Source organism: Lithobates pipiens, unplaced genomic scaffold (genome assembly GCF_037356315.1).
Source record: "Lithobates pipiens isolate NorthernLeopardFrog02 unplaced genomic scaffold, aLitPip1_a1.2 Scaffold_3, whole genome shotgun sequence".
Classification (NCBI taxonomy): domain Eukaryota; kingdom Metazoa; phylum Chordata; class Amphibia; order Anura; family Ranidae; genus Lithobates; species Lithobates pipiens.
In genome coordinates, this window is record NW_027507790.1 from 244,785,306 (window position 1) to 244,929,484 (window position 144,179).

Consider the following 144,179-nt stretch of genomic DNA (forward strand, 5'->3'; position numbering starts at 1 on the left):
CAGACAAATTAATGACAATAATATCTCAAATAAGACCATAATAAAATTCCATAGTTCAACAAACGCAAGGTTAGATAAAATCATAATTGCGAGGTAATACCTAGAGGACCTATGGCATCACTAGACCTGTAGAGGTAGATTGCATAGTAGCTTAGAAATCTGGATATAGATAGGTAGAAACACGGCATCAGGTAGCTCTACGCGTTTCATGGCTGATACGCCACTCATGGGGAGCATGCACGTGATAATCTAGAGTGGAAATGATAAGGAAAAGATCACTAATCATTTAGAGCATGGACAGGGGTAAGGTAAAACCCCCAACAACACTGAATTGCGTACTTACTAATTGAGGTTCGCTGGTTAATGGTGTGGTGTCGGGGAGCCAAAAACATCCGGGAACACCCCACACCCGGCGGCCGTGGTGGATAGCCCAACGGGGGTGACCCACACAGGCAATCATCAGGACGGGCATAGGACCACAAGGCATCTCTGGTGGGGGAAATGAAAATTAATTGAAATTAGGTTAGGGAGTCACATAAGGTGGCTGAAAGTGAGGGTAGGGAAAGGGCCTGTGCTGGTGAGGAAGGATGATGCTGAAGTGAAAGCTGGCGGCCGGGGGGCTGCCAGGGGAAGTGATCCATGGTGAAGCGGGTGGTGAGAGTGAGGGACTAAATTACCAGTGAAAGAGAATAAAAGAGTACAAGTATACCTCGTTTGGATGAGGAACCAACTGGAGGAAAGGAGATTCCAAGCTGTGTAAGGTCAAATGTGCAGGGAGCCTCGAGTGCCAGGACCACCCGGAGAGATGCCCATATATGCGTCACCGCGGGGCCGTCCACCACCATCATGCTGTGTAGCACAAGGTACTCTCTCGCTACCATGTGCTCGATACAAAGTCCCACTCCCCTTGCTCTCCTCCTTATGGTTAGGAGGAGGTGCTAGAGACCGCCTACGTTCAATTCTGAATTGTATAGTAACCGCACGGTCTGCCCTTACATTATAAAGCAGTGCGCAATTTGTTGGCGCTATATAAATCCTGTATAATAATAACAATAATAATAATAATAATACATGTATTGGGGGGGACCAGTAGATTTCCGATGATTATTGAGGGGCCAGTAGATGTCTAAATGTTTTGGTGGGATCCAGTAAATGTCTGAAGGTTATTGGGGGGTGCCTGTAGATGTCCAAAGGTTATTGGGGGGGACCTGTAGATGTCTGAAGGTTATTGGAAAACGAATAGGTTTCCCGTGGTTAGTGAGGAACAAATGGCTTCTGCATTTATTGGGAGGACCAGTAGATGTCTGAAAATTATTGAGGAGGCCAGTAGATGTCTGGATGTTTTGGGGGATCCAGTAAATGTTTGAAGGTTATAGTGGGTACCTGTAGATGTCTGAAGATTATTGGGGGGGGGGCCTGTAGATGTCTATAGGTTATTGGAAAACAAATAGGTTCCCCATGGTTAGTGAGGAGCAAATGGCTCCTGCATTTATTGGGGCACCAGTAAATGTCTGAATGTTTTGGGGATCCAGTAAATGTCTGAAGGATTTTGGGGGGCCTGTAGATGTTACCCCTACAATTATGGGGTGACTCTAGATGTCTGAAGGTTATTGGAGGGACCTGTAGATGTCTGAAGGTTGTTGGGAAATGAATAGGTTCCCCGTGGTTAGTGAGGAGCAAATAGCTCCTGCATTTATTGGGAGGACCAGTAGATGTCAAAAAATTATTGAGGGGTCAGTAGATGTCTGGATATTTTGGGGGAACCAGAAAATGTTTGAAGGTTATTGGGGGTACCTGTAGATGTCTGAAGATTATTGGGGGGACCTGTAGATGTCTCAAGCCTAGGTTATTGGGGGACCTGTAGATGTCTGAAGGTTATTGGAAAACGAATAGGTTCCCCATGGTTAGTGAGGAGCAAATGGCTCCTGCATTTATTGGGAGGGCCAGTAGATGTCTGAATGTTTTAGTGGCTCCAGTAAATGTCTGAAGGATCTTGGGGGCCTGTAGATGTGACCCCCTACGTTTATGGGGTGACTCTAGATGTCTGAAGGTTATTGGGAGGACCTATAGATGTCTGAAGGTTGTTGGGAAACTAATAGGTGCCCCATGGTTAGGAAAGCGCTAATGACCTCCCATATTTACTGGAGGGACCAGTACATGTCTGAAGATTATTAGGGGGGCCAGTAGACGTCTGAAGGTTATTGGGGGGAACCAATCAAGGTCTGAAGGTTATTGGGGGAACCAATAGATATCTGAAGGTAATTGGGGAACCTATAGATTTCTTAAGGTTATCGGGAAACTAATAGGTGTCCCATGGTTAGGGAGGAACTAATGAGCTCCTTCATATATTGGAGGACCAGTAGATGTCCAAAGGTTATTGGGAGACCAACAGGTATCCTATGGTTTGTGAGGCGCTAATAACAGCCTTCATATTTTGGGGGACCAGTAGATGTCTGAACATTATCGAGGGACCAGTAGATATGTGGATTTTTTTGGTGTGCGCAAAAGCACGTTCATTAGCAAGGTGTGTTGGAGCGCTTTTAATGCCATGTACACAAGACCGGACTTTCCTGCAGAAAGGGTCAGACGGAATCATTGCATCGGATATTCCGATCGTGTGTGGGCTTCAGCTGACTTTGTTTTTTTCAAAAAGTCTGACGGACCTAGAAATAGAACATGTTTTAAATCTTTCAGATGGAATCAATTCCTATTGGGAAAACCGTTTATCTGTATGCTAGTCCGATGGACGAAATACGACGCAAGGGCAGCTATTGGCTACTGGCTATTGAACTTCCTTTTCTAGTCCCATAGTACGTCATCACATTTGAAAGGAATGGACTTTGGTGTGATCGTGTGTAGGCAAGTCCGTTCAGTCGGAACTCTGTCGGAAAGACAGTCAGAGTTTATTCTAATGGAAAGTCCGGTCGTGTGTACGCGGCATAAGACTTGATGGTACAGGCCACAACATGGCTACAAAAAGTGTATCCGTTTTTTGTGCATTGTATGAACGTGTGTAATTCTGGCAATGAACAAATATGAACCTAGCCTAAAACTGAACCCCTGGGAAAAGCAAAAATTATCAAAAAAAATTTGTTAATTCTTCCTTGAGGTTCCATTCACACCTTGCGATTTGGAATTGTGGGCAGAATTGCTGCGATTCTGCCCATGATTTCAAATTGCGTGGTAGTTGATGCAAAACATGCGTTTAGGTTCCATTTATTATCTTGTGCAATTTTTTTTTGCAAGTAGGTGACAAATGCACATAGGCGAGTGAATGGGCTGCCCTATGTGTGACACGCATCCAGTCATTCTCTGCAGCTATTACTTTTTCTACCACCACCCCCTCCCTTTAAAATGTAAGCTCTACGAGCAGGGCCCTCCTGTACCTTTTGTATTGTACTGTAATTGTGTTGCCCCCCCCCTATACATTGTAAAGCGCTGCATAAACTGTTGGCGCTATATATATTGTGTATAATAATAATAATTGCGAGCAGGAATGAGAATTCCAACTATGCAAGTTGTGAATGGGACCTGAATCTTGTTGAGCTTTGTGTGCTTCTTCCAGATCTGTGCAGTAATCCAGTGTGAGACTTTCCATCTGTGCAGGAACTTCCTGTAATAAAGACCGCTCACTGCTGCTCTCTCTCCTTCTGCAGGGTGACTGGTCTTGACTCCGCCCCCTCTTGTTGTTTTCTGCAGTCAGCCTGTAGAGGGTGGAACCTGCTGAGCTCCTCCCACACCTCTGTTCTCTGCACAAACTATGTACAGCCCAGTGATGACATGACATTGCTGCTACTTTCACAAGGTAAAATCTGGGTTTGAAAAGGCATTTGGTGCACACAAGGTGGATTTATATGTTTTGTGACTATTGAGGAATGAATGATAAGGAAAGTTTTGGGGTCTGGAGTTCAGCTTTAAAATGCACAGTGTAGGGCCCCAAGCCTTCTATTCACACTTGAGCGTTTTTCATCTTGTCTCCTACGCCTGACTGCACTCAACATGCAGAGTCTCATCCCAAGGTTGATCACTTTTCAGAGGCGCTTGACAGATGGCGAGGAGGTGATATGTCATCTTCTCACTGCCTGCTTTAACCCTGTAAATTCCGCATTACCGCACTGCAACTGAGTGTATAATATGCGTTTGCAGGGCAGATGCGGCGCGGCCCCATTTACTTAAATAGGTCATGTTCAGCAGCAGTACCGCCCACCCAATGCGACATGCTGTTTCATTCTTGCCGCAGCTGCGACACAAAGCATCGTGGGTGTGTGTACAGTCTCGAGCGGCTGCGTGGCTTTTGTTACATGGATGGTGAGAGTGTGGTAAAACAATGACTCAACTGCCCATGTAAGTGCCTACTTTACATTTGAAAATGGGGGGGGGGGGGGGAGTAAAAACTGATGAGCTTCAGTTTTACTCTTCCAACCTAATTCTAATGCCCCTTACACACGATCGGACATTGATCGGACATTCCATCAACAAAATTATTTTCCGACGGAAGTTGGCTCAAACTTGTCTTGCATACACACGGTCACACAAAGTTGGGCGGAAATCGCGTCAAGAACGTGGTGACGTACAACACGTACGACGAGCCAAGAAAAATGAAGTTCAATAGCCAGTGCGGCTCTTCTGCTTGATTCCGAGCATGCGTGGGACTTTGTGCGTCAGAATTGTGTACACACAATCGGAATTTCCAACGACAGATTTTGTTGTCGGAAAATTTGAGAACCAGCTCTCAAATTTTGCGTGACGGAAATTCCGATGGAAAATGTCCAATGGAGCCTACACCTGGTCGGAATTTCCAACAAAAAGCTCCCGTCTAACATTTTCCATCGGAAAATATGACTGTATGTACAGGGCATTAGGATAGGTTCCCATCTATGCGGGTGCAGGAATGCGTATAAATTGGTCACATTCCTGCACCTGTAGCCAAAATGCTCTGATCTTTTGCAGAGGTGTGGGGTGCCATTAAGAAATGACCCCTACATATAGTGGGGGGGAGGGGGGCAGTACATGTTTTAAGGTTATTGAGAGAACAACAGGTATTCTATGATTAGGGAAGAGCTAAAGACCTCCTACATGTGTCGTCCGAATGTTTTTGGGGGATCCAGAAAATGTCTGAAAGTTATTGATGGGACCACTAGATGTCCAAAGGCTATTGGGGGGGACCAGTAGATGTCTGAAAGTTACTGGGCGGGGATCAATCAATATCTGAAGGTAATTGGGGGGGGGGGGGGGTCTGCACATGTCTGAAGTTTATTGGGAGACCAAAAGGTATCCTATGGTTAGGGAGGAGATAATGACCTCTTGATGTTTTGTGAGGGACCAGTAAATGTCTGAAGATTATTGGGGGGACCAGTAGATGTCTAAAAGTTATTGGGGGGACCAGTAGATGTCTGCAGGTTATTAGGGGGAACCAATCAAGGTATGAAGGTTATTGGGGGGACCAGCAGATGTCTGAAGATTATTGGGGGGGCCAGTAGATGTCTGAAGATTCTTGAGGGATAAGTAGATGTCTGAAGATTATTGGGAAACTAATAGGTATGTCATGGCTAAGGAGAAGCTAATGACCTCCTACATTTATTGTGAGGACCAGTAGATTTCTGAGGGTTTTGGGGGGACCAGTAGATGTCTGAAGGTTATTGAGGGAAGATATACTGTAGATGTCCCACGGTTATAGGGGGGCTTGTGACCCCCTACATTTATGGGGTGACTCTAAATGTCAAAAGGTTATTTGGAGACCAACAGGTATCCTATGGTTAGGGAAAAACAAAGACCTCCTATGTGTATTGGGGGGACCAGTAGATATCTGTAGAACATTGGGGCACCGGTAGATGTTTGAATGTTTTTGGGGATCCAGTAAATGTCTGAAGGTTATTGGGGGGACCAGTAGATGTCTGAATGTTTTTCGGGGATCCAGTAGATGTCTGAAGGTTATTTAGAAACTAATATGTGTCCCGTGATTAGGGAGAAACTAATGACCTACATTTATGGGGGGACCAGTAGATGTCTAAAGGCTATTGGGGAGAGTTGTAGATGCCCCATGATTTGGGGGGAGCTGGTGACCCCCAAGGTTTATGGGCTGACTTTAGATGTCTGAAAGTTTCTGGGGGAATCAGTACATCTGAAGGCTATTAGGAGACCAACAGGTATATGGTTAGGGAGAAGATAATGACCTGCTACATTTATTGGGGGTAGCAGTAAATGTCTGAAGGTTATTGGAGGTACCAGTTGATGCCTAAAGGTTATTGGGGGAGTTGTATATGTCCCATGGATATGGGGGAGTTGGTGACCCCCCCTACATTTATGGGTGACTGTAGACATCTAAAGGTTATTGGGGGACCAGTAGATGTTCAAATGTTATTGGGGCACCAGTAAATGCCTGAAGGTTATTGGGGGAACCAACCAAGGCCTGAAGGTTATTAGGGGGACCTGTCTGAAGGTTATTGGGGGGACCTGTAGATATCTGAAGGTTATTGGGGGACCTATATATGCCTTAAGGTTTTTGGGAAACTAATAGGTATCCCATGGCTAGGGAGGAGCTAATGATCTCCTACATTTATTGGGGGGAACAGTAGTTGTCCGAATGTTATTGGGGGAAGTTGTCCCATGATTTGGGGGAGCCGGTGACCCCTCCCCCATTTATGGGGTGACTCTAGACTTTTAGAAAGTTACTGGGGGAACCAGTACATATCTGAAGGTTATTGGGAGAGCAACAGGTAACCTATGTTTAGGGAGGCGCTAATGACCTCCTTTCTGTATTGGGGGGACCAGTAGATGTCCAAGAATTATTAAGGAGCCAGTAGATGTCTGGTAGTTTTGGGGATCCAGGAAATGTCTAAAAGTTATTGGGGAAAGTTGTAAATGCCCCATAGTTTGGCGGGAGCTGGGGACCCCCCACTCTTATGGGGTGACTCAGGACATCTGAAAATTCAGGGGAACTAGTACATGGTGGGACCAGTTGATGTCTGAAGGTTATTGGGGGGAGTTGTAGATGCTGCCTACATTTATGGGGTGACTGTAGACGTCTAAATGTTATTGGGGGACCAGTAGATGTCTGAAAGTTATTGGGTGGACGTATTAGGGGACCAGTTGAAGTCTGAAGGTTATTGGGGGGACCAGTAGATGTCCCATGGTTATAGGGGAGCTTGTGACCCTGTACATTTATGGGCTAACTGTATACGTCTGAAGGTTTTTGGGGGATCGGTAGATGTTTGAAGGTTATTTGGGGGGAATTATTGGGGAACCAATAGATGTCTAAAGATTATTGGGGGGGGTTGTAGATGTCCCATGTTTAGCCCCTAGCTGGTGAACCCCTACATTTACGGGGTGACCGTAGACGTCTGAAGGTTATTAGGGGGGCCAGATGTCTGAAGGTTATTGGGGGGACAGTTGATGTCTGAAGGTTATTGGGGAGACTTATTGGGGGGACCAGTTGATGTCTCAAGGATATTGGGGGGACCAGCTGATATCTGAAGGTTATTGGGGGTGTGGTTAGAGGGAACTGATGACCCCCCGCATTTATGGGGTTGCTGTAGATGTCAGAAGGTTATTGGGGGCACTTATTAGGGGGACCAGTTGAGTCTGAAGGTTATTGGGGGAAGTTGTAGGTGTCCCATGGTTATGGGGGAGCTGGTGACCACCTACATTTATGGGGTGGCTGTAATGTCTGAAGGTTATTGGGGTGACTTATTAGGGGGACCAGTTGAGTCTGAAGGTTATTGGGGGAAATTGTAGGTGTTCCATTGTTATGGGGAGCTGGTGACCCCCTACCTTTATGGGGTGACTGTAGATGTCTGAAGGTCATTGAGGGACCAGTAGATGTCTGAAGCTTATTGGGGGGGAGTTGCAGATGTCCCATGACTATGGGGGGGCTTGTGACCCCCTACATTTATGGGCTGACATTAGATGTCTGAAGGCTCTTTAAGGACCAGTAGATGTCTGAAGGTTATTGGGGGGAGTTGCAGATGTCCCATAGTTAGGGGGGAGCTGGTGACCTCCTACATTTATGGGGTGACTGTAGACATCTGAAGGTTATTAGAGGGGGGCAGTAGATGTCTGAAGGTTATTAAGGGGGATCAGTTGATGTCTAAAGGTTATTAGGGTGACTTATTAGGAGGGCCAGTTGAGTCTGAAGATTATTGGAGGAAGTTGTAGGTGTTACATGGTCATGGGGGAGCTGGTGAACCCCTACATTTGGGGGAACTGGTGACCCCTACATTTATGGGGTGGCTGTAGATGTCTGAAGGATATTGGTGGGACTTATTAGGGGAAAAAGTTGAGTCTGAAGGTTATTGAGGTAAATTGTAGGTGTTCCATGGTTATGGGGGAGCTGGTGACCCCCTACATTTATGGGGTGACTGTAGATGTCTGAAGGTTCTTGAGGGACAAGTAGATGTCTGAAGGTTATTGGGGGGAGTTGCAGATGTCCCATGGCTAGGGGGGAGCTGGTGACCCCCTACATTTATGGGGTGACTGTAGACGTCTGAAGGTTATTGGGGGTAGTAGATGTCTGGAGGTTATTGGGGGGACCAGTTGATGTCTGAAGGTTATTGGGGTGACTTATTAGGGGGACCAGTTGAGCCTGAAGATTATTGGGGGAAGTTGTAGGTGTCCCATGGTTATGGGGGAGCTGGTGACCCCCTACATTTGGAGGAGCTGGTGACCCCTACATTTATGGCGTGGCTGTAGATGTTTAAAGGTTATTGGGGGAACCAGTTGAGTTAGAAGGTTATTGGGGGGGGGAGTTGCAGATGTCCCATGGCTAGGGAGGAGCATGTGACCTCCTACATTTATGGGGTGATTGTAGATGTCTGAAGGTTCTTGAGGGACCAGTAGATGTCTGAAGGTTATTGGGGGGGTGGTTAGGGGGAACAGATGAAACCCTACATTTATGGGGTTGCTGTAGATATCCGAAGGTTCTTGGGGGAACTTATTAGGGAGACCAGTTGAGTCTGAAGGTTATTGGGGGGACTTATTAGGGGTCCAGTTGAGTCCAAGGCCCCTTTCACACATGCGGACATTATGTCCGTATTTCATCCATCCGTTTGCGGATGAAATACGGACATACATGCATTCCTATGGGATAGCCGGTGTCTGCGTACAAACATCCGCAGACACCCGCTATCGTCCGCCTCCGCTATTGTCCGATTCTGCAGACGGAGGAAAATCCTATTTTTCTATCCGTCTGCAGAGCGGATTGGATGAACACGGACAGACGGTCCCCCATAGAGGAGAGCGGAGAGCTGACAGGGCGGTCCCTGCAGTGTGCAGAGACCGCCCTGTCCGCTGCCGGCTCAGTGAGGACAACGGAGCGATCCCCACTGAGCAAGCGGATCATCACGGGGTGGATCATTACTGATCTGTCCCATGTGAAAGGGGCCTTAAAGTTATTGGGGGAAGTTGAAGGTGTCCCATGGTTATGGGAGAGCTGGTGATCCCTACATTTATGGGGTGACTGTAGATGTCTGAAGGATATTGGGGGGACTTATTAGGGGGACCAACTGAGTCTGAAGGTTATTGGGGAAGTTGTAGGTGTTCTATGGTTATGGGGTGCTGGTGAACCCCTACTTTTATGGGATGGTTGTAGATGTCTGAAGGTTATTGGGGGGACTTACTAGGGGGACCAGTTAAGTCTGAAGGTCATTGGGGGAAATTGTAGGTGTTCCATGGTTATGGGGGAGCTGGTGACCCCCTAATTTATAGGGTGACTATAGACGTGTGAATGTTTTTGGGGGACCGGTAGATGTGTAATTCTCCTAGTTTCGGTGAGAACTTCACAAGTGTTATAATTGTCAGCCGACTGTAAATCGCACTCTGAAAAACGATCAGCCAAAGATCACATTTCAGAGGGCAGCAAAACTGTGAATGAGCCCCAATGCTGAAGGAGAAGCAGCAGTCTGTCATCCCGATCCTCGGGTTTCTCTCACAGACACCAGACCAGGGTCTGTGACGCAGATAGTTGTGAGCCCGGAGGAATAGGGTGACAGTCAGCTGACAGCTCCGGGAGAGGACTGCTTGAAGCCAGTGACACCAGGCAGCCTGTGTGACACCCCGCCCACCCCAGTGACAGCACAGGACTACAACCCCCACACCGGTCCCGGAGGGACGCCGCCTGCCCGGGCTGACGGAAGTTGAGGTCTCCAGCCAGCTGGTGGAGCGCTCCGACCGCCTGGAACCACGCCCACCGTGACGTACTTTTTTTTGCTGTATTACGTCACCAGCCGACCGCATCACCGGCTGTCAGTGGCTGTGCCTCTATGGGAGCGTATCCCTCCGCCGTGGAGCCCGGGGCGCGGAAGGGTACGGCGTTGCTAGGGGGCGCTGTGTCAGTCAGACTCAGTGGGAGAGGCGGTGGGAGCGGGACATGCTGGTGTAGGAGGACAGTGCTGAGCGCTGCTCTATGGAGAAGAGGAGGATGGAGTGCCCGGCTCTACCACCGGGCTGGAAGAAGGAGGAGGTCATCAGGAAGTCCGGCCTGAGTGCGGGCAAGAGCGATGTCTACTACTTCAGGTACCCGGGGGGGGGGAGGGGAGGAGGGGTGACACTGACAGCTCGGTGACAGATCATAGAGTGTACGATCAGGGGGGAGAGAGGACTGAGTCCGGACACCCTGAGCCGGAGGAGACACAGGGGGTCCTGAGAGAGACAGGGTTCATAGTTGAGTGGGGGACCCCCACATTTATGGGGGTGCTAAAGACATCTGAAGGTGATCGGGGGCACCGTAGCCGTCAGATGGTTTTTGGGGGAGATTATATATCTGGTCTACGGGTCAGAGGAGAGCGGGGCACCCCCACAATTATTGGGGGGCTGTAGACATCTGAAGGGTGTTTGGGGGATCCAAGGCTATATGAAGGTTATTGGGGTAACTATGGGACCCCCTACATTTATGGAGGGGCTGTAGACATCCTATGATCACAGGAGAGTGGGGGACCCCAACATTTATGGGGGGCTGTAGACATCTGAAGGGTAGCGGAGGTAGCTATAGATAATTGATATGGGGGAGATATATAGCCTACGGGTCAGAGGAGAGTGGGGGACCCCCACAGTTATCGGGGGGGCTGTAGACATCTGAAGGGTATTTGGGGGATCCAAAGCTGTCTGAAGGTTATCGGGGGGGACTATAGGACCCCCTACATTTATGGGGGGACTGTAGAAATCTGATGGTTTTGGGGGAGCCATAGGTGTCCTATGATCACAGGAGAGTGGAGGACCCCTACATTTATGGGGGGCTGTAGACATCTGAAGGGTAACAGAGGTAGCTATAGATAATTAAAGGTTAATGGGGGGAGGCGTAGTTGTCCTATGATCACCAGAGAGCGGGGGACCCCTACATTTATTGGGGGGGATTGTAGACATCTGAAGGTTACATGGGGAGCTGTAGGTGTACTATGATCACAGGAGAGTGGGGGACCCCTACCTGTATGGTGGGGGGTTGTAGACATCTGAAGGTGATCAGGGGGAACCATAGCTATCTGAAGGTTTTTGGGGGAGATATATATGGTCTACGGGTCAGAGGAGAGTGGGGACCCCCACAATTATTGGGGGGCTGTAGACATCTGATGGGTATTTGGGGATCCATAGCTCTCTGAAGGTTATTGGGGGAAACTACGGGACCCCCTACATTTATGGAGGGGCTGTAGAAATCTGAAGGTTGTGGGGGGAAGCCATAGGTGTCCTATGAACGCAGGAGAGCGGGGGGGCCCCTACATTTATTACATTTGAAGGATATTTGGGGGATCCATAGCTGTCTGAAGGTTATTGGGGGGGGGGGGAACTATTGGACCCCTTCATTTATTGGGGGCTGTAGACATTTTGAAGTTAATATGGGGAGCCATAGGTGTCCCATGATTACAGGAGAGCGGGGGACCTCTACATTTATTGGGGGGGATTGTAGACATCTGAAGGTTACATGGGGAGCTGTAGGTGTACTATGATCACAGGAGAGTGGGGGACCCCTACCTGTATGGTGGGGGGTTGTAGACATCTGAAGGTGATCAGGGGGAACCATAGCTATCTGAAGGTTTTTGGGGGAGATATATATGGTCTACGGGTCAGAGGAGAGTGGGGACCCCCACAATTATTGGGGGGCTGTAGACATCTGATGGGTATTTGGGGATCCATAGCTCTCTGAAGGTTATTGGGGGAAACTACGGGACCCCCTACATTTATGGAGGGGCTGTAGAAATCTGAAGGTTGTGGGGGGAAGCCATAGGTGTCCTATGAACGCAGGAGAGCGGGGGGGCCCCTACATTTATTACATTTGAAGGATATTTGGGGGATCCATAGCTGTCTGAAGGTTATTGGGGGGGGGGAACTATTGGACCCCTTCATTTATTGGGGGCTGTAGACATTTTGAAGTTAATATGGGGAGCCATAGGTGTCCCATGATTACAGGAGAGCGGGGGACCTCTACATTTATTGGGGGGGATTGTAGACATCTGAAGGTTACATGGGGAGCTGTAGGTGTACTATGATCACAGGAGAGTGGGGGACCCCTACCTGTATGGTGGGGGGTTGTAGACATCTGAAGGTGATCAGGGGGAACCATAGCTATCTGAAGGTTTTTGGGGGAGATATATATGGTCTACGGGTCAGAGGAGAGTGGGGACCCCCACAATTATTGGGGGGCTGTAGACATCTGATGGGTATTTGGGGATCCATAGCTCTCTGAAGGTTATTGGGGGAAACTACGGGACCCCCTACATTTATGGAGGGGCTGTAGAAATCTGAAGGTTGTGGGGGGAAGCCATAGGTGTCCTATGAACGCAGGAGAGCGGGGGGGCCCCTACATTTATTACATTTGAAGGATATTTGGGGGATCCATAGCTGTCTGAAGGTTATTGGGGGGGGGGGAACTATTGGACCCCTTCATTTATTGGGGGCTGTAGACATTTTGAAGTTAATATGGGGAGCCATAGGTGTCCCATGATCACAGGAGAGCGGGGGACCTCTACATTTATTGGGGGCGGGGGGCTTACAAAGAAAAATGATTGAATCCGAATGGCCGCACTCCCAACGATAAAATCTTTTATTAGTAAAAATCCATACAGCAAAAGATAAAATGGGTCGCTAACATGTTTCACGCCGTAATTACTGGTGCTTACTCATAGCTGAATCTTTAAAGAGGAAGTAAACCCTGATGAGTTTACTTCCTCTTTCATTCTCTGCAAAGGTAAAGCATAATGGACTACTATGCATCACATAGTAGCCCATTATGTGTCACTTACCTGACACAGGAGCCAGCGAAGTCACCGCTGTCCCCTGTAGTCCGGCGCATCCATCTTCTCGGTGGGTCTCGCTGCTCCGCTGCTGTCATTCGGTGAAGCCGTGATGACGTCACTCCCGCGCATGCGCACGGGAGCCGCCACGCGCAGCATATCACCGTTGACGGGTGCCGCGCTCAGTGCGCCTGCGCTGTAGACAGCGGTGCCTGTCTTTAGGCAAATATCTCCTAAACCGTGTAGGTTTAGGAGCTATTTCTTGGACCTACAGGTAACCCTTAATCTAGGCTTACCTGTAGGTCAAAGTGTGTTGTAAGGGTTTACAACCACTTTAACCACTTGCTGCCCGCCCACCATCAAGTGACAGCTGGTTGGTGCGGCTCTCGTTCTGGGTGGATGTCATATGACGGCCTCCCAGAACAGCCGGTCACGTGTAAACACGAAGATGCTGCTAATGGGCGCTCCTCGCCTCACACCGAGAGCCGATCGGCGGAATCTCCTTACAGGGGACAGCTAGGTACGTAATCGGGGCACTGATCATCGGTGCCCTGATTACAATTAGTGCCAGCAATGATTGCCAGCAGTCAGTGCCAATCAGTGCCCAAAAGTGCCACACAATCTGTGGCCATTAGTGATGCCGGTCAGTGCTGCCCATCACTAACGTCTATCTGTGCCCATAAGTGCAGCATATTCGTGCCACCTAATCAGTGCCCATAAGTGCTGCTTCATCAGTGCCTATCAGTGAAGGAGAAAAATTTATTATTTACAAAATTTACTGACAGAAACGAAGAACCTTCTTTTTTTTTTTTTTTTCAAAATTTTTGGTCTTTTTATTTTTCCCCAAAAAAAAAATTTGATAAAAACCCAAGAGTGATTAAATACCACCAAAACACAGCTCTCTGTGTGAAAAAATGATAACAATTTCATGGGTACAGTGTAGCATGACCGCGCAATTGTCATTCAAAGTACGGCAGCACTGAAAGCTAAAAAAAAAATGGCCTGGGCAGAAAGGGGGTGTAAATGTCCGGTATTGAGGTGGTTAAACAAGTGACAATGGTTTATATATACATGCCAATACATACACAGTTGGCTTGATTGAACAATTTAAAGATTGACAGACCTGTTACAAATCGCAGCTTTACAACCCCTTTAATGTAGGGGACATTACACCAAAGATACATTTATTTTTTGATGTTGATTCCGCTTCCTGCAGACATTCCCACAAGAGTTATTTCTCCTCCAGCATGATGTTCCGCACATATGTCAACGCACATGTCCTGTTTTTTTTTTTTTTTTTGCTGGTTTTACTTCTTATGTTTTTAGATGTCTAGGTATACATTCCGCTACCGGCAATTCTAATGCCCTGTACACATGATGGGATTTTGTTGTCGGAAAATCCTGATGTTGGCTCAAACTTGTCTTGCATACACACGGTTGCGCAAATCTTGGCGGAAATTCCAAACGTCAAGAATGCGGCGACGTACAACAAGCCATGAAAATGAAGTTCAGTAACCAGTGCGGCTCTTCTGCGTGATTCCGAGCATGTGTGGAACTTTGTGCGTTGGAATTGTGTACACACGATCGGAATTTACGATTTTGTTTTGGGAAAATTTGAGAACCAGCTCTCAAATTTTTTTGTGTCGTCGGAAATTCCGATGAAAAATGTCTGATGGAGCCTACACAGGGTCGGAATTTCCGACAACAAGCTCCCATTGATCATTTTCCCTCGGAAAATCCAACCGTGTGTACGCAGCATAAATGTCATGAAATGTACACATTTAAGTAATGATCTGGGCTTTATTGTCTAAATTGTATCAACAAAAGGAAATCTTTATGACATCCATGAAGACCTCAGTAGATCTATTGCAATGTTCATCAGAGTCAAGTTGTGATTTGTAACAGGAGTCTGTGTATGTATTGGCATGTGTGTATAAACCATTGATAAACCATATAAACCCACTTGACCACTGGGCACTTAAACCCCCTTCCTAGCCAGACCAATTTTCAGTTTTTGGTGCTCTCACACTTTGAATGACAATTACTCAGTCATGCAACACTATATGAAATGTTTGTCCTTTTTCACACAAATAGAGCTTTCTTTTGGTGGTATTTAATTGCTGTTGGGTTTTTTATTTTACATACTATAAATCAAAAAAGACTAAAAATTCAGTAAAAAAAAAATTTGTTTCTGTTAAAATTTAAGGCAGAGTATTGTAGAATATGGGCACTGAGCAGCGCTGTGGGCACTACAGATCCAGCCCATGGCGCTGCTGCCACTGATCTCTCCCCTCACACTGTACAGATCGGTACAGAGAGGGGAGGGAGGGAGGAGGCTTGTTTACAAGTGAACGCTCCGTCAAGTTGACGGAGCGATCACATGGTAAACGGGCGCTACCAGCGGCCATTTACCGTGATCCGATCACGGATCTTTCCAGGAGCGTGCCCCAGGGGGCACGTGGGAGCAAGATTCTGGGAGGACGTCCTCCCAGAATAAGCCAACCGTGCTGTAGACGTCTTTCGGCTATGGCCCGGTCGGCAAGTGGTTAAATTTTTTAGCTATGAGTAAGCACCAGTAGTTAAGGTGTGAAACATGTTAGCGATCTATTTTATCTTTTGCTGTATGGATTTTTACTAATAAAGATATTATCGTTAGAGTGCAGCCATCCGGATTCAATTTTTCTTTGTATGCCACTTGCATACTGAGCCAGCACTCGTACCTGATGGGGGAGGAGATTTTGTGGCTCAGACATCTGGAGCGGGTTTTTCCTGTCTGTTTGTTTATTTGGGGGGGGGTTAACTATGGGACCCCCTACATTTATGGGGGTTAGTAGTAATCTGAAGGTTACTGGGGGGAGCCGTAGGTGTCCTATGATCACGGGAGAACAGGACCTCCTACATTTATGGGGGGGCAGGGGATCTATAGACATATATGGAGGTTACTGGGGGAGCCGTAGGTGTCCTATGATCACAGGAGAGCGGGGGACCCCTACATTTATGGAGGGGCAGTAGACATCTGAAGTTTTTTTGGGGATCCATAGCTGTCTGAAGGTTTGTGGGGGGTATTGTAGACATCTGAAGGTTATCAGGGGAGCCACAGGTGTCCTATGATCGCAGAAGTGCGGTGGCGTCTACATTTATGGGGGGGTGGGGGGGGCGAGAGCCAGAGCTGTCAAAAAAGTTATTGGCGGGGGGAGGGGCAGGGCCAAAGCTATCCTATGGATCATAGGGGAGTGGTGACCCACAACATTTGAGAGGACTGTAGACATCTGGGCGACACAAGAGAGCGGGGTACCCCCACATTTATGGGGTGGGGCTATTAGATAGTAGGTGAGGTTGAAAAAAGACACAATTCCATCAAGTCTAACCTATGTGTGTGATTATACAGTATGTTAGTATTACATTGTATATCCCTGTATGTTGCGGTCCTTTAGGTGCTTATCTAATAGTTTTTTGATCGTTGCTCCTCACTGAGACCACCGCCTGTGGAAGGGAATTCCACATCCTTGCCGCTCTTATGCCACGTGGAGCTTTGTACTCGCCCCATTTCCAGTACATCCTTCCTGAGGACTGGTGCCCAGAACTGGACAGCTTACTCCAGGTGCGGCCGGACCAGAGTCTTGTAGAGCGGGAGAATTATCGCTTTATCTCTGCAGTTGATCCCCTTTTTGATGCCAATATTCTGTTTCCTTTGTTAGCAGAAACTAGTCTTTGCATGCCATTGCTGAGCCTATCATCTACTAGGACGGAGCCCCAGGTCCTTTTCCATCCTAGATTCCCCCAGAGCAGTGATGGCGAACCTTGGCACCCCAGATGTTTTGGAACTACATTTCCCATGATGCTTATCCACTCTACAGTGTAGTAGAGCATCATGGGAAATGTAGTTCCAAAACATCTGGGTTGCCAAGGTTCGCCATCACTGCCCCAGAGGTTCTCCCCCCCCCAGTGTATAGATTGCATTCATATTTTTGCCACCCAAATTCATTATTTTACGTTTTTCTATATTGAACCTCATTTGCCATGTAGTTGCCCACCCCATTAATTTGTTCAGATCTTTTTGCAAGGTTTCCACATCCTGCGGAGAAGTTATTGCCCTGCTTAGCATCGTCCGCAGATACAGAGATTGAACTGTTTACCCCATCCTCCAGGTTGTTTATGAACAAATTTAAATAGGATTGGTCCCAGCACAGAACCCCGGGGGACCCCCACTACCCATCCCTGACCATTCTGAGTACTCCCCATTTATCACCACCCTCTGTACTCGCCCTTGTAGCCAGTTTTCAATCCATGTGCTCACCCTATGGTCCATGCCAACGGACCTTATTTTGTACAGTAAACGTTTATGGGAACTTTGTTTAAGGCTGGGTTCACACTGCTGCGGCTAGGAGACCCGGATGTGATTCGCACCGCACTGCAGTGCAAATCACATCCGATCTCTGTGTGATGCGAGTTCAGCCATACAGACAGTATGGCTGAATTCGCATCGCACCCACCCCAAACTCGCACAGGACCCTTTTTTTGGTCCGCAGCAGAATTGGATCGCATGAGTGTTCACACCATGCGATCCGATTCCTGTCCGAGTTTGCAGATCGCACTGCGATATGCGAACTGATCTGGGGGTGTCATTAACGTTTCACTGACACTCCCAGCAGTTCGCATAGGGAAGTGTGAACTGCCGGCGGGAGGCATGCGATGCGGGAACCCGCCGCGGATTCGCGGCGTTCCAGCATCGCTTCAGTGTGAACCCAGCCTAAATGCTTTTTCAAAATCCAGATACACCACGTCTACGGGCCTTCCTTTATCTAGATGGCAACTCACCTCCTCATAGAAGGTTAATAGATTGGTTTGGCAAGAACGATTCTTCATTAATCCATGCTGATTACTGCTAATGATACCGTTCTCATTACTAAAATCTTGTATATAGTCCCTTATCATCCCCTCCAAGAGTTTGCATACTATTGATGTTAGGCTAACTGATCTGTAATTCCCAGGGATGTATTTTGGGCCCTTTTTAAATATTGGTGCTACATTGGCTTTTCTCCAATCAGCTGGTACCATTCCAGTCAGTAGACTCAGTAAAAATTAGGAACAATGGTCTGGCAATTACTTGACTGAGTTCTCTAAGTACCTTCGGGTGCAAGCCATCTGGTCCCGGTGATTTATTAATGTTAAGTTTCCCAAGTCTAATTTTAATTCTGTCCCCTGTTAACCATGGAGGGGTTTCCCGTGATGTATAATGAGGATAAACACTGCAGTTTTGGTTACTAAAGCCCCCAAATCCCTCGGGAAGACTGAGTAGAAAAATAAATTCAATACCTTCGCCATCTCCCCATCCTTTGTAACCAGATGACCTTCATCATTCTTTATGGGGCCAATATGGTCTGTCCTTCCTCTTTTATTGTTTTTTCTTGGGATTTTTTTTGCTCTCCTCCGCTATGTGTCTTTCATGTTCTATCTTAGGCGTCCTTATTGCACCCTTAGATGTCTGAAGATTTTTTTTTAGGGGGACATAGATGTCTGAAGGGTTTTGGGGAGCTGTAGATTTCTGAACGATTTTGTGGAGAACTACAGGCCTCCAAAGGTTTTTGGAGGGAGCTGTAGACATCCGTTTATACGTAGAGCTGTGAACAAACAAAGCTTAATTGGGGCGAGCAATAAATGTCCAAAGTTACACACACGCTGTAGATGCCCAGAGTTAATTATGTAGAGCTATCGATGTCCGGAGGTAATTGGGGGAGCTATAGATGTCTGAAGGATTTTGTGGGAGCCGCAGATGTCAGATTTTTTGGGGGGGATATTCAGATGTCTGAGGCTGGGTTCGCATATGAGCAAGCAGCGGCTCACAGCAGGAGTTCGGTGCGTCCTTATTCACTGTTTCAGGTCCGATTTCAGGCCGAAATTTTTGGCTGAATTCGGACCTGAAACAGACCAAAAGACACAAATGCAAATTGCACCGGAGCCGCTGCGGAGATATGTGGATATGTGTATTGACACAGGCCTACTGTGGCTAATGGTAAATCCGGACATGAATCAGATGGTTACTTGAGGGTGTCCTAGACACCTGGGGGGGGGGGGGGGGGGGGGGGCAGGGGATGGAGACGTGGGTGTCTAAATGTGATAAAGGAGATGCAGGTGTCCAAACTTTATGGCAGTTACTGGTTGTTAAGAAGCTGTGGGGATCTGGGAGGAAGCAGTAGACCTTTACAGGTGGCCGTAGACTTTGAAGAATTCAGAGTGAAGGTAGTTGGGTCACGTCCCATGCATGGTCCCATGCAATCGGAGGGGGTGTAGTGGGATAGGTAGGCTTCAGTGTGTCTGGGTGGTGCGGTAGCTATAGGAGGCATGGGAAGGGTTAGCATTGGGCTGTAGGAGAGGACCACCAGAGTGTCTGTCTGGCTGTCTGCCTGGTTCTGTAGCCATAGGGGCATGGGGAGGGTGGCCATTGGGCTGTAGGAGAGGACCATCAGTGTCTGTCTGGTTGTTTCTGTAGCCATAGGAGGCATGGTGAGGGTTGCCATTGGGCTGTAGGAGAGGACCATTGGAGTGTCTGGCTGGTTCTGTAGCCATAGGAGGCATGGGGGAGGGGGAGTTGGTGTTGTGCTGTCTGTAGGGGCTATAGGAAGCTATCTGGGGGGATCCTGTCCCATTGGTGTTGGCTTCACAGCCTTGGCTCTCATAGTTGGAGTATTTTTAGGAAGACCTGGGTGTGTTTTCACTGGGCCTTTGCATTTGGGAGTAAAGTTGATGTCTGTGGCAGTAACTTGCATGACATTTGTGCGGTTCCTGCTTCTAGACTAAACCCATCAATGCTGATCTCTTCTCCGAAGGTAGAGCGATCTTTCATGAAAAGTGATACTGTGTTGCTAGAATGGACTTGCGTTTATCTGCAGCCATAGTCGGTTCCGGTGTCGCTGTGTCTATGAAATGGGCACACGGTGAGGTTCATTTACTAGCAGACTGGGGACTGTTTGCTTTACTATACTGGCTAAGCTTACTGGACGGTCGCTTTGTAAACAGTAAGTATGGCCAGTATAGTAAAGCTGTGTTCACTTCAATCATCCCGTAATGTGCAAGCAAAACCTGTGTTGGGTTTTTTTTTTTTTCTTTCTTTCTTTCTTTTTTTGTTTTTAGATATAAGGAAACTCATTCGCTGTGTTTTTGTTCAGCCGTCGTGCCGGTGGAGTTGCTTTGGAAAGGATTAGTTGGCAGTTGAGGTGTGGATCCAGTGTTTATTATCCAGGAAAGTGTCAGTGTGGTAAGGGTGTGCTAATTCTGCGTGGGTTGGGGCGGGTGGAGCGCTGTGCATCTGCGACATGTGTGAGAGCGTGCGATATGCAGGACTTTCATTTCCTTAAAGAGGACCTGTCATGGTCACAACTGCATTCTACTCTTGTCACCTGTCACCGTGGCCCAGAACGTCACAAAGTTTAACATTGGCCTTACTAGAGTTCGCATATAGGCTGCTAATGTGAAGATTGAGGCCCCTGGTGTGAGCTTGGGCAGGTGATTTAGGAGCTTATAGCAGAGGAGCAGAATTATGCATTATTATATGGTTCAAATCTTGGTCATTTCAGCAGGCACCGGCTGAGATTTGAACCACGCATGTCGATCGATCAGCTTGGGTATAACCAGCCTGCCGGATTTTACATGCAATTATTGCTAGTATAGCCGCTAGCAATAATCACGTGTTCTCCTGGTGGGGGACGGCTTCCATTGCAAAGCCCCCCACCCCCCCCACTGGTTGGACACAATTGCTTGGTGGGAGAGATTCCCCCATCAACACTGTCTTTGTTGATGGGGAAACCGAGCGATTTGAAATTTGCTCTGTCTATGGCCAGCCTAAGTGAAATCGATTTAAACAGGTGCCATTAAAAAGAATGGGCTGAGACTTGTCATGTGACTTTGTCTAAAGTTGCTTGACAAACCACACAAGTATGCATGGAGCCTAATGCCGCGTACACACGATCGAATTGTAGTCCGCCGGACCACAGCACGCCGGACTATTCGATCGTGCATGGGCTCCAACAGACTTTTTCATCGTAAAGTCCGGCGGACTTAGTCAGTAGTTTTGACTCAAAATTTGTCCGGACTTGGCTTTCAGAGGACAATCCGTTCGTCAGTGTGCTAGTCCGGCGGACTAAGAATGGCGCATGCTCTGAAGCAAGTATGAGACGGAGGCTATTGGCTACTGGCTATTGAACTTCCTTTTTCTAGTCCCGTCGTACGTGCTGTACGTCATCGCGTTAGAAATCGTCAGACTTTCGGAGCGTCCGTGTGTGGCCAAGTCCGTTCGTTATAAAGTCCGGCGGATTGTTTGCCGGACCAATTCTGCCGGACAATTCGATCGCGTGTACGCGGCTTTAGTGTTGCTGCACTTCAGAGTCATGCAAGAAAACTCTCAGGTGTGATTGGGGGTGGTTTGGGGGTTAAGATGATCCCAAGAGATTGTGTACATGGGTGCCTTTTCTTGTACTTACCGTCGTCTTGCACCAAAAGAGCTCCTTCACAAGTGACTGTTGCTCCACTGAAAAGTGAGCTACGCTCAGAATGCTTTTCAGAGTTGCTGACAGGCAATGAGGAGTCATTATGTCATCTCACTGCCTGACTTGCCCCATAATTGCCATACTGCCACGCTGCAATCGCGTGCATGGCGCACAGTTGTGGTGCAACCCTATAGAACTGCATTGGCCACATTCAGCGGCGGTGCTGCCTGCTGAAAGCAACGTGCTGTTTAGATTTTGCTATGGCATGTGTACAACCCGCGAGCCACTATGTTTAGTATTCAGGCAGGTGGTGGGGGTAAAACCGCAGCTCAACCACTTGTGTGAACAGACCCTAAAGTAGTTGGAGCCAAGCTAGCACTGCGTGCAGAATTATTCAGTTTATTGCATGAATTAATATTGCACTGACATATACCATAGTGCTCTACAGAGCCCATAAATCCAGCCATATCAGATCCTGCCCCAGGGAGAGTCCACAATCATTGTAGCACTGTGTTTATGGTTGAAGACTTGGGAGGAAACGCCCAGAAGAAATCCACACATACTAGTGAAGAACATACAGTTATGCCGCGTACTCACTGACTTTCCAACGAGAAATATTCGATGTGAGCTTGTTGTCGGAAAGCCCGACCGTGTGCATGCTCCGTTGAACATTTGCTGTCGGAATTTCCGGCCACGAATGTTTGAGAGCAGGTTCTCAAATTTTCTGCCAAACTTCACTTTGTCGGAAATTCTGATCATGTGTCCACAAGTCCGGCGCACAAAAGTTCATGCATGCTCAGAATCAAGCAGAAGGAGCCACACTTCCTATTGAATGTCTATTTTTCTCGGCTCGTCGTACGCTTTGTACATCACCACGTTCTCACGTTTGGAATTTTGGGCCGACATTTGTGTGACCGTGTGTATGCAAGAAAAGTTTGAGCCAACATCCTTCGGAAAAAAAATCTATGGTTTTGTTGGTGGAAAGTCCGATCGTGTGTACAGGGCATAAGTGTCCCTGGTGGGTAGTGAACCCAAGTCACAGTTCTGCACGTGCTAACTACATGGCTTACTGAGATGTTCAGGGTACCATCAGCCATTGGAGAATATTCACCCAGCTAGAGGATTAATGGTGGAATTGGCAGGCTATAGGGTATGTCTGTAGGTCACCCTGGGGGTCTGCTGGTTGAGTGCTCTGGTAGGATGAAGTCTTTGGCCCAGAATGCATTGTCCCAGCTCATTACTATTATTATCCACTCATGTAAAGTTCCATGGACATTCGTGGTTGTAGACCATGGGTCTTCAAACTATGGCCCTCCAGTTGTTCAGAAACTACAATTCCCATCATGCCTAGTCATGTCTGTGAATGTCAGAGTTTTACAATGCATCATGGGATGAGTAGTTTCACAACAGCTGGAGGGCCGTAGTTTGAGGATCCCTGTTGTAGACCCTTACATATCCCCAGTAAAATGACTGGCCTCAGGTAATACACAGAGATGAAACAAATCCTCCTTTTTTGGAAAGTAGACAGCCCAAAGTATTTAGTATGAGGCATGGTGAGTTTTATGAAGCTGGAATTTTTTTCCTTCGTTTTTTTCCGTCATCATAAAAAGTTATTTTTCCACACCAGAAGGCATGGATCCAAATACCAACATACCTGACACCAATGTTCATGAGGCTTTAGGTGCTCCTCCTCCTTCTGTAGGCCCAAACCTGGCCGTTCTCATGAGAATATACCTGTAATGACCATACATGGCTGGAATTTTGGCCGATTCCTTCAGAACTGGCCAAAATGTGAGCCATGGTGGACCTATCTTGACAAACTTCGATCTGAAAATCGAAGGAACTGAGTGGTAAGTCGTCATCTGAAAATGACTGACTGTATCCAGTTTGATGAAGTCACTGTTGGGTATTATGGTAGTCATGGAAGAAGTGGCTTCCAGAATACGATAGTTGGCAGAGGGAGGGATTCCTCTATTCATGCAGTTAAGCTTGGATGGGGTAATCTCTTGATTTATTTTTTTCTTTATTCAGCCCTTGGAGCTGAACTAAGAGAAATCTTAACTTGTATTACCAACTTTTATTTGTACGATGATCTTTCATAAAATATACTGCTGATCAGCTGGATTGTGCACACACGAGCAGTTGGCCCACCAGTTCCTGTAGACACCAATATTTAATAGTGCAATGAGCACAGCACTAAGTGCACTGCCCACAGCACCCCATCAGTGGCCATCTTGTACCCCAGTGACTACAGCACAGCCGAGTCTGATTTGGCTGGTTTGCGTTCTTGGTGTAATGTCTGAAGAAGGTCTAATGCCACGTACACACGATCGGAAATCTTGTCGGAAAAAGCTCTGATGGTTTTCCCGTCGGAATTCCGACAGAAATCCGCTCAAGCTGTCTTGCCTACACGCGGTCACACCAAATTCCGACCGCCAAGAGCGGTGACGTTCAACAGGTACGACGGGACTAGAAAAAGGAAATTCAATACCTAGTAGCCAATAGCTTCCGTCTCGTAGTTGAATCTGAGCATATGTGAGTTTTTGCACGTCGGAATTTCCGATAGAACGTTTTTCAGTCTGGAAAATTGAGAACATGCTATCAAATTTTTGCTGGCGGGAATTCAGCCAGCTAAATTCCGATGGAGCATACACACGGTCGCATTTTCCGATGAAAAGCTCTCATCGGTCTTTTCCTGGCCAAAATTCCGATCGCGTGTACACGGCATTACAGGCCGTTGCCAAGTGTAGACTGAAGGGTCATGACTGGTGAGTTGGGAGAATGGCCAAGCGTCGCGTCTTTGATGTTTCAGCAGAAAACTCCTTTCTATGTCTAATGGCACTCAGGCCGCTGTCTTGGTGAAATAATGGGCATCAGTTACAAAGCAAGTAAGCTTTTGGAGAAGCCTCGGGCTAATGTCAGGCGTGTGACTCTACTGCTGGTGTTTTGTTATTGCCAGCGGAAGAATTGCTAAGAGCCTGCCTGTTCCTAATGGATCGCTCCCTCGCTAGCTGAAGCAGCACAATGTCGCTCCCATCGCTAGCGGTCAAAGTGATTTACTGTATTTGATATGTATTCTGAAAAATGATGTTCTAATTGAGGCTCCTCACAAAGGTGTTTTGTTTTTAGTAGTTTCATTGTGAATAAGAGAAACTTTCATCAGTGGTAATTTTGTTACTTTCAGATTACCGCTAGTCACAGGTTTTATTTAAAGCTGATCTCCGGTTGGCTATAAAAAAAAAAAAAAATACAATTATTGGTGATCGCCCATGCCCCTTCCCTGGGTATATTTTATGATCACCAGCTTCTGCCCTGCAATGCAGTGGCAGGCGGCCCGTCCTGATCAGTGCAGTGCTCCTGTCCCAATCTTGGCGGACTGTTCCGTGTTTTTTTTTTTTTTTTTTTTAAATGAGCTTTGAGTACATCACCCGCAAACGGATCAGTGGTGTGAACCGGGCAGATAAGGAGGCAAGACATTTTGCCTTGGCATGCGCCGCTATAGCCACCTAACGCAGTCCCTCCTCATCTGGTGTGAACGGCCCTTCGTTTGGTGGATGGATATTGCAGAGCAATGCTTACCTTTATTCCTCTGTGTCATGGCAGCTGGCTATCTTCCTTGCTCCTCCTCCAGCCCCAGGATGTGGGCAGACCCTCCGGGTCGTTTACCCCCTTCCTGACTAGAGCACTTTTTTGCGATTAGGCACTGCCTCATTTTAACTGACAAATGCACGGCCACGCGACATTGCACCCAAACAAAAATGACGTAATTCCCCCCCCACAAATAGAGCTTTCTTTTGGTGGTATTTGATCACCTCTGCGGGTTTTATTTTTTAGGCTATAAACAAAAAAAGAGCGTCAATTTTGAAAATGGAGCAATTTTTTTTTTACTATAATACCCCCCCCCAAAAAAAAAAAAAAAAATATATATATATATATATATATATATATATATATATATATATATATATATATATATATATATATATATATATATATATATATATATATATAATTTTCCTCAGTTTAGGCCAATATGTATTCTTCTACATATTTTTGTTTAGAAAAAAATCACAATAGGCATATATTGATTTAGTTTGCGCAAAAGTTATAGCGTCTACAAAATAGGGGATACATTTCTGGCAATTTTTATTATTATTTTTTTTATTAGTAATGGCGGCGACCAGCATTTTATTCAATTATTTTTTTATGGGAACTGCGACATTATGGCGGACACTTTTGACACTATTTTGGGACCATTTTCATTTATACAGCGATCAGTGCTATAAAAATGCACTGATTATAGTGTAAATGACACTGGCAGGGAAGGGGTTAAACACTAGGGGGCGATGAAGGGGTTAATTCTAACTGTGGAGGGGCTACTACTCACATGACAGCGATCACTGCTCCCAATGAGAGCCCCATTCTGCGGCTCCGTGACATGATCGCCGGGACACCGGTAGACATCAAGTCCGCCCACTAGCCCCGCACATTAAAGGGGACATACAGGTACGCCCATTTGCCCACCACTGCCATTATGCCGAGGTATATCGGCAAGTGATTGAAGGGGTTGTAAAATCAGAAGGTTTTTTTATCTTAATGCATTCTATGCATTAAGATAAAAGCCTTATGTGTGCATCAGCCCCCCCCCCCCAATCACACCCTAATACTTACTTGAGGTCCCTCTCTGTTCATGAATGTCTCAGCCGTCCCAGATCCTCCTTCCTGATTGACTGAGATGCAGCAGGGGTGCCATTGGCTCCTGCTGCTGTCAATCAAAGTCAGCTAGCCAATCAAGGGAGAGAGGGGCCGGTGCTGGGGCAGGGCTCCATGTTTGAATGGACACACGGAGCTGTGACTCGGCTCGGGTGCCCCCATAGCAAACTGCTTGCTGTGGGGGCACTGAACAGGACGGAGGGGCCAGGAGCAGGGAAGAGGGGCACAAAAAATAAAGATCCGGGCTGTTCTGTGCAAAACCACAGCCCAGAGCAGGTAAGTATAACTTTTTTGTAAAATCTTGTTTTTTTCCTATAAAAATAACAATCACTTTAAGCCTGAAAGTTTATTTTTTGTTGTCTGTACTATTGGTGGAAAATTCCCTTTACTTCCTGTCTCAGAGACACAACAGGAAATTGAAGGATATCTCCCAAAGTGAGAGGAATTCCCCTCTTAGCTGTCACCGAAACAGATGTCCCCATTGGAAGATCTCCCCTCTGGGGACAAATGTCAAAGTGTGGATTTTCCCCACCTTCTTTTTAGGTCACCAGTGCAATTAGAGGGGTGAATCTCCCCACTGGGGACACAGACGGCAATAAAGCCCTTCCCATTTAAAGCCAAAAGGTTTTGCTTAGAGATGCACTTTAATTCCCAGCCGCACAGCCGCTAGATGAAGAACCTGAAGTTCTAAGTAATCTTTATGTATGGAGCCTTACCAATGACGTATCCGTACACGCAATTCATTTATTTTTTCAAGTTCAAAGGTTTACTAATACTTTAACCCCTTAGTGACTACACCCTTTTCTCTTACCGTTTTCAACCAGGAAATCCGCCTACGCTGGCTATATTTAACCATTTAAAATACCCTTGGGAGCATCTTGTGTTGTGTGCACATGCCAAAGCTCTGCACAGCCGCAGTCATTTACTGCCGGCATGAGGGGCGCTGGGATGCCAATACCAATAGCATGGCATTATTATAAACATCTCGCCGCCGCTGCGCGGGTACACCAGCGCTTTGTGACGGGCTGCAAGGTGAAAATAAAAGGAAGAGGTGCTTTGTACAGGAATCGCTGATAAAGATGAAATATACCTGCGCTCATGATTGAGGGGCGTATCATGGGATGCAGGGGAGTTTTCTGAATGGAGTGGGCCTTTGTACAAGATCGTAAGTTGGGGCCCCCTTCCTTAAGACTCTACACCAATGGTAGTGAATTAAAATTAAGAGGTCCAGTCAGTAAAATTTTCTTCCACCAGAGGTCCGAATGCCATGTGTGTGCTATCGGATCCTTCACATCACAGCCCCCCCTCTCTTCTTAGTCTAGGTTCACCTCTCTGTGGGTGGGAAACGTGTGCAAAATCGCATGCGTTCCTGACCCACAGAGAAATGCACTGCACTTTATCCAATGTGTGGCACATTCGCACCTACAGCACATTTCCACACATACCAAACCACATGGTGCTGCAGCACCATGCACATGCAGTTTGATGGGGTGCGATTTAACAAAAAAGTGGGTTGGGACTTTTTTCTTTGTGTTTCTCATGGTAGGGCAGCCCATTAAAATGAACGGGCTGTCCTACCTGTGATGTGCACATTCAGATGCACTTGCACAGATCTGAATCAAAAATCACAATCGCAAATCTGTTCTTATATTCGAATCCTCTGTCCCCCCCCTCACATCAGTTGCTCTCACCTTCACATTACTATCATCAGCCTCCATTTATATTACTGTCCCCGCCCTCATTACTGTCCCCAGCTTGCCCCTCGCCCCCATTACTGTCCCCAGCTCGCCCCCATTACTGTCCCCAGCTCGCTCCTCGCCCCCATTACTGTCCCAAGCTCGCTCCTCGCCCCCATTACTGTCCTCTGTGCCCCCATTACAGTTCTCAGCTTTTTTAAGACTGTATATAGCTGGTTGCTAAGGAGGGCACTGGGAAGCCGGCCACAGTGTCCTTAACAACTGATGAATCATCAGCTGTCAGCGGGCTACCCCGCTGAATGTAAAAAATAATTTCTGGCAAAAAAAAAATCTCTCCCACGTCCATACCAGGCCATCGGGCCCAGTATGTATTTCGAAGGGAACCCCTCACGCACCCCCCCCCCCCCCTCTAAACCATCCCAGGCTGCATGCCCTCAACATGTTGGGGTGGGTGCTTTAGTGCAGGGGGCCATGCTGACAACTGATGACTCACGGTTGTTAAGGATGTGGTGACCGGCTTCCTGGCCCCCTCCTTAGCAACCAGTTATATACAGTGAATTTGCAGCTAAAAAACAAAACACCAGTCATGCTAAAATCGTGGTAAAAACACAGTACTTGTGTCTTGGATGCGGGTCTATTGAAGTCCTATTACATGCAAGACGCTGCATTTTGCGGGGAAAAAGTCCCCGACCTTTTCCAAAACTGCAAAGGCACAAAATGCATTGATGTGAACATGTTCCATAGGAAACCATGTTAAATTTCCCTGCATTTCTGCAAATGTATCAAAAAAAGGCATTGGTGTAAATCAAGCCTCAATCGGCATACATCTCTTCTCCGTTGTGCAGTCTCAGGCTCATGATGTTCCCAGGCATGGGAATGTGTTTCAGCATGTACCACTCATGCAAGTAAAATTGAAAGGCAATCCGGTAACAGATAATTACAGCTCAGCCCTCGTCATTCTTGTTCTTCCTGTCAGTCGATTTTTCTATGTCCAAAATGGAGGTGGGTATCAAGGAGCACATGGCCTCCCCTATGTGACAACCACCAGGCTCAAACACTTACTGTTATATTCCATTGTTTGGTAGATACTGGATACCTAACCCACTTGAACATTTCTTGTAGCTCTCAGGATGTCTGTTGGTGAGATCTCTGCGCGGAGTTCCCGAGTCCGCACGCCCGCTGTATATATCAATGGCTCCCACTTTTTCTGCTGACTTAATTAAAATGAAATTATGGGCAAAATAATACATATGTTGTAATCTGTCCATCTAATACTACCATTTCCACTGGTTTACAATCCTGATGTCCAAAAATAATCTCCACAATAAGGTAGAGGAATGAGCGTAACAACTGTAGGACAGGAAGGATGTAAAATGGCAGGATCGCCAGTTGAAATTAAGAAAAAAAAAAAAAAAAGCAAAAAAATAAAACCCCAAAAAACAAATGCAGCCACCACATGTATGAACTAGTAATCTGCAGTATATTACGTTTATGCTATTAGGTTTAGATACACTTTAATGATATTGATGAGAAGAAATTGGAACACAAAGGTGGGTGGGAACACCCAAAACCCCTATGTGGACGGGAACAGTTGGAAGTGATAGCTGGGAGCTCTTGGTAATGGAGGATCAGATACTTTAAAAAATGAAGTGGGTGGAGTGGTATCTGCAGCGGATGTCTTGACAGCTAGCAAGATTTCCCAGAATGTTTTTACTCCGTGGTGCTATCAGTCTGCCAATTCTTGGGAGTGTTCAGTAGATGGCATGAGGACACATTCATGGGCGGGCACCCTTGCATTTGGATGCTGCAGAGAGGATGTGGGCACTTGGGAGCAATGTTTGTTAACTTTGACATTTCCACTAACTAGTCTTGTGTTTATCAGTATTGACGAGAAGAAGTTGTAAACACAAATAATGGGTGAGAACACCCACAACCCCTAGGACAGTGATGGCGAACCTTGGCACCCCAGATGTTTTGGAACTACACTTCCCATGATGCTCATACACTCTTCAGTGTAGGTGAGCCTCATGGGAAATGTAGTTCCAAAACATCTGGGGTGCCAAGGTTCGCCATCACTGCTCTAGGAGGACAGGAACAGAGTTTGAAATGACAGGGAGGTCTTGTTGGAGGATCTGAGACTGGAGAGGAGTTTGGGCGTTTTTGAGGAGCTCTTCCAAACCCACATGGTTGAGCCCACCAGGAAGCTGTCGCCTGCAATGAGCCAATGAGTTGTGGCTAAGGCATTACCCGCCCTGCAGCCGCATGTTTACTCGCCTCTTGTATACATCTGGCTGTGTTGCATGCCCCCCCCCATAGATGACTGGATCATTACAGGTGTCCGCTTCCTGGTGGGCTCAGAAGAACACATGAACACGTCCAAACCTGTAGGCATGAGAAGCCAGGGGAAGGTCCAGCTACAACAGGGGTCGCCAAACGTTCTAAACAATGAGCCAGTTTACTGTGCAGACATAAGGTGGGCCAGACTGTGTGGCCATCAGGAGTTTAATATGTCCCAGCATCAGTTGGAGTAAACATTGCCCCCATCTTTAAAGTGGTTGTAAACCCTTACAACCAACTTTGACCTACAGGTAAGCCTAGATTAAGGCTCACCTGTAGGTCCAAGAAATATCTCCTAAACCTATACGGTTTAGGAGATATTTACCGAAAGACAAGCACCGCTGTCTATGGCGCATGCGCCGTAGACAGCGGCACGCAGGCGCACTGAGCGCGCCGCGGTCAACGGCGATATGCCGCGAGTGGCGGCTCCCGTGCGCATGCGCGGGAGTGACGTCATCGCGGCTTTGCCGAATGACAGCGGCGGAGCAGGAGACCCACCGAGAAGATGGATGCGCCGGACTACAGGGGACAGCGGTGACTTCGCTGGCTCCTGTGTCAGGTAAGTGACACATAATGGACTACTATGCGATGCATAGTAGTCCATTATGCTTTACCTTTGCAGGGAATGAGAGGAAGTAAACCCATCAGGGTTTACTTCCTCTTTAATGTCAATGAGAGGAATTGAGACACATTGTTGGAGTCATTGGTAGGAATTGTGCCCCATCCTTGGTGTCATTGGTAGGAACAAAGGGCCAGTTTACTGTCCTCCAGACTGGCTTTCAGGAGTCGAAAAAAACACTATCAGTTGGAGTAAACAATGCCCCATTGTTGGTGTCATTGGGAGGAACCCTGCCCCTTTGTTGGTGTCATTGGTAGGAATTGTACCCCTTCGTTGGTGTCATTGAATGAAATGGTGCCTCAAGGGCCCGATAAAACCATAGAAAGGGCCTCATCCAGGCCCCAGCTACTGATTGGAGACCACTGACCTACAATAATAATTTTGGGCAGACTTGCCCTTTAGGCCCGGTTCACACCGCTGCGGGGGGAGATCCGGATGTGATTCGCACAGCAAATCACATCCGTTCTCCGTAGCGATGCGAGTTCAGCCATACAGATAGTATGGCTGAATTCGCAGCGCTCCCGCAGCAAACTCGCACGGGACCCTTTTTTGGGTCCGCAACAGAATCTGATCGCATGGGGGTTCACACCATGCGATCCGATTCCTGTGCGAGTCGGCAGATCGCACTGCGATATGCCGACGGATCTGGGGGTGTCATTAACATAACATTGACACTCCCAGCCGTCCGCATAGGGCAGTGTGAACTGCCGGCGGGAGGTGTGCGATGCGGGTAAACGCCGCGGATTCGCGGCGTTCCCGCATCGCTATAGTGTGAACCCGGCCTTAAAAGCGGTTGTGCAGGAAACTTCTACAGCTTTCAAAAGAACATTCGGAGGGAGTTGTAAAGGGTGGATTTTTTTTTTTTGGTTTGTTTACAGAAAAAACGACCAGAAATTCCTGTCCATTGCTTTTGTTGCAGTATAATGTGCAGCTCTAGGCTTGCAGTGCTCAGCAATGGAACAATCCATGTGACCTGTGACATCTCTGACTTTCCACGTTCCCTCTGTTGTGATCTCTGTTACACGGGACCGGGGGGGCCCCGAGCTGACTGCCCTGGGGGCCAGTAAAAGCAGTCACTGCTATGCTAAGCTCTGCTGATGTGAAGGCGCTTTTGATGGAGAGGTAACATTAGTAGGAGGGGGAATCGCAGCATCTGACGTCATCCCTCGTTGTTCTTGTTAGTAATTAGCATTGAGATTCCCACCCTTCCACCGCCTCGTACACATGATCAGAGCCGGTTATCCTCCATGGCACGATCGTTCTCTTCCTCAGGGTTAGATGAACAGTGAGTCATTGCCGGCAGTCTGGGGAGAATAAAAAATAAATGTAATTGTAGCATCGAAGATACAGAATTCCAAACAGTTTGGGTGTTGCGTTGTAAATTTGTTGTGAATGGAAACTCAGAAGAAAACATCTCAGCTAGCTCTTAATTATCAGCGATGCTCACCTTATTTCCAGAGCTGTCCATGGCAGACCCACCAATCCGGAGCCCCCTTCTTCCTCCTTTCAGCCAATCACGTTCAGTTCCTGTAAGACCAGGGAGGATGCTGCAGAGAGCCCCCCTCCCCGTCTGATGATGTGATGCTGCTTTCTGCCTTCATCAGGAGCCTAGCTTTGTTTTTAAACACAACCCGCCTGAGCTGTCCCGCATGGAAGCTGCTAAAGCTAGCCAATCGTAGGCAGCAGATTAATTTCCCGCCGCTCAGCCACACACATACAAAGGCCATTTATATGTGCATCTCTGGAGTGGGGAATGCCTCCGCTGCCTATGACCACCTCACCCAGCCACATGTGTACGTGATGACGTCACCACGTGACACGTTTCTCTGTAGTGTTTTCATCAGGAGCCTTACTTTGCATTCAAGCTAGAAATAAAGGTAGGTTATCTACAGAGGATGATTTTTTTTTTTTTTTTTTTTTTAGGACTTCTCTATCATTGGTGCATAGGTGTCAACTGTCCTGGACGGAGATGAGCTCAGGTGTGTTTGGACACAAGTCTGAACCCACCTGAGCTGCCCTGCATGGAAGATGTCAAACCTGATGGCCAATCATAGGCAGCAGATAAATTTCCCGCTCCACAGCCATACGTATACAAAGGTCATTTATACACGCAGCTGCGGAGTGGGGAATGCCACTGCTGCCTATGACCTCATCCAGCCACATGTGCGTGATGACGTCCCTACCTGACACATTTCTCTGTAATTTCTTCATCAGGAGCATGGCTTTGTGTTCAAACTAGAAATAAAGGTAGATTATCTACAGATGGTTGTTTAAAGCTGACGGCCAATCATAGGCAGCAGATATATTTCCCGTCCCTCAGCCAGACCTTTACAAAGAACTTCCTCATCCAGCCACGTGTGTGCGTGATGACCTCACCGATCAACGTGTTTCTCTGTAATGTCTTCATCAGGAGCCTGGCTTTGTGTTCCAACTCAAGTCTGAACCCACCTGAGCTGTCCTGTCAGGAAACTGTCTAACCTAACAGCCAATCATAAGCAGCAGATACTTTTCTCTCCCCTCAGCCACTCGTATACAAAGGGCATTTATAGGTGCAGCTCCAAAGTGGGGACCTCCTCCTCAGCCAGCCACGTGTGTGCGTGATGACGTCACCGATTGACCTGCGTCCGAATACACCTGAGCTCTCTGTCCAGGACAGTTGGAACCTGCGCAGAAATGCATCAATGATGAAGTCCTAAAACAACCACCCTCTGTAGATAATTTGCCTTTACTGTCCCACACAACTTGTTCGGTGGGGTGACCGTTACAGTCTTCCGATTTTGCATGTTCTTGTTGGTAAAATGCATTTAGATGTGAAGGGGTTAAGTAGTGTTCCCGCACTTGTTACTGCAGGCTGTTGTAAAAGTCTCGCTGTGCGCTGGCTCACCACAATTTATGTAGCGGCGGTCAGTATGTGCAGCGTTTGCTTTGCTCCTGTCTGTTCTGTATTAGTCACCGGGCTGAATAAGGAAATCCTGCAGCGGCTTTGTGATTCCACAGTGTTGTAGTTTTATGACACTTCTCAGTGCGTTGCTTCCGGGGCTGATTCATCATGAATCACGCGTCACGCAACCTGGAAATTTCCATTTGTTTAAAGCTGAACCCTGGCTTTCCCTTCAGTCTCACACAGTGCTACAATATCCTCTCCTGTACTAAAATGGCTTGCTCGTATATCACTGCACACTGTGAGCTTCTCGCAGTGTGCAATAGAAGCTGCAGCCAGTTAGAACCTGCCTCCTTTCCTGGAGGGCATCCAGCATCATCTAGCACCAGGGTGGATCCCATTTTACATCAAGTTGATTTAAAACGCAATTTAAATCACTAGTAAAAAGACTTGCTTTTAATCATGTTTTTTAAAGAGCAACTGTCATCTCTGTCCCACCGCGGCTCCTCCTCTGACCCGCTGTTGACTCCCCGACAGTCCCGTTCAATTTAATGGGACGGCTGGTGATGCGGCAATGACACAGCAAGGTGAGGGGCAAGGCGGCATCGGGTGAGTGGATGCCGCTAACAGGCACTGCCATGATGGATCTGAAATGACAGGTGCTCTTTAAATGTAAGGACTTCTTGCTGATAGATTCTTTAACCGCTTCCCGACTGCCTAACGCCGATATACGTTGGCAGAAGGGAACATACAGGCAGATTAACGTATCTGTACGTTGCCCTTTAAGAGGCAGCGTGCGCCCGCCGGGAGCTCCGTGACCGTGATCGATGGTCCTGCGGACCTGATGTCCACGGGGATATCCGCAATCGTCTCACAATGAGGCTAATGTAAACATGCATCTCCCCATTCTGCCTAGTGACAGTGTCATTGATCTGCTCTCCCCGTGATTGAGAGCGGTGATTGGTGACGTGTCACACACAGCCCCTCCCCCACCACAGTTAGAATCGCTCCCTAGGACACACTTAACCCCTATAGCGCCAACTAGTGGTCAACCCCTTCACTGCCAGTGACTTTTGTTACAGTAGCAATGCATTTTTTTTAGCACTGATCACTGTATTAATGCCAGTGGTCCCAAAAATGTGTCAAAATTGTCCGATGTGTCCGCCATAATGTCGCAGTCACGATAAAAATCACTGATTGCCACCATTACTAGTAAAAAAATAAATAAATAAAAATGCCATAAAAGTATCCCCTATTTTTATAGATGCTATAACTTTTGCGCAAACCAATCAATAAACGCTTATTTTTTTTTTTCAATATTTTTTTTTTTTTTTTTTTACAAAAAGTTTGTAGAAGAATTTGTATCACCCTAAACTGAGCAACGAAAATGTTTTTTTTAAATATTTTTATGAGGATATTTATTATAGCAAAAAGTAAAAAATAGTGCATTTTTTTTTTTTCTTTCAAAATTGTCGCTATTTTTTTGTTTATAAAAAAATAAAAACCACAGAGGTGATCAAATACCACCAAAAGAAAGCTCTATTTGTGGGGAAAAAAGGATTTCAGTTTTGTTTGGGTGCAAAATCGCACGACCGCGCAATTGTTGGTTAAAGCCACGCAGTGCCGAAAAGCTTGAAGACTGTCCTATCAGGGTGGGGTGAATTGTGTGCATTGCACTGCTTCGGCTTGCTCAGCAAGTCAAAACTTAAGGTGGAACGGTGATCAGAAAAGGCAGTCTGGCCCCTATGAAAAAACGTTAAAAATACACTATATTACCAAAAGTATTGGGACACCTGCTTTTACACGCACATGAACTTTAACCACTTGAGGACAGAAGGATTTTCCCCCTTAATGACCAGGCCATTTTTTTGCAATACGGCCCTGCGCCGCTTTAACTAACAATTGTGCGGTCATGTGCTGCTGTACACAAACAAAATTTATGTACTTTTTCCCCAGAAATAGAGCTTTCTTTTGATGGTATTTGATCACCCCTGCTTTTTTTTTTTTTGCTTTGTAAAAAAAAACTCTTCCTCAGTTTAGGCCAATATGTAAAAAAAAAAAAAAAAATCGCAATAAGCGTATATTGATTGGTTTGCGCAAAAGTTTTAGCGTCTACAAAATGGGGGATAGATTTATGGCATTTTTTGTATTTATTTTTTTCATATTAAATGTTTTTTTTTTTTTTTTTTTTCTAGTAATTGCGGTGATCAGTTTATTTATAATTTAAGTTATTATTTTTTATTTTTTTTTGGGATTGCGGCAGACAGATTGGACATTTTGACACTTTTGGGACCAGTGACATTTATATAGCGATCAGTGCTATAAAAATGCACCACTTTTACTGTATAAATGTCACTGGCAGGGAAGGGGTTAACACTAGAGGGCGATCAAGGGGTTAAATGTGTTCCCTGGGAGGTGTTTCTAACTGGGGGGGGGGAGGGGACTGACTGGGAGTACAGAGAGATCGCTGTTCCTAATTACTAGGAACAGACGATCACTCTGAACTCCCCTGTCAGAACTGGGATCTGTTTGTTTTTGCATTGACAGATCCTCCTTCTGGCTCTCTGGAGCGATTGCGGCCATGCGCATTGGCTCCCGTACTGTGGGCAGCTGTTAAAGGGACCGCCATACGGTGATTTACAGGAGTAAGCCGACCTGCCGCCGTATAATGATTGCTGGTCGGCAAGTGGTTAATGGCATCCCAGTCTTAGCCCGTAGGGTTCAATATTGAGCCGGACCACCCTTTGCAGCAATAACAGCTTCAACTCTTCTGGGAAGGTTGTCTACAAGGTTTAGGAGTGTGTCTATGGGAATGTTTGACCATTCTTCCAGAAGAGCATTTGTGAGGTCAGGCACTGATGTGGACGAGACGTTCTCTGCTCTAATTCATCCCAAAGGTATTCAATCGGGGGGCAGGTCAGTCAAATTTCTCCACCCTGAATATGCTCATCCATGTCCTTATGGACCTTGCTTTGTGCGCTGGTCCATATGATTTGGTGGAGGAGGGATTATGGTGTGGGGTTGTTTCAGGGGTTGGGCTTGGCCCCTGAGTTCCAGTGAATGGAACTCTTGAGGAGTCAGCATATCAAGACAATTTTATTGCTCCCAACTTTGTGGAAACAGTTTGGGGATGGCCCCTTCCTGTTCCAACATGACTGCTCACCAGAGCACAAAGCAAAGGTCCATAAAGACATGGATAAGGGAGTTTGGGGTGGAGGAACATGACTGGCCTGACCTCAACTTGATAGAACACCTTTGGGAGACTGTGGGCCAGGCCTTCCCAGCTACATCAGTGCCTGACCTCACAAATACTCTTCCAGAAGAATGGTCAAACATTCCCATAGACACACTCCTAAACCTTGTGGGCAGCCTTCCCAGAAGAGCTGAAGCTGTTATAGCTGCACAGGGTGGGCCAACTAAACTTCGAACCCTAGGAGGAATTATGGTGTGGGGTTGTTTTTCAGGGGTTGGGCTTTGCCCCTTAGTTCCAGTGAAGGGAACACTTAAGGCGTCAGCATATCAAGACATTTTGGACAATTTTCATGCTCCCAACTTTGTGGGAACCGCTTGCCCATTCCTGTGCCAACATTACTGCGCACCATAGAGAACAATGGGTGGATGGACCCGATTGGTCCGCTGGTTTGAAAGGGTCCTAAAGCTCTTGCTTTTTAAAGAGGAGCTACACTCCTGGGACATTCCCGCTCTCCACTTCTACACTGCCATTCCAATATTTCCTATGCAGATGTGTGAACTGATCTTTACTTCATTCCTTTTCTAATGCCGACACGTTCCACAGCACTTCTTGTTTTTGATTTGGAATGACTGTACTCTACCCAACCAAAACCACATCCACATTAGTTTTTTACTGCAGTGTATTTTGACCTACTAATCATTAGAAAAAAAAAACAAATTTTTTGGAACTTTCTTTTCCTAAGTATTTACGTTTGAAATTCTTCCCATCTATGGCGAGCTTTAGGTGTCTCCCACACATCAGTTGCTTGGTAGAAGTCGTTTCCTTTTATTAGTGGTTCTGTGAAACAGACTTTTCGTTTTCTCTGCTGTCACATGGCTTTCGTTCTGTACTTTTAGGTTATCATTTTGTGGGCTTGAAGCAACCCCTCCATGGTCACGATGTGGCACCCATGCCATTGCATGTTTAGTGGAAAGAGACTTGTGGCACATCTTAAGAGGACGCTGCAGAAGAGGAGATTTTGTGAACTAGATGAACTTGTGGTTGCTTATGATGGGGGGGGGGGGGGGTGGTGTATTGGTGTGGTTAGTTTCCAATAGAATTCAAAGCAGATGAGAGCTTAACGCTGACCCATTCCACAGCATTTTACATGCACATCCATCCCTGTGCCAAAGGATCTTGCCATATTATTGAAACGCATGTCGGGCCCAGTTTAAGTGGGAGTTGAACCAGAGACCTTGGCAATGTCATGCTAGGAACCCTACCAAGGGAAATAGATGTTTTTATTTCCTTCTATTTAGACTAGGGGTCTCCAAAATTTCTAAACTAAGGACCAGTTTACTGCCCTTAAGGCTGGGTTCACATTGCCATAGCAGGGCTCACAGCAGGGGTCCATTGCGTTCCCGTTCACCGTTTCAAGTCCAATTTCTGTCTGAATTTTTGGCTGAGTTTGGACATGAAATGGACCAGAAGACTCGCAGGAGTCCTGTGCAATTCGCTCCAGGGATGTGTGAATCGGCTCCATAGAGAGCTGGTCAGAATCTCCTAACATGCAAATTGAATGCAAAAAAGCCTTAGACTTTTGGTGGGGGGGGAAATGGTGCCCCCTCATTGGTGTTAGTAGAAGCAATGGTGCCCCCTCATTGGTGTCAGTAGGAGGAATGGTGCCCCGACGTCGGTGTCAGTAGGAGGAATGGTGCCCCGACGTCGGTGTCAGTGGGAGGAATGGTGCCCCGACGTCGGTGTCGGTAGGAGGAATGGTGCCCCGACGTCGGTGTCGGTAGGAGGAATGGTGCCCCGACGTCGGTGTCGGTAGGAGGAATGGTGCCCCGACGTCGGTGTCGGTAGGAGGAATGGTGCCCCGACGTCGGTGTCGGTAGGAGGAATGGTGCCCCGTCGTCGGGGTCGGTAGGAGGAATGGTGCCCCGTCGTCGGGGTCGGTAGGAGGAATGGTGCCCCGTCGTCGGGGTCGGTAGGAGGAATGGTGCCCCGTCGTCGGGGTCGGTAGGAGGAATGGTGCCCCGTCGTCGGGGTCGGTAGGAGGAATGGTGCTCCAAGGCTTGGATAGAGGCAAGGAAAGGGCCGCAGTTTGGAGACCACTACTTTTAAATGTACATAGCTATAAATGAAAATGCTCTCCATTGTAATTAAACTTTATTTGCTGCATTGTCAGAGGCTTACATTATTACTTTTATACAAGACATGACTTCATCAAAGTTGATGGCAATATGTAAAGGAAAAGGAAATATGCAGAGGAAACAGATTTTTTTTTTTTCCAGCGCTCTATGAAAGAAGGGCTAGTTTTCTGTCCTCGAGGCTTCGGGGGGGGGGGGCTGAACTTTTGGCTCCCCAGGAGTAGAAAATGGTCCAGTTTTAGTGGGAGTAAACAATTCCTCTGTTCTGGTGTTTTGTGGGAATAGAAACATTACATGGCACCTGTGGTCAGCAGGAGGTGGTATAGTGCCCCTTCTTTGGTGTAATGGTGGGAGGAATAGTGCCCCATCATGTCATTGGGAGGAATGGTGCCTCACCATTGGTTTCGTGGGAGGAATGGTGCCCCATTGCCAGTGGGACTGGATAGGGGCAAGAAAAGGGTCGAAGTTTGGAGACCACTGCTTTTAGATGCATTCTGCAAAGAAGCTGGGAGCCCAATGTCCTGGGATGTCTTCTTTCACATAACACATAAGCTAAGGATTTTGTAAGGCAATCGGATGTTTGAACTGACGGGACCCTTGATGATTCTGGCACAGCTTTCCAATGACTCCTGGTGAAAATATGAAGTTGTCTTTGCAAGCTTTCTTAATTTGATGTATTTTAAAACCTAACAATATTTAACATTTTTATGTAAAAACCAACATAATTTTACTAACTATGCAATGTCTGAGACTTTACTATGTCTCCTTACCACCATCACTTTCACTATTCCACAAGCACTCCTTTGTTTTCAGTGACTATGTGGCTAATAATTTGGATTTGCATATCTGTAAATTATTCCTAAGTAGGCCATCCACAGATTCCTCCATCCACGCTACACAGCCACCGTGGCTTTTGTATTTTGAGATGAGCAGTGGTTGCTTTTGGTTAGATGAGCTGCTGAAAATTTCCCAGCAAGGCCATAGATTGGTAGCATTTGAAATTAAGATACTTAAGGAAAGCCATAGAAATATCTTGGTATCCCTTCCAGTCATGTAGCACCTATGTCACTGGCTGCCTACTAGAATGCCAGTGGCAGACTTTTTGATTCCAGCTGTTCCTCATCACTGCTCTTCTTGAGCTACGGTGCCGCTGTGCCCAGTTTTGCCAAAGCCTGTAGCCCAAGGAGGACCCCACCAGGGTCTCTGCAAGTTGATTTCTTTCAAAGAATGTCCTTCATCAGAGCCCCTGGGATCCTTAATAAATTTGTACGTTGGATAATGCACTAGGCCTGTGTTGTCTCTGTTTTTATGTTTTTTTTTTTTTTTCCCACAGTGCTCCCCTGCCCTGCTTTCCTCCAGCTATGGTGCTCTTCTCCCAGCTATGGCCTGTCCCATGCTCTCCAGCTATGGTGTCGCTGTGCCCTGCTCTTCCCCCAGCAACAGTACTCCCATGTCCTGTGAGCTACGGTGCCGCCCGCGCCCCCCTGCTGCCCTGTGAGCTACGGTGCTGCCCGCGCCCCCCTGCTGCCCTGTGAGCTACGGTGCTGCCCGCGCCCCCCTGCTGCCCTGTGAGCTATGGTGCCGCCCGCGCCCCCCTGCTGCCCTGTGAGCAACGGTGCCGCCCGCGCCCCCCTGCTGCCCTGTGAGCTACGGTGCCGCCCGTGCCCTGCTCTCCTTCTGCCCCCGGGGCCTCTGTGCCCTGCTATCTTGCCTCCTACCCCCCCCCCCCTAAAACCCAGTGTGTTCAAATTTCACACTATGACTATTATTTTACAAAGGCAGTTTCACACTTAGATTATCATATAGATGGTTGAATACGTATGAGTCATCTTCATGAATTTATTTTCTCGCGTGCCGCAGTCATTACCACTGACTTTGTGTATGAGCCGCAGTTGTGTGTTCTCAGGCTGCTCTGTCCCGACGTTTACACCAGGAATAAAAAGTGTTAAGTTGTATAAAGTTGTTCTTTTTCTAAGATGCTTTTTGTGTCCAAGAGGATTAACGTTGGGGTGAGCTGACCTTGTGTGATCAGAATGAATTGTAAGTAGGACAGAAGAACTCTGGGTGTCAGGGGGTTAAACAGTGACACTACGCCCTTTGTTTTACAGCGGGCAACAGCCTGTCCTGCCAGCCAACCCTGTGACCAGTTACAATGTACCAGCACAGGCTGCAAAGGAAACTGCTAAAAGCAATAAAAATATGAAAGCAATCAGTTTAATGTCAAAAATCTTTAAATTTAAACAATTAAAAGCCTTGTCTCTGTATTACTTTACTGTGTTATGTACATTGGTAGTGGTCAAGTTTTCTTATTTCATATGCAGGCTCTGCTTCCTGCCTATTAGTGTTGTAGGTTGGTTGTACCTTACTTGATTCTTTTATTTCCCTGCAAGACTACCAGACAAGACCCGACTGAAAACCATAGTTTCTCTGCACTGCGTTATGACGTTTTTTCAGGATTTTTACCCTTTTTTTTTTTTTTTTCCACTTGGTCATCCTGTCAAGTAACACTATTCCTGTCCTAGGATGACCACTCTCGCTAGCTGGCCATAGATGGATCGAATCTCCGCAGTTTCTGTAGACATCAGCCGAGATTCGATCCATCTATGGGCAGGCTGGTTGTACTGAACTGGATCCATTGACTTCAGTACAACTGGCCTGTGATTTGATGCCAGTGTCTATAGCTGCTAGCAGTGATTGTTGTGTTCTGCTGACAGGGACGTCTCCCCACTGGTATAACACAATAGCACTGCAGGAGGGATTCCTCCATCAACACTGACTGTGGTGATAGGGGAATTGAGCAATTTACTTTCCTGCAACCCATGATTGCAGGAAAGAAAATTGCATCATCTATAGCTTGCAGAAATAGGATGGGGTATGAAACCCTGCCCTTTTCTATAATTTTTTTGTAACAAAGAGGAGTGTGGTTCTGTAGTCCTCAAAGATAGCTTTGAAAATGTATAACCGTCACCAGAGATGGAGATCACAAGTTGTCAGCTCGCAAGATTTCAGGCAGGATCAACAGGATTTTTTTTCTACTTATCAGATGGTTATGACAAAACTCTTTCAATGATGTAATTGGCGAACCAATGTAGACCAAACGTATACATAAACCACCTCCGACCGGGTCAGAGCAGAAAGCCATTCGATTAGATATGGCTGTGGCTAGACTAAAATGGAGAATATGGTCACTTGGTCTAAGGTCTGGGGTGTTTAATGTATACAGGTTATGGAGAGGAAGGATCGATCAATTGGGGAATAAGGTTTCCAATTCAAAAGGTCATTCAGCTCGAAATGAATATTTCCGTTCTAAGTAATCTGGTGGGATAAGTCACCCACTTTCTTTTCTGGTGGGGACTTTGGTAGTGAGATTTCCTTGGGAATGGTTCTAGATCTCTTGAAATCTGTCTTGGAGTGTAAGGTGTTCAGACCCTGTTGCATTTTCTATAATATAAAATAAACTAAAAATCTTACAATGGGATTGATTTTTATAAAGGCCTTGGTAGGTGAGAAAACATGACACATCAACCGCACATCTCTCGGATGTATAAGAAACCGTGTGTTTTCACAGGTAGCTTGAGAAACCAGAAAGAATATAGAAACTGAGGGGAGAACCAATCTTTAGAAATACCAAAAAAAAGACTTCATCACATCACTTGACGCATCTCCCTTATTTTATCTTACTAGCTTATCAGAATATCTTGGTCACCTGATTCACTTACAGCTTGTTTGATCACCTATTGAATTGGAGAACCTTTGGATCCCAGAGGAGACATCTCCCTTCGGTGGTTCTATCTCTACATTGTTAGGGTAGAACCTTTTGGATCCCAGAAGAGACATCTCCCTTCGGTGGTTCCATCTCTACATTGTTAGGGTAGAACCCTTTTGGATCCCAGAGGAGACATTTCCTTTCGGTGGTTCTATCTCTACATTGTTAGGGTAGAACCTTTTGGATCCCAGAGGAGACATCTCCCTTCGGTGGTTCTATCTCTACATTGTTAGGGTAGAACCTTTTGGATCCCAGAAGAGACATCTCCCTTCGGTGGTTCCATCTCTACATTGTTAGGGTAGAACCTTTTGGATCCCAGAGGAGACATCTCCCTTCGGTGGTTCTATCTCTACATTGTTAGGGTAGAACCTTTTAGATCCCAGAAGAGACATTTCCTTTCAGTGGTTCTATGTCTACATTGGTATGGTAGAGTCAGAAAACCCTGTGAAAGGTCTTCCCTTCAGGATCTGAGTTTTTTTTTTTTATAAAATTAATGCTTAAACCTCTTGGTGTTCGTCCCACAAACCTTTTTTTTTTTTTTTTTTTTTTTTTACAAGAGTATCATTTATTAAACAATATGTACATACAGAATTATTTTGCATATTATGTAGTCAATACTGTAGTAATACAAAAAAAAAAAGAAAAAAAAAAAACCCCACAAACTTGACATGGATACAGCGATGGGTATATATTCCATTTTAGGTATTTGGTTGTTAATATCTCAACTGACTATGAAACAGAAAAGTATATCTGAGTGTGTATGTAATTCTTCTGAGTATACTGGGTTCCATTAAGAGTGTAGGTTGAAGAGTCGTTCAGTCAGCGATCCCAGACTTTGTTGTATTTAGCAGGACAACCTCTATTAATTTATAGGAATTTTTTATAAGGAAGAGTACTATTGACCTCTGATTTCCATTCGGCAAGGGTAGGAGGTGAAAGCCTCATCCCTTTCCTGGCTAATAGTGTTTCATGTAAGAATATTTTCATAAATTTATCAATCTGAGTCAGGATATATCCCTATTAGACATGACTTTGGGTTCAAAGTAAGGGGTGAGCCCGTAGTATCATGAATACAATCGACAATCTGTTTCCAGAAACCCTGAATTACTGGACAGGACCATAATAGGTGAAAAAATGTGCCGACATTTTGCAGGCACATCGGGCAAGAATTAGGGTGTTCCTTTTTATATTTGGAGTCCTACGACACATTTTATTTGGACGTTCAAAGATTCACCTGGAGCTTCTTGGAGTTGCAGGAGTTGATACTTAGATAAGTCCCCCTGTGATTCCAGAACCATACTAAAGTATTTTCTTCTTTCTAGTCCGAGCGGTAAGAAGTTCAGAAGCAAGCCTCAGTTGTCCAGGTACCTGGGGAACTCTGTTGACCTCAGCTGTTTTGACTTCAGAACGGGAAAGATGATGCCCAGTAAATTGCAGAAGAACAAACAGAGACTAAGAAATGATCCTCTCAATCAAACCAAGGTTGGTTAGAAGCTCCGCTGCCATTTTAGTGCTTATATATAGGCTTTCCATGTACCCATTAAGATATATGAAGATGTTTTCAGTCCAGGAACGGCCATCATTTGTTCCCTGGGGGTGGCCATCAGAGCCTCACTGGTAGGAAGGAAATGACCTAATCCACTGGGTTTGCAATTTAATGAGCATTTGTGTTTTTGATATTAACAAAAAGAATAGTTATCCTTTAACCAAGCCAAGCCTAACATTCTTTCACCTTGACCCTTGCATCACCCTCTCCATGCTGCCTATACCTATGCTACTTATACCCTGTTGTCCTTAACTCAGCAGATCAACAAGTGACCTGATGCGGACCAATGGCTTACGCTGGGCTTGGGTGTTGCTCCTGTCCTCTTTTTTTTGAGCCGGTGGGGATGTGCAGTATTACACATCCTTCCAGCCATGCAAAGCTACAACTTCTGCACCAGGTTTCTTACTGATCTGAGGTATGTACAAGCTTAAAATCTCACTGTACTATGGACTACTGTTAAATGTACCCACGCAATGAGGTTCCCCACCCCAAGTGAGGTTACATGCTTGTTTGGCTGGGGGGGGGGGGGGATACAAAATAAATAGTTGTTTACCATCTTCCTTGCTTTCCTGGCAGCCAGTGCCCTCTCCCACTCTTCGATGCTCTAGAATGTGGGCAGACTCTCAAAATCTTCCAGTTTAGTGCAGGAATGCCAGTTCTGTATTGTTTGTGATGACATCAGAGTGCTGCAACTAGCTGGCCAATCACTGAAATGGCTTCAGGTTATTGGTTGTGTGGAGAAAAGCCTGCAAGAGCTGCCCCTAGGCCAATGCCAGTGCAGTGCAGAGGGGACCCCACTGCATGAAGACATTTAACAGCCTGGATTGGAGCTTTTAGGGTGGCTGTTGGGCTTAGCTTGGTTAATAGTTTACCTGTCCTTTAAAGCTTGAAGGGGGTGGATAGCAGAATGTAGACACTGTATTTGGCTCTTTCAATTGTTATAAAGCTTTAGGTCTATTTTGAAAGTGTAATGTATAAACCTGCTTTAGTTACATAGTAAGGTTGAATAAAGACACCAGTCCATCCAATTCAACCTGAGTGAGTGTCTACAATTTTCCCTATCCCTGTACATTCACATTGGTCCCTACACCCTCAAGGAGCCCACAATCCAAGGTCCCCATTCATATACTAGGGCCAATTTTGCACAGAAGCCAATTAACCTACCTGCATGTCTTTGGAGTGTCCTGTGCGTCTCCGTTTTAGACATTTTAAAACTAAACTTCTGGTAAGCCGCTAAATTTTGTTGGCAAAAGATTTGGCATTCTGTGAAGTTTTGTGATCTGAGCACATCAGGTCAGACTATTTAGCTAGGTCCATAGGGTTAGCTGAACTCCAGACAGTATAAAAAACAATTGCTGTGGTTGTGTGTTATATAGTAGTAATAATAACCACATGTTAATAAAAATTATTAAAGGTGTTGTAAAGGTAAATGTTTTTTCACCTTAATGCTTTCTATGCATTAAGGTGAAAAAACATCTCACACTGCCAGCGCCCCTAGTCCCCCCGTTTTTACTTACCTGACCCCGCAAAAATCCCGCGCTCGCTCCCGCCGTCCTCTTCGCCGCTCAGCCTGGCCGATGATTGGCTGGAGTGGATGGATTGAAAGCAGCGCAGCCATTGGCTCGCGCTGCTGTCAATCACATCCAATGACGCAGCGCGCCAGGGGCGGGGCCGCGTGATACAGCGAGCGGCTATAGCCACCGGCTGTATCACAGGAGCGTGCCCGCAGGTGCTTCTCACCATGTGAGGGAGCTCGCATGAACGTGAGAAGTACCTGCGGGAGGAAGCCGAGACAGCCGCCGAGGGACCCCAGAAGAGCAGGTTCGGGGCCACTCTGTGCAAAACGAGCTGCACAGTGGAGGTAAGTATGACATGTTTTTTATTTAAAAAAAATTACTTTACAATCCCTTTAAGATGCTTACAGTGGTTCTAAAAGCTTAAAAGGGAAGTATGGGATATAAAAATATGACTATATAATAAAAAAAAAAACTTTACTTGCCTAGGTGGATGCAGTATCAGATCAATGTTGCATCCACCATCTGTCCCCTCTGCATCACCCTGTCACCTCATGCACTGCTGATCGCTCAGTTCTCCACTCTTGGCAGAGAGCTATGACAGTCAGTCTACGGCTCTCTGCTCTGCCCCTCCAGTGCTCACTGGAGCGCTGGGAGGGGGGAGGGGCTGGAGCAGCTGGCTCAGTCTTCCAGCATTGCAGCGGAGAGGCTGAGCCAGCTGCTGCTCCAGGCATCTGGGTGGATCCCAACTGTAAAGTCTGGATCTTTCTCTTGCCTGGACAGGGGTGCAGAACGAGCTGCACGAATGTGATCCATGGGGAAAGTAGGGCTTATAAAGTGTTGGCCCTACTGCTTCTTTTTTCAAGGTGTTAAACTGTTAAGACCCTTTCACACTGCCAACTTAAAAGTTGCATGATTTTGCTGCAATTTCAAGTAATGCCTGTATAAACTTTTTGGTCTATGGATCTCAACTCGCATCGAAGTCCGACCAAAGTAGTACAGGGTCTACATTAAAGTTGGTGCGACCTGAAGTCGCAGAGATATGAATGGTGCTCATTGGAAATCGTGGGGTACGATTTGTCATGTGACTTTGCATTCCCAAGTCGCACAAGTGTGAAAGGGGCCTTAAGATTCTTTTATGTATTCTCTGCATTAAGCTAAAAAAATCTTCTGTGCTACAGGATCCTCTCCAGGAACAATCATGTAGGCCAGACAAGTCACAAAAATGTCAGAAGTCCTTATCTGTGCACTTGTTCTAGGTCAGTGATTCATCTGTGACTGATCAGCCCTGGACGCAGACAGCCTGCTGGGGTTCTTGCATGTAATTGGAGTTGGGTCCATTCACAGGTGTGACTTTGGCTTTAGAATCTCAGAATCCTAGAGGGTTCAGATGTTTTCACCTTTTTTAGGCCCCTTTTTACATATGCAAGCCAGACCTGATAGGTTCATGCATTCCTATGGACAGGACTTGACCATTTACAAACCTGCGGGTCTGATCCGGTCCGCTAAAAAAGAACTGAAAGGTCCTCTTCCATTTTTAGGGGGATTGGAATATAGAGTAGTCTGGTGTAAACGGTCAGCGGAGTCTGTTTACTCTCAGCTGCCCATAGAGCAGAGAAGGCTCTGTGTCTGCTCTGCAGAAAATGAGCAGACACTGATATTTCATACCTTCCAATCAGCAGAGGATCTATGAGCTGATCGGAACAGAATCCACCCTGTGTGAAAGGGGCCTTATCCTGATTACATTTAAAGTGATACTAAACACACACTGTTTTAACCGCTTAAGGACCGCCTCCTGCACATATACGTCGGCAGAATGGCATGGCTGGGCACAAGCACATACCTGTACATTGCTCTTTAAGTGCCCAGCCGGCGGCGCGCTCCCGACCTGGTCCTGAGCTTCGTGGCCGCAGGACCAGTGAACCTGATCACCGCTGGCGTCTCGGGATCAGGTCACAGAGCTGAAGAACGAGCAGAGGTCTGTGTAAATAAGCATCTCCTCGTGCTTCCTATGGAGCCTGTCACTGATAGTCTGTTCCCTGTTATCGGGAAAGACGATCAGTGACGTCAGACGCCAAGCCTCGCCCCCCTACAGTTAAAAAAAACAAACAAAAAAAAAAAAAAAACACACACACTTAACCCCTCCCCGCCCCCTAGTGGTTAACTCCTTCACTGCCAGTGTCATTTACATAGAAATCAGTGCATTTAAATAGCACTGATTGCTGTATAAATGACAATGGTCCCAAAAATGTCCGATGTGTCCACCATAATGTCGCAGTCACAATAAAAATCGCTGAGCGCCACCATTACTAGTAAAAAAACAAAATTTATAAAAATGCTATAAAACTATCCCTTATTTTGTAAACGCTATAACTTTTGCACAAACCAATCAATAATCGTTAATCGCGATTAATTTTTTATTTTTTTTACCAAAAATATGTAGAACATATGCCATATGTATCGGCCTAAACTGATGAAAAAAAGTTTTTTTATATATATTTTTTGGGGGATATTTATTATAGCAAAAATATTGCATTTTTTTTTCAAAATTGTCGCTCTATTTTTGTTTATAGCGCAAAAAATAAAAACCGCAGAGGTGATCAAATACCACCAAAAGAAAGCTCTGTGGGAAAAAAAGGATGGCAATTTTGTTTGGGAGCCACGTTGCACGACCGCGCAATTGTAAGTTAAAGCGACGCAGTGCTGAATCGCAAAAAGGGGCTTGGTCCTTTGGCTGCAAATTGGTCCGGGGCTTAAGTGGTTAACTTACATTGTTCCTTCTATTTCTATATGTGGATAATGGCACTGTCATTTTATTTTTTTTTAATAATAAAAAAAAATTCTAAGTACCTTTTTCCTAATGGATATCCAGCTGTCACATGACCCAGCTCTTTCCCAGCCTATCTGCTGGGAAATATAAGCAGGAGGAGCTTTTCGTCCTCTGCTGCTGGTCACATGTTCACTTGCAAAAAAAGAAGGTCTCAAACAGAAGGAGACCAGAAAGTTGAGGCTCACTGAGAAGCAAATCACCTGAAATCTATAATCAATTACTCTTTATTCAAAAAATATAATGAGGTATAAAGGTACAGAATATCACAAAAGCACGCTTGTGGGCAGGATCAAAGACCACTATCTAGGTCACACAAGTATAAAATGTTACCAACTGGACGAAATGACAGTGGGAACAGGCACATACAAGGGGAAACACATGACAACATGCATACATAGAACATAAGACCACGTCCGGATGCCGAAAAAATTGGTGCCAGTCCAGCCCATGCACTGCTATGGTGCACCAGTGATTACTGAATGTAATGGCAGGGCTGACATCAATTTCCCCAGGGGCTTGAGCCAGCTAAAGACGGGAACGACAGGGGACTCGGATAGTGTAAATGTGCAATGAACTTAGTGACAAGACCATGATTTGTCCATAGGGTGGTACTATATGTGGGGATGCAACAGCTGCTCTGAAAATGCTGCAGTGACCTTTGCAAATGGGAATAGTTCCTTAAACGGGCAGTCATCAGATGGATGATGGAGTACAGATGTGTGCCAGAAATCAAAAAGAGTTGCTGATAGACGAATAAATAGATGTCACTCCCTGAATGTACATCCACATGCTGTGCATTCTCATTCATAAATAGTCACTAGTAATGCTTATTACCTCCGGTGACATTATGCATGGTGCGCTATACTCACAGGATCTGGATGTCCATCCATACCTTCCAACCAGCAACAATTAATGCGATGTCCTGTATGGCGCACCACTATCTGCTGGAATGGTTAATCAAAATGTTGCACCGGCGTGGTCATTGGACATATAAAGGCTGATTTCCCCTTTTTATAACCAGGACCAGTAGGTCATCCTCCCGTTCGCAGTGTGCGGGCCCGCAACCCTGCTGGGGACTATTGCCGTAGCATAGTGTGGCGTCTGGGTGGAAGTGATGTCAACGCGTTTCACATTACAGGATGTGTAGCTTCGTCTGGACGTAAAGGTGGTGTGCGGGCACTCCTTTTTGTAGTCGTCATCCACTTCCGTACACGCCCACCAAAGAAAAATAATTTAAAGGAGCACTCCTTGTCAGTGCTGTAGTCAGTTTGCCATAGTCTGCTGATTGTATCCACTCGTATAGAGGCTTTCAAAAATTGATATTCCATAAAGTGATTTTTCCAAGAAGGATATCAATGCCTGATGCTCCTGGCCTATTATTGAAATTTATGTAGAGCCATAATCATTCTTAATGGGAGGCATTAATATCAAAACGGTGCAGTGATACGTAGGTCCTCATCACATACCCTTAATGTAAAAAGCCCCTGTATGGATCCAAAAGCGTGAAGGTATAATGGTCTATGAGGAAGTATGGAGACCTAGGTTAATAGAAAGGGCTGCAAACTTAATTCCGTGTTAAGGCCCCTCGGAATAAGAGAGCCAAGATGGAAAATCCATCTTTTTTCTGTTGCAGGACCTGATCAAAATCTCCTCTTCTAGGGGAAATATTTAAGACCTATATGCCTTTAACTTGCATACCCGTCAATTTGCCCTGATGAAACTGGGCAAAGTGTTGGGACACCGGCTTTTCTGGATTTTTTTTTCCCAGGATTTCCCTCATATGTTCACCCATGTGGACACTGAACTGTCGTTTGGTTTTTCCAATGTACATTTTGTTACATGGACAGGCTAACGTATAAATTACCTTTGTTGTTGCACAATTGATGAGGCTCTCAATCTTAGAATTGGTTTTATTCTGTGAGTCACTAAAAGATGCTGTCCTATGTACATATGGACATACCTCTTGGAAATTGGGACAGCCATGAGCTGTCTGTACTTTTGACATGTTCCGATTTTATCAGACGGTCTCCTAAATTTATATGGAGGTTAGCGAGCAATCACTCCTCATTTGTGGTACACACCACACGCATGCTCAGTATGCCTATTTCATTCTAGTAATCTGTCGTGGTCACGTGTTCAAAATAATAATTAAAAAAAACGGCCTTTGGAATGCAGAGCAAAATAAATATGAATAAACCATTTTTTAAATGGTTTTACGAATATATATTTACAATAAAATCTCTTTATTTTTTTTTGGGCAATAACATGGTGTGGGCAGATCTTCTGTCAGTCACAGGCTGTGTCACCCCCCCCCCCCCCCCGCCTGTGTATTAGAATAAGAGGGAGGTGAAGCCTCCATCAATCAAGATGTAATATCTAACCCCCATTGTGTTTAGCTGGTTAGTGTCCATGGAGGATAAGGGAGGGAGCGGGCTGTCATTTACCACTGTGTTTACACCCACATGCGTCACGCTATAGTCACATGGGCTGCTCAGATATGTTAGAGAGGAAATGCTCAGGGTATAAAATGCTCAGTTTTCAGTGTATGTGCTGAAAACTGATGCTCTGAGCATGCGCAGAGCTGCCAACACTGCTCTGCAAAATCTCCAGATGCATTGGGGACCTGGATGGAAGGGGAATATAGAGAACAGTAGGATCAAGCTGTGTGTGTGTGTGTGTGTGTGTGTGTTTTTTTTTTTTTTGTTTTGTTTTGTTTTGTTTTTAGAAAACAGATGTCATAGTTACTAAGTATGAACAGTATGTAATACGGCATTTTTTCGATAGTTTATGATGTGGGTTTAGTGACGCTTTAATGGTAAAACTAGTTAGACTGGCAAGAGATGGCAAGTAGTCATATCTGAAATGGCCTGATTAAATAATACCCTAGGTCTAGGGATGAGACTAATGATTTAAAGTTTCCTGGTATTTTGGTGGAAATCAGGACATTTTGGCAAAATAATTTTTATAAAAATTTTTGGAAAATGCATTAATTAGTTGAGCTGGTGAAATCCAGTTGGTGTTTGGTTATTTTTAATGAGATGGCTCTAAAGAGCATATAAGGGGCAGAAGCTCCTTTTCAATTGGAACTGTTCTTGCGCCAAGAAAACACCTCCAATTGACCTCATTGATTTAGGCCTAGTCCCACCTTTGCATGGCGCTTTAAGGCGTGGCAGTGTACCTGCTCTACGTGCAATGCCTTATGGTGTCGTTCTTTATGAATGATAAAGGTTTATGTCGGAGGTTTAACGAAAGTAAACTCCAAGACTGACCAGCGTGAAGGAATGCAGCATTATCTGAGCTTAGTGGTGGAAGCCATGGGATTGCACATAAGGGCGAGTTACAGCAAAGTATATGGTACTTGCTACCGTTTCATTGCCTATGTACGGCCTTGCCAAAATGTTAGATGATAGGGGAGCAACCTTGCTGAAAGCAATGAAAAAAACATAATAGTAAATAGTAGTAAATATAGTAAAAATAAAAAAAATAGTAAATATTTTTAAAGGGGGATAAAGGATTACCAGTGTGGCCTTTCTACTACTATTAGACTCTGTCAAACCACTGGCCAGAGGGATTGTAGGTACAAAAGTCGGTCGGTGGTGGAACCCATGAACTTGTTGGTGTGCTGACCTTCCAAGCAAGGGTTTAACAAATATAAACTCCAAGACTGACTAGCGTGACTGAATGCAACATTATTATCTGAGCTTAGAGGTGGAAGCCATTGAATTATATACCTAAGGGTGAGTTACAACAAAGTATATGGTACTTACTTACCTTTTCATCACCTATGAATGGCCTTACTAAATGTACTAGGCTTACGAGAGGGGAGCAACCCTGCTGAAAGTGATGAAACAACCATAATCCTAAATGTTCTTAAAGAAGGATCGAGGCAATGCAATTACCAGTGTGGCCTTTCTACTACTATAAGACCCTATTGAACCACTGGCCAAGAGGGATTGTAGGTACAAAAGTCTGCTGGTGGTGGGGCCTGTGAACTTGTTGGTGCACTGACCCTCCAAGCAAGGGTTTAACAAATGTAAACTCCAAGACTGACTAGCGTGACTGAATTCAGCATTATTATCTGAGCTTATTGGTGAAAGCCATCAAATTGTACATAAGTGAAAGAAGACTCGAGTCAGAACTGAAAAATAAAGCTTTGGGATTCATGCAAGGAGCACAAGCTATCTGACCAAGATTTTTATTCAGGCATTGTTGCAGCACCAATCTACCCTACTCCTTTCTTATGTTGGTGATGAAGGGGAGGTATTCCCAGACATACCTACTACGGGTTTGACCACTATAGACACATACTAGCAGCAGCCCTCAAGCCTGTACACTGCAAAGGCAGGCTGTTGGCATCCGTTGCTATTTGTGCCTGTTCACAAAGCCAGCGATCACCTTGTATTGTTTGTTTTAGTGCAATAGCCTGGTGGACCTTGTGAGTTCCTCATTTGGCCTTTGTTATTGCTCCCTTCCTTTTTCTTTATGTAGCAATGATGCGCTAACGTGCTGCTGGAATATTGGGTGGTTCTGCCCTTCTCAGAGGTGGACCCAAGCACTCACGACACACCATTAGTGATAAAATGGGCTTTATTTTAGCAGGAGTAAGCCCTGTAAGGGAAGTGCTGATCAAACCTTTTAATCAATGACAAGGTAATCTGTCAACAACTACACATACATTGTTACAACAAGTATATGATATTTATTACCTTTTCATTGCTTATGTATGGCCTTGCTATACTAGGTGGAATAGAGGGGTGCAACCCTGCTGAGAGCGATGAAACAACCACAATAGTAAATATTCTTAAGAGGATAGAGCAGTGGCTTTATCCATTAGGGGCGCCGCCCCCCCAACCATATGTCCGAACCCCTTATCTACATGCAGGGTGCCGAACCATGGATTACAATGGTGTGTCGGGACCGTCCGCCACCAACCCTCCCGACCGAGGGAGCACCAGCCACCACTGGGATAAAGGAAATGCAATTATTGGGTGTGGCATTTCTACAACTATTAGGCCCTGTCTGTGGGATTGTAGTTACAAAGGTCTGCCAGCAGTGGGGCCCTTGGACTCTACATTGTTGCACTTCTCCTCCAGGCAAGGGTATTTGTAATATGAAGGTAGAGTGATGATGTGGTCTCCTTTTAGATAGAACTCTGCTGGTGGCAGCAAATCACCATTACAGAAACAGTTCAATATATACAAGGGTGGCCAAAGGCCTCTTGCCACCACTGATGCTGTGTAGATGTCACCTGGACAACAGTCTGTCCCCTGGTGGACACTCCCGTAGGATGGATTGAGGTAGGTAGCAGGTAGGTCGCACCATGTTGCATGGATGTTGGTGGGTAGAAGGTAGGCCCTGCTGTCCCTTGCTATGGATGACTCTCTGGTGGCCTCTGCTGCTGGCACGCCTCTGCTTGGGGGATGGAAATCATGTAAGGGGTATCTCGCAGGTCCCTGGACTTCCCATTTCTAGCCGGTACCCCTTGTGGCCTTGTCCTAGATACTCTGAAGTCTACCTACAGCTCTCTTATTCCCAGTTGCACAGTATCCCCCACCCCATCCCTTCAGGACTCCTGGTAGATCTCTCCACTGAGACTGTCTAGGCAGTTTCCTTCTCCTGCTCTTTCCCCCCCCCAGACTCCCCCGGGGTTTGAGACTTCAGTTCAAGGCCACATATGCGTTTCCCCAAAACTAAGCTACGTTGGGGGTGTGGCCTGGTTGGAGCCTGGGCGGAGGCTGTCATACACCTTCCTATGCTATTTTGCATATATGTGCAACTTCCAGGACTTTTCCCTTTTCCATTAGATGTCTAGACCTGAGACAAGCTCTGTCCTTGTCTGTACTCCAAGCGGTTGCAACATAAGAGGACTTGGTGGAACCTTAAATGGCACCTGTCAATTTTAGTTTGAGTCACATATGCGACCAATCGCAGTTCTGTCCCCTTCTCTCTTGGCAGCCTGTCAATCAAAGGCGGTGGAAGCAAAAAGAGGTAATCCAGTGGCGCAGCCACAAAGAAGTTTGTGCCTGGACTATGAGGCTACCTCTGGTTTAAAGGGCCTCCAGCCAGGGCTACATTTATTTAAACCTATGATGGCACAAACAGCAATAAACCAAGTAGAATTATAATGAACTTTTGTATCTTCTTTAGGCCCCATTCAACCTGAGCGTAGCGTTTTCAGGCAGAAAGTCGTGCGATTTTTACTGCGTTTCTGCAGCAATTTTGATGTTTTGCTGCGATTTTGTACAGGTCAAATGGTCACCAATGTAAAAAGCAGAAAAACATCAAAATCTGCCTAAAACAAAGTTCCAGAACCTGTTTGCGTTTCAGACATTTTGGATCTTCTGGCATCAGACGTTTTGGAGTGGAGATGTGAACCATCTTCATAGAGAATCATGATTTTTTTTTTTTTTTTTTTTTTTTCCCCTCCAGCGTTTTGTAACTTTCATTCTTCAAGCTACAAAATGCTCAGGTGTGAATGGGGCCTGCAAACTCTTGTCACGTCATACTGTTCTGCCTCTTTCTCAAATGTGGATGTGGCCACGTTGTCCTTCCTTAGCCGCCACCGCTGGAACCAGGGAACCAACTGATCTGGCTATTTAGAATAAACGCACGTGCGCACATGTTAGCTAGTGCTAAAACCAGCAGCAGAAAATAATGAAAGCCATTGCCACCCTGCAAGGCAACCTGTGATGTGAGCTAATATAAGGGCTTGTGTACATGGGCAAAAGCATCCTAATAGGACCTGCTGTGACCTAAGGAATGCGAAACAGGTCGAACGTGTCCTCAGAACTCCACCCTAGACTGTCGAGGTAAACGTGAATTTGTAGTCCATGTCAAATGCAGGAAAACAAAACTCTTCAACATGAGCCCTGAATGGAAACGGTTTCTTAAATGGAGTGTCCCTTTAAATGCTGCTCCTTTTTTAGAAATTTTCAAGCTTCTGTCAGCAAAGTATAACTGGATTCCCTCAACCTTTTTTTTTTTTTTTTCTTTTTTTTTTTTTTTTCCCGGCAGTAACTTTTGTGCCGTTAAGACATGTGGCAAGACGTACATTCCTACCATGTTTTTTTTTTTTTTTTGCAGACGTAGCGTAACTTGCGTACCATCATTTTTGTGTCTGGTTCCGGACCACCGACCAAGAATCTTGTATGGGGTCTCTCGCAGCCTCTGCGCACAAAGCGTTCGTTAATGCAAAATAAACAAAAACTACTCGTACCACTTCCTGTGGAATCTAAGGAGGCTTCAACACGTGGCTTCTCAAAGGTGTGAGTGATTCTGCCTCTGTCAGGAGCGGAGTAGAAGAGAAAGTGTAGAGTATGAACGTATTTAATGCATAGGCAGATGGCGAGGCTCTAGGCCCCTTTTTGCACTTGTGCGACTTGTCCTGCGACTTGGGACTGCAAAGTCGCATGACAAGTCGTGCCCCGTGATTTTTGATGAGTACCATTTATATCGGTGCGACTTCAAAGTAGTCCTGGCACTACTTTGGTCCCACTTTGATGTGACTTGTCCATAGACCTCAAGATTACACAGGCATTGCTTCAAGTCACATGACTTTCAGGTCACACAAGAGTGAAAGGGGCCTTACTGCGAGAAATATGGGGCTGACACTGCTGACCACCTTCTGAAAATGCTTATTGCTTGGGTCATTACTTCGGTAATGCCTGACCTGATATAATTATGTAGCCAGTAAAGCCAGAGCTCTAATATACTTGCCAGTATTGGGCTGTCGCTTTAAAGAGGAAGTAAAGGCAAAAAAAATAAAAAACACACCCTGTAAGGCAAAGGCATAATGAGCTAGTATGCATAGCATACTAGCTCATTATGAATAACTTACCTGAGAACGAAGCCCCAGAAGCGGTCCTCCGTCTTCTTCTTCACCGATGCCATGTATCCCAGAGCGACTTCCAGGTTTCGCTGCTCCGGCGCTGTGATTCGCCAGAGCCGCAATGACGTCACTCCCACGCATGCCCACAGGAGCCGACATTCGCGGCATATCGCTGCGGCCTGCCCAGTGCGCCTGCGCCGATGTCCAACCCACCCGAGAAATCCCACCAGGATGCCCTCCCAGCACACCACCAATCCTAGGCAGAGAGGCATTTCACGGCCCGCAGCTGCACATACACACCTTGCCTAGGATTGGCGGTGTGCCGTGATGGCTTCCTAGTGAGCTGGAACTACAATCCGAATGTGCATGAGCCCACCCCTACTGGAGGGGGGGGGGGGGGGTGGGTTCAAAGTGATTTCTCAGCAAAATAAAGCACAGAGACCTGGATAGTTTGGGGGGGGGGGGGGGGGGTTTGCTTTGAATATTTAAAATGAATGAAATAGTGTTTTTAGTTTGTGGTGCTCAGATGCAGTGAAGAGCCTCTTTAGAGCAAATATGTAATATTGTGCGCCTTAGATATGATGGCTGCATGTTTTCTTTTTTCAGGCTTTGTGCCTTTATTTTCACCTGGTGATCCTGCCATTATTGCACTTCCTGTGTTAGTGTGACACTCTCTGTACTGTATCTATGGAGGAGCAACCTAGGACCAGACTACAGAACAGCTCACTCTCCTTGTCGCCATAAAATGGAGGGGGTTGTTCTGTAGTTTAAAAAAATTAACTAGAGATAACACTGCGGAGTACACAGTACAGGGAATATGTCAGGACTATAGAACACCTCCCCCTTCCCTTATCTGCACAACACAGGGGGTTTTCTGTAGTTCAGAGATAGCTGGAAACCTTGTAACTTATAATGCCTCGTTCACACTTGCTTTGCTCTCGGAAGAACAATCTGTGCTCCGATAGCTCTTGAGGGAGCTTTTGACAAGTGGTGAGGAGTTGTTGTATCACCACCTCACCGCCTGTTTTATTCCTAAAAATGCTAGACTACGGTCGCAGCATGGCCCCATTCACTTGGATGGGTCATGTTTGGCAGGCCTCCTCACCGCCTGTCAAATCTTTCTGAAGAGCTACTCGGCTGGAACTACGAGGAGATACACATTCCATATAGGACCTCCGATCATATTTTGAGTGTCCTCAATAGGAATCGATCATCCTCCATGTTTTTTTCTTTTTTCTTTTTTTTTTCTGCAAACTAGATGGTCCTTTAATGCCTCCTGTGGCTGCCTGCAGTATGGTGTTTGGTCATATGGTGTCTGTCTGACTCCCTGAACCACCATCAATTGCAAACGCTATATCCTGGGAAGGCTCTGTTATTCAATTGAACAATATCTCCTGAGGAAGCCCCAGTTATAGGGCGAAACATGTTGGGAACCATATGACCATGCTGTACCTACAAGGAATGTATTGTATGAGTCTTTTGTAATGCTCTTTCATTGTTTTATGAACCTCTTACCTTTTTTTTTAACGGTTATTAATACAATTTTATATATTTTAATAGTATTTCATGATTTACTGAAACGTGCATCTTAAAAATCCCATAATCTCCAAATACAATCTTTCTGAAGAGCAAGCCGAACGCCTGTAACTCTTCAGAGATGAAACTATGCGTGAACGAGGCCCTAACACAACAGTCATTTAAATGAGCTGCCTAGAGCCTAGTACACATGGACTGAATGTCGGGCGGTTCAAATAAAAAATGGCTGACGTTCAGCCCGTGTGTATGGCAGCTTGGTCTGACAAACTGGCCATGCATGGTCCCCCTGAGGAAGACACATTATTAGCCCTGTGTCGTCACATTTAGGGGAGGGGCCAGGATGGCGGAGGAGACCGTTTCGTGCTTGCTTGAGCAGACTACTAACACACATAGGATTTGAAGCTACCTGGAAGAGGTTTTTTGCTACTTTATGCTTTATATAGTTTTGGTGCGCTGGAAGCGCCATTAAAATCTGAGTACCCTGATGTTCTTTTTTAATAAGAAAAAAAAAAAAAAAATTATAATACACTATCCAGCCTCTTCCGTGTTTTAACATTTGAGGACGTCCTCTGTGGATGTAACTGTGGGATCCTGCTGAAAACTTCTTAACTCAGAGCCCAGGAGTGTTTCAACCTCTCATGTGGACCAAACTTAGTTGTGCGGTGGGGGTGGGGTGGGGGGAGCAGCAAGGTCACCTTCTTATTGAACAGGATTTTTCTTCAGTAGAGTCACTTTATGGAGTATTATTGCACGTATGCACTTGAAAATCTGAGGATTTGAAGATTACTGAGGACGTTTTTTTTTTTTTTTTTTTTTTTTTTTTTTTTAATGTACACATTTAATTCAATCAAATGATTTTATTTATTTTTTTCTCTGCTTTCACTTCAACTTGCTTGATTAACTAATTTTTGTAGTACCATATTTTATATTCATTTCTCTTTTTGTAAATTTAGTATTGATGGTATTGCAAGGATGGAAGGATATTTTTCACTGTGAACTTGCTTGATTTACTAATTTTCGTTGCACCATAATTTAACCGCTTCAGCCCCGGAAGATTTTACTCTCTTCCTGACCGGAGCACTTTTTGCGATTCGGCACTGCGTCATTTTAACTGACAATTGCGCGGTCGTGCGACGTTGCACCCAAACAAAATTGATGTCCGTTTTTTTGCATGCAAAATAGGGGATAGATTTATGGCATCTTTATTATAATTTTATTTTTTTTCATTAGTGATCTGCGTGTTTTTTTTTTTTTTTTAAAAGCGACTGTGACATTATGGTGGACAGATTGGACACTTTTGACACTATTTTGGGACCATTGTCAGTTATACAGCGATCAGTGATATAAAAATGCACTGATTACTGTGTAAATGACACTGGCAGGGAAGGGGTTAAACCCAAGGGGGGCGATGAAGGGGTTAAGTGTGTCCTAGGGAGTGATTCTAACTGGGGGAGGATGGGCTACAATTCACATGACAGCGATCACTGCTTCCGATGACAGAGCAGGGGATCTCTGTCATGACACAAGGCAGAACGGGGAAATGCCTTGTTCACATAGACACTTCCCCATTCTGAGGCTCCGCGACACGATCACCGGGAATCCAGCGGACATCGAGTCCCACGGGCACGCTTTATGCAGCAGGTGCATGCCAGCTAGTCCCGCCAATTAAAGGGGGCGTACAGGTACGCCCATTTGCCCACCGCTGCCATTGTGTCGACGTATATTGACGTGCGACGGTTGGCAAGTGCTTCACATTCAGTTGTCTTTTTTAGTATTGATGTTATTGTAATAGTACTTTTTTTTTATCATTAAGGCTATTATTGCACAGCGCTACATTCTCTTTGCTATTTTTAAACCGGTAGCTGACCGTCTCTCGATCAGTGCTCTCTGCCAGTAGGGGCCAACCCCCTGTCAGAACAAAATGGAACAGCGGGGGGGGGGGGGGGGTCTGTACTAACATCAGATTGTTAGTACAACAGCTCCAAACGGAGCTGTAAGTTTGTTTTTGTTTTGGTCAACCCAACGGAACACATAAAAAAGCTGCATGTAGCATTTCTGGCAGTGCACCTTGCGACATTTCAGAATGAAAGGCACCACATCATACCAATGCATATAATGTGCATTGCCACAACCAATAATGTGAATAAGCCCTTAAACACAGGTGCATGTGGTGCAGCGTGTGTGTGTATTGGGGTCTTACATAAAATGAATGGCACAGTAATGCACCACATTTTGGCTCCTTGCATTGCGGTAAACCCCTTGTTACCATAACTCGCAGACTCAACGTCTTGGTGAGATGCCCCAGAATCGGGTCTTTGCATTGAGACCGTTTAAAAATGAAAAAAAAAAAAAATGGGTTAAATCTTCCTGAGTGAATAAAATGTGGAGCATTGTTGGCCCACGCTCGCCGCGTCACGCTTTGATAATCTGGAGGGCAGCTGTGCACCTGCGATTTGTATCGCTTCCTCTTTCTATAAACAGCAGTGCAGAGATCAGTGAAGTGAGGAACTAAACCGGTTTTCAGTTTACCGACTGCTATAAATGGCCGGTATTTTCAAGCTGTGCGCCCTCTCCAAGCATCGCTCATGCCAGGCGCATCTGACTTCAATGAATCGGGGGCTGGAGAGCGCATATTAGCTCGGCAAGGGGCATCATTGGCTCTGCAGCAATCCGCATTGACCTCATTTCACAACTTACTAAAGCACTTTGTTGATTCATTTAAAAAATAAGAGGCACAACTACGATATTTGCTTCAATTTATCCAGAAAAAAATGTGCCATAAATATTTTATTGATTTTCAACTTGCACACATGTGGAATGGGCTGAACATGTAAGGGTGCGTCACTGCCGAAGGGGAGAGCTCGGAAGAGCGCATCAGTACACTGGCGGTGAGTGTGTGTATCGAAGCAAGAGGTGGATGTTATTGCAGTGACAAGTGAAGTGGGGACATATGTGGGGCAGGTGGTGAGAGTAGGGGGCGAGGACTGAGGTCGGTGGTGAGAGCTGGGCAAGAGGACTGGGGTCGGTGGTGAGAGCTGGGCAAGAGGACTGGGGTCGGTGGTGAGAGCTGGGCAAGAGGACTGGGGTCGGGGGTGAGAGCGGGGCAAGGGGACTGGGGTCGGTGGTGAGAGCGGGGCAAGGGGACTGGGGTCGGTGGTGAGAGCGGGGCAAAAGGACTGGGGTCGGTGGTGAGAGCGGGGCAAGAGGACTGGGGTCGGTGGCGAGAGCACGGGGAGAAACTACCAGGGTCAAAATTGTGACCGGGCCCTAGCGTTCGGCCACCGGCTCAGAGGGAAAGGTCTGGAGCCTTTCATGGTTTTTTGCATCGGGACCCTGAAGTTTCTAGTTATGCCACTGCCTCCAACATAAAAAACAAAAGCAAAAAAACTTCAGCTCTTCTGCCCACCTGTGGCAGAGCCAAAATTCCCCCTCTTCCTCACATACCAGTACCCCTGCGCAATCTCCGCCCCCTCCCCCAGCAGATCCGCCGCTGCTCTACACCACCTCTAGAGAGGACCTGACATTTGGTGCTGCTGCTCTCCTGTGACCTGCAGAAATCTTCACAGGTATTGATAAGATCGACCTACAGCTCCCAGGAAGTATCTCGTTACTGATAACTTTATTTGTGACTCTTACGTGTCACGCAATCTACTGAAGACAGCCACAAATAATTATTAGCCGTCAATCAGATTAAAGCTATGGAAAACGCATACTGGCTGCCATTTTGGGCAGCTCCCTCCTAAGACCTCATAGTCCACAGATCACATGGCCAAAGTGCAGATCAAAATGTTAAAGCTAAATTCCAGGACTCCACTGCAAGAGGTGGACCCTCACAGTCCTCAAGTACAATACAGGACTTCTGGTCCTGCATGGCACGTGATGACGTCACAGTGGGATTGTTGGATGGAGCACCGGAGAGACATGGCTTTGGAGGACCAGTTGCACAATGTGCCATAAGCCTGCAGGAGCAAGCAATAGGGCAAGTATCACAACTTATTCCTCTACTCCTAGACTTAACACGCAGAGAGGGGCCTTCACACTGTCATTCCATTGCTCTGCGCTACTGCAAACATGTTAATATGTTGCGTCAAGGCAGACATTTCATCAGTGGGCATCCAGTGCATGTCAATGGCTAAAAACCAGGTTGGCATCAGTCAACCATCTGTGCAAAATAGAAGAAGGTTCACATACAGTTATCAGCTCTGCTGTTACAAGATCACTCCTGGCTGCAATGGCTTTATGCATTTTTTATTGGCAGATGTGACTGAGTGTAGTACTATTTGTTACTGGCAGAGGGCAGAATAAACATGAATACAGAAACCCCAGGGTATTTCTGAAGGCATTCAGCAAGTCAAGAAACTTTAGTGCTAAAGGTACACTTATATCCCAAAACAGCCAACTCCATTCCAAGTTTTTCTGCAATAAAAAAAGATACCTTCTGCGTAGTAGCAATGGACAACCCAATTATTTTTCCATTTCTTTTTGTGGGTGTGTGGGGGGGGGGGGGGGTGTTTGACCTCTAACCTTAGGTTCATACTAGTGCGATGCGGGGACCAGCATGATTCAAGCGCCGGTACCAACATCGCTCCCCTCCCGCAGGCAGTTCAGTCTTGTGCGAACCGCTGGGGGTGTCATTAGCAAAGGTAATAAAAAAAAAAAAAAAAAAAAAAGATTACAGCGCACACATGCAAAAAAAGACATTTAAATCCTGCAAGGCTATGTAAAAACATCCGAACATATTCAGAAACAATGGGGATTTAGTTACACCAAATGGCCATATAGTGCAAAGCCCACTACTACATAAAAGTACCCCAATATCAGTGGGTCCTACACTATCCAAAGAATGGAAGATCCCACTTCTCTAAACCATGGGAGTATACACTCCTCTACATGGGAGAATTGAAAGGACTCCTCCTATAACACAGGTGGACACTAATATGAGGCAATGATGATGGGGGGCGTCCACGCTATAGCCGAATGACTGCCTCAGCATGGACCTGAATTTCCGGGAGGCCGTCATACGACAGCATCCCCTTTGCACGCGCTCCGTGCACCCCCTGCAGGGAGCGCGCTCTGTGCTCACCAATTAACTGAGACTCTGATGATCACAGATTTGAGTAAGAGGCAGATTCCCAGCCCCTTACCACGTGATCAGCTGTCAGCCAATGACAGCTGATCACATGATGTAAACAAAAGCTCGGTAATTGTTTTTTTTTTCTCAGCGCGAGGAGAAAAAAAAGCCGATCACCGGATTATGTGCAAGGGACATCGGTCCCGAAGAGGCAATTATGCCTCATCTGTGCCACCAGTGGCCTCTGCCAGTGCCACCTGCCAATGTCCACCAGTGCTACCTATCAATGCCCATGAGTGCCACCTATCAGTGCTCACCAATGGTGCCAATCGGTGCCACCTATCAGTGCTGCCTATCAGTGTAACCAACCAGTGCTGATCAGTGCCCATCACTGCCACCTATCGGTGCCCCTCAGTGCCACCTTATCAGCGTACATCAATGAAGGAGAAAAATTACCTGTTTGCTAAATTTTATAACAAAATATAAAAAAAAATTGTAGAATTTTATTTTATTTTTTTTTAATAAAAAATTAAAACCGCAGAGGTGATCAAATACCAGCAAAATAAAGCTATATTTGTGGGAACAAAAATAATAAAGGGTGGCACTGATGTACAACACTGATCAGTGCCCATCAGTGTCGCCTATCGGTGCCCATCGGTGGCATCTATCAGTGGTACCTATCGGTGGCCATCAGTGTCGCCTTATCTGTGCCCATCCCTACCGCCTTAACTGTGCCTATCAGTGCCCACCAGTGCCGCCTCATCAGTGCATATCAACAAAGGAGAAAAATTACCTGTTTGCAAAATTTTATAACAAATTATGAAACATGATTTTTTTTTTTTTCAAAATTTTCCATCTTTTTTGGTTTAGCAAAAAATAAAAATCCCAGCAATGATTAAATACCACCACAAGAAAGCTCTATTTGTGGGAAAAAAATGGTAAAAATGTCATTTGTGTACAGTGTTGTATGACCGCACAATTGTCATTCAAAGTGCGTTAGCGCTGAAAGCTGAAAATTGGACTGGGCCGGAGGGGGGTTTAAGTGCCCAGTAAGCAAGTGGTTAAAGATGATGCAGCCATAAGACCATACAGACAGAAAAAAAGATTACCCCGCTGGTGGCCAAATAGTGCTGCTCAAACTAGCAGCGTTTTACCGTCAAAGTGCGCCTGCCCCAGTGTGAAAGCAACCTTAAGTAATGGGAAATCGTACAGAAAATTTCTTAAATTAAACATTTCTTAAACCCAACAAGCCTCTAATCAGTGCACTTGTATGTATAATTTGGATAAAAAACAAAACAAAAAAAACCTACATCTTAAAGTGGATGGCAACCCAAAAAAAACGTAAAACAATCCTTTAAATACATTAAAAAACATTTGAACATTTTTAACTTGACATAAATGCCTGTTGCTAGGCAGATCGTCCTAATCTGCCTCTTCCTATTCCGCAGTGATCTTCCGTCTTCTCCTCCTTGCTTCTGGGGAATGGGGCACTGTGTGTTCTGGGAACTGTGTGTGTCCCAGAACACAGCGCACCCCATTCACAAAGAGCTGCTCGACTCGCACATGCGCAGTAGGAAACGGGCAGTGAAGCGGCAAGGCTCCACTGCCTGTTTCCCTTAGTACGAATGGCGTCGCCGAGAGCCAGAGGGACGGGTCGGTCTCAGGCGGCCGACATCGCAGGCACCCTGGATAGATAAGTGTGCTTATTAAAAGTCAGCAGCTACAATGTTTGTAGCTGCTGACTTTAAAAAAAATAAAATTTTTCTTCAGCTGGCCCTCCTCTTTAAATACACCAAAACAGGTAATCAAAACTTTTGGACAAAAAAAATGGGCTAACTTTACTGTTTTCTTTTTTTTTTTTTTTTTTTTTTCATTATAGTGTATTTTTTTTCCCAAAAAATTGCGTTTGAATACCGTGTCACATAAAATATTACAACAACCGCCATTTTATTCCCTAGGGTCTCTGCTAAAAACAAAATGGTGTGTGTGTGTGTGTGTGTGTATATGTATGTATGTGTGTGTATGTATATGTGTGTGTGTGTGTGTATGTGTATATGTATGTGTGTATATATATTGTGCATACATACATACATACATACATACATACATACATACATACATACATACATACATACATACATACATACATACATACATACATACATACATACTGAGATCTCCTACACACCAGAGTTCAGTCCTTTTGATAAGTAGAAACGTATCTCTTTTTTTTTCTTCTTTTATCAGCGATGTTCTCAGACTTAGCAGCCTGAAGTCATTTGCAAGTTGCCCTGAAGTTTTAATCGGCCTAATTTGCACCACAATCGGGCAATGCCAATTAGTTAAAAAAAAAAAAATTAAAAAAATCAGACGACCTCTAGTCTCTGGGAATCTATGGCAAACTGAAGAGGACGTCTGCCGTGTTTGTGTTTTTATGGAAACCGGACTGTTACCTGGCCAGGACAGCCTACAAATACCTCTGTGTCTGAGGACTGATTATTTGGGGCCCTTTTCATGCGGCCGTTCCAATCGGGTCAGTTTTTCAGGCGGATTTGATTGGATGGTCTATTCACCTCTATGGCCAGGTGGGGGTGAACAGACTTGTGTCCGTACATACACCCGCCTGCCTCCATTTGATCCCCTGCTGATCAAGACAGAATCCGCCCCGTCTGAAAGGGGCCTTAGCCTTTCATGCACCCGCCTTCGTAGAAGGGGCCTTAGCCTTTCATGCACACGATTTCGTAGAAATGCCTGTGTAAACTCTCATGAAAGTTGGACCAAATTAGTACAGGGACTATTTTGAAGTCGGCACGACTTGAAGTTGCACATATATGAATGGTTATCATTGGAACTCATGGGAAACTATTTGTCATGCGACTTTGCAGTCCCAAGTCGCAGGACTAGTCGCATAAGTGTGAAAAGGGCCTAAGGCTGGCCATTGACTTGTTTTATTTTTTGAATCCGGCTGATGGGGGGGGGGGGGGGGGGGTCCTTGAACGGATTTCCCATACACACAAACGAGGTGGATGGAGGAATCCTCCCCGCTGTGGCAATACAATAGCGCACAGGGCTCAACTGTCAGATACACTGATCAGAGCTGATTGAGTTTTCCATCAGTCCCGTTCGGCAGAAGTCGATCGTTAGATCAACTTGTGTCGATTAGGAATTGCCATGGATTGTTCGAGATTAGGCTGGTACGTGTTGAGCTATACAAATTTCAATCCATCTGTTGACAGTTTTTAAAACAGGGGTAGGCATTGCAACCTGGGGCCCTCCAGCTGTTGCACAACTACAAGTCCCATCATGCCTCTGGGAGTAATTGTACTTGCCAGCCTCATGGAAAATGTAGTTATACAACAGCTAGAGAGGGCCCCAGGTTGCCTAGGGGGTTTTTAGGGGGTGATTTTTTAATTAATTTATTTTTTAATATATGCACCCCACCCCTCATTACCAGACGGAGTTCTGTGTGGTTGCTGGAGAAGTTGAATCGCATGGTGTTTCTGTAGTCTTTCGGTGGTGATCTGTCACACCAAAAAAATCCTCATTAAGCTGGATGTACACTAGTAGGTTTTGGGACAAAGCATTCAGTACTTTTGACTTGGCGATTGCCATTCTAAAGTAGTTACAAAATGTATTTGCTTTTAACATTCGATTTTAGGAGTAAATGGGCTTTACAGAATGAGAACCACCTGGATGGTGAGGCCCCTTTCACATGGGGCAGACTCTGATTAGATCACAGGGGGGATGTGTCTGGTGATCCCATGGTGATCTCAGCAGAGCGCGTGGATGACGGGTCCGTGCCCACTCTGTTTCTGCAGTGTGGACATGGACAGAGCCCACTCTATGGTCCGGCAGGGAAAAACGGACTCCGTTGTCTGTTTACACCCAACTGCACTCAGAACCGTCTAGACCAGTGATGGCGAACCTTGGCACCCCAGATGTTTTGCGACTACATTTCCCATGATGCTCCTGCACTCTGCAGTGTAGTTGAGCATCATGGTAAATGTAATTCCAAAACATCTGGGGTGCCAAGGTTCGCCATCACTGGCCTAGATGGAAGAGGATGGACCCCACCCCCCCCCCCCCTTTTTTTTTTTTTTTTGCGGACCAGATCAGTTTGGAGGTAAGCGGGTGCAAATGGACACGTCTGTTTACACCCGTTGGCCCACAGGGGTGAAATGGAGGGTCCGATGAAAAACTATCAGGCGGATCAGATTGGACCCTTTATGTGAAAGTGGCCTTAGAAATTCTTTCATTTGAGAAAAAAAAAATTCTATCCTGTTTCTGCACGTTTTTTTATCACTGCAGTCAATTTGAACCCGCTAAGGATCAGAAAATCAAACGTTCTGAAAGAGGAAATAAACCCATCGATTTTTTCAGTTTAAAAAAATCCCAGGAATGCTTGCTAACTGTCACATTTGCTTGAGCTTTCAACCAAACTATCATGCCATCCAATGGCTGAGGTCATAACTGATCACATGTGCAGCATCATGGCAGTTGAAGATCAGAGGTCAAGATGGCAGCTTCCTTGATTGAAACAGATAGGAGGGTAGAAAGATAAAAACTAACGAAAATATGCTAATGTATACTCTTTAGGCTTTACATTGGTCTGCTGTTTTAAGATGTCACCAAGTTCCGTTGATGGATTCTGTAGAAAGTGGAATAAGAAAATAGGAAAATGAAGCTTTCTCTGAGCTGTTTTTGCATCAACTGGTGATCTGGTGGAGGTGGTGGGCATGGTGGGTTCTAGTAAATCGTCCAATATTTGCTCTGCCATTAGCCCTGTTGGTACCACCCTGCATGGCAAAGTTGACTTTTGCTAAGGACCTGGAAGAAAATTCTCAGCCTAACCGCGATTGCATCCAATCAGATTCAGCCACTGTTCGGGTATTCTGACATATGCAGGTGCTGGCTGTCAGACTACAATAAGCCAGCATTGCAGATTTGTCTGTCTGCGCTGTTTTTCCTGTATGGGGGGGTTCTGGTTATTTCTCTCGTTTTTACATCCTTTTTTTTTGTGTGTGGTCTATTTCCCTTTTTGGAAGATTTTACTTCCTTTGCCAGAGACACAATGGGAAGTGAAAGGAAAAAGTGAGGGGTAATCCCCTCTCAGGAAGTTGTCACCAGATCAGATTTCCTCTCCATTCTTGTTTTGGTGACGGGGGTACATTTTTGGCTTTCCCATAACTTACTCCATGACAATAATAGGTCAGCGGAAACATAGAAAACCATAAAACCTGACAGAGGTTCTATCCCCTTGTCAATGCAACAAATACTAAAAGAAAAGGGTTTGGCTGAAATGGATCTCATGATTAGACAGAGCTTACTACTTTCATACTGTCTGCAATTATAATTGACAATAGTCATTATTTATTGTACTTCCTTATCTTCATAGAATAAACCAGACTTGAATACAACCCTACCCATTCGTCAGACGGCTTCAATCTTCAAGCAACCCGTTACCAAGATCACCCATCACCCCAACAATAAAGTCAAGTCTGATCCCCAGCGGGTTATCGAGCAACCTCGCCAGGTAAGCAGATCCCTGATGGGTGTCACAGGGACATTTTAAGTAGAATATTTGTAATGTTTAAAGGGGAGACTCCACTTTCCTGGGAAAAAAAAATAGAAAAAAATTAGAAGATACCAAGGTTCGCCAAACTGCTGCCCAAAAGCCAGACGTGGCCTTTTGGTTGCCCTTATCCAGCCCTTGGGGCACCATTCCTCCAACTAATGAGGCACCCTATTTTTCCCACTGGCACCAATTTTTTATTTTTTTTCCTACTGGCATCCAATGACTAGGTACCATTTTTTTTTTCCCCACTGGTACCAATGACGAGGCACCATTTTTATTTTTTTTCCACTGGTACCAACAGCGACTGCACCATTTTTTATTTATTTTTTCCCACTGGCACCAATGATGAGGCACCATTTTTATTTTTTTCTACTGGTACCAATGACAAGGCATGATTTTTTTTTTTTTCCCCCACTGGCACCAACGACAAGGCAATGAGGCACCATTTTTTTTTTTTTTCGACTGGCACCAACGGCGAGGCACCATTCTTTTTCCACTGGCACCAATCCCCTTACTAGCAAAAAGAAAAATATACTGCACTGTGAAACTGCAACTTAGCAGCCGGTACATCTGTAGACAAAAAGCAACAATGTGAATATGTAGAAAAACATGCAGCGCTAAAATTGCAAAAAAAAACTTAAAAGATAATAATAAAAATTAATGTTCAAAATCTAGAGTGATAATTAAAGTGCAAGTGTAAATTACAAATAAAGTCCATATATTTATATTTGGTTCCACAAAACATGTATATGGCAATCCAACCACCCATGTGACCTTTAAAGTGAAGAAATATTCAGAACCACCACCACCATAGATAGGAGGAGGCTTACCAGATCTTAGTTACTTGGCAAGGCTTATACCGCCCAAGTCTACAGAGCTTGATAGATTAGATAGCCCGATGGGAAATGGCGGGTCCAGAGTCCACTTCAGTAGGTCAGCATCAGACCATCGATGGGATGTGGCATATAGGCCAAAAACACCATTGGAGGACAAAAGCTTGGTGCCACGTATTTTAAATCATGCAGATAAAAAAGGCTAACCTAGCGTAATACTTTTTAAAAAGTAGTATTTAATATAAATAAAAATTGAACACTCACATTTGGAAAAACATGATAAAGCATGTAAAGATGCACAAAGCGATGTATGCAGGGAGGTCCATCCGTCGCGTTTCGACTACAGCCGTCTTCTGGGGTCAAGATAACAGATGACTCAGTTGGCCCTGTTTGTACTATGTGATGAAGTTGACCAATCACAGCTAGCAACCCAATGGGTGACCTGAAAGGGAAGCCATCTATTGTGTACAACTGACCTGCTGTGATTAGACACCGCGGTCACATGGTACCGGCAGCGAGCCAGTACTCTGGTTTATCAGCTGTGTCCCGTCATATGACATCCAGTCAGGATGGGAAAGCGCCCGGTTGCCAATCTGCTATTGGTCAAACGGGGACTGGTTAATATTCAAAGCAAACTCCCCCATGCGTCCATGTTTCCATGTTTTTATTTTGTTGAGAAATCACTTTTGCAACCTCCCCCCCCTCTCTAGCATTTCTAGCTGCAAGCATCTTGAGTAAGGGCAGATGATTCACGTAGCATTTATTTCTTTTGGAATCCATCTGCCCTTGGCTCAGGCGTACAGGCAGGAGGTTGTCTTGGCTAAGAAAGCCCCTCCTCTCCTTACCCATGAAGACTCCTGGGATTTATGACATCATTTTGGGCTAGGCCAGAAACCAGGAAACAATTAAAGAAATGTAAAAAGAAAAAAAAAAAAGTTTAAAACAAGTAATGTACTTTCCGATCTATTTAATAATGTTATCAGCATAAGGAATAAATATAGTTAATGTTAATTGAGGGAGTGTAGTTCTCCTTTGAAGGGGTTTAAGAGTAAAGCACTAATTTACCTCTTCCGGGCCGCCCACTGTGTGTTTATATACCTCATTACTTTGACATCATATACCATTGTTATGGCAGCAGCTATTATTATTTTTTTATTTGTACAGCAGGCAATTCGGCGTACGATAAAAGTGGTCCCAGTGGGATCACTTTTATAGGCAGGTGGAGAGATCCAATGTACCCCATACTCCTTCACATAGGGTGGGGGCAGATTTCGATAAGCCCCCCCATCCGCAGACCCCCACAACTCCCGGCCAGGGTTGTCTGGAAGAGGCCCTTGTCTCCAAAAAAGCACCCACACTCCCCCCCATGTTGAGGACATGTGGCCTGGTATTGTTCGTGGGGGGAGGAGGGTTGTGTGTTTTTTTTTTTTTTTTTGCAGGGTTTCCCTTCAAGGTCATCAGAGCACAAGTCACATGCCAAAGTCGGATCAGTTAAGATGATGATCCGACTTTGATCTGACTTCTTCAATGACATTCCATGGGCTGAGGTAGGATCAAAGTTGGACCAAAGTAGTGCAGGAACCTTTTCAAAGTCGCACCGACTTGTGTCAGACCAGTTAAGACGGCTCTAATCTAATAACCATTTATTTACACACTTCATGCGACTTGAGCTCCTAATGTCGGAGCGTTTGTCGTACCCAGGGCTGGTGCAAGGATTTTTGACACCCTAGGTGAAACCTCATTTTGCCGCCCCCTGGCTCCACACCTGACTCCACCCCCTTTGCCCTGCCCATGTATACCCCACCTTTTTAATGAAGCGCCCATCGAATGTGGCCCACCTGCGTCCATCGGTGCAGGCCCCCACCTGCGCCCAGCAATGAATGTTTGCTTGCTTTCATTCATTCGGGAGTTGGAACACAGACACAGTCCGCCACCACCGCTGCGCCTCTGACACTATGTGCGAATGGAGTGGCGACAGCCTGTTGATTCTGAGACTTGGTTGCTTGCTGCCAAGAGAAGAGAGTAGGAACACCAGTGGCCGTGCGCCCTAGGCGGCTGCCTAGTTTACCTAGGGGTAGCCCTGGCCCTGGTCGTACCAGTGTGAAGCCAGCCTCACAGGCTGGCTTCACACTGATACTACACGACAGTCATACCACTGTCATCCTACTTTTCTCTGCGGCATCGGTCCTACATCCATCCGTCTTGAATGAACAGGTTACTACTTTGATCCAACTTGTTCATTGACCAATCAAAACAATCCCAGTTCTTTTTACTGCTGCTGTAATCGCCATGTCGGATGTCAGACAAGGATCCTACTTTGATCCGACTTCAATGAATTCCAATGGGCAGAAGTCGAACCAAAGAAGTGCAGGAAGCATTTTCAGAGTCGGACCAGTTAAGATGCCTCACATAGGGAAACATTGACTTCCACGCGTCATCATGCGACATGAGCTCCCAACGTCGGAGCGTTTGTTGTACCAGTGTGAACCCAGCCATAGTGTGCTCCTAATCTCCGCTTGCATAGAAGACATCTGGGAACCAGAAATCTTGCTGATTGATAGGGGATCAAATACTTATTTCACTCATTTAAAATGCCAATCAATTTATAACTTTTTTTGAAAAGCGTTTTCAGGATATTTTTGCTCTGTCTCTCACCGTTAAAATAAACCTACCATTAAAGTGATTGTAAACCCCTTTTTGTTAACTTGTGCGCCGTTTAGGAGATATATCCCTTGTAGTGCGCCAATGCCGTCATCGGCACATGCGCTGTGAAGAAACGGATCACCGTGTTGTTTCTCCCCCCAGCGCGTGCCGTGACTGACTGCTCCTGCACACATCTGCAGGAGGGACATCACATGACTCCCACCAGTCACAGAGCCGGAGTCCGTGGTCCCGGAAGGAAGAGGGACGAAGATGGACGTGGCCTGCTCAGGGGACAGTGCGGGTTTTGTTTGCAGGCAAGTGTCGTATAATAGGCTGATATGTGATACATACTAGCCCGTTATGCTTTTCATTTGCAGGCCTTGTGGGGAGCAAAAGAAGAAGTAAAACACATCGGGGGGATTACTTCCTCTTTAAAATTCTAGTCTGATCATCTCTTTGTTGGTGGGCAAATGTACAAAATCAGCAGGGGATCAAATGCTATTTTCCCCTCACTGTAAGTGTATCCCGGGATGTGAACGGAAGGAAAGAATATCTAGTTGTGTATGGCCGCCTTAACCACCTCCAGACTGGCACACGCCGATGTATGTCCCTGCTTTGGGGACGGATACCATTGTTATGGCAGCACCTAGCTGCCATAACCCCAGTATCCCCATGTTCGGCCGGCGATCCGGTACAAGATTAAAGTGGTCTCTGCGGCAGTTTCGCCGCAAAATCACTTTTATCTATGGCAGGGGAGAGGGCCCCCCTCCTGTCACGATCCGGTGCCCTGGAGGAGATCGCGTCTGTCCTCTGGGCTGACATGGAGATGAGTGAGGGGAAGATGGCCCCGACTCGTCTCCATGACACTGCAGGGTGGAAGCGACGTCATAACGTCACTTCCGCCCATAGCTCTTAAAGGGGCTTTTTTTTTTTTTTTTTTTAAATGACAATTTTTTTTTTTAATTATTGCAGAATCAGCATAAATATGAGATCTTTGGTCTTTTTGACCCCAGATCTCACATTTAAGTGGACCTGTCATGCTTTTTTCTATTACAAGGGATGTTTACATTCCTTGTAATAGGAATAAAAGTAACAGATTTTTTTTTTAAACGTTGTAAAAAGAAAAAGTAAAAAGAAAAATAATACGATTTTTTTTTTTTTTTTAAATGTGCCCCATCCCGCCGAGCTCGTGTGCAGAAGCGAATGCATACGTGAGTAGTGCCCGCATATGAAAACAGTCTTCAAACCACACATGTGAGGTATCGCCACGATCGGTAGAGCGAGAACAATCATTCTAGCCCTAGACCTCCTCTGTCGGACAAAACATGCACCCGGTAGATTTTTTTAAAATGTCGCCTATGGAGATTTTTAAGGGTAAAAGTTTGTCGCCATTCCACGAGCGGGCGCAATTTTGAAGCGTGACATGTTGGGTATCAATTTACTTGGTGTAACATTATCTTTCACAATATAAAAAAAAAAGACTAATTTTTAATTCCAAAAATATATATAAAAAAAAAAAGTGCTCTTGTAAGACCGCTGTGCAAATACGGTGTGACAGAAAGTATTGCTACGACCGCCATTTTAGGGTGTTTGAAAAAAAAATGTTTGGCGGGTTCTATGTAATTTTCTAGCAAAAAAAACTGTTTTGATTTGTAAACACCACATCTAAAAAAGAGGCTCAGTCTTAAAGTGGTTAACAGGACAGGACAGGAAACAACCAAAGTAAAAGGTTTGCATGTTGTATGGTGGTGTCCGGGGTGTGGAGTGTTAACCAGCAAGTCGGAGTTTTGGAATGTGTGTGTCATAGAAGTCCTGGGATTCCTGGGCTCTTCCTTCACTCTCATGACGAGGTGCTATAGGAAGGGCCTAAGGTCAGTGCCACGCAGTGCGGCAGGACAGGCCCCGACTGGTAGTCCTGCCACAGCTGCAGATCAGCTGATTAGCTGGAAATGGGAAGTTCACCGCCAGCTCAGTGTTACTGGTACTGTGCAGGAAGGAAGAGCGCCTTAAACTGCAACTTCACTTTGATCACACTGTCTGCCCACAGCATACTCCCGAGGTCTGCGTTTTTTTTTTTTTCAAAATTGAAAGTTAACCACTTGGCCTCTGGAAGATTTTAACCCCCTTCATGACCAGGCCATTTTTTACGATATGGCTGACAATTGCGCTGTGTTTCACACTGTCCATAAATAATAATTATAAAAAAAAAAACAAAAAAAAAAACAGAGCTGATCAAATGCCACCAAAAGAAAGCTCTTTGTTAAAAAAAAAGAAAAAGAGCTTTCTTTTGGTGGTGTTTGATCACCTGTTTTTTTTTCCATAAATTTAGGTCAATATGTATTCTGCTACATATTTTTAGTAAAAACAAAAAAAAAATCCCAATAAGTGTATATTGATTGGTATGTGCAAAATTTATAGCGTCTACAAACTATGGGATATATTTATAAAAATTGGGCTAACTTTACTGTTTATTTTTTTTTAAATTCATTAAAGTGTATTTTTTTTCCCCAAAAAATTGCGCTTGAAAGATCGCTGCACCAATGCAGTGTGACATAAAATATTGCAACTACTGCCATTTTATTCTCTAGGGTCTCTATATATAGGGTTATAGAGAGATAGAGAGAGAGATAGAGAGAGAGATAGAGAGAGAGATAGAGAGAGAGATAGAGAGAGAGATAGAGAGAGAGATAGAGAGAGAGATAGAGAGAGAGATAGGGAGAGAGAGAGAGAGATAGGGAGAGAGAGAGAGAGATAGGGAGAGAGGGAGAGAGATAGGGAGAGAGGGAGAGAGAGAGAGAGAGAGAGAGAGAGAGATTTTAACTAAGCATAAGAGTCAGAAAAAGGTTTAGTTTGAAACTGACCTCAGTTACATTCCTTTTGATCTAAAAGAACAACATTTCACAATATTTCTCTACCTAAGGGTCCTTTCACACGGGGCGGATCAGTTCTGATCCGCCCCGTGGATGTCCGTTTGCTCAGCGGGGATCACTCCGCCGATCCCCGCTGAGCAGGGAGATGACAGCTCCGTCTCTGCACACTGCGCAGGGACGGACCTGTCACAGCGCCGCTCTCCCCTATGGGAGATCGGATGACGACGGACCGCAGTGCCCGTCGTCATCCGATCCGATCCGCAGACGGATGGAAAAATAGCTTTTTCCTCCGTTACACTTTTTCGGATCGGAGCGGGTCGGATGTCAGCGGACATGTCACCGCTGACATCCGACGCTCCATAGACCTCTATGGAGCACCCGTTCAGGTCCGCCTAAAAAACTGACAGGCGGGCCTGAACGGGACGTCGGTGTGAAAGAGGCCTAAGTGAGGTTTTGATAAACTTGACAGGCTGCCTGTTGTTGTTTTTTTTTTTTTTGGTTGTCGGCTTTGAGCAGAGAACTCTCTGCACTGAATCCAGGAAATGCTGTTTTAAGGTCGTGAGGGGGGGGGGGGGGGGGGGGTAGCATCTTGATTCTTTAACTATCAGTTGTTCAGTTCTAATGGATTGTATTCCTTGCTTTTGCAGATACAGAAAATCCATTAATTCCCCTGCTGACAGGACAGAGCTCTGCCTTATTTACATTGGTAGAGCCCTGTTCTATGTGTCTTCCTGACAATTGGCGTGTGCTGGTGGACATCCATTGGTCGGCACTCGCTGATCGGCATCTGCTCTGTCTATTTACAGCACAGCTGGCACTTGACCCCCTACCTGGGAGTAAGTGTTGACTCGTGTATCTAGTACCGTGCAAGTGATGGACTTTAAACAGCTGTAGAGGATAGGGGGCTGCAGATAAACAGATGCAACGTATGAAGGAGGATTTGTGTATCACCTGAGGCCAGTCGCTTAACTGGGTATATGTAAGGGGGTTATATCCACTTTAACCAGTTCAGCCCAGGTAGATTTTCCCCCTTAATGACCAGGCCATTTTTTGCGATGCAGCACTGAGTCACCTTAACTGACAATTGCGTGGACGTACAAAGTTTTACCCAAACAAATTATGACATCTTTTTTTTTTTTTTTTTTTTTTTCACAAATAGAGCTTTCTTTTGGTGGTATTTGATCAGCTCTGCAGTTTTTATTTTTTGTGCTAAAACAAAAAAAAGTGTGACAATTTTGAAAAAAAATAAAATAAAAAATATTTTGTACTTTTTGCTATAATAACCAAAAAAAAGTAAAAAATGTATCAGTTTAGGCCGATCTATATTCTACATACTTTTGGTAAAAAAAATCGTAATAAGCGTATATTGATCGGTTTGCATAAAAGTTTTATAGCGTATACAAAATAGGGGATAGATTTGTCTTTTTTTTTTTTTTTTTTTTTAAATAGTAATGGTGATCTGCGATTTTTAGCAGGACTGCGACATTTCGGCGGACACTTGACACTTTTTTTGGGACCATTGACATTCATACAGCGATCGTTGCTATAAAAATGCACTGATTACTGTGTAAATGTCACTGGCAAGGAAGGGGTGAAAACTAGGGGGCGATCATGGAGGTTAAATATGTTCCCTTGTGTGTGTATCTAACTGGGGGGGGGGGGGGGGGGACTGACTAGAGGAGAAGACAGATCGCTGTTCCTGATTTGTAGGAAGAGCAGATCTGTCTCTCCTCTCCTGTCAGTACAGGGATTTGTGTGTTTACATAAACACATCCCCGTTCTGGCTCTTGTGCCCGCGATCGCGGGTGGCCGGTGGAGATTGCGGCAGCAATTGGGTCCCCCGCTGTGCAGTGGGCACGCCTGCTATCACCCTTTAAAGGTGCCGACGTACGCCTGTGGCAATTTGCAGGGCACGAGCCGACCTCCCGCAGTATAATGACGCATAATAAAGCGCTTTTTAAAACGCAGCGTAGCATACAAATGCATTTCAATACATGTACAGTTATGTGCACCTGACTTACACATTGCATTGTAAATGGCTCCTTATACCTGCAGTAAGCTTTTAAAGGAGAACTACACCCAAAGCTCGTTTTGGCTGTACTTCTCCTGTGGATCACAGGAGTACAGTTTGTTCTGCACTCCTTTGACCCATTTTCAGCAGAGAGCAAGCTGAAGTTCGCTGTCTGCTGATGTCACAGAGCCGGTCCAGACTCGGGCAAGATCATGACAATGGAAGTCGGGATCCACCCACATGCCTGGACCGGCTCAGCCTCTCAGTAAGCTGCTAAGGTGCCTGAGCTGGCCGCTCCCACCCCCTCCACAGTCAGGCACTTCAGGGGGGGTCAGACCAGAGAGCTGTGAGAACAGAGCGATCAATGGTGTTGGATCATTGGTTCTCAGTGTTAACCGCTTCCTGACCGCCTCACACCGATATACGTCGGCAGAAGGGCACGTACAGGCAGAATCGTGTACCTGTATGTTGCCCTTTAAGAGGTGGCAGGGGCGCGCGAGCCCTGCGGGAAGCTCCAAGAGTTGGGTCGCGGGTCCCCCGGACTCAATCGCCGTGGGGATACCTGCGATCGCCTCACGGAGAGGAAGAACGGGGAGATGCTAAAGTAAACAAGCATCTCCCCGTTCTGCCTAGCAACAGTGTCGCTGATCTCTGCTCCCTGTGATTGGAGCAGAGATCAATGATGTGTAAAACACAGCCACGCTTCCCACAGTTGGCAACACGCCCCTAGGACACACTTAACCCCTACACTGCCACCTTGTGGTTAACACCTTCACTGCCAGTGTCATTTACACAGGAATCAGTGCATTTGTATAGCACTGATTGCTGTATAAATGACAGTGGTCCCAAAAATGTCCGATGTGTCCGCCATAATGTCGCAGTCGCAATAAAAATCGCTGATCGCCTCCATTAAAAAAAAATAATTATAAAAATGCCATAACTATTCAATATTTTTGTAAATACTATAACTTTTGCACAAACTAATCAATAATCGCTTATTGCGCTTTTTGTTTTTTTTTACCAAAAATATGTAGAAGAATACATATTGGTCTAAACTGAGGAAAAAAATTGTTTTTTTTTAATATGTTTTTGGGGGATATTTATTATAGCAAAAAGTAAAAAATAATGCTTTTTTTCTCAAATTGTCGCTCCTTTTTTTTTTTTTTTTTATAGTGCAAAAAATAAAAACCGCAGAGGTGATCAAATACCACCAAAAGAAAGCTCTATTTGTGGGGGGAAAAAAAGGCCGTCAATTTTGTTTGAGAGCCATGTCGCACGACCGCGCAATTGTCAGTTAAACTGACGCAGTGCCGAATGGCAAAAAGTGCTCTGGTCAGGAAGGGGGTAAATTCTTCCGGGGCTGAAGTGGTTAAAGGCGTCGGGGGACAGATGCAGAATCTAGGTAAGTATGATTCTTAGAACAAAAAAAAAAAAAAAAAAAAAACTCCGTAAGTTTTTTTGTGTAGAGTTCTGCTTTCATTTAACATATTTTATATATATATATATATATATATATATATATATATATATATATATATATATATATATATATATATATATATATATATATATATATATATATATATATATATATATATATATATATATTATAATATAATTTTTTTTTTTTTTTTTTGCACTGATTTTCCGGCTGTGTTTATTGTTGTTTCAGCTCTTCTGGGAAAAAAGGCTAGAAGGACTTAATGCGTCGGATGTCACGGAACAAATCATATACCCCATGGAACTACCGAAAGGCCTGCAAGGTAGGAGTCCTGAAAGCAGAGTCTTTAAGTGATCTATACAAGGATTTCTGTTATTGAGCAAAATGACATGTTGACATTATCTGCATCAATTTATTATTAACCATTTAGCATGTAAAGTCATTGAAATGTGACAAAGGAAAAAACAAGGTCCAGCAAAAAAGATGTCCTGAATGCGGCACACCAACATGCCCAACAGTCACTTGAGTAAAAGCAGCCTCAGGCCGTGGAAGTGACATCACTGCGGCCCCCGGCCATTCATACAGCTAGAGCCCATGAACCGGGAAGAAATTGAAGATGGCAGTGCCGGAAACCCGCGAGAGCGCTGTGTGGGAGGGATCCACTTTACAGATATACCTGTCATAACCCGCTAGTATGCCTTTCAACAGCTGCAGGAGGAAAATGGGGGCGATCGGTTCCTCCTACATGCTACCCACTCCTCTCCTATCTATCACCTGCTGCGATTGTGCTCCTGTGCTCTCTCCTGGCCATCCCCCCCCATCCCACCCAATCCCCTGCAGCTCTGCCGAGTTCCCCCCTCCCGCTGTCTGCTTCATTTACCCACTTCTTCCCCACTCTCCATCCTGAAAGCATTCTCCCGCAGCAGCCGGCAGGATGGGGGAACCTGGCAGAGCTGCAGGGGAATGCTTTTAGGACAGTGAGCGGGGAAGGGGCCGGTAAATGTGACATTTACTGGTCCCTTCCTTGTCTTGATAAAAACCAATTACTGACTGTTCGTTCATAACTGAGACCTAGTAAACTGTGTTTAGGATGTTTCAGTTTGTGAATGAATGAGAAGCTCTGTACAGAGCTAGTCCTGTCCCTTCATTCTGTCTGTGTCCTTGCTTTCCTTTCTCTGTCTCAAAGGTGGAACATCAGAGGTCTGTTTAGACCCCTGATATCTCACCAAAGCCCTCCAATGGGGCTCCTAAAAAAAAAAAAAAGTAATAAAAAAATAAAAATCCCCAAAAAAAGTAAAACATAATAACAAATAAAATGATGGAATACAATGGTAAAAAAATTATAAAAAAACTGATACCAGTGGCAGAACTACCAGGGTCGCAAAGATTGCACTTGCGACCAGAGCCTGGTGGTCCCCCAGCGGGGTGGGGGCAGCCGAGGGTCGGGGGGTCTTTTTTATGGTTTCTTGCATTGGGGCCCTGAAGGTTATGGTTACCGCTCTGCCAGAAGGTGTTTAATAGAGTTGAGGTCAGAACTCGACTTGCTCACATAACTCCACAAACCATGTCTTTTATAGAGCTGCCTTCTTTGTACACAGGGGCACAGTGAGGCTGGAACGGCCTTCACCTGACTGTCACCACAAGGTTGGAGAACACGACGGTCTAAGATCTGCTGAAGTATTTCCCGTACTCTTCAGCGGAATCACCTGAATATAGTGTAGGTATCTCCTTTCAGGAAAGCCTTTACTCTGCACAGCCAAACCAATACAGTGAGATTTCCAAGCTCTATTGGATGAGATGTGGTGAGTGTGGAGACCATTGGAGGACAGTGACCTCTTTGTCCAGTGGTGAGATGATTGGAGCTTTGTGACATGGGGCATTATCCTGCTGGAAGGAGCCATCAGAAGATGGGGACACTAGAGTCATAAAGGGATGGACATGGTCAGCAACAATAGGTTGTGGTGTTTAAATGATGTTCAGTTGGTGCTAAGTGGCCCAAAGCGTGCCAAGAAAATTTCCCCCACATCATTACACCACCACCATCCTGAACCATTGATACAAGACAGGATGGATCCATGCTTTCATGTTGTTTACACCAAATTATGACCCTACCATCTGAATGTTGCAGCTGAAATCAAGACTGATCAGACCAGGCAACATTTTTTTTAAATCTCATCTATTGTCTAATTTTGCTGAGCCTGTGTGAATTGTAGCCTCAGTTTCCTGTTTTTAGCTGACAGGAGTGGCACCTGGTGTGGTCTTCTACTGCTGTAGCCCATCTGCTTCAAGGTTCGAGGTGTTGTGTGTCCAGAGGTGGTATTCTGCATACCTTGGTTGTAACGAGTGGTTATTTGAGCTACTGTTGTCTTTCTATCATCTCAAACCAGTCTGCCCATTCTACTCTGACCTCAACAAGGCATTGTCCTCCACATAACTTCCGCTCACTGGATAGTTTCTCTTCTTTTTTTTTCTTTTTTTTTGGACCATTCCCTGTAAACCCAATAGATGGTGTGTGTGAAAATCCCAGTAGACCAGCAGTTTTTGAAATGCTCATACCAGCCCGTCTGGCACCAACAACCATGCCACGTTCAAAGTCACTTAAATCCCCTTACTTCCCCATTCTGATGCTCAGTTTGAACTTCAAGTCATCTTCACCACGTCTAGATGCCTAAATGCATTGAGTTGCTGCCATGTGATTGGATGATTAGCAATTTGTGTTACCGAGCAATTGAACAGGTGTACCTAATAAAGTGAACGGTGAGCGTATATTGAGACCTGGTTGGCAAAGTTTAGGTAGGTCATGCCGTCTTCAGCAGAGCAGACATAGAACAAGAACACACAAGATCTTCATTTTTGGAGCACCTTGTATGCTTAAGGTGCTGAACCGGTTAAAAAGAAAAACATCTGCATGGAAGGAGAGAAGTCTTTTATGGCGGAGATGTGTTAATGATCCCTCTCTGACTGTTACTGCAACTCAATGCAAATGTGGAGTCAGATGTGTTTTCTCTGTAGTCTTAATTATGTGTCTATAAAGGGAGATCATTACTGCGGTACCCATGGGATCTTCACGCTGTTGTGTCTGCTCTGTGTTTTTTGCTTTGCTGCGGATTTCTTTTTATCGCCCTAATAACACGCAGGTTACCTTAATATGTGATATTGCCCTGGAGGCAAACTCCAGATATTTTTTTTATTATAGTGTTAGATTTTATTTTTTATAATTGCAAGCAGCGTGGATTCTCGATTTTTTTTTTTTTTTTTTTCCTTTTTACATGGTATCGGGATCTAGCAAAGCTCAGAATAGAGGAGGGAGAATCAGCACAAGTAGCCAATCTGTTGTGCTGCAGCACAAGAAGCATGCTGATAGGAGAGGAAAGCAAAGTGACAGAGAGATGACCTCATCAGTCAGCTCTTTCTCTTTTTACTGTCCAGTCACAGGAGAGGGACAAGACCTGCAAGTTGTATGTCAGTGCAGAAGAGAAAAATCAGGTCTCCTGCCACTGAGATTGGCAGAAGATAAACTGAGCTGGGGGGGCTGGAGTTTGGGGTCCCGGCCAGCTGTCCATTGTGCCATTTTGTAATACACCACTGCTCTCATTCTTTAGTCTAGTAAATAATGCAGATGGCTTTCTGTCTCCTTTTAAAGCCTAAGACCCCTTTCACACCGGAGGCATTTTTCAGGAGCTACAGCGCTAAAAAAATAGCGCCTGAAAAAAGCGGCTCCATTCACTGCGCTGTCAGAGCGTCAAAGTCCTGCCAGCAGCTTCTTTGGTGAAGGTCAACCCACTGCTCCTCCCCATTGAAATCAATGGGGCAGCGCTGCTATACCACTGGCAAAACGCCGCTGCGGCTGCATTTTGCGGGCAGATTTAACCCCTTTTCAGGCGCTAGCGGAGGTTAAAACCCCCCACTAGCGGCTGAATAGCACCGCTAAAAGAACGGTAAGAGCCCTTTCACACTGTGCCGCCTAGGGCCGCTCTAGTGTGAAAGCCATCAGCTACACTAACAGCCCTCTGGCTTTCACACTGGAGTGAATGAAGCCGCTTTTTTCAGGCGCTATGGATGCGATGATTTTTTTTTTTTTTAACGCTGTAGCGCCTGAAAAACGCCTCCAGTGGGAAAGGGGGTTTAAAGCCACACTAAAAATAGCGCCGCTTTACCGCCGACGCCCTAGGCGGCACAGTGTGAAAGGACTCTTAGTGTAGCCAAAATAAAAAATCAGCACAAGGGACTTAAGTTACAGTGAGTAGAATGTGTTCTTGTGCTGATTCCTCTTCTGTTAGTAGTAATTCTCCTCTGTCGTGTCAAGCTCTGTCAGATTGGATGGAGAGCGTCTGTGATCAGCAATTTTCAAGTGTTGCCACAGATTCTCAATTGGATTTAGGTCTGGACTTTGACTGGGTCATTCTAACACATGAATATGCTTTGATCTAAACCATTCCATTGTAGCTCTGGCTGTATGTTTAGGGTCGTTGTCCTGCTGGAAGGTGAACCTCCGCCCCAGTAATGTTTCATGGTGGGGATAGTGGTGTGTTCAGAGTGATGTGCAGTGTTCGTTTTCCATCACACATAATGTTTTGCTTTTGAGACAGAAAGTTCAATTTTGGGTCTCATCTGAGCAGAGCACCTTCTTCCACATGTTTGCTGTGTCCCCCACATGGCTTCTCACAAACTGCAAACAGGACTTCTTATGGCTTTCTTCTTCCCACTCTTCCATAAAGGTCAGATTTGCCCAGCCTGTCAGTTTAGGTGGACGGCCATGTCTTTGTAAGTTTGTAGTTGGTCCATTCTATTTCTATTTTCGGATGATGGATTGAACAGTCCTCCGTGAGATTTTCAAAGCTTGGGATATTTTTTTTTTTTTTATAACCTAACCCTGCTTTAAACTTCTCCACAACTTTATCCCTGACCTGTCTGGTGTTTTCCTTGGCCTTCATGATGCTGTTTGTTCACTAAGGTTCTCTATTAAACCTCTGAGGGCTTCACAGAACAGCTGTATTTATACTGCGATTATATTATATTACACATGAGTGGACTCTATTTACCAATTAGGTGACTTCTGAAGGCAATTGGTTCCACGAGATTTCAGTTAGGGGTATCGGAGTAAAGGGGGCTGAATGCAAATGCCCGCCACACTTTTCAGATGGTTTTCTACATTTTTAAAAAAAATATTTTCCTTCTACTTCACAATTATGTGCTATTTTGTGTTGGTCTATCAAAAAAAAAATCCCAATAAAATATTTACGTTTTTGGTTGTAACATGACAAAATGTGGAACATTTCAATGGGTATGAATACTTTTTCAAGGCACTGTAGATCATGTTTCATCCTTTGAAGCTGTAGTACGGCTTCTATGAATGCTGGATCTGGGTGGGCACAGTCGAGCTCTCATGGGGAGAACCTGTGATTGTCCTTTTAATTGTTTTATTGGGGTTGTAAAGGCAGAAGGTTTTTTTTTATCTTGCTGCATTCTATGCATTAGGATAAAAAGCCTTCTGGGTGCGGCAGCCCCCTAACATTTTCCTGAGGTCCCTTTCTGTACAGCAATGTGCAGGAATGTCTCAGCTGTCCGAGATTCTCCTTCCTGATTGGCTGAGACACAGCAGCGGTGCCATTGGCTTCCACTGCTGTCAATCAAAATCAGCTACTCAATCAGGGGAGAGAGGGGGCGGGGCCGAGTTGGGGCTCCATGTCTGAATGGACACACGGAGCTGTGACTCAGCTCGGGTGCCCCCATAGTAAGCTTCTTTCTGTGGGGGCACTGGACAGGAGGGATGAGCCGGGATCACAGAAGAGGGACCTGAGAAGAGGATCCGTGCTGCTCTGTGCAAATCCCACTAAAACAGAGCGGCTAAGCATTACATGTTTGTTTGTTCTTTTGTTTTTATGAAAAAAACAAGACTTTAGTATCACATTTAGCCCTGCCGCACTATGACATTACTAAGGAAGGTTGGGTTGTAGCATGAAGGTCTATTACTACTAACAGAAGCAAGATCAACACAAGGGACACCTCCTACTGAGTATAAGTTATGTCCCTTGTGCTGATTTTTCAGATTTTGGCTACGCTCAGGCTTTAAGGCCCATGGCAGCCGGTCAGAATCTTCCTTCCTTTTTTATTTTATTTTATTTTTTTAAACATGCTAAAATAAAATAAAAAGTTGAACTACATCCATGCAATTTTGCCTTGTGTAGCCACTGAATATATATATTTTTTAACCCCTTGCAGGTGTTGGCCCTGGAAATAATCAGGACACATTACTCGCAGCTATTGCCAGCGCACTGCACACCAGCTCTGCCCCGATCACCGGACAGCTGTCTGCCGCCGTGGAGAAAAACCCGTCCGTATGGCTAAACACGTCGCAGCCGCTCTGCAAAGCCTTTATGGTGACAGATGAGGACATCAGGTGAGTGTAGACTGGAGAGGAGAGTGAGCTTTGTACCGGTGGCCTTCCCTTCCCTTTCACTGGTATAAACCTGGCTTGCCTATGAAATCTCACCAAAGGTGTTTAGTGGTTTCTACTGTTTCAAGGTTCTGAAGTGAATTTCAAGGCAGAAGGAAACAGATTGGAGAATCAGTCCTTCCAAAAGTGATATGTAACTTTATGGTAGATGCTGGAAACCTAAACCTCCCGACAGTTCCTTCAAGGTCTCAGGATCTGAGACGTCTGTGCTGAGTTCCCAGGTCTGCACACCTGCGATGCCTATTATGAGGAGGTCTCACTCCCCCTGCTGGATGTTTTTTTTTTTATTTAGGGTATGGTGATCAATAGAAGGAGCTGGAACAGCCAGCGATGATCGGAAACAGTCAAAACATTCAAGTGGCCAGGAACAGAGGTGGGAGTTATGGCAGAGAGATCTCACTGTTGGAGTATCCTAGTCAAACATTACACCACAACCTACCATGTCCTCCTAAAATATCACTTTTGGTCCGTCTCTCTCTCTATCTATCCATCACGTCTTGTCTGTCTGTCTGTCTATCTATCCCCGTCTTGTCTGTCTGTCTGTCTATCTATCCCCGTCTGTCTGTCTGTCTATCTATCCCCCTCTTGTCGGGCTGCCTATCCCCCTCTTGTCGGTCTGTCTATCCCCGTCTTGTCGGTCTGTCTGTCTATCCCCGTCTTGTCGGTCTGTCTGTCTATCCCCGTCTTGTCGGTCTGTCTGTCTATCCCCGTCTTGTCGGTCTGTCTGTCTATCCCCGTCTTGTCGGTCTGTCTGTCTATCCCCCTCTTGTCTGTCTGTCTGTCTATCCCCGTTTTTCTCTGCCTCCATCCCTGTCTTGTCTGTCTATATTCTATTCTATCTAATTCAGTGTTTCTCAACCTTTTTTTCAGCCAAGGCACCCTTTAAAATTCTACACAATCCCAAGACACCCCATTCTAAAATGTCAAAAACTAAACAGTTTTCACATAACACAGCAACATCCACACGCGTAGGACACCCTGTCTATCATTAAATCTATCTAGTATCAATCAGATAAAACATTATAGCATGTTTACCATAACATTATGACCACCTACCTAATATTGAGTAGGCCCCCCTTTTGCTGTCAAAACAGCCCTGATTCGTCAAGGCATGGACCCCACTAGACAAAGCATCACACTGCATCCACCAGCTTGCCTATTTCCCATAGTGTATCCTAGTATCTTCTCTATCCAGGTGAATGATGCACACGCACCTGGACATCCATGACGTAAAAGGAAAATCGTGATTCATCGGACCAGGTCACTTTTTCTTCCTTTGCTCCGCAGTCCAGTTCTGATGTCCACATGCCCATTGTAGACTCTTAGCTGTGGACACACTTACCGGTCTGTAGTTCATCTACTTTCCCCATTTGCAACAAACTGATGCACTGTGTTCTTACACCTTGCTATCAGAACCAGCATTCATTTTTTAAGCATTTTGAGCTCCAGTAGCTCTTCTGTTGGATCGGACTACACAGGTCAGTCTTCGCTCCCCACGTTCATCAATAAGCCACCCAGGTGACCCTGTTGCCAGTTTTCTTTCCTTGGACCGCTTTTGGTCGGTCCTGACCACTGCAGACTGGAAACATCTCATAAGAGCTGCAGTTTTGGAATTGCTCTGACCCACTCGTCTAGCCATTACAATTTGGCTCTTGTCCAAGTCTCCCAAATCCTTATGCTTGCCCATTTATTTATTTATTTTTTTCTATTTTCAATACGTTACCTTTAGGGACAACATGTTTACTTGGTATCTGTTAAATCACACCCTCTTTCAGGTGGCAGTGTCACAAGATAATCAGTGTTATTCACTTTACTGGTCATAATGTTATGGCTGAGCAGTGTGTCTGTATATAGAATATGACCACTGATAACTCCGCTCTCAGGTTGCTCAGTCACTGCTCTCTGCTCCCCAATTCTCAATGGTGTGCCAGGCTAAGGAGGCTGTGGGTGCCGCTGGCCTTGGCGCTCAGCTGTAAGGCAGAACCAACTCTCAGTCAGTTGGGTTGATCCTGACAATATTGTCGATGTTGGTAAAAGATCTGCCTCCCAGTTGGTGTTCCAGTTCATCCCACAGTTGTCCAGTAGCATTGAGTTGTGTCTGACCCACAGCTTCAGATTAGACGTGCAATCGGTTTTGGTCCGAATACAAATTCGGACAAACTTTTGGTTATTTGGAGATTCAGATGTATCCGAATCTCCAAATGAAATAATATTTATAATAACAGATGATATAATAACAGATTTTGTTGAAATTCTTTTAATTTAACATTAGTTTCCAAATTTTAATAACGGTTCAAATTCGGCTCAGTCGAAAAATGTGTGCAGAATATCTGGTTGTTGAGGGGTGGCCTGGGAAGCCGGCCACTGCGTCCTTCACAACTGATGAGTCCTCAGCTGTCAGGGGGCTTCCCTGCTGACAGCTGAATGTAATCAGAATTGCTGGCAAATAAAAATTCAGGGAGAAAAAAACAGCATGGGGTTCCCCCAGTCCATACCAGGCCATTTTCCCTTTTCTGGTCTACTGGGATGTATGCTTGGATAAGGGGCTGGTATGGACTTTGGGGGACCCCACACCATTTTTTTTTTTCATTTGTACTTATAGTGACCCCACACCGTTTTTTCCGTGTGTGTGTGTATGTATGTGTGTGTGTATGTATGTGTGTGTGTATGTATGTATGTGTGTGTGTATGTATGTATGTATGTGTGTATGTATGTATGTGTGTGTGTATATGTATGTGTGTATATGTATGTGTGTGTGTGTGTGTATATGTATGTGTGTGTGTATATATATATATATATATATATATATTATTTATTTTTCCCCCTTAAAAACCATACCGGACCTAAAGGGCCTGATATGGATTGGAGGTGTACCCCACGCTGTTTGTTGTCCTTTTTTTATTTTTTTTTATTTGCCAGCAATTCTGTTTACATTCAGCGGTCAGTGGGGAACGCCGCTGACAGCTGAGGAGTCATTGATTGTTAAGGACGTGGCGGCCCGCTCCACAGAATTCTAATCGGTCTTTAATTTTTCGACCAGTCCAAATTCGAATTGTTCGGAAAATTTGGAATTTGTTCGAAAATTTATAATCGAAAGAAATGAATTAAAACGACACTAATTCTGAAATGAATCAACAAAACAAAATTAGTAACCTAACGAATCTATCCGAAGCGAAACGCATTTTTCCTTTCTGCACATGTCTACTTCAGACAGCTGGATAAGAATTTTTTCCGGTTTTACCTACAGGCAGGAGTTCAAACACTTCCACCTCCCCAGCCTCCAAACCATCATATGCCTATTTACTCAGAAGACTAGAATTAGGGGATTAAGGTTTCTCAGAAAATCTTCAGTTTAATAGCATGGCCCTTATTACTCATCATATGTATTCAAAGGGAACGATTCCAGTCTAATATATGTTTCACTGACTCAGGTTCAGAACAGCAATTAACATCCTGGGTCTTCATTCAAAATGAGGACTTGTGACATATTTTGTAAACCCCCCTCCTCCCCCCCCCCCCCCCAAAAAAAAGGTAAAAACATTACATGAAAAGAATGTATTATAAGATCGAAAGACTTATGCCACGTACACATGATCGGAAGTCTCGTCAGAAAAAGCTCTGATGGTTTTTCCATCAGAATTCCGCTCAAGCTGTCTTGCCTACACACGAAACACGAAACACAAAACACGTCACACAAAATTCCAACCGCCAAGAACACGGTGACGTACAACACGTATGACGGGACTAGAAAAAGGAAGTTCAATACCTAGTAGCCAATAGCTTCCGTCTCGTAGTCGAATCTGAGCATATGTGAGTTTTTGCGCGTCGGAATTGCATACACATGATCGGAATTTCCGATAGGAAGTTTTTCCATTGGGAAAATTTGAGAATGTGCTATCAAATTTTTGCTGGTGGAAATTCAGCCAGCTAAATTCCGATGGAGCATACACACGGTCACATTTCCCGATGAAAAGCTCTCATTGGTCTTTTGCTGGCCGAAAGTCCGATCGTGTGTACGCGGCATTAGTCATGGTTGGTCTTCCATGTATGGCGTTCTTTTACATAGTTATATTGATTTACAACACATATTGAGTGTTTTTACATCCCCAGGAATGCCATCATCCATTGGAATTAATGTATAGAGAATATATCTGTGGATTGGAATTTTACAGACTATTCATTTATATAAAAAAATTAAATAAAAATATTAGCACACTTCTTTTTAAAAATGGCACAAATATTGAAATAAGTGATCATAGCAACAGCTTGGGTATAGTATTCTCCTATTCCAACGGGTTTTGAGATATTGTCTTCTCCAAGAACTTACAGAAGAACCCATGGGTTTATGGGACTCCTTGGGGGGTGTTTGATACAGTGCCTTGCGAAAGTATTCGCCCCCCTTGAACTTTTCAACCTTTTGCCACATTTCAGGCTTCAAACATAAAGATATAACATTTTTATTTTTTGTGAAGAATCACCAACAAGTGGGACACAATTGTGAAGTGGAACGAAATCTATTGGATTTTTGAAACTTTTTTAACTAATAAAAAAAATGAAAAGTGGGGCGTGCAAAATTATTCGGCCCCCTTGCGTTAATACTTTGTAGAGCCACCTTTTGCTGCGATTACAGCTGCAAGTCGCTTGGGGTATGTCTCTATCAGTTTTGCAGATCGAGAGACTGAAATTCTTGCCCATTCTTCCTTGCAAAACAGCTGGAGCTCAGTGAGGTTGGATGGAGAGCGTTTGTGAACAGCAGTTTTCAGCTCTTTCCACAGATTCTCGATGGGATTCAGGTCTGGACTTTGACTTGTCCATTCTAACACCTGGATACGTTTATTTGTGAAGCATTCCTTTGTAGATTTTGCTGTATGTTTGGGATCATTGTCTTGTTGGAAGATAAATCTCCGTCCCAGTTTCAGGTCTTTTGCAGACTCCAACAGGTTTTCATCCAGAATGGTCCTGTATTTGGCTGCATCCATCTTCCCCTCAATTTTTTTGTTTTCAAAATATTATTAAATATTAAAGCGATAAATAGAAAACAGCGTCAGTAAAAAGGATCAAATGACATATACATCTTGTGCAGTTGGATGACAAGATTATAATAAAATGGCGAACAGACCATAGGATTCTACAGTGGCATAGATCTTACATCCAATGAAAAATCGTAATAGAGGGAAAGCAAAAATATTCAATGTCCTGACCTTCATATTTGTAATGTATAAGAATAGACAACACAAAGAAAGAAATGAGAAGTCTAGAAAGAAAGAAAAGAGAGAGAAAAAAAAATAAAAATATAATTCTTTTTTTTTATTTTTTATTCCTTAGTTCTTTTTTTTTTTCAGATAGGCAAGAGAAAAAAAAAATCCCCGGTGTGATCATTTTTGTAATCTAAATAGGAACCATGGGTTCCACTTTAGGTCATATATATGAGTCGTGTCCTGTAAAGTATGGAAAATCTTTTCAGTCAGCATTACTTGATCAATGCGTGAGAGAACCTGAGATAAAGGGATCGAAGAGGACTTCCAATGTAACGCTATAGTCCATAGCATAGAAACAGAGATGGAATGGACGAGCCTCACTAGAGGTTTAGGGGTGTCCTGTGGGGTTTGGAAGAGAAGACAGTGGTGGTAAGTAAGGGACATCGCACGACCAGCGAGCTTGTCTATCAATCTCAAAATCTCCTGCCAAACTGGCCGAATCCGCTCACATTCCCAAAAAATGTGAACAAAGGTGCCTTGGTGATTGCAACCTCTAAAACAGTTGGGGGATTTATGAACGTAAATCTTGTGCAAACGTACCGGAGTGTAGTACCATCTAGTAATTACTTTAATAGCTGTTTCCCTAATTGTTAAGGATCTGGTGCATTTACACATGTTGTCCCATCCCTCCTCCCAGTCCACAACACCGGTCCCTAGTGCAAGCTCCTGTTCCCATTGTGATCTATACTTCAGTGTCTGAACCACTGTAAGTCCCTCTAGAGCTTTATAGATCAGGGAAATCAGGCCTTTTTGGCGTGGGAAGTTAAAACATAAATTCTCAAAGATGGTGAGTTGGACCTGGGACCAGAGTCTGTAATGGGAGAGAAAGAAGTGACGGCTTCCCCTCAATTTTAACCATCTTCCCTGTCCCTGCTGAAGAAAAGCAGGCCCAAACCATGATGCTGCCACCACCATGTTTGACAGTGGGGATGGTGTGTTGAGGGTGATGAGCTGTGTTGCTTTTACGCCAAACATATCGTTTTGCATTGTGGGCAAAAAGTTGGATTTTGGTTTCATCTGACCAGAGCACCTTCTTCCACATGTTTGGTGTGTCTCCCAGGTGGCTTGTGGCAAACTTTAGACAAGACTTTTTATGGATATCTTTGAGAAATGGCTTTCTTCTTGCCACTCTTCCATAAAGGCCAGATTTGTGCAGTGTACGACTGATTGTTGTCCTATGGACAGACTCTCCCACCTCAGCTGTAGTTCTCTGCAGTTCATCCAGAGTGATCATGGGCCTCTTGGCTGCATCTCTGATCAGTCTTCTCCTTGTCTGAGCTGAAAGTTTAGAGGGACGGCCAGGTCTTGGTAGATTTGCAGTGGTCTGATACTCCTTCCATTTCAAAATGATCGCTTGCACAGTGCTCCTTGGGATGTTTAAAGCTTGGGAAATCTTTTTGTATCCAAATCCGGCTTTAAACTTCTCCACAACAGTATTACGGACCTGCCTGATGTGTTCCTTGGTCTTCATGATGCTCTCTGCGCTTTCAACAGATCCCTGAGCCTATCACAGAGCAGGTGCATTTATACAGAGACTTGATTACACACAGGTGGATTCTATTTATCACCATCAGTCATTTAGGACAACATTGAATCATTCAGAGATCCTCGCTGAACTTCTGGAGTGAGTTTGCTGCACTGAAAGTAAAAGGGGCCGAATAATTTTGCACGCACCACTTTTCAGTTTTTTTTATTTGCTAAAAAAGTTTAAAATGTCCAATAGATTTCGTTCCACTTCACAATTGTGTCCCACTTGTTGGTGATTCTTCGCAAAAAATAAAAATGTTATATCTTTATGTTTGAAGCCTGAAATGTGGCAAAAGGTTGAAAAGTTCAAGGGGGGCGAATACTTTTCGCAAGGCACTGTATTTTTGGTAACTGACAGAGGAAGATGTCCCTGGGCCTGCTGCATGGTAGTGGGTGGGTATCCTAGTGCATAGCTCCCGACTCCCTGATTTGGAGCAATGTCCCTCTGTCCCTCTTTCCTCCTCATTTGTCCCTCATTTTGGTCTGATATATATATATATATATATATATATATATATATATATATATATATATATATATATATATATATATATATATATCTGTATATAAAATGCACTTTTTATCTATCAAAAAGTGTTTCCCAGTGCTAAACCTTTCATCCAAATTCTAAATTGCTGCATTTGTAAATGTTAAAAGCCAATATAAAGGAATAGTAGAGGTTAAAAAAAAGCCCTGCACAGCAATTCGATGTGCCTTAGGCTGTTGCAAAACAAAATGTGGAAAAAGTGAAGTGCTGTGAATACTTTCAGGATGCACTGTAAAGTGCTCAGTTCTCCAAATTCCATAGATAAAGTTCTTCAAGTAAACATGCTGTGCGATGTGCAACACTGCCCACTCACCAGAGAAAATGGAACCTCAGCTTTTCAGGGTGGGGCATACAACCAAAAGTGAAAAGGAGGGACCAAAAATAAAAAAAACACCACATCCCAATTTATAGACTGAAAAATTTGGGGGGGGGGGGGGGGGCACTGGAGGTCACAAACCTCGGGACTTTTTAGTTTAGAAATTACATATACAAATTTTTATTACAAAATTCATTAAAAACATTACAAGAAACAATTTGAAATTTGCAGACACCTAAAAAGTCCATAGGTTTGTGACCTCCAGTCCCCCACAAATTTTTCAGGATGGGGGTCAAACACGCATGTGTCTGGTGTTGGGAATACCAGGCCTCTTTGGTGCCTTTGAGGTCTCCAAAATGCTACTCTTTAGGGCAGCTAGAGTATCCACACGGCTCAATAAAAAAAAAGGTGCTCATAGTGAAGTACAGTAAGAGGTTTATTTGCGCAATAAAAAAATTTCCACTTACAAAATCTCTGAATAGAACGGGCATTGGAACAATAAGGAGGCTCTCTCGGGGTCGCTGCGACTCGGCGTGCGTTCCACGGAGAGTGGAAGTGACATCTCACGGCTCTCGGAATTAGAAACCCTTTTTTAAAATTGGGTGTCCGCCGTGTTTTTTTTTTTTTTTTTAAAGCCAGCAGCTACAAATACTGCAGCTGCTGACTTTTAAAATAGTGACACTTACCCGCCCAGCCCGCCCGCGATGTCGGCACCCGAAGTCGATCTCTCGATCGTCTCTCGGGTGCTGCCGCCGCCATCTTGGTTATGGGAATCAGGAAGTGGAGCCTTTCGGCTTCATTTCCCGGTTCCCTACTGCGCATGCGCGAGTCGCGCTGCGCAATAAGGATGGTCCCCGCTGCCTCTGGGATCCGTGTGTTTTCCAGCAGGCAGCGGGGGACCTTTGGAAAGGGGCGTAGATTCTGCGGAAAGGGGCGTACCTTCTGCAGAATCTACACCGGAAGTGGGTGCAGATACCTGTACTGTACAGGTACCTGTACCCCCCTCCCCCCTGAAAGGTGCCAATTGTGGCGCCGGAGGGGGGGAGGGTTCCAATGAGCGGAAGGTCCACTTTAGGGTGGAGCTCCACTTTAAGGACTGCAGAACATACAAAAAATAAAATTATTACAATAAAATCCAACTTTCTCCATTACCGGTCAGAATCTATAGCTTACAGAACAATTATTCAAGAGCAATAATGTATATTCATTGCAAACCTCGTAAAAGACATCGTATTACACATGGTGGTAGTTGTCTACGGTCACCTCTCTCATTAACTACACCGGGAGAGAGGGCAAAGTTCCCTGGAGGGCTGGCATTGGTAATAACTAATGTGTGGGTCGCTCTCATCGGTAAGGGGACCGGGTGAATAATGCAGTACTAAGTTCAGCAGCCCGAAGGGGCCTTTGCTTTTATATAGCTAAATGTGGAGTGTTATCAAAGTTTAGAAGTCAAAGAGGGAAAGTGAAAAAGGAGCAAAGGGTAGCGATAGATGGGGGGAGAGGGTGGGATAATCAAGGGGGGGACAGGAGAGGTGGACAGGGAGTTAAGGGAAATATAAGGAAAGGGAGGGGTATGGAGCTCCAGCGGCACCGGCGTCCCTGCACTTTGCTTTCAATCGTGATGGAGGGCTCATAAATAAGTCTTATATTCCTCCGAGAATCGGAAGAGGCTCCCCCTTCATCCACCGGGCATTGTGTTCCTCCACTTTTCCCCTCAAGGCAGCTGTGAGCTGTTCCATCTGTTGGATATCACATACCCTCGCAAACCATTGGGAAACCGCCGGTGGAGACTGTTGTTTCCGTTCACTGGGGATACACGCCCTGGCCGCACCCAGAAGGTGTTTCACTAGCGATTTATTAAATCGTCTTCCGATTGGAAGGATCAGGTTCAACAGTATTTCCACTGGCTTGTCCTGGAGGGCGAGATCTGTGAGTTTGTAAATAATCTCAAGAACCTGTTAGAAACCCTTTCATTGCTCTCTCAGCCAATGTTGGGCAGATTCATTCTTTTTGTTTTTGACAACTTTCATAAGTGGCTAAAAATTAGTAAAAAAAAAAAAAAATATATATATATTTTCAGTTGTCACCAGAACAGCATCAGAATGGCAGCTGTCTATTGGGACATTCCTCTTATTTCCACTGGGATAGGAAATGAAGGATAATCATTTTAAGACACTGCATGTAAAAAACATGAATGAAGCATCAGAAGGGTCCTGCAACAAATGTGAGTACTTGGGTACAGCTTTTGAACATTTTGTGGTGTTGTCTACAGTTTGCCACAAGATGGCAGGCTGGAGCAATTTTTTTTGTAAAAGTCCAAAGAAAAGCAGGAATGTAGAGCCTGACAGTCCTACATGGAGGATGGAATTAGATTTGATCAGATTTAACCACTTCACCCCTAGAAGGTTGCTGACCAGGCCATTTTTTGCGATACTACATTGCCTCGCTTTAACTGACAATTGCATGGGCGTGTGACGCTGTACCCAAATAGTCTTTTTTTATTTTTTCTCAAAAATGGCTTTCTTTTGGTGATAATTGATCACCGCTGCGTTTGTTGTGTTTTTTTTTTTTTTTTTTTAACGCTATAAACAAAGACCGACAATTTTTAAAAAAATTTTTTTTTACTTTCTGCTATAATACATATCCAAAAAAAAAAATGGAAAAAAAAGATTTTTTCGTCAATTTAGGCCAATATGTATTCTGCTATATAAGTTTGGTAAAAGAAAAATCACAATAAGCGTATATCAATTGGTTTGCGCAAAAGTTATAGCGTCTACAATCTACAGGATAGATTAAGGGTCTTTTTTTATTATTTTTTTTTTTTTTTTGGTAACGAAGGCGATCAGTGATTATTTTTTTTTTTTCTTTTTGCGGGACTGCGACATGGCGGACAAATCTGACACTAAGTGAAACTTTTTGGGGATCAGTGACACCAATACAGTGATCAGTGCTAAAAAAAAAATGCACTGATCCCTGTATAAATGTCACTGGCAGGGAAGGGGTTAACACTAGAGGGCGATGAAGGAGTTAAATGTGTACCCTGGGAGGTGTTTCACTGGTGGAAAAGAGATCGTGATTCAAATCACTTTTCCTCCGGTGTGGTTTGTTTACATCGGCTCACCGCTGCTCCGTCTCTCCTGTGAACGATCAGCGGGTCTCGCCCGCCGGACCCGCTGATTGGCCCCCTAAACTGCGTACACGAAATCAAGTAACAGGTATGTGATTTTGCACACCCCGTCTGCTCTGCCACAGTAAATGTACATGGGGCTATCCGGAATCGGTTCATTTATTGCACTAGAAAGGTGCGTTCGTAAAATAGTTCTTATTATTTAAAGTAGGACTATGGAGAAAACTTTCTTCCTCCTTCTTTCTCCTTATTTTTTTCAACCTGTAAGATTTTTTTTTTTTTTTTTTTACATCTGTGTCCCTTTGAGGTGTCCCTTTTGAGATTTCCCTTAGGACAGAGCTGATCACAGATCGGGATAAAGAGTCAATCACAGCAGCCCTTTGCCATGTAATTACCTGTGTCCATACACAGCTGACCACACATAAACAAACTTGCCAGTGATTGGCCTTTCCTCATACACGGTCACAGTGTGAGGAGTGGAGAACCGGTAAAAGGCAAGTGTGATGGGACATTTACACTGATAATTAGTGCCGCCCCTTCGGTGCCAATAAGTCTTGCCTATCGGCACACATCAGTGAAGGAGAAAATTACTTATTTGCAAAACTTTATAGCACTTTTTTTTTTTTTTTCAATTTCTTTTTAGTTTGCTTTCAAAGGTTTTTATTTTCTTGAAATAAAGAAAAGCTCTTTTACAGAGAGAACATCAATGGTACAGTTAGGATATGAGGACTACAAGTCATGGGAACACAAAGCATGCTCCAGGCACACCCTGCCGCTGCTGACGACTCGAATTGCGACCCAAGGTCTCTGCGGACCAGGATCCCAGTGATGCGAATGCTCTCACTGGCTGGTTAGGGGTCCAGATCCCCAAAGGTGGCTCGTCTCTAGGGGCTTTGTGAGCTGCTGTAGGCACCATTAGATCTGGGTGGAACGAGCTCCCGCCTCTAGCAGCCATCTTGGAAACTCAGCACATGTGCACTCTTTTTTTTTTTTGTTGGATATATTTAAAATTGTACGGAATTGTATGACCGTGCGATTGTCATCCAATGTTCAAAAGCGCTGAAATTTGGCCTGGGCAGGAAGGGGTTGAAAGTGCCCGGTATTGAAGTTGTTAAAGCTGAACTTTGGCCAAATGGCTGAACACATATTTAACTTTCCTGCAAAATGCAGCACTGTTTGGTCCATTTTACAATTCGCACATCCCTGTCATACCTGTGTAACCAGAAGGATGGAAGTGCTTTTCTAGGTTACAGTCAAAAACGAGGTGGTCTCCCTAGGCTGCTGGTTGGACAATGAAGGAGCAGAGGCACATTTCATCACTTTGTGCTCATTCCCTATGTTAGTTGAACAGCCTATAGGCACAGTGATGTGGTCATCTTTGTGCTGTCTCTTCAATAAATCTTGTTCCCTGTATTAGTTGTTTTAGACCGACAACAACACTGTTCAAAGCAATGCCGTGTGTTGGACTTGCAGTGTTGACACTCCCATACTGAGTACTTCTGTTTGAGAATACAAATTCAGGTACAATATGGGAAAATATAGGGTGCCTCAGGACGATGACATCTGTGACGAAACTTGTGGGGAGTAGTGATGTGTTGACGTCGCCACTTTTGAGCAGGTCCCGGAAGGACGGGCTGCCTTATTGAGCTGGACAGCTTATTTTTTATGCCCAATTTCACATTCTGCGATTGTAAGTGCACTACATTTTATTTTATTTTTTTAACACTAAACGTCTAAGATTTACACTATGGAGGCATTGTCTTTTTGGGGTTCACGTGTGATCAGGCTCTTCCATGTGGGGGGAGGCTTGACAGCAATTCCCTTGGATGCCATAATTCCCTGGCTGGGTGTATAGCCACAAGTGGGAAAGACCTCCTGTAATAGGAGGTCACAGCGAGCTGGTAAGTGGCCATTCTTATAAGGTGGAGGCTTTCTTTGAAATGCATGTTACCTTGGTAAAAGTGTTAAGCACTGAGGGATCCACTGGACATCACGTCATTATATGGACTTCCTTTAATGTGTCCACTATTATTTTACCTATATCTTTAGTTTAGTGCAATTCTTTTTTTTTTTTATTGCAAATTCAGCTGTGCTTAAAGTGTTACTAAACCCACAACAGTAAAATCAGTCTGTATATACAGTAAAGCATGCTTGTTATACTCACTGTGGAACCTAAGGGGTTAATCCTCTGCACTGTGTAAAAAAACAGTTTGATCCTCCCCTTCTTCCACTGTTGCTAATCCAGCTCCTGATAGTACAGAGCCTTGGAGGCACTCTGCACATGCTCAGGTTGGTGTGTATTCATAGTTTTTTTTTTTTGGGGGGGGGGGGGGAGTGCATATGATCAGCACACTGTCCAGACGGAGGGTCAGGGGTCCTGCATCCTCATAGGACAGAGGAGAAAGAAAACTCCTCCTACAAGCTTTAACCAGACACTGATAGAAGCCACAAGACTGCTATATACTGCTGATGAGAAGTTATTTACTAAAACTATTGCATTTCCATGTTTTGTGTACTGTGGAATATAATAATTGCAGGGTCCTGGGTTTAGTGACTATATAGATATAGAGAGAGAGATAGATAGATAGATAAAATATATATATATATATATATATATATATATATATATATATATATATATATATATATATATATACACACACACACACACACACAGCCGCGGCTCACGCCGGAAGGCTAGTGCATGGTGACGTCCGTTCTTCTAGCTCCGCCTGATGCTGCGTTTCTACGTATTGGGCATCCACAGGGAAAGGAAAAGGCTAGGACACAACTAAATGGCTTAACAACAATAATCCCTCCCGCTGCTTGTAAAAGCCATCTAGCAGCTAGATGGCAACTAGGATGGCTTTTACAAGACAGCCAACCGCAGACTCAAAACATGACCAGGATGATGCCTGCAGCTGCTGCAAACATCATCCCGGTAAAACCAATCGAAGTCTAGCGACACATAGGTGCATCGTTGGGCGGCATGTGGTTACAAATTGCAGTGGACCGAAAACATGGTGCTGTGCCAACATGATGTTTGGCATGCATGAAAATGCATGTGCTTGCTGATGCGTGAGGGTGATGTGAAGAAGTGTCAAGCCCACGTTTTTTCATGTGTTCCTAATGCATATAGATGTGAATCTAGGCTTCGTATTGAATCGGATGTGCCGGAAAATCTGATTCAGTACTAAGCCTAGTATACCTGAGCAGTTGGCAGACAGTGTCATTCTGCAGTCCACATACTCTTTGCACCACCCACCATTGACTTCAGGAGAATACTGTCCGAATCTGTGTGGGGAGAAGATCCCTGAGCACCCTAGGCAAATAAGGCCAAAGTTTGTGCCCCCCCCCCTCCCCATGAGCCCTGCACTACCTCTGCAGGTTGCAGGATTAACCATTTTTGATCTCCCATCTCCTGAACAGCCCTTGGCATCTGCATCTTCTGCCTACAGCTTGGCCCCAACAGCACCAGCGCCGGCTTCTCTTTTACTTCCAGCGAGTGAGGAGTGAATTCTTATTCTCTGAAATTGCTTCTGTGAAAGTTGTGTAGGGTGTCGTAAGCCCACTCGGCCCTGTATAATATCTTTAGAAGCAGATGTCTTTTATGTGTGCGCTCTGTTCTTCTGAGCAAGCGGTTATGTTCCGTGATACGTCTTGTGCAGCCGGAGCTTTGTGCAAAAAATCTCCAAGGCATTCCTCCGTCAGTTGTTTTTGCGTACCAAGGGTGGCAGATTTATTCTACTTGAATGCAAAGAATCTGACTATATTACTTATAAACCCGGGGGAACTGGCAAGTTTTATGTCCGGTGATCTGAGAGGACAATAAAAAGGCCGTAAAAATGCTTTTGGGTTGAAGCAAAAAGACTCCCAGTTGTCATCTAAATAAGGAGATATTATTCTGTTGAAAGTAAATGCTTTCTGCTCCAAACAAAACTTTTGCTCAGGAAAGACGTGGTCTTTGGTGAAGAAGTACATGTTGCAGGTAAGTGTACTGTGGGCAGCAACACTATTCCTGCTGTATCCTAGGTATTCGCCCCTGAACGCGTGTACAGCATCCAGAGGACGTATATTAGATTTTGAGAGGCTGCTGGCAATGGGGCTGGACCTGTGTCTCCCGGGCATCTGAAAACATTGGGATTTGATGTACATGGGCTAAACACACACACAATAATTATATGTCAAGGCTTGGCTAATCCAAGGCATAGCGACTAGAAATGGCTTCCTTGCGCCTGGGCTTTTGTCAGCCCATTCACTGTTGTTACCAGGAGCAGGGATGTGCAATCTGTATCGCCTGACCCCCAGGACATGCATTTTTGGGTGCCAGGCAGGTGTTTTTCTTTTCTTTTTTTCTACATTTAGCCGGTCACGCAGCAGGGCTTTAGGATATATAATAATTCCTGCACTACCATGTGCAAGAGGAGGATGGTGGAACTGCTGAAAACACTGAGGGTCAAACCATACCCATAAAGAAATAAAATCGAAAGGGGGTTGGTACTACGCTGTTCCCAACAGAATGGGAAAGTGTACTGCTAAAGATAGCAGTACAAAGGTACTTTTAATGGAAATAGACCAATGATGCAAATAATAATCTCAAAATTCAAGTGGCTAATATCAAAAGGTGCATAGATAAATTGCTAATAACACTGTGGAAAAAAAACTGTTCAGTATACAATATGTGCAAAATCGTGAAACAAATGTGCAATAATCAGCAGCAAAAAACTTCCTGTGCAAAATAGCCTGCGCAAAATGCAAAATAAAATCTTCAGTAACTTGCAATTATACTATAAAGTCCAATCTAGTCCCAAATGTGCAAAAATAGCAATTGGATAGTAAAATAAATAATTTTCTGCTTTGTGCAAATAGTGAAAAGTGCTGGAGGAATGCACATCTCCTCTTCGTGCAAAGATGCACACCAATAGACGTGGCCTCTTACCTTGCGGTAAGGAGGTAACCGTATATATAGTGTGTGTGTGTGTGTGTGTGTATATATTATATAATTGGGATGGCTGCTTCCTGCATCAATATGGGTCTGTACTCGTCTTTATCTCTCGTAGATGCAAAGGAGAGTGATAAAAAGAAGGGGGATTCTGGATAGTGTAGTAACATTTTAAAACGTGAGTAGTTTTTAAACAACACTAGGGTACTCACAAAACATAAAATAAAATGAACTTATCTCCACAAGCAATGAGTTTTGTTAGCCTACGTCAGTCTGAGTGCCTTCCACTTGACAAGCAGGGAGGGCTTACTTGTCAAGTGGAAGCTGACTCACACCCTGGTAAAGTGCCCAGCTCCCCCGCTATGTATCCTGGGCGCCGCTTGGCTTGGGACCAGCATAGCGGGTGGCGGGGCAGGATAGTCTCTGCTCTAATTCATCCCAAATTGATTGGGGTTGAGATCAGGACTCCGTGCAGGCCAGTCAAGTTCCTCCCCTCCAAACTCGCTCATCCATGTATTTATGGACCTTGCTTTGTACACTGGTCCAAATCATTTGGAGGAAGGGGGATTATGTTATGGGCTTCACTTCCAGGGGTTGGGCTTGGCCCCTTAGTTCAGTTGAAGGGAACTCTTAAGGCGTCAGCATACCAAGACATTTTGGACAATTTTATGCTCCCAACTTTAAGGGAACAGTTTGAGGACGGCCCTTCCTGTTCCAACATGACAGTGCACAATGCATAGAGACATGGATGAGTGAGTTTGGGGTGGAGGAATTTGACTGGCTTGCACAGAGTCCTGACCTCAACCCGATAGAACACCTTTGGGATATGGAGTGGAGACTGCAAGCCAGGCCGCCTTGTCCTACATCAGTACCTGACTTCACAAATGTGCTTCTGGAAGAATGGTGAAACATTCCCATTGACACACTCCTAAACCTTCTGGACAGCCTTCCCAGAACAGTTGAAGCTGTTACAGCTGCAATGGATGGGCCAACCCAATATTAAACCTTAGACTAAGACTGGGATGCCATTACAGTTCATGCGTGTAAAGGCAGGTGTCCTAATACTTTTGGCAGTATAGATTTACATATATTTATCATCCCAATATAACCACTGCAGCTCAAATATGTACAATAATGTCCTTTGGCGGCAAGTGGTTGTACAACCCCTACTGGACCTCGAATTATGTAAATTGACTTTCCTTGTGAAATATGTTAACTGCTTAAGGACCGCCTCACGCCGATATACGTCGGCAGAATGGCACGGCTGGGCACAATCACGTACCTGTACGTTGCTTTTTAACCACTTCCCACCCGGCCAATGCACATATACGGCCTGGTGGGAGCCGTCTACTTCTGATAGGACGTTCAGGAACGTCCTTCAGAAGGAGCGGGATCGCGCGCCCACGCAGTGGCGCGATCCCGATGTGCTCGTGTCACCCGGACACAGCGCATCTCAGATCGGCAGGAGGGCTCTGTGATTGGCCCTCCTGATCACATGACGGCCGTGTCCAATCACGGCCGTCATGTGATGTAAACAAACAGTCGGTTGCTAGGCAATCGGCTCCTCCTCTCCTCACACAGAAGTCATCGCTGAGGAGAGGAGAGCAGATCATTGCAGCCGGCTGATGATCAGTGAGTATGGGCTGTTTTTTACTCACTGATCATCAGTCTAGTGTAAACACACAACACACCACACAGTGTAAACACAGTCCCCACATATGTCCCCAAAACACACATGTCCCCAAATAATAAAAACACATGTCCCTAATAATAAAAACATGTCCCCCACATATGTCCCACTAAAATCACATGTCCCAATGATTATCTGCACACACATGTACGTGATCACCTGCACACTTCTGTACATGATCATTTGCGTACATATGTCCGTGATCACACAAACCAATTATTATACACTTAACGGAATTTTTTTTTACCAAAAACATGTAGCAGAATACATTTTGGCTTAAATTTATGACAAAATTAGATTTTATTGGATTTCTTTGAAAATAGAAAAAAGAAAATATAGTTTTTTTTCAAAATTTCCGCCTTTTTTGCGCTTATATCGCACAAAATTAGAAACGGAGTCGTGAATAAATAACACCAAAATAAAGCTCTATTTGTGCGAACAAAATGATGAAAAAATTTAATTTGGGTACAGTGTAGCATGACCGCGCAATTGTCACTGAAAGTGCTAGAGCGATGAAAGCTGAAAATTGGGCTGGGAAGGAAGGGGGCGAAAGTGCCCTGTATTGTAGTGGTTAAGTGCCCAGCTGTGGTCCTGAGCTCCGTGACCGTGGCTGCGGGTCCAGCGGACCCGATCGCCGCTGGTGTCCCGCGATCAGGTCACGGAGCCGAAGAACGAGTAGAGGTCTATGTAAACAAACCTCTCCCTGTGCTTCCTACTATGGCTGTCACTGATCATCTGTTCCCTGTTATAGGGAAAGACGATCAGTGACGTCACATGCCAGGCCACGCCCCCTTACAATAAAAACGCATAACGTCACATATAACCCCATACACCGCCCCCTAGTGGTTAACTCCTTCACTGCCAGTGTCATTTACACAGGAATCAGTGCATTTAAATAGCACTGATTGCTGTATAAATGACAATGGTTCCAAAAATGTCCGATGTGTCTGCCATAATGTCGCAGTCACAATAAAAATCGCTGATCGCCGCCATTACTAGTAAAAAAATTTTTTTATAAAAATGCTATAAAACTCTCCCCTATTTTGTCAACACTATAACTTTTGCGCAAACCAATCAATAATCGCTAATTGCGATTTTTTTTTTTTTATTATTTTTTTTTTTTTTTTTTACCAAAAATGTAGAAGAATACGTATCGGCCTAAACTGAGGAAAAAAATGTTTTTTTATATATTTTTTGGGGATATTTATTATAACAAAAAGTAAAAAAATATTGCATTTTTTTTCAAAATTGTCGCTCTATTTTTGTTTATAGCGCAAAAAATTAAAACCGCAGGGGTGATCAAATACCACCAAAAGAAAGCTCTATTTGTGGGAAAAAAAGGACGGCAATTTCGTTTGGGAGCCACATCGCACGACCGCGCAGTTGTCAGTTAAAGCGATGCAGTGCCGAATCGCAAAAAGGGGCTTGGTACTTTGGCTGCAAAGTGGTCCGGGGCTTAAGTGGTTAAGGACTGAATTCATGGTTCCACTACAGACTCCAGCCTTGATCACAATACCTCACTTTAATGTGGTGCTCCACCCAAAAGGGGGGGAAGCACTGCTTGTCTGCCTCTCAAATCCCCCCCGCTGCCACATTTGGCACCTTTTTTTTGGGGGTGGGGGGTGAGAGGGTACCTGGTTTTGACTGCTGACTTTTGATTAAAAAAAAAGAGGGGGGGGGGTGGGGAGGCATAACTCCTCTTACTTATTTTGCCTTGGACATCCACATCAAACATATGCATCCAGAGATAACCCTCAACCCCCTTTCTACCACTACCAAAAAAAGAAGGCTATATTTGTGGGGGAAAAAAAAGGACATTGATTTTATTTGGGTGGATCGTCGCATTACCGCGCAATTGTCCGTTAAAGCAGTGCCATATTGCAAAAAATGGCCCTGTCAGGAAGGGGGTAAAACCTTCCGGAGCTGAATAAGTTAAAAGGAAAGGAAGGCCACATATGCTCAGACCAGGGCAGCACTCAACCCCGAATATTTATTAGAACCAAAGAAAAAATGCCCTTTGGGACTTTAAATGAGTGTCGCACAAACTGAATAACCATTCGTTAAAAAAAGATACAAATTTTATTTCATTTTGCATATTAAAAATCGGACAGGTTTGACATGTTATATTTTGTTTTTTGCTCATGACACGGTCTTCCAACAGATATACACAATTCCAATCTTGGCTGTCTCCTGAAGAAGTGGACGATTTTCCACGAAATGCGTAGAGACTACAGCTTCAAGAACACACCAATCTAAGTGCTTTTGCTATTTGTTTCTATACCACTACCAGGAATATATGTATATAGTGAGATGTTTTTATCATGACATCCACGGACTTCAAATTAGTCTGATTTTAATATGAAATAAAATTTGTATCTCAATATGGAGAAGTCTCCACCAGTGGGGGTTTTCTGCAGAAAAATTATAGTCATTAAATGTAAAAATAATTTAATTGAAATAACAGATCATAAACACACAATGTTTAAAATATGAGCTCCAGTCAGAGATATGTGTAAACATTCAATTTTACATATTGTATCCATATAACAATATATATTAATAACTAAATTGCAAATTGCCAACGAGTTTCGACCTGCATGGTCAAAGTCTTCCTCAGGGGATTAATTTGCTGTCAAAGAATGTACAAGAATTACGATATTTATATACATCAACAGTATGAATTTCCATATCGTAGAATCCCTCGTATACACAAGGGAAAGTTGCAAAACTGTATATTTACCAATAAAGGGTGCACGTAAAAGATCTCCTGACCAGGGTTCCATTAAAAGTATCTTGTATCTCTTTAATGAATTGTTATTCACTTTGTGTGGCACTACTAATTTAAAGTCCCAAAGGGCAATTTTTTTTTCTTTGGTTCTGTCTATATACTACCGGACTTACCTGGCACATACTACAAGCCAGATATTCCTATCGTTTCCTTCTTCTGTATTATGTCTGTATGGCTATGTAATATATGTACACACTTTTTGCAACATTTTTTTTTGAAACTTTTTATACTTTTTTGTATTAATAAACTTTGCGCATCATTTTATGTAATATGTTCAACATATCCTTCTATAGTTGCTGCTTGTAAATATTAGTAACATGGAAAATATTATTTTCACGCACCAAGCTGGAACTAACCATATAGTAGAGAGGGTGCTGCAATGACTTCCAACTGGTTACGGTGTGAAGCTTGGTTAAGATATGTCGCCAAACACACCGACGAGCTTGTTTTTTTTTTTTTTAAAGTACAAAACTCTTCTTTATTATATGGACAACACTTTGGGACCATACAGGAACCCTTCATCAGACCCGATCAAGCAATAAGGAATAGCTTGCACTTTGAAACAAGCTTGTTGGTGTGCTGATGATGGATCTTAGCCATCTTAAAGCGGAACTAAATCTTCCTCTCCTTTACAGCCAAGGAAAATGGCATCTTAGCCTCTGTTTGCTCTCTAGCTGCCATTGTTCTGCACATGTGATCAGTTATGACAGCAGCCATCTAATGGCTTGACGGTTTGGATGAGAACACAAACAAATGTGACAGTTATCATTCATGGCATGCCTGGAGTGTAACTGTTATGGGAAAACATTAAAGGGGAACTAAACCCTTCTTTCCTTTTCAGCCAAGTTAGCTGCCAGCTTCTGTTTGATCTGCAACTGCCATGATGCTGCACATGTGATCAGTTCTAACACCAGCCATTTGAGGGTTTGACAGTTTGGTAACGGTCACATTTGCTCGTGCTCGCAACGAAGGCCCCTTTCACACATGCGGACGCTATGTCCGTATTTTATCCCCCCGTTTGCGGATGAAATACGGGCATACATTCATCCCTATGGGATAGCGGGTGTCTGCGGATGAACATCTGCAGACACCCGATATCGTCCGCCTCCGCTACTGTCCGATTCTGCAGACGGAGGAAGATCCTATTTTTCTATCCATCTGCAGAGCAGATCGGATGAACACGGACAGACGGTCCGTGCTCATCCGATCCCCATAGAGGAGAGCGGAGAGCTGACAGGGCGGTCCCTGCACAGTGTGCGGAGACCGCCCTGTCCACCGCCGGCTCAGCGGGGACAACGGAGCGATCCCCGCTGAGCGAGCGGATCATCACGGGGGGGATCATTACTGATCCGTCCCGTGTGGGGCCTTACTCTGACATGCTGGGAATGTAACTTATTTTTGAAATTGTGTTAAATCAATAGGTTTAGTTCCATTTTAACCACCTCAATACTGGGCACTTACACCCCCTTCCTGCCCAAGCCAATTTTCACCTTTCAGCGCTGTCGCTGTTTAAATGACAATTGCGCGGTCATGCTACACTGGACTTCTAACAGAATTTTTATCATATTGTTCCCACAAATAGGGTTTTCTTCTGGTGGTATTTGATCACCTCTGCAGTTTTTATTTTTTGCTAAACAAATAAGTAAAAAAATGAACTTTTTGAAAAAAAAAGTTTTTTTCTTTTGTTTCAGTTATAAAATATTGTAAATAAGTAAGTTTTCTCCTTCACTGACGGCTACTGATAAGGCAGCACTGGTAGGTGGCACTGATGCGTGGCAATGATGTGCAGCACTGATGGACATTGAGAGGTGGCACTGATGTTCAGCACTGATGGCATTGTTGGGCATCACTGATGGCACTGGCAGGCTTTGGGGATGGGTACTGATTGGCAGCTGCCTGGGCACTGATTGGCATTTCCCTGGTGGTCTAGGGTGGCATACCTGGTGGTCCAGAGTGGTGGCCATTGGGAATCTGAGGGGGGGGGGGGGGGCTGTGTTGAAACAATCAGCACAAACCCCCACCCCGTTCAGGAGTGCAGCCAATCTGCTGTCCTTGAGTCTGTCTGATGCGAGTGAGGAAAAGCCAATCGATGGCTCTTCCTGTTTACATCATGATCAGCTGTGATTGGACATGGCTGATCACGTGGTAAAGAGCCTCTGTCAGAGACTCTTTTACCGAGATCGGTGTACCGATTTGTTGCGATGCACGCCGCCACGGGCGCACGAGAGCTGTCCTACTGGGAGGCTGTCATATAAAATCCACCCAGAACGAGAGCCTTGATGGCCGGTGGGCGGGAAGCGGTTAAATTGATGGGTTTTATTTTACTTATAGCGGAGCTTTAACCGTAACAACTTACTTCTTGCTGGAAGCTGCCATTTTACTGAATTCCAGAGCCCCTAAACAGCAGTAAATCCTAAAGTGGAACTAAACCCAGTGATTTAACAGTTTAAATAATTGGCCTAATAGCGCCGCAAAATTGACAGTAAAGCGCCGCTAAAAATAAAGACGCTTTACCGCCGACGCACCCTCCACCCCAGTGTGATAGGGGCCTTAGATTTTCTGCAGAGTTTTGTCTTCAGATTTACCAAAACCATGTAGTGCAAGGGCCTGCCTGATTGCATACAAATTGAAACTCTTTTGGTAAATCTGAAGACAAAAATCTGCAGAAAATCTAATAGTGTGTATGGGGCCTTAAGGCTGTCAGCAGATCGGCCTCTACAAACTCAGCAGTGCTTAAAAACGGGGAGCAACTGAGCATGTGCAGAGCAGGGTGAGACCGTGTATTACTGGATTATAGACACCTATTTTTAATGTTTTTCATAGCTATACCTGCAAAATGGGCCAGCCTGAAGTGATCTAGCAAGGCTTAATTTTCTGACTAAAGTTCCAATGTAAAGTGGAACTAAACCCCTCCTATCATTTTCAGCCATGGAAGCTGCCATCTTGGTTTCTTTTTGATCTGTTAGTGCCATGATGGTGCACATGTGATCTGCTATGACACCAGACATTTGATTGACAGTTTGGTTGAGAACACAACCAATGTGACAGTTGCTGTACATTCCTGACATGTGCCGGGAATGTAACTGTTTTTTAACCACTTAAGCCCTGGACCAATTTTCAGCCAAAGGACCAAGCCCCTTTTTGCGATTCGGCACTGCGTCGCTTTAACTGACAATTGTGCGACGTGGCTCCCAAACAAAATTGGTGTCCTCTTTTTCCCACAAATAGAGCTTTCTTTTGGTGGTATTTGATCACCTCTGTGGTTTATATTTTTTGCGCTATAAACAAAAATAGAGCGACAATTTAGAAAAAAATTCAATATTTTTTACTTTTTGCTATAATAAATATCCCCAAAAAAAATATAAAAAAACATTTTTTTTCCTCCGTTTAGGCCGATACGTATTCTTCTACATATTTTTGGTAAAAAAAATCGCAATTAGCGATTATTGATTGGTTTGCGCAAAAGTTATAGCGTTTACAAAATGGGGGATAGTTTTATAGCATTTTTATAAAAAAATTTTTTTTTACTAGTAATGGCAGCGATCAGCAATTTTTATTGTGACTGCGACATTATGGCGGACACATCAGACATTTTTGACACATTTTTGGGATCATTGTAATTTATACAGCAATCAGTGCTATTTAAATGCACCGATTCCTGTGTAAATGACACTGGCAGTGAAGGAGTTAACCACTAGGGGACAGTGTAGGTGTTATGTATGACGTTATGTGTTTTTTTATTTTTTTATTATTATTGTAGGGGGGCGTGGCCTGGCACGTAACGCCACTGATCGTCTTTCCCTATAAAAGGGAAGAGACGATCGGTGACAGCCACACTAGGAAGCATTAGGAGAGGTTTGTTTACACATACCTCTCCTCGTTCTTCAGCTCTGTGACCTGATCGCGGGACACCAGCGGCGATCGGATCCGCTGGTCCCGCGGCCACGGTCACGGAGCTCAGGACCGGGTTGGGAGTGTGCCGCCGCCGCCGGCGTGCTCCCGACCTACGGCTGGGAACTTAAAGAGCAACGTACAGGTACGTGCTTGTGCCCAGCCGTGCCATTCTGCCGACGTATATGTGCAGGAGGCGGTCCTTAAGTGGTTAAACTGTTAAATCTGTGGGATTACTTCCGCTTTAAATATTTGAAACCGACTCGCTTTTAGCATACTTGTATATTTCTCCTGCATGAGTGAAGCCCAGCCTTATTTTCAGTTGACTGTAAGTAATAAAATGAGAAGCATTAGAGTAGGCAAAACTGTCAAAGTCTAGGGGGGAAATGCAAGCAAATAATTTTGCTGTTTTGTAAATGGACCCCGTAGTTATCAGATGCACTTCTTCTTATCTTGCCTTGTTCTTTATATATTTCCGAAATTGGAGTTTGTAGCATCCATGTATCACACCGCACAGTGTGTGTGTGTCAGTGGTTTACAGAGAAGCGCGCGCTCATTAGTATTTAATGCAGGGAAGTCATTTAATCAATAAGTTAATGGGGTTTGGCCAGCGCTACAAATCTCTCTTGAAGGCACCGTTTTGTGCCTCTCCTGTGCTGCCAAGAATCCAGGCTGCTCCCTGGAGCTTCAGTTCACGAGTTTAAATTTTGCGAGTGACTGATGTGTGCATCTTAGCAGTCGGCGCACTCTCTGGGTCTGCTCCAGCGCTCCGATATATCAAGTGTACAGGGGAATGGCTGAGGCTCGCCTCTCAATCACTTCCACAATATCTTGCCATAGCTTGCTGATTAGTTTATCTACAGGCTTTTATTGCATTAAAGTAGCTCTCCGGCCATGAGGAATGATTAAATTCGGAGTCTAAGCAGTGCTAAGGTGCCACTAGGAGAGTATGCAAAATCTCAGACTTTTTTTTTTTTTTTTTTTTTTAATAGGTGCAGGATTATAGCTTTTGGTGTTTACTGACTTCTATTTTAGGAGCTTCTAAAGCCCTTTGCACACAGTACTACCTAGCTACAATGAGTCCCCATGCTTTGAGGGATGGATGCAGCTTCCACCCGCACTACCTGCAGCTGTGGCTGAACACACAAGACCTGCATTCCAGGCATTTGTACCCAATGCATATGAATGAATGAATGACTTGTATAGCGCGACAAATGCAAACTTGTTTTCCTGCTACTTGGGTGTGAGATGGGTCTTGAGTTTTTTCCTGAAGGCCCGATGGTTTTCTTCCATGCGGATGTTAGTGGGTAGAGTGTTCCATAGCCGTGGTCCTTGGACTGCGTATCTTTGTTCTCCCTTTGATTTGCAGCGGGACTTGGGGATGAGGAGGATGTTTTGGTTAGTTGATCGGAGGCTGCGATTGGGTGTGTAGTGTTTGTTTTATTTTCTCGCCTTGGTATTGAGGAGTGTTTCTTTGTGGGTTAGGCAGAGGGTCTTGAAAGTGATCCGATCCTTTACGGTTAGCCAATGTAGGGTCCTCAGGGATGGGGAGATGGATTCCCAGGTTTTTTTCCTCAGGACTAATCTTGCTGCTGTGTTTTGGACGTCTTGTAGGTAGAGGTCGACCGATATGGGTTTTTCTCTGGCCGATGCCGATATTTAGAAATTATGGCGGCCGATATATGATGCCGATTTTTTTTGGGCCGATATGTTAGGCCGATTTTATTTATTTATTTTTTTCCTTTTTTTATTTATTATTTATTATTTTTTTTTTTAATCCCCCTTGATCTAACACACCTTTCCCACTGGGGCGTTTTTCAGGCGCTTTTGGGCTAAAAATAGCGCCTGTAAAGTGCCTGCAAAATGGCTCCCCTGCAGTCTGTGTGAAAGACAGTGCGCTTTCACACTGAGGCGATGCGCTGGCAGGATCTTAAAAAAAAAAGTCCTGCAAGCAGCACGTTTGGAGTGGTGTATACCGCTCCTCCACCACTCCTGCCCATTGATATGAATGGGCACCACTGCCGAAGCGCATGCAATGCGATTTGGCAGCAGTGCTTCATGGGCGCATTTAACCTCTTCCTTGGCCGCTAGCTGGGTTATATGTGCCCCACTAGCAGCCAAAAAGCACCGCTAAAATGATGGTAAAGAGCCGCTAAAACTTGCGTTTTACCATCAACGCCTGCCCGCTCCAGTGTGAAAGCAGCCTTCATAAGTGATACAGAAAATTTCTTACATTTAAACATTTATTAAACAAAACAAACCTCCAATCAGTTTACTTGTATGTATGATTTAGATTAAAAAAAATAAAAATAAAAAAAAACCTATATATTAAATAAAACAGGTAGTCAAAACTTTTTGGACGGGAAAAAAAAATAAAAAAAATGGGCTAACTTTACTGTTTTTATTTTTTATTTTTATTTTTTAAATAGTGTATTTTTTTCCCAAAAAAATGCATTTGAAAGACCTCTGTGCAAATGCCGTGTGACATAAAATATTGCAACAACTGCTATTTTATTCCCTAGGATCTCTGCTAAAAAAATATATATAATTTTTGGGGGTCTGAGTGATTTTCTGGCAGAAAATACAGGATTTTTACTTGTAAGCAACAAGTGTCAGAAAAGATTTAGTCTTTAAATGGTTAAACTGAGAACTTCTACACACAGAGATGATTTCATTCATTCAGAAGTGTAAACATTGTATCTTTCTGTTCTTTTCTTGGCAGCCTGCCCAGAGAGGAGGAAGACGTTTCTATGGCAACTTACACTGACTTCTATTGCAGAAGTCATTTCAAAGTCCCGCTGTAGTTCTAAATCGGCTTTTTATCAGCACAATCGGCCGATGCCGATTAATTAAAAAACGGCAAATATCGGCCGATATATCGGTCGACCTCTACTTGTAGGTGTGCAATCTGGTATTTAGGTAGTCCTATGTAGAGGGAGTTTACGTAGTTGAGTCGGGAATTGATTGTTCCAACTACTACTGCTTTCTCCTCTTCTGGAATGGTTTATAGTAGTGCTCAGCTGCAGCCTGCTATAAACTTTATAAGGGGTTACACAGAGGAAAAAAAAACACTTGTCATGTTTCCTAATGGACTTCATCTTCATCAAAGTGAGGATTGCTGTGTACTCGGAGAAGGTGCTGGCAGCTACTGCTGTTAAAAAAAATAAAAATAAAATAAAACAATCTGTGTTTATAAACACCACTGCTCCAAACGCTGATATAGAAAAATACAAAGTAACAATGTTACTTTTGTATTATTTTGGTTATTTGTCTGCAGATCAAAGGGATAAACTTAATTTTTCAGAAGGAAGTTTATCCCTTTGATTTACAGATAAATTAACAAAATGATACAAAAGTAACATTGTTATGCTGGCCATACGCTATACAAAAAATCGTCAAATTCAGTCATTAGACCGTTCGTTCATTTTTTCGGCCAGTTAATGGGCACAAAATCGATAATTGTTTTGGACGTTTTTGAGCCGAAAAAACGAAGGACAAGTTTGGATAGTTTCGAACAAACGATAAATTGAAAGGTTAATGTGTTTCCCATTCAACCTGTCTGCATTAGGTATATGTGAAAAAACGAACATAAAATTTATGTCCACTGAACGATTTAACGGTCATTACATGATGGCTGCATCGTTTCCGCTCGCAGCTGAACGTTCGTTTTTTTTAATTTGGTTTGCCCTACACTTTTCGTATAGTGTATGGCCAGCATAATTTTGTATTTTTCTATATTAGCGTTTGGAGCAGTGGTGTTTATAAACACAGATACAGACTTTTTTTTATTTTTTTTTATTTTTTTTGCAGCAGTAGCTGACAGCACCTCCTCTGAGTACACAGCAATCCTGACTTTGATTAATCAAAACCAACAATTGTGGTATACTGGGAGTGGGGGTCCCAGCAACAAGGAAGAGACGCACTGGACATGCTACATGCATATTGTGTACAATGATGTTTTTTTGAGCATGTCTAGCACACCCAAAATCTGGAACTATACAAATACACAGTTGGAAGATGTCTGAACTGATTTGTCTGCCTCAGTATTTGAGGCTGTTGAGCTTTGCTCACATACCTATAAACCCAAGCGAGCAGCACACCCATTTACTGTTTTATCTTAATGTATCACTCCCAAAACAATAAATATATATCTTGCCATGTTCTCTCCGAATTGATTTAAATGATGTATTTGTCCCTGTAGTAGAAATATTCTCTGCTCCCTGCAGTTCTGCAGCTCTTCTTGTCCGTTTGTGTCTGACATTGCCTTGTATATTTCAGGAAACAGGAGGAAAGAGTGCAAAGCGTTCGGCGGAAACTCGAAGACGCGTTAACAGCCGACACACTGGCACGCGCTGCTGAGATGGCAAATAACACAGAAGTTGCTGTGGGAACATAAACCTGTTTCTGTGGTCAGTAATTGTCTTTTTAGAACTGTATTCATCAGCATGTGTGAAAGATGAACCATGGTGACCAGTGGGGTCTAATATAAGAATCTGTACCCATATGTGTATTGTATTATCCCACTTTGTTGAAAGTGCATATCATTAGAAGCACTTAGATGGACCCTGCAATGGCCAGGAGCTGACCATTACACCTACTGTATATGAGCTTAACTGACATCCCATTCCAGCACTATAGGCATTCATATGGAGCCCATGTTACTTCCTCCTGAAAGTGGCTCTAACAACCCTCCTTTCTTAAAGCAGTTGTATAGTCATTTTAATAAGTTTAACCTACAGGTAAGCCTATAATAAGGCTTACCTGTAGGTAAAAAAAAAATATCTCCTAAACCTGTAGGGTTTAGGAGATATTACCCTCGCAATGCGCCACTGACTGCAGCGGTGCATGCGCACAGGGGATTCTCAGCTGAAAGTCCAGCAGATGCCGAACCCTGCCGGAAAGAGATCTCGTGCGCATGCGCGGAAGTGACGATATCGTGCCTCCAGCCACTCGCAGCATCGGAGCCACGATACCCGGAAGACACGCCGAGGGAACATGTCAGCTCCCTCGGCGTGGATCGGGCGAGATGTCGGGGCCTCGTTATAATGTAAGTATTTCATAATGAGCTAGTATGCGGTGAATACTAGCTCATGCCTTTTCCTTTTGCAGGTGGAAAAAAAAAAAAACTTCAGCGGGTTTACTCCCGCTTTAAGAAAAAAAATTGGAGCTGCCTGTAGGAATTTGTGTTCTCAGTTCAGCTGAATGAACATTTGTGAGGTCAAATCCTGATGTTCATATAGTGCATGCAATTTCACATCAATAATTCATTTTAGTGAAAAAGACAAAATAAGTGATCAAAAAAAAAATAGGTCCAAAAAAGCATATATTTCAGTGATCCCACAGCCGTCTGTGATGGAAATAATGCCCCGTACACAAGTGGATTTTCCGTCGGAAATAACTTGGCTTTTCCGATCGAATACCGCTCAAGCTTGTCTTGCATACACGCGGTCACGCAAAAGTTCTCGGAACTTTCGTCAGTCAAGAACGCGGTGACGTACAACACTACAACGAGCCGAGAAAATCCAGTTCAATGCTTCTGAGCATGCGTCGAATTGTTTCCGAGCATGCATAGGAATTTTGCGTGTCAGAATTTATACGTTGGAATTTCTGAACTTTCCTGAACTTTTTCCAACCGAAAAATAGAGAATCTGCTCTCAATCTTTTGCTGGCTGGAATTCTGCCAGCAAAAGACCGATGGAGTGTATACACGGGCACATTTTCCGACAAAAAGCTCTCATCGGAGTTTAGCTGGCGGAATTTCCGATCGCGTGTACACGGCATAAGAGCCTCCAAGAAAGCCTGGTGACAACCTTCACTCTCATGCTTTGCTTACCAGAAAGATTGTGACCCCCTAAGAAGAGCGGTTGCTCTTTAACAAAGCCGATCCAGCATCGCACAAGCAGGAGGATCCCTTTCAAAGTGGCAATCAAAACAACTCCAGCACCCAGGCAGCAAGACTATAGCATACACGGCCATTGAAGAGCGTTACCAAGATATGAAATGAAACACTCCAATAGTGTAATATTGCTAAAACCAGTGCTACTTTAATAAAGATGCACTCACATGTCATCAGCACACATAGGGCATAGATCCGGCGTGACGAATGCCAACAGTTTGGGCTTTTCCAACAACAAAGATGACCGACCTGCCCCCGATGGCGTGACGTAACACGTAGGGAGGAGCCATGTACACACACCATCAGCCGCACGTTGGCCATCTTTGCTGGGTTTTTTTTGTGTTTTTTTGCACTTAACAGCCTAACTTCAACTTTTACTTAACTTTAAGTTAGGGATGCACCCATACTGAATATGTAAAGTTTTCTACTTTTATTCGTGAAAAAATGCTCTGATACTCCTAACCAATAGTTTGTGGTGTGATTTGCGTCCATACAAAACGTGTGCAAATCACACCATAGAGAGTGTGATTCCTAAACGAATTGCATGCAGGTTCCCCCCCCCCCCCAACCGCTCCTGTGTGTGTGAACCCAGTATAGAAAGGGAAGTGCCAGCCAGAGATGATAGGGTTTGGCGGACTCCTAGCTTTGAAAAAAAAAAAAAGATTTTTCTTTTATTTGCATCCAATGATCCTACCAGAAACGCATCCTTTCCTAGAGTGACAACACTCAATAAGTGTACTGTATCAGTAGAGAAGCAATGTTGTCACCCCAGGATAGAAAGGGTGTTTGAACATGCCCCCCTCTCCTCATTGCCATAAGATCAGATGGGGGGTAATCTGTAGTTCAAACACACTTCCCATTCAGGATAGCACTGCTGAGAGCACAGGAGAGGATTGGGTCGGGACCAGCAGATTTTTTTTTTTTTTTTTTTATTGAACAGCCTGAACAAAATGCTTGAAATTGTATATTTAACAGACTAAAAGGGAGCAAGTAAGAGAAATTAATTGTTGGTGTCTACATATATTTTAAAAATATTTATTGAAAAATCGACTTAATTTTTATTGAAAAAAAATCTAAATTCTCAACTTTTTTCTCCTTCTCTCAAGGTACCTCGGCTATTTGAAAAAAAAAAAAAAAAGATTTCCTTGGTCTTAAAATGAAGACAAATGCACATTTATATAGGACTTTTTTTTTTTTTTAGCAACAATTTATTGCCTTCCTGGAATTCTATTTTTGATGTACATATCTATATTGTTATGGAAGAGAAAGTACAATCTTTATTTTGTCTGCAAATTGTTGACTTTTTAAGTGTAAAGCAATATTATTATTATTATTATTATTATTATTATTGTTAATCAAACGTAAGTTTTAAATATCAGGTTATAGTTAGCTAGTGTCTGCGCAAAGTTTTTATACAAAGAAAAAAATAATATAATTATTGATATATAAAAAAAAAAAAAAACACATCTTTGAATCTGCAATTGGCATTCATAGTGCTTTCCGGATATCCCTTTTTATACCTCAGCTGAGACCATTACAATTTTACAATTATTACAATTTTTAGCCCTCCAATATTTAAGTAAGAAAAAATATATATAAATATATAGAAACCTTTTATGCAATGTTTTATGGTATGCATAGTGCAACCAACCAGCCTATATATGTGATGCACTTTTTTTTTTTTTTTGTGGAATGGAAGCAATAATTTAACTTGATGTTTTATATATATATTTTTTTTGTTTTGTTTTTTTAAGAATTTTAATTTGGAGGTTTTTTGTTTTTGTTTTGTTTTTTACTTTTGTAATTTGTCTTGTGTACCGAACAAACCAACACGTTATCTGCCATTAAATCATTGCTCAGCTGTAACTGTTCATTACAAGCTTTAATTTAATACAATTGCAATTTGGATTAAAAAAAATATTTTGTTAAGTTTTCATTGTCTTTAATAGGTGTCTGTAGATTTCACTAAGGCTAGCTTCACACGGGCGGTCCGATCAGGTCCACCAATCGTTCAGAGGAGAGATATAGCGGCAGTCTGCCTATGTAAACGAGGCACACCACTGATCTGTCGGGGAGCAAAAGACAGATCTTATATTTCAGCTGAGCTGAAACGCTGATCTCTTTTCCTCGATTGTATTAGTAAGCTCCTCTAGTAAAAACAATAATAATAAAAAAAAGTCCATAAAACTATCCCATAGTTTGTAGACTCTATAACGTTTGTGCAAATCAATCAATAAACACTTATTGGTATTTTTTTTTTTTTTTTACCAAAAATATGTAGAAGAATATATATTGACCTAAACGGATGACGACATTTTTATTTTTATTTTTTTAATTGGTATTGTTTTATAGCAGAAAGTAAAAAATTGTTTTTTTATTCACAATTGTCTGTTTTTTTTTTTTTTTCAATTGTATTTGGATACAACATCCCACGACCACGCAATTGTCAGTTAAAGCAACGCAGTGCCGTATCGCAAAAAATGGCCTGGTCAGGAAGTGGGTGAAACCTTCTGGAGCTGAAGTGGTAAATAGACCAACCCCTATAGCGTATTTGTGGGTGTGAGTTAACCCCTTCCCACCCAGCCCTAGCATCCCTTTAAGTGGATTATTATGGATGGGAGGGACTTGCCTGATCACATGGCAGCCAGTCACAGTGGTCACATAATCAGGAGCCGGATCCCTGCCATTACTAGAAACTGGGAGCTGTCTTGGACAGTCCTGTGACTGTGCTGGGAGCGCAGAGTAAGCACACTCTTGGGATGTCTATGGACACATAAGTGCAGCGCGTGAGTGTTAAAGTCCACCAGCTTTGCCGCTGCTGCCTATACGTTACATGAGTGGCAAGAGACTAGTAAAAGTATTAGAAGTTGCTATTTATTATTATTATTATTATTATTTATTATTCTAGTAATCTCCCTTCAAATCACACATTCATCTTAATTACAGATCTTAAGCAATACGTTTATGTTCAGCATTCCATTTCATGTGGAAAATGGAAAAGAGTAAATGGGATTTTTAAGGTGCCAAAATAGGACAAAATTTATAAAAGTAAAAATTTATTCAAGCAATAAAAACAGAACATACAAGGAGTAAATGTTGATAATACAGTACTAATACATGTGCTGGCTGATTTCATCTCTACATGTTTCACCTTGGTATTGGCTTCTTCAGGAGATATAATTGATACCAGGCGCAATAAGCACTAAAGATAAACAGTTTTGTTAAAAAACAAAAAAACGGAACAGTCAACAATTATAAAAATTACAGTATGTGAATAAATACAGTTTAAACAAATTGGAAAAAAAAAATGACAAACAAGTCACCAATGGTCATAATATGTACTTGTGTATTCAAACTATGTACTTATAAATTAAGGCTCCATGATCATGGGGATATCACGAGACGGATCATCCGGTGAAGCCTTAGAGTCGGGTATATCCAGAGAACAGCCACCGGTAAGTGGTCCGATAACCAAAGAGCAAGCTGATGATAGTAAGGGGGGGGGGGGGGAAACAAAACAATAACCATTCAAATCCAGATGACAACTGGCTAAATATAAAAATGTTATATGGAAGTCCTCAGCTCACAAGATTTGAGAGGATCAACAGGGATTTATTTTCTCTTATCCGAGAGAGAAACCAATAGAGTGATTAACAGGGAATGGGAACATTTCAGAGTTTACGTTATAGTGGAATTAAAGGCAGGAATACTCACATAAGCTCCAATGGTCTGAGTCCTGGTAGGTCCCTGCATCCTCTCCCCAGCTTCTTCTGGGCATTGATCTTCCACCGTCTTGTATGGCTGCACAGGCTACAAGGTGAAGTCACTTCTACACTTGAGGCTGGGTTCACACTGCTGCACAGAGCGTCTCACAGCAGGGGTCCGGTGCGTCCTGGTTCACTGTTTCCGGTCCGATATAAGTCCGAATTTTTGGTTGAATTTGGACCTGAAATGGACCAGAAGGTGCACAGGAGCCACTCCGGAGATGTGTGAACCGGCTCCATAGAGAGCCGGCCGCAATCTCCCGACATGTGAATTGGATGTGGAGAAACCCCACATCCAAATGGCAATAGTGAACCCAGCCTGAGCAGGAGAGCAGTCATTCTGACACACAGACACCTTGCCAGAATGTAAACTGAGATCTAAAAATGTACTGCACTCAATACACATATAGAACACCAACTTGCATAATATTACAGAACAGAAGCGTATAAGAGAAGTCAATGTATCTTCTCAAATGATATACACAGAAGACAATAATGTGAATCCCATAGCAGTGAGCCAACCTCCACCGCAAAGGTTTCACAAGAAGTTTGCCGAAACAACATGACCCTCAAATCACAGCAAGGTCGTGTGAAGCATGTATTCATATACAGATCCACTTTTGTAGTACAGCTCAGAAACCACCACTGGTTACAGGCTGGACATACAGTGCCTTGAAAAAGTATTCATACCCCTGGAAATTTTCCACATTTTGTCATGTTACAACCAAAAACTTATATTTTTTGGGGGATTGTATGTGATAGACCAACACAACGTGGCACCTAATTGTGAAGTGGAAGGAAAATGATTTTACATTTTTTTTTTTTTTTTTTTTTTACAAATATGAGAAAAGTGTGGCGTGCATTTGTATTCCGCACTCTTTACTCTGATACACCTAACTAAAATCTAGAGGAGCAAATTGCCTTCAGAAGTCACAAAACAAGTAAATCGAGTCAACCTGTGTGTAAATCAATCTCAGTATAAATACAGCTGTTCTGTGAAGTCCTCAGAGGTTGAACAAACAGCACCATGGTAACTCTGGAGGAGCTGCAGAGATCCACAGCTCAGGTGGGAGAATCTGTCCACAGGACTACTATTAGTCGTGCTCTCCACAAATCTGGCCTTTATGGAAGAGTGGCAAGAAGAAAGGCATTGTTGAAAGAAAATCATAAGTCCCATTTACAGTTTGCGAGAAGCCATGTGGGGGTCACAGAAAACATGTAGAAGAAGGTGCTCTGCTCAGATGAGACCAAAATTTAACTTTTTGGCCTAAAAGTAAAATATGTGTGATGGAAAACCTAACACTGCACTTCACCCTAAACACAATACCATTCCCAACTGTGAAACATGGTGGTGGTAGCATCCTGTTGTGGGATGCTTTTCTTCAGCAAGGACAGGGAAGCTGGTCAGAGTTGATGGGAAGATGGATAGAGCCAAATACAGGGCAATCTTAGAAGAAAACCTGAGTCTACAAAAGACATGAGACTGGGTCGGAGGTTCACCTTCCAGCGGGACAACCACCCTAAACATACAGTTAGAGCTACAATGGAATTTAGCTCAAAGCAAATTCATGTGTTAGAATGGCCCAGTCAAAGTTCAGACCTAAAACCAATTGAGAATTGGCAAGACTTGAAAATTGCTGTTCACAGACGATCTCCATCCAATCTGACAGAGCTTGAGATATTTTTCAAAGAAGAATGGGCAAAAATGTCACTCTAGATGTGCAAAGCTGGTAGAGACATCCCCAAAACGACTTGCAGGTGTAATTGCAGTGAAAGGAGGTTCTACAAAGTATTGACTCAGGGGGGCTGAATACAAACGCCTCCCCACACTTTTCACATATTTATTTGTAAAAACCATTTATCATTTTCCTTCCAATTCACAATTATGTGCCACTTTGTGTTAGTATATCACATAAAATCCCAATAAAATACATTTACATTTTTGGTTGTAATATGACAAAATGTGGAAAATTTCAAGATGTATTAATACTTTTACAAGACACTGTAGGGTCACATCAAGATACTCTGTTTCATATGTGCAAAACAGGCAAACCCTTCAAAATCACCACGCAGGACACCACTGGTAGTTTGATCTTGTCCCATGTAGTTGCACTCATAGGAAAAAGAAGAGAAGAGACTCGTGCTTCACATAGTGGGAATCCACTAAAAAAACGTTATCGCAATTTGTAAAATTGCACTCACATAAACAGAATAGCCAAATGTCACTACAGGGGACGCTTCCGGTGCATGATGACGTCACATAGAGTGGCTCTGTTCTGATGTGTTCTGTCAAAATTGATATTCTCAAAGGGCAAGGACCCGTGCAGCTCAGTACATTCTACAGAGCATTGCGATCAGACAGGTAAGTGTATTTTTATTGCAAGAGAGACATTGCACTCCCTCATGAGCTGGTTCTGTCCAGCTCAGTAGATTGCCTAAACAAAGGCCTGAGTTCTTTCCTAAATCTACATAATACAACTGGATACTAACATTTATAGGTAAAGTTGATCCAGGGAATATCCGATTTGCCTCTTGGGGGATCAGGAAGGAATTTTCCCTGCTGGAGCAAATTAGATCATACTTTGCTGTTTTTTTGCTTTGTTTTTTTTTTCCTTCCTCCTTTAATATTTTTTTTTTTTGTTCTGCTTTAAAATTATTACTCCAAAGTCACTTTAGTTACTTTGATCCACAAAAGTATTGTTTTATTTTTATATAAATCACTAAAAAGCTTGTTTCCTCTAAATGGCATTTTAAACGGGAGCTGCTTCACTGAAGTCAGGCAGTAGTTACCGTACTATCAAAATACTTATTTTTATTATGTGAAATAAAAGCATCACAATTTTGCAAAACATTAAAAAAAAAACAGGATAAGGGTAGGCAATGCAATAATAAGAAATACAATGCATATTAACCAATACTCTAATATGACAACAAAGATAAACCAGCGCTTTTCAAATCTATCGTAATAGTTCTCTTCTTCAGGGGTAAGTGGTTACATCAAGACGATAATACATCTACAACTGAAAAAAAAACATGAGTGTAAAAATACATAATGTGTAAAAATACATATGCATTTTTATGTATTTTTACACGTTTTTTTTTTCAATTGTAGACGTGTTACCATCTTGATGTAACAATTTACCCCTGAAGAGAACTATTAAGATAGATTCGTAACGCGTTGGGTTATCTCTAGCTTATCAATCCTGTAATAGCTTGCTTGGTTCTGGGGCCCCACACCCTTTTTATTCATATGTTCCCATTGGGGAGATTTGCCCTCATTTCATGTTCCATCAGACATTTTCTTAAAGACAAGATGTGAGCAGAGATCTTCCCCTGTTGGAATACAAATAACAATAAAAATGTAAAGAATTCTAGTCTAGGTATGATCATTTTTACTTTGTTCCATTGGTCCATCTTGGACCAATATATATGTATGTATGTGCCACATCTGTGGATCCCCTGGGAGCTAGGAATCACTGTAGCAGGCACCACTATTCCAGTGATTGCCGCTAGCTTCCGGGTCTTGTTCGGAAGGGCTGCTTTGCTGCATGGCCATAGAGAGAACACTTTGTTTTCTTGATGATTGCTAAGTGTTCTTGGCTTGGACAAGGTTCAAATCGTGATGTAACCACCCCACCTCTGCACCTCATCCAACGAGGGAACATTTTTCATTCATTGAAAAAATACAAAGTACTCCCTGAATGTCATCTGAGCTGAGAAAGGAACCTCCTGTGTTCACAATAAAGCAGGCCAGCTGCCGGAGATGGGACCCAGAAGCAAGTGGCGATCTCTACCGTAGCGGTGTCTACTTCAATGATTTAGAGCTTCTAGAGCAGTGGTCTCAAGACTGTGGCCCGGAGGCCGAGTGTGGCCCTTTGCTTGTTTCCAGTGTGGCATAGTTCCTGTCACTGGCAGACAACGGGGCACTATTCTAGAGCTACACCTAACGAATATTTTCATAATCGATTAGTTGGCCGATTATTGTTTCAATTAATCGGTTAATAACCTTTAAAAAAAGTGGGTCAAATTGACGTTCATTTTCAACCACAGTGACAGGACAATTTGGAAATAATAGAAAACTTCTTAGTCAAAGCAATGTTCAGGCAGTGTATGTGGTTTTCATTCAGAAATTACATTCATTTTAAAAACAAGTGAAAATTTCAAAAAAATTCTTTCATTCAGCGAATGTACAAAGATTTTTCGTCTGAATATTCTCATCTGAAAAATTGATCTGTGTGGCCAGCATAAGGCTCGGTGCACACCTATGCAGTTTGCTTTTGATCTGTTTCTGCTGTGCATTTTGATTTTTGCGCACGTGATTTTACTGCAATCTGCATTTTGCCATTTTTTTTTTTGGGCAGATTAAAAAACACAAATTGCTGCAAAAACGCATTACGTTCTTTTCTGCAGCTTCTCCATTGAAATATATTGAACCAATAAAGCACCATTTTGCTTTAAAAGTCCCTGACCCTTTCAGATGTGAACGTGTCCCATAGGAAACCATGTAAATGAATTGTAGTGCATTTCTGCAAAAAGCACCAATAAACACATAGATGTGAACCAGATCTAAGACGTTTAGTAACATAATGGGGTTAAAAAAAACTAAAATTATCACTTTATAGTACAAAAAAAAGCAGATAATCACTACTGTATGGAGTTCTTTTTTACTGAACATTGAAAGTAATATTTACAGTAGCGATTATTTGCTCTTTTTGTACTACAAAGGGCTCATTTTAGTTTTTTTAACCCCATTATGTTACTGGCCGATTAATCGATTATGAAAATAGTAATTGATTAATTTCATAATCGATTAGTTGATTAATCGATTAGTTGTTTCAGCCCTACACTATTCCCACTGATACCAACAATAAGGCTCTATTCCTCCCACTGACACCAATGATAGGGACACTATTCCCCTCCTAATACCAAAGAGGGGATGCTGTTTACTCCCACTGACCACAGTCCAACCCCCTAAAGTTTGAAGGACAGTAAACTGGCCCTTTATTTCGAAAATTTGGAGACCCCCTGCTCTATAGCAGTGATTCTCAACCCTATCCTCAGGCCATGTTTGCAGGTTTTCCTTTATATTACACAGGTGCTTTAAATCAGAGTCAATGGCTTGGTATTTTGCACAGTTATTTTATCTAAGAGAAATTCCCAAAACATGGCCTGTTGGCAGGGTTGAGAACCACTGCTCTAGAGGGATCCCACAGGTATGGCACATACATACACTTAATTACCAAAAAGATTGGGACGTCTGCCTTTACACGCACATGAATTTTAATGGCATCCCAGTCTTAGTCCGTAGGTAGAAATCATGGGGCCCTGTACAGCCTACCAGATAGGGTCCCCTTTGACCCCACCCTCAACCTAGCCCCACCTCAGACCCTAGCTTGAAACAAAGCGCAAAGTGCAGGTTTGTCTTCAAGTGATATTTACAGTGCCTTGCAAAAGTATCCCCCCCCTTTGGATTTTTTCGTGTTGCCTCAAAACCTGGAATTAACATGGATTGTTTGAAGATTTGCATCATTTAATTTACAGAACATGCCCACAACTTTGAAAACTTTTTATATATTGTGAAGTAAACAACAAATAGCACAAAATAAAGGAAAAGTCAATGTGCATAAATATTCACCCCCCCTCCCCCAAGTCAATACTTGGTAGAGCCACCTTTTGCAGCTATCACAGCTCCAAGTGGCTTTGGATAAGTGTCTATGAGCTTGCCACATCTTGCCACTGGGATTTTTGCCCATTTCTTCTTGAAAAAACTGCTCCAGCTCCATCAAGTTGGATGGTTTGCGCTTATGAACAGCAATCTTTAAGTCTGACCACAGATTTTCTATTGGATTGAGGTCTTGACTTTGACTAGGCCATTCAAACACATTTACATGTTTCCGCTTAAAACCACTCAAGTGTTGCTTTAGCAGTGTGTTTGGGGTCATTGTCCTGCTGGAAGGTGAACCTCCGTCCTAGCCTCAAATCACACACAGAGTGGTACAGGTTTTGTTCCAGAATATCCCTATATTTAGCACCATCCATCTTTCCCTCAACTCTGACCAGTTTCCCAGTCCTGACTGCTGAAAAACATCCCCACAGCATGATGCTGCCACCACCATGTTTCACTGTGGGGATGGTGTTCTTTGGGTGATGTGATGTGTTGGGTTAGCGCCAGACATAGCGTTTTCTTTGATCGCCAAAAAGTTAAATTTTAGTCTCATCAGACCAGAGCACCTTCCTCCATACATTTTGGGAGTCTCCCACCTGCCTTTTCGCAAACTCAAAACATTCCATTTTGTTTTTTTGCTGAAAGTAATGGCTTTCTTCTGGCCACTCTGCCCCATAAAGCCCAACTCTATGGAGTGTACGGCTTATTGTCGTCCTATGTACAGATACTCCAGTCTCTGCTGTGGAACTCTGCAGCCCCTCCAGGGTTACCTTAGGTCTCTGTGCTGCCTCTCTGATTAATGCCCTCCTTGTCCAGTCCATGAGTTTTGGTGTGCGGCCGTCTCTTGGCAGGTTGATTGTTGTGCCATGTTCTTTCCATTTGGTTATTATAGATTTCATGGTGCTCCTAGGGATCATCAAAGATTTGGATATTTTTTATAACCTAACTCTGACTTGTACTTCTCAACAACATTGTCCCTTACTTGTTTGGAGAGTTTCTTGGTCTTCATGGCAGTGTTTGGTTAGTGGTGCCTCTTACTTAGGTGTTGCAGCCTCTGGGGCCTTTCAAAAAAGGTGTGTATATGGAATGTCATGTGACACTTAGATTGCACATAGGTGGACATCATTTCACTAATTATGTGACTTCTGAAGGTAATTGGTGCCACCAGAGCTTTTTATGGGATTCATAACAAAGGGGTGAATACATACGCACATGCCAATTATCAGTTTTTATTCCTGAAAATGTATATATTTTTCTAATTTTACTTCACCAACTTAGACTATTGTGTTCTGATCCATCACATATAATTCAGATAAAAAAAAACATTGAACTAAAGGCTGTAATGTAACAAAATAGGTAAAAAGCTGGAAGGGGGGGATACTTTTGCAAGGCACTGTATCTTTCTTGTGCCTATTTATACACGCCTACCTCCAATCCGATCTAATCCACTAAACAAAATGGAAAGGAGTCTGCTCCCCTCTGGCTATCAGATTGGAGGACAGTTGGGTGTAAACGGTTTGCTTACACCAGTGATGGTGAACTTTGTTACCCCAAATGTTTTGGAACTACATTTCCAATAATGCTCAACTACACTGCAGAGTGCATGAGCATCATGGGAAATGTAGTTCCAAAACATCTGGGGTGCCAAGGTTCGCCATCATTGGCCTACACTGTCTACCCTTACAGCAGAGCAGTCTGTGTCCCCTCAGCTTCATTTTCCCACTCCACATCCAATGTACTGTATATATTAGAGAAACAAAAATTTGTAATGTACAGGCCAGACAAGGAGTAAGCAACTTTTCTATAAAAACTAAGTTTTATTCTTCACCACATATTAAAATTCATACATTTTTTATATATCCTGATATTTAAAAACAGTTATACAACAGTTCCACTAAAATACACTGTACTGTATGTGTTCATACACAAAGATGTCTCAAAATGAATCCTGGTAATGAAGGTCTTCATCTGCCGACGTGTTTTGCCAGACTTTGCTTCATCAGGGCTCAATAAACCAACATGGCACTTATCTAGAAAGATACAATAATATTCTAATAATATCTATATACATAATATTACAAAATATCCGTGCATATCTTATGTGGGATATACCCTGGCAAACAAGAGCACCAACAAAGCAGCTCCCTGGGTGGGCACCAGAGCTTCGAAGGAACCCCAACCCAAGGCGAGATCACTCACAGTTGGTCACTAAATATTGAAAAAAGGGGGGTATTTTATGTTATATATCAAGACCCATTATAGATATATATTACTAAGGGGGATGTCGATGTATAACATAATACTCCCCACCCAGGGGGCTGATTTGTTGGTGCTTTTGTTTGCCAGGGTATGTCCCACATAAGATATGCATGGATATTTTGTAATATTATGTATATAGATATTATTTGAATGTTATTGTCTCTTTCTAGATAAGTGCCATGTTGGTTTTATGAGCACTGATGAAGCTGGATGAAGTCTGGCGAAATACGTCGGCACATAAAGTCCTTCATTACCAGCATTACCATTTGTGACATTTTTGTGTATGAACACATACAATGTATTCTACTGGCACTGTTTTATAACTGTCTTTAAATATCATGATATATACTAAATGTATGAATTTTAATATTTGGTAAAGAATAAAACTTTATGTTTTTATAGAAAAGTTGCTTACTGATTGTCTGGCCTGTACAGTCCGATTTTATTTTATTTTTGTTTCAGCATTATGATAGCCCATAGGCAGCAGGTGCTCTATCATAGCTCTGTCACAGTGTATCACATGGCTGTTGGGTGCTGACCTTGTTCATTTATGACCAAGTTAACAAGGTCAGCACCCAACAGCCATATGGCACACTGTGGCAGAGCAACCTGCAGACTGCTGCTTGTGTGTTATATCATAGTTATCATCCAGAATCAGGTATTCACCTGGGCACCCTGGTGCCACAAAGTCTGGCTCCTGCTTCTTTCTGTCAGCCTCCTGCAGCCACCCACCCGCCTGCCTCACATAAGCCCCTCGGTCTTGGCTACTGAGGACTGAATGTGGAGCTAAGCGGAGCAAGATCACTCCACCAGGGAAGGCAATGAGCATCGGCAGCCGTCTAGTTCTAACTAAGCAGCCAGCAACATGCAATGCAGCCTTGAAACGTACATGTGTCCAACAATGGAAAAAAGTCCTTCCACTGCTCTCAGCATCACATCATCAGAGGGGCCCTGGAAATTGTAATTAAATACTCCCTATGCTAGTAGGAGTAGGGGTGTAATTTAGAAAGCCCTAGTATTTTTTTCTCTGCACATGTGAACTATGAAGCTGCCCAGCCCCCCCGCTGAGGTGATGAGGCCGGGCCCGGTACAACAGGACCGGTTGTGCCACCTTATCAGCGGCCCTGACAGTATGCACAGCATATTTGTGCATTTAGGCACACTTAACTTCCAAAGTACCTTCCTCCAGACCCTCACTCCACCGCTTCTGACATCTTCCCATTTGTAAACTTATAGACTTTGAACTTTTCAAATAGTTCTAGCAGATTTCAAATGTTTTTCTCTCCCATTGCAATGGACAGAGGTAAAATGTTAAGTGTCAATTAATTCTTATTTTCAAAGAATGTGCTGCTTTTCTATTAGGCCAAAGTTCTTCTTTAGCTCCTTGATTATCAATACTAAATAAAAGTTTTACAGGATCAAATGACTAGACATGATTCTTTTTGTTGTGTGTTTTTTATATTTTTTTATTAAATGATCCCTATATACCAATGACACAGAGGTCTGTCTGTCCACTTCCAATTACAACTCCAGCAACTTAAAAGGAGCTTGAGAGATGTCTTCCCCCGCTAAGCTTAAGCTACAGACCTAAGTTTGGCATCAAAGCTGGCACTTTCTATGATTGCTTTCATCCAATCAGAACTCCGAAAACTACAGTGAAAGTGACATAAGTGATTAGCTGCAGGTCACTGTCAAAGTGGGCAGTTGAAGGCAGCAGATGGTAACAGCAGATCCCTGTGTGTTTGCTGCTAAACGTTTGTGCTTCAGTGGCTGCGGTTTAATCTGACTGTGAATTTTAATTAGGTTGTCGAGTTGTGATGGTGTCTACTGCAGAGCCAAAGGAAATGGCAAATTTTAGAGGCGATGTTTCGTTTTTTTTCCCCATAGCTTTTTCATTGGTATTGAGACGTAGAACTGTCTGCTTCCGTATTTTTCTACCTTCCATGGTTCATTGGTTTTCAACATTGAGAATGCTGCCTTGGAGGTCTTCAGTGTGGGGCTTTTGGCAACACAAAACACGTTTTAAAATTTGTTCTCCACATTGCCTGACCTTTAAACTAACAGAAAACTTTACCAATGTATTCCAGGTATCAGTTGCGGCTGGTGGTAAAAAAATGTAGGGTCCGGTTGGTCGGTTAGGAGCCCAGCACTTACCCCATCTATGGCAGGCAGCGCTTCCTGACGGGCAACAGCTTCCCCTTCCCCTGCTCTCCTCGGCATTACCGCGGCTTTTCCTTCCCCTCTATGGCAGACAGCACTTCCTGACTCGCGGCATCTTCCCCTTCCCCTGCTCTCCTCCTCAGCATCACCGTGGCTTCTCCTTCCCCTCTATGGCAGACAGCACTTCCTGACTCCTGGCATCTTCCCCTGCTCTCCTCCTCTGCATCACTGCGGCTTCTCCTTCCCCTCTATGGTGGACAGCACTTCCTGACTTGCGGCATCTTCCCCTTCGCCAGCTCTCCTCCTTGGCATCACCATGGCTTCTCCTTCCCCTCTATGGCGGACAGCACTTCCTGATTTGCGCTGTCTTCCCTTTCCCCTGCTCTCCTCCTCGGCATCACCGCGGCTTCTCCTTCCCCTCTATGGTGGACAGCGCTTCCAGACTTGCGGCATCTTCCCCTTCGCCTGCTCTCCTCCTTGGCATCACCGCGGCTTCTCCTTCCCCTCTATGGCGGACAGCACTTCCTGACTTGCGCCGTCTTCCCCTTCCCCTGCTCTCCTCAGCATCACCGCGGCTTCTCCTTCCCCTCTATGGCTTCCAGACTTGCGGCATCTTCCCCTTCGCCTCCTTCTCAGTATCACAGGGACTTCTGCCGTGCATCTCCTCCTAGGTCAATTAGAATGCTTCTCCTTTCGGCTAATTGGGAAACGTGTCTCAGACCCATCATTTCCGATTGGCGATTCAGTGTGAGAATAGTGAATATTCATTCGCTATTCTAACGCACTTAGGTGGGCTCCGAGCGCAATGCTTTGTGCCTTGGGTTCACCCAATTTTGAAGCCTATTAGAGCCTCTGGCTCTAATCGATTGTTCAAAAAAAAACACCCCCGCCTCTGTAATTCATGTGTCTGATGTCCTGAAAGGGGCCAGACGCATGGATACGGAGGCGGTGCCCGTGCACCCGTAATGGACGGGCCTCCCCTGCCAGGTATCATACGTGAAGTATAGATATTTTATACATAGTTACATCGGTCCAAACTGGTCCAATGTAACTATGTACAGTACTGTATATACCAGTGATGGCGAAACTTGGCACCCCAGATGTTTTGGAACTACATTTCACATGATGCTTCTGCACTTTGCAGGGTAGTGGAGCATCATGGGAAATGTAGTTCCAAAACATCTGGGGTGCCAAGGTTCGCCATCACTGGTATATACCATATCTTGCCGATGCCCCTGGAAGCTGGGAATCACAGTAGTAAACACTACTACTACAGTCATGTCCAAACGCTTCTGGATCCTGTGCTGATTGGTTGCCCTGCTGTACTGTAAACACAGGAGGTTGGCTGTTTAGCACCCGCGCCATTCAGAGAATGCTTGACATCACCACCCCGCCCCTCCATCTTGTCCAATCAGAGAACACTCTGTATTCATATAGAGAATGCTTGACATCCCCAGCCCGCCTCTCCACCTTATCCAATCAGAGAATGCTTTGTATTCATTGAGAGAATGCTTGACATCACCACCCTGCCCCTCCATCTTGTCCAATCAGAGAAAGCTTTGTATTCATTGAGAGAATGCTTGACATCACCACCCCACCCCTCCATCTTGTCCAATCAGAGAAAGCTTTGTATTCATTGAGAGAATGCTTGACATCACCACCCCGCCTCTACACCTTGTCCAATCAGAGAAGGCTTTGTATTCATTGAGAGAATGCAAAGTATTCTCTGAATGGCTCCGGAATGGCGGTCAACCTCTTGTATTCAGAATGCAACAGGGCAACCATTCAGTGCGGGACCAGGAAGCAACTGGAGATCACTGGAGTATTACAGTGATTTCCAGCTTCCAAGGGCAGCAGCCAGATATGGTGTATACGTAGTTACATTTGTCAAACTGGTCCCATGTAACTATGTATAAAACATCCATACCTGGAATACTTTATTAGGCTAGCCATACACAGTAATGCCCCGTACACACGGTCGGATTTTCTGACGGAAAATGTTTGATAGGAGCTTTTTTCAGAAATTACAACCCTGTGTAGGCTTCATTGGACATTTTCCATCGGAATTTCTGTCCCACAAAATTTGAGATCTGGATCTCAAATTTTCCGACAACAACATCCGTTGTCGGAAATTCCGATCGTGTGTACACAATTCCGACGCACAAAGTTCCACGCGTGCTAGGAATCAAGCAGAAGAGCCACACTGGCTGTCGAACGTGTTGTACGTCACCGTGTTCTTGATGTTTCGCAATTTCCGACCAACTTTGTGCGACCGTGTGTATGCAAGACAAGTTTGAGGCAACATCCGTCAGAAAAAATCCATGGATTTTGTTGTCAGAATGTCTGATCGTGTGTACAGAGCATTAGAATTACATTTCAAAATGTACATTTTTGAAATGTTTGTTCGATTCTCCAATGGGTAACGAGGGACGAGGTAACAATCGTTTTTGACTATAGTGACGAGTAAAATTGAAGGTAGGGGATGGAAAATTGTCCTTGTTTTTTTATCTGAGCGAAATTCTAATTGTCATTGTGGTCCTCAGTCAGGGACATGTTGTAATGCGCATGTGCTAGGAAAAGTTCCATTCAGAATTAGAACTTTCGTGGTCATGAATATACATTCTTCTTAATAATTTTGTATGGTATAGAAGTGTATGAAAGAACAATGCAAATAAACGTTTCTGTAAATTGCAAATATAAAAACTTGGAGCACCACTCAAAACACTGCAAAACTTCTGGTTGCCGACATTCAAAGAAGCTCATCCAGGCTCACTGACACAGATCGAAAGACAGAAAGTAGAAACGCTGCACACCAGAGCCCAGCCACTATATAGAGAGGTAAAGCTACGGCTTCAGCCTAAGCTCCTCCTGGCTATGCTCCTCTGACATGTTTCACCTCCCCCTTATGGGGCTTAATCTGTTTTCTCTCAGGTATATTCAAACTTGGATTTACAAGTATACTCATATCAATATACAGCAGGTAAAATAAGTATTGAACATGTCACCATTTTTCTAGGTAAATGTATTTTTGAAGGTGCTAGTGACATAAAATTTTCACCACCTGTCGGCAACAACCCATGCAATCCATACATGCAAAGAAACCAAAACAAAAACGTTCAGAAATGAAGTTATGTGTAATAAAATGGAATGACACAGTGAAAAAATATTGAACACATGACGAAAGGGAGGTGCAGAAAGGCATAGAAAGCCAAGACACCAGCTGAAATCTATCAGTAATTAGAAAGCAACCCTGCCCCTGGTCAGTGCAAATGAATATCAGCTGATTCAGTCTCAACTGATGGCCTATAAAAAGATGTCCAAGGTGTCACACAAGAAACATCTCATGATGGGTAAAAGCAAAGAGCTCTCTTATGACCTTCACAATCTAGGTCTGGGTTCACACCATTGCGAATTGTATGCGGGTTCCCTGCATCCAATTCACAACAGCAGGAGATTTTGACTGACTCTCTATGGAGCCAGTTCACATATCTCTGCAGCGGGTCTGGTGCGATGTGTGTCTTTTGGTCCGTTTCCGGTCTGAATTCAGCCCAAAATTTGGGCTGAAATCTGACCTTAAAACGGTGAACCAGGAGACTTCGGACCCCCTACTGTGGACTATATGCGGCTCATTTGTGAACCCAGCCTTATTGTTGCAAAACATACCGATGGCATTGGTTACAGAAGGATTTCTAAACTTCTGAATGTTCCAGTGAGCACTGTTGGGGCCACAATCCGGATATAGGAAGAACATATTTTCACCATAAACTGGCCACGACCAGGTGCTCCTCGCAAGATTTCTTAAAGAGGAGTGAAAAGAATTATCAGAAGAGTTGTCCAAGAGTCAAGGACCACTTGTGGAGAGCTTCAGAAAGACCTGGAAAACAATAAGTAATAAGCAATAAGCATGAGCACAGCAGCCTAGGATAGATTGCCGTTATTTACTGAGGTGATTCACTCCTGTCATTTGTTTTTGCTTGCCGCTGCCTTTTACATTACCTGGACATACTTATATGATGAGTCCTCCACCCGGACACAAACGCTGAGGATATTCTTCCACCTCCTCTTCATGCCACACATCTGACATAATGTCACCCGGTCTCACTAAGACTTCACCCTTGGCTTCAGCAAAAGTTACATATATGTTATAACATATAAAAGTCTTTGTCTATTATATGGGTCCTGACCAGATCCCTTGGGCTGGAAACCCCACCCCCTCACCATTACCTCTAATTAGTGTCCACCTGAGTTATATGAGGAGTGCTTTTATTTCTCCCATAAAAAGGAGTGTATTTCTCCCATGGTTGAGAACAGTGGTGGCTGGTGAAGTTTTAGGATGGGGGGGGGGCCAGAACCCACCCTTCCTTTTTGACCCATTCCACTTCCCATAAACCACACCCCTTATTATAATCAGGGAGTGGGTATTCGTTTGTAGGCATGGCATAGCGAAAAATTGGCACGGGTTCAGCAAATAGTGGGTGTGGCTTAAATGGGCGTGGCTCTAATGGGTGTGTTTAGAGTCTGAGATGACTGAGGGATGGAGGGAGAGAGAGAGATGGAGGAACAGCAGGCTCAGATCCAACACCACAATAGAAATATGTATTCCAGAAAGTTTAACAATCAGCAGATAAATATACTCCAAACACCTGGTGTTAGCGCTTCAATCATCCCCGCACCATGGTTGGTATGGTGTCAGGATGATTGAAGCGCATTATTTCTATTATTATATTGTAATATAAAATGAAATCATTCAATTCCCCATAATGCAGAATCAGTGGGAGCACTGAGTGTGTCACCTGCCATGTTGCCTGCGACCAGATGCCATCAGGTGCCCCCAGCGGAGTCTGTCCTTACATCAGGTGCCCCCCAGCAGAATCTGTCCTTACATCAGGTGCCCCAAGTGGAGTCCACCCTTACATTGGGTGCCCCAGCGGAGTCTGTCCTTACATCAGGTGCCCTGAGCGGAGTCCATCCTTACATCAGGTGCCCGCAGCAGAGTCCGTCCTTACATCAGGTGTCCCCAGTGGAGTTCGTCCTTACATCAGGTGCCCCCATCAGAGTCTGTCTTACATCAGGTGCCCCCAGCGGAGTCCGTTTTTACATCAGGTGCCCCCAGCAGAGTCCCTCCTTAGATCAGGTGCCCCCAGCAGAGTCCCTCCTTGCATCAGGTGCCCCCAGCGGAGTCCCTCCTTACATCTGGTGCCCCCAGCTTCAATCATCCCGGACCATGGTTGTTATGGTGTTAGGATGATTGAAGCGCATTATTTATATTATTACATTGTAATATAAAATTAAATCATTCAATTCACCATAATGCAGAATCAGTGGGAGCCCTGAGCGTGTCACCTGCCATGTTGCCTGCGACCATATGCCATCAGGTCTGTCCTTACAACAGATGCCCCGAGCGGTGTCCATCCTTACATCAGGTGCCCGCAGCGGAGTCCTTATATCAAGTGCCCCCAGCAGAGTCCGTCCTTACATCAGGTGCCCCCAGCGGAGTTCATCCTTACATCAGGTGCCCCCAGCAGAGTCCGTCCTTACATCAGGTGCCCCCAGCGGAGTCCGTTCTTACATCAGGTGCCCGCAGGAGTCCCTCCTTAGATCAGGTGCCCCCAGCAGTGTCCCTTCTTGCATTAAGTGCCCCCAGTGGAGTCCCTCCTTACACCTGGTGCCCCCAGAAAAATCCCTCCTTACATCAGCTGCCCCCAGCAGAGTCCCTCCTTATATCAGCGGAGTCCTCCTTACATCTTTGTCCCATCAGCGGAGTCCTCTTTACATCTGTGTCCCCATCAGCAGAGTCCCTCCTTACATCTATGTCCCCACCAGCAGAGTCCTCCCTTCATCTGTGTCCCCATCAGCAGAGTCCTCCTTTCATCTGTGTCCCCATCAGCAGAGTCCTCCCTTCATCTGTGTCCCCATCAGCAGAGTCCTCCCTTCATCTGTGTCCCCATCAGCAGAGTCCTCCTTTCATCTGTGTCCCCATCAGCAAAGTCCCTCCTTACATCAGTGTCCCCATCAGCAGAGTCTCTCCTTACATCAGTGTCCCCATCAGCGGAGTCCCTCCACACATGTGTGTCCCCATCAGCAGAGTCCTCCTCACATCTCTCAGTGTCCCCATCAGCAGAGTCCTCCTCACATGATCTCAGTGTCCCCAGAGTCCTCCTCACATGTGTCCCTGGCAGCGAAGCCCCTCCTTCAAGTCCATTCAAAACCCCGCAAATGCGCAAATGAAGTTTCTTGTCTACAATCTCGTGATTGCATTGACGTGACGCTTCCCATAGTGCGCCCGAACACAGTGCACTTAAAGGACCTTGCAGGATTTAAATGTAATTTTTGCATGTGTGCGCTGTAATCTTCTGTTCTGTTTGTGCACCACAACACACGCATTAGACGTAGAGGGGTGCCATTAGGAATTATTGTCACTATCACATGTCTGCCAAAGGACAATGCATTTCTGTGAGTGTCACAGTGTCAATTTTGTTGACTAGAACGACTAAAACATTTTAGTTCACTAAATGAATACTATTTTAGCCAACTAAAACATGACTAAAACAATTGAGATGACTAAAATACGATTAAAATACAACTAAAACTAAAATGGCATTTTTAGTCAAAAGACTAAAATGGGACTAAAACTAAAATGCCATTTTAGTCAAAAGACTAATGCCCTGTACACACAGTCGGACTTTCCGACAGAAAATGTGCGATCAGATCGCGTTGTCGGAAAATCCAATCGTGTGTGGGCTCCATCTGACTTTTTCCGTCTGAATTTCTGACACACAAAGTTTGAGAGCTGAATCTAAAAAATTTTCCGACAACAAAATCCGATTGTTTAAATTCCGATCGTGTGTAGACAATTCTGACGGACAAAGTGCCACGCATGCTCAGAATAAATTACGAGACGTAAGCTATTGGCTACTGGCCTCTTTATAGTCCCGACGTATGTGTTGTACGTCACCGCGTTCTGATCCATCGGATTTTCCGACAACTTTGTGCGACCGTGTGTATGCAACACAAGTTTGGACCAAAATCTGTCGAAAAAAATCAAACAGATTTTGTCGTTGGAATGTCTGACCATATGTACAGGGCATATAGAAAAACAGAGAAATTTACCAGCAATTCAAAAGACCATCACCACATCCCAATATAATAGAACCAATGGAAAAAGGGAGAGATGTCCCAAGGGATTGTATGGGTGGGGTTTATAAGTTAATCCATAGAAAAAATATATATTCAGATATCTTCAAAAAATATAACAAGCTTTATTTATACATCAAAATACATAATAATAACAACAAAAGAAGAAGAAGAGATACACATGCAGTAACTCTTGCAGAGGGGAAACTCTAAAGTATAAGAGCATTATTCAATACACTCCAAATATCCAACATGTTTTGGATTGCTATTTATGTGTCTTCTTCAGGGATTTCAAAGAGAAACTGCAATGTCTGACATAGAAATCAATAAAAATGCAAAGTATAGAGTTAACAATACATATTAAAACATCATTAGGCAAAGCATATGGCCAGAGATCAAACAGAAAATGCAAAGGAAGCTCAAGCACTCTAATGCTGGCCATACACGGTTCGAATTTCGAAAGAAATTTCTAATTTCCGAATCTCCAATTTCCGAAATTTCCAATTTTTGAAATTTATAATTTCCGAACTTCTGAAATTTATAATTTCCGAACTTCTGAAATTTATAATTTCTGAATTTGATTTTCAAATATTCCAATTTCCCAAATCTTTCAATTTCTTAAATTTTCCAATTTCTGAATTTCCAATTTCCGAAATTTGCAATTTCTGAAATTTAGAATTTTCCAATTTCCAAAATTTAGAATTTCCTGAATTTCGACTTTCCGAATTTCTGAAATTTCCAATTTCTGAATTCGAACTTTCCAAAATTTTCCAATTTCTGAAAATTACAATTTGTAAAATTTCCAATTTCCGAAATGTAGTATTTTTCAATTTCCAAAATTTAGAATTTCCAAAGTTCCGAATTTCCGAATCTCTGAAATTCTGAATTCTGAAATTCCGAATTTTTTTGGAGAAATTTGGAAATTGAGAAATGTGAAATTCAGAAATTGAAAAATTCGGACATTTGGAAAATCAAAAATTCTAAATAAGTAAATTAGAAATTTTGAAAATTAGAAATTTCGGAAATTAGAAAATACAAAAAAGAAAACAAATTTGGAACTAAATGAAGTGCACATGTCTATCCTAAACTGTGAGGATTTAGGAGATATCCGGGGTAGTTACAGGTAAGCCTTATTATAGGATTACCTGAGAAAAAAGTTGTCTGTAATGGTTTACAACCACTTTAATAATTGCTGAAACTAAACATAGAATCAATCAAGCAATGATCTATGCCAAAATAGAGGCTATAACTCAAGATTAAATATCCAACTTTGAGAAAATATGGTGTCCTTGGATGACACACTTTTTGTCTTCCAATTTTGATGCTTCTCAACAAAAGCTTTGGTAATCTCTCTTTATATTCCTACTCTTTACATTCGCAGTGTGTGATTATAACCATGTGTTCCCCTGGGGATCCCTACTACCTTTCATTTCTTTCTTCTACACCTATTTTTCCCCTTTTCTTTTTCCTACTTACGACTCTCTCTTTTTTTTCCTCTCTTTTACTCTTTCCCCTTATTCTTTCCCTCTTTTCCCACTTTCTCCCCATCAAGCTCTGGTAGCAGAATCTTCATTCCCTTGGTTTTTTATTCAACTATTTTCATAAAGCACCAATATATTTTATAAGACTTGAAAATCCTTCAAAATTTCTTTAAGAGTTATATTCCTGATAACAAATACTAACTTCTAATTCGGGGCCATATTATATTTCCCTAGTCCATTTTGGTTTTAGCCTCTCTTGTATAACCTATGGAATTGTCTTGTGGGTTGTTAGACCTAAGTTAAAACCATATCATTTAAGCTATCGTTAGCAGATTTTTAGAGATACAATTCAATTCAACAATTCAATTCAACAGTGATAGCATCCAGTGTTGAGAAATACACTTTGCATATCTTGCTATCTGCATATGTAACATTGACATCTCATTTTTTTTTTTTTATATCATGCATACCAGAGCTCATGTAGTTTTTAATTCATGTTCCATATATATTTGTATGCAATAAAGAGATTTTTTTATATATATATTTAATCTAGTTTAATTGTTTTTGAGCTGCCTATAGGCACTGGGGAGCATTTGTTTTCAATTTTACAATTCAACTTTAGAACATATGTTGTTCTTTTTTTTTTTTCTCTGCTACCATATGTACTTATCTATGCTAGAGCTGCATGATCAATCATTAAGAATCGTTATCACAATTTTTTTTCCCCATTGCAATCTTTAAAAAAGTATTTGCTGATTCTTTCTATGCAGAGAATTCTCTCTGCTCTGCGAAAGCCGACAGCCGTCAAAAAAAGAAAAAAAGGAAAAACCCCAAAAAATAAAAAATCTGGGCAGTCTGCCAAGAATCACAACATTCTTTAGCAGTGGAACTTAAGTATAAACATTGTAGCAATTTGTCCTTTAGATCAAAAATACACTTTGGTGTGAAAATGAGAGAAGTTTAACCACTTAACCAGTTGCCGACCAGCGCACGACGATGAAAGTCGACAGAATGGCACGGGCAGGCAAATGGGCGTACATGTACATCCCTTTAAATTTGCTGCCCTGCCATTGGGAGTGCGCCGCCAGCGGCGCGCTCCCGCTCTGGTCGGGACCCCCGTGAGTCCGGTCGCGGGACCCGCGGACTCGATCGCCGCGGGCATCCCCGCGATCGTCTCACGGAGCGGCCGAATGGAGAAGTGCCGTTGTAAACAACATTTCTCCATTCTGCCTAGCAACTAGTGACGCTGATCTCTGCTCCATGTGATTGGAGCAGAGATCAGTGTTCACTAAATGAAAGCCCAACCCCCCCACAGTTAGTAACAAACCCCTACACTGCCACCCACTGGTTAACCCCTTCACTGCCAGTGTCATTTACACAGGAATCACTGCATTTATATAGCAGTGATTACTGTATAAATGACAATGGTCCCAAAAATGTGTCAAAAATGTCCAATGGGTCCCCCACAATGTCGCAGTCACAATAAAAATTGCTGATCGCCGCCATTACTAGTAAAAAATAAATTTTTATTAATAAAAATGCTATAAAACTATCCCTATTTTGTAAACGCTATAACTTTTGCGCAAACCAATCAGTAATCGCTTATTGCGATTTTTTTTACCAAAAATATGTAGGAGAATACGTATCGGCCTAAATTGAGGGAAAAAAATGTTTTTTTATATATTTTTGGGGGATATTTATTATAACAAAAAGTAAAAAATAATGCGTTTTTTTCAAAATTGTCGCTCTATTTTTGTTTATAGCGCAAAAAATAAAAACCGCAGGGGTGATCAAATACCACCAAAAGAAAGCTCTATTTGTGGGAAAAAAAGGACGTCAATTTTGTTTGGGAGCCACGTCGCACGACCGTGCAATTGTCAGTTAAAGCGACGCAGTGCCGAATCGCAAAAAGTGGTCTGGTCTTTGACCAGCAAATTGGTCCAGTCTGAAAGTGGTTAAACACCAAACCTTTTTCTGACATTTGCTGGTTTCAGGTTAAAATCATTTTTTTTGCTAGAAAATTACTTAGAACCCCCAAACATTATATATATCTATATATATATATATATATCTATATCTAGATATATCTATCTATCGATCTATCTATCTATATCTATATCTATCTAGATATCCAAACATTATATATCTATATCTATCTATCTATCTATTTATATATATATATATATATATATATATATATATATATATATATATATATATATATATATTCTCTTTTTTTTTTAGTAGAGACCCTAGAGAATAAAATTAATTAGAACCCCCAAACATTATATATCTATATATATATCTATATATATATATATATAGATATAGATATATATATATGTGTATTTATTTATTTTTTTAGTAGAGATCCCAGAGAATAAAATGGTGGTTGTTGCAATATTTTATGTCACTGTATTTGTGCAGCAGTCGTTCAAATGCAATTTTAGGGAAACAATTACACTTTAATGAATTAGAAAAACAAACTAACCAGTAAAGTTAGCCCAATTTTTTTTTTGTATAATGTGAAAGGTTTTACGCCACGAGAATCGTGATCTTTTTATTCTAAGCAAAAAAAATTGCGATTCTCATTTTGGCCAGAATCGTGCAGCTCTAATCTATGATAATTGTTAAAATTCAGTAAACAAATTTGACAGAAAAAAAAGCCTGAAAGAGAAAATAAATGCAACTATAAACTCTTAGAAATGGTAAGCCCCATATAATAAATGTTTGTTTTCGGGTTTCATATGGCTGTAAGTTTTCTGTAAACTGCCTTTGTCTGTATTTTCTGTAAACTGTAAGATGTCTTTTTCCCACTAGATGGCAGTATAGCCCAACAATTTTGCAGGCCTTGCAGGCTGAGTGATTGCAGATTTTAGCATTTCAATCACACCACATCCTTTGCAGCAGAGTGCTGCTTTCACCCACAGATACAAATCATTTCCTCTGCATAAGCCCCCCTCCATTTTTATTAGATTGTACAGTTGAAAAGACAGACGTTTCTACTTAGAGCTGTGTTTAACACTGTTAACACTATACACAATGATTCAATGTCACTCTACAGAGCGCGCATTCTTTATTCTGCAGCTTGAAGGCTTGAAAACTTGATTATTTTTTTTTTTTTTTTTTTTAATGCCAACTTGGTCTTTCAGTTTCCAACCATGCTGTAAAAAGCTCTTCCTGTAGTGCTGTGATTTCAAATTCGCCCTTTCCCTTTAATAACTCTGATTGCTCTTTGTATTTGGGGAGACGGAACATGCCACCTATTAAATAGGCAATTTTCTGGCTTTGTTCACCTTTTGAGAAACAGAACAAAAAACTGGCATGAGTTGGACGCATAAGCTATTCGGTTTTAAAATGGTATTTTTTTATTTTTATATATAATTGTTATTTAAAAAAAAAAAAATCTACACATAATTTAGATTATTTTTTTCTTTTTCTATTTATTTGTTGGCTTAGAATTTAGAAAGCTATGAACAAATACCATGCAAATATATTTGTGAAGACCCAGTGTTGCAAGACACGAAGGTTGGCAAGGGGTGAAACATAATTAGTCACATAGCTCCCATCTGTCCCTAATTTGGAGCAATGTCCCTCTGTCCCTCATTCCTCCTCATTTGTCCCTCGTTTTGGTCTGATCTATATAGTTGTATATTTAGCACTGACCCCCAAAGGAGCTGCTGGTTTTATTGGGCTTACCGTTACCTTCTTCTCCTCGCCTCAGTCTAGGGTTTCCCGTGGTAGACGGCCCAAAGAAATGCAGAAACTGACACTGGATCTTCTTTTGGGTTATTTATTTAGAAGATAACACAGTCTCTTATATTGAGGGTAGAGGGTTAAGAGTAAAGTTCAGGTACTTTTGGACTACAAAAATAGAAAGTCTCTTATAGAAGAAATCCAGAGAATTACCGTTTCACAGCTGGATTCTCACAACCTCCGGATAGACCTCCTCTCTCTAGGCCTAGCAGCCGGTAAGGCGTTAAGTAAAGCAAAGTCTCTGCCACAGACTCAGATATAGAACACTTGAGGAAAAGTCTCTGCCACAGACTTGGATATAACTGAGGGACGTAGACAAAAATTTAGAGAACTATCATACGGCACCAGTATCTCTCAGCCGGTCCGGCGATACCGTATGAATGTGGATCCACAAAGTGTCCTTCAACTGAGCCTCCAGGCTTCTTCAGAGAAACCAGCCTTATGCATGGCCTTCTCCTGAAGAGTCCTCCCCTGGATGCTTCTCCAGTTGCTGGGCCTCTCCTTAGATGAGACGGCACCAGACCACCTTTGGATCATTAGGGCCTCATATCCATTCAGGCCTGTCCCTGCAGTTGCTTCTCCTCCAGCTATCCAGCCCCGAGACTCGGAATTGCATGGAACCGCACCCCATGCCAGGAGGGCCATGAGGGCTGGTCAGGAGGACCAGGACCGAACAGACAGAAAATATCTATTGGACCGGAAACCCTGAAACACGAGATCGCAGTACCTTAAATACCACCTCCCAGAATGCACAGCAGCAAAACACTCCCACTAGGCTGGTTCTAAGAAAAGAATGGCGCTCAACACACCCAGCTAAACTGTGTTCTCATACTTGCCGGCAGTGACAGCAACACCTGCAGCCCAGGAGAACTCAGTACAATCCAGCTAGACTGGTACTGAAAACATAATTTAGCAAAATTTGTATATATAGCGTATGCTCGCCAGGAACCAGCGCTACATATATAAAATGTACTTTTTATCTATCAAAAAGTGTTTTCCAGCACTAAACCTTTCATCTGATTTCTAAATTGCTGCATTTGCAAATTCCAAAAGCCAATATAAAGGAATTGTAGTGGTAAAAAAAAAAGCACTTGTGGATTTAACCAATCTTGTTTTTTTGTACAAGGGGGTGTGGCCAGGGGTGTGTCCTATGCCTGCATACTTTTGCTGATAGGTGTCCCTAATTCCTATCTCAAAAAGTTGGGAGGCATGTTAGTCAAGTTGAAAAAAAGACACAAGTTCATCTAGTTCAACCAAAAAAAAGAAAAAAAACAACCCCATATACACGATCCTTCACCCACAGTTGATCCAGAAGAAGGCGAAAAACCCCAGCAAAGCATGCTCTAATTTGCTACAGCAGGGGAAAAAATCTTCCTGATCCCCTGAGAGGCAATCCAATTTTCCCTGGATCAACGTTACCTATAAATGTCAGTACCCAGTTATATTTTGTATATTTAGGAAAGTATCCATGCCTTTCTTAAAGCAATCTACTGAGCTGGCCAGAACAACCTCTGAAGGGAGTCTATTCCACATTTTCACAGCTCTTACTGTGAAGAAACCTTTCCGTATTTGGAGATTACATTTTTTTCTCTAGATGTAAAGAGTGCCCCCTTGTCCTCTGTGCTGACCGTAAAGTGAACAACTCAACATCAAGTTCACTATATGGACCCCTTATATATTTATACGTGGTGATCATATCCCCCCGTGTTCTCCTCTTCTCAAGAGGGAATAGATTCAGTTCCTCTAATCTTTCCTCATAGCTGAGCTCCTCCATGCCTCTTATCAGTTTGGTTGCCCTTCTCTGCACTTTCTCCAGTTCCCCGATATCCTTTTTGTGAACTGGTGCCCAAAACTGAACTGCATATTACAGATGAGGTCTTACTAATGATTTGTACAGGGGGGGGGGGGGCAAAATGATATCTCTCTCTCTCTGGAGTTCATACCACTCTTAATACAAGATGGACTTTGCTCGCTTTGTAAACCACAGCTTGACATTGCATGCTATTATTGAGCTTATGATCTACCAAAACCCCCAGATCCTTCTCCACCATAGTTATAAGATAGAATATCCCTGAAATGTCTGCAAAAATTGGAGGATTTTATTCCAATTTTGTGAAATGAAATTACATCAGAGGGGTAGGTGAAATGAATTGCTTGCTCAGAGACCACCTCATGTCGGAGTACAGCAGCAGAGCGTCTATCCTGTGCCGGGTCATCTATATAGTACGTGACCCGGGACTTTCAGGTAAGGGGCGCCCATGTGCCGCCAGGCTGATTAGTCACAGCACAAGCCGATCAGTGGGTGCCGACCAGTGATTGACTGCTGGCACCCACTGATAGGCGAGGAGGAGGACAGGACAGAGCTCTGTCTATGTAAACAATGCAGAGCTCTGTCCTGTCAGTGGGGATGTGTGGATTTTTGTTTCCCAGCAAAGCAGAGAATAAAAACTGCCGCATCCCTTAGTTGTTTAAAGCAGGGTTAGGTTATAAAACAATATCCCAAGCTTTGAACATCTCACTGGGCACTGTTCAATCCATTATCTAAAAATGGAAAGAGTACGGCACAACTACAAACCTACCAAGACATGGCAGTCCACCTAAACTGACAGGCCGGGCAAGGAGAGCATTAATCAGAGAAGCAGCTAAGAAGCCCATGGGAACTCTGAAGGAGCTGCAGAGATCCACAGCTCAGGTGCGAGAATCTGTCCACAGGACAACTATTATTTGTGCTCTCCAGAAATCTGACCTTTATGGAAGAGTGGCAAGAAGAAAGATATTGTTGAAA

At 43.9% G+C, this 144,179-nt stretch overlaps 1 protein-coding gene across 1 annotated transcript; it reads left to right on the forward strand.

The window, feature by feature from the left end:
- Positions 1-10,312: 10,312 nt before the first annotated feature.
- MBD2 (methyl-CpG binding domain protein 2) lies at positions 10,313-117,104 on the forward strand. Its single transcript, XM_077462997.1, has 7 exons — positions 10,313-10,509; positions 44,361-44,520; positions 68,759-68,896; positions 78,968-79,058; positions 84,959-85,136; positions 113,558-113,688; positions 116,282-117,104. The coding sequence occupies exons 1-6, from the start codon at positions 10,400-10,402 to the stop codon at positions 113,673-113,675; spliced, it is 795 nt and encodes a 264-aa protein (XP_077319123.1). The 5' UTR covers positions 10,313-10,399; the 3' UTR covers positions 113,676-113,688; positions 116,282-117,104.
- The last annotated feature ends 27,075 nt before the right edge of the window (positions 117,105-144,179 follow it).

Excerpts from the sequence above, each read along its gene's own strand:
- MBD2 (XM_077462997.1), top strand. The coding sequence starts at position 10,400 with ATGGAGAAGAGGAGGATGGAGTGCCCGGCTCTACCACCGGGCTGGAAG. Across the intron at positions 10,510-44,360 it reads AGCGATGTCTACTACTTCAG|TCCGAGCGGTAAGAAGTTCA; the intron begins GTACCCGGGGGG and ends TCTTCTTTCTAG. Across the intron at positions 68,897-78,967 it reads TTATCGAGCAACCTCGCCAG|CTCTTCTGGGAAAAAAGGCT; the intron begins GTAAGCAGATCC and ends TTGTTGTTTCAG.